At 35.9% G+C, this 144,179-nt stretch overlaps 2 protein-coding genes across 4 annotated transcripts; both read right to left on the bottom strand.

Moving 5' to 3' along the window:
* Window positions 1-16,047: 16,047 nt before the first annotated feature.
* LOC131029382 (uncharacterized) lies at window positions 16,048-23,245 on the bottom strand. The gene is made up of 2 exons (XM_057959848.1): window positions 23,081-23,245; window positions 16,048-16,526 (listed from the first exon to the last, which is right to left on the bottom strand). Exons 1-2 carry the CDS (start codon window positions 23,187-23,189, stop codon window positions 16,156-16,158), a joined length of 480 nt encoding a protein of 159 aa, XP_057815831.1. The 5' UTR covers window positions 23,190-23,245; the 3' UTR covers window positions 16,048-16,155.
* Window positions 23,246-39,118: 15,873 nt separating this feature from the next.
* Window positions 39,119-130,020, bottom strand: LOC131029381 (nicotinate-nucleotide pyrophosphorylase [carboxylating], chloroplastic). Of its 3 annotated transcripts, none has more exons than XM_057959845.2 (10): window positions 129,844-130,019; window positions 129,630-129,754; window positions 104,389-104,522; window positions 104,203-104,266; window positions 104,039-104,121; window positions 103,464-103,547; window positions 103,081-103,233; window positions 101,738-101,914; window positions 47,681-47,748; window positions 39,119-39,558 (listed from the first exon to the last, which is right to left on the bottom strand). In XM_057959845.2, exons 1-10 carry the CDS (start codon window positions 129,948-129,950, stop codon window positions 39,462-39,464), a joined length of 1,092 nt encoding a protein of 363 aa, XP_057815828.1. In that variant the 5' UTR covers window positions 129,951-130,019; the 3' UTR covers window positions 39,119-39,461. The 3 variants fall into 3 exon arrangements, with proteins under 3 accessions (XP_057815828.1, XP_057815830.1, XP_057815829.1); XM_057959846.2 differs by lacking the exon at window positions 39,119-39,558 and adding an exon at window positions 41,441-42,340 and having other exon boundaries at window positions 129,844-130,020; XM_057959847.1 differs by lacking the exon at window positions 129,630-129,754 and having other exon boundaries at window positions 129,844-129,945.
* Between the last annotated feature and the right edge of the window lie 14,159 nt (window positions 130,021-144,179).

Raw genomic sequence — 144,179 nt, 5'->3', positions numbered from 1 at the left:
TCCCATGTCTGCAAATTCTTCAGAAGTGCTATCTAAATCTGGATGCCTTGACAGTGACACAGGAGATGAGCACAATCGATGCCATGGAAGAACAGGTCTCTCACATGCAGACAGAGAAAGAAGTAGCCACCTCCCTACTTGAGTCCTGGTCTTTGTCGATGAAACAATTCTTGTAGGACTTTAAATCTGTTTTTGACAAGTATCATTCCTTATTGTCATAAACTTTTCTTATTTTAATATCAAATGGAAATAGGGTTATTCAACTGTACTTTGTCATTGTTGGCAAAGGGGGAGAAGTATTCTATTTAGGAGAAGCATCTGGTAATCAAATTTTGATATATGCTCTGAATATCTCAATGTTTATGCTCTTTACGCAAAATTGTTATACATTGTATTGACAAAGGGATAGTGTATATGCTTAGGGGGAGCAATTTTGCTAATGGCATGATTTTGTTGTAAAACACTTAGATGTCAAAATTTTATTTTCCTAAGTGTTGCCATCAATGCCAAAGGGGGAGATTGTTGGCATTTTTGATGTTTATGTTGTGATTTTCATTGATGGACACACACTTGTATTGAGATCTCCTTTATATGTATGAGTTAGAGCTCAACCGATATTTGTTCCAACCAGTATGATTATAGTCTTTAGACTATTGGCATTGTGTAGAATGTGTTTGCTGATCAGAAGTGTCACGTGGACCCCAAGCAGTTTGTGGATCCCAAGCAGTATGAGGAATCAAAGAGGCATAACACATTTTTACCAGTCTTCATTTTTGACAAACCAGCAACCAGTATTTTGTATGAACTAGTAAAACTCTGTGATGAGTTACCAACCGACATTTTTGTGATGAGTTACCATCCACCGATTGTTTGATGGTGCCGACACTTAAACGGTTCTTTTTGTGTCATGTTACCATAATATGTCTAGATGCATTGAACCTAGGAAATTGTATTGTAATCCTATTGGACCGACATGAAATCAAATTATTTTATAAGGACATCATGTCTAGGGTTATATAGTTATTGAAGTTATTGTTGGTATAGTTGTTGTGATCAATGTTGTTGCTAGGGTTTAAGGTGATTGATGAGATAGAGAGAGTCTGAATGTGTAGAGGATTGAAGTATTGCTGGAATGCATTAGAAAAGAGCTATCAAGGATCTAACCAAGCAAGTTGTGCTATCTGATAGATCATATACTTGTTGATTATTCATATCTTTGACAAGTCTATAGCCCTTAACCGGGTAGGCCCAAAAGCCTTTTGTAAATCCTCTAACAAGGTGGTTCACATCTGTGGATCTAAAATCCTCTAGCAAGGTATTCTTTAATCAGACTTATCTCCTAACAGAGATTGAGATTCCTAACAGGATCTGTTCCGGTAAAGAACATTGTAAGACCTTAACTGGTCTGACCTTAACCGGTCTGGTTCCTATTCTACAGATAGTTACTTGTGAGTTCCATCTCACCGTGGTTTTTCCCATTTGGGTTTCCACGTCAAAATCCTTTGTGTTATGGTGTTTGTGCTTCTGTGGGTAAATGCATTATTTGCTACTTGGTTTGCATGTGTACTAACTGATTTATCTGCTAAACTGTTTTACCGGTTTACTGTTAGTCTTGCAAAGTGTTTAAGTAAGAAGATTTTTGGCATACTAATTGAGCCCCCCCTCTTAGTATTCATCAGTATGATCAAACTGGAGAGCGTTGAAGAGGCTTACAAGTATTCCCTAAAGGATGAAGAGAAATTGAACAAAAGACATGAGCAGAAATAGAGAGGTAGAGGTGGAAGGTTTACGGGAGGAAGATTTCAAGAAGGGAGAGGATATACCAGAGGAAGAGGAACTAGTACAGATCAAAACAAGGATGAGGAGGTGAGCAAAGAAGGTAATTCATACCTGGAGGGTAGAAATTTCTATCGGAGGAGAGAATCAAATGGTTACCAGAATGAGAACTTTGCAAGACAGGACAAGATGATATTTAGAGGAACTTGCTTTAAGTATGGAGGGGAAGGACACCATGCATTCAAGTGTAAGAAGATAGAGGCTATCAAAAGAGAAACAGTGGTGGAAGAAAACCCCATCAGATCAGACAATAAATTAGAAGATGGAGAATGGTTGATGATGAGGAGAGCTTTGTGTCATACCAAAGGAGATGAAGAGCCCTTGTAGAGGAAGAAGTTGTTCAAGACCAGATGTAAGGTATCCAATAAGTGTTGTAAATTTTTTATTGATAGTGGTAGTTCAGATAATCTTGTTTCAAAAGAGATGGTGTCATAACCCTCCTTTACCATTTTGAATTGCTACTAGTATTCTTATTCCTATTATATTATTTTGAGGTTATGTTAGAAATAAGTTTATTGAATATGATTATAATAATGAACACACACATAGAAAAATAATTTAAATAGAAATTACTGAATTCCTTAATTTAAAATAAGCACATGTTGTAGGAGAAATTGGAAGCTTCTAGAGGGAATCTTCACCCTCCATTTTCTTGCATGTAACTCCTCCATTTAGTGAGTGACTCAGAATCCGAATGGTCTCGATGAGTTTGAGTCTCTAGCTAGAGCACCTCCTATCCCAAGTTGGATAGATGCCTACTCTATTTGGGTAGATGCCTATCCCGTATTGGATAAATGAAAAATAGATGAAACCTCCTATCCCATATGGATAGATGCCTAACCCGTATGGTTAGATGCTCATCCTGGATGGATGAATGCCTAATCCAATTGGATAGATTCCTAGAGTATGCGATTGAATCAAACATAGATGACTAAATAAATAAATAATAATAATAAAAAATTGTCAAAAATTCTTAGGTTTGTAGTATGGGTTGTTACAGATGGTCAATAAGTTGAATTTGGAGATATTGAAACACCCTAAGCCTTATCAGGTAGCATGGATTCAGGATGAACATAAGTTGTTAGTAGTGAGGAATATTTAGTGAAATTAAAAATTGGGAATTATCATGATGAAGTCTAGTGTGATATTATGCCTATGGATATTTGTCATGTTTTGTTGGGTAGGCCTTGGCAGTTCGATAGACAAGCAGTACATGATGGGAGGAAGAATATATACACTATTGTGGCCAATGGGATGAAGCAAACCTTGTTGCCTTTGGAGGAACCTTTGAAGAATGAAGCTTGTACAAATGCTAGAATCTATTTGGTAGATGAAAGAAATTATTGGATGGATTGAGACATGAGAATGTGTGTTTTTCCTTAATTCCTAAAAAGACTGAGAAATCGAAACTAGAAGGAGAACAACCAAAAGAGATAAAAGATTTGCTGACATAATATGAAGGCATCATTTCAGAAAATGTACCTGATGGATTTCTATGTGTGATAAGTATTAGTCATTACATGGACTTGGTTCTTGGAGCCAGTTTGTCTAACAAAACTGCACATCGAATGACACCGACAAAGAATGAAGAACTGACTAGACAAGTGCATGAGCTGTTGAAGAAAGGTTTGATCAAGAAGTGCACTTTCATGAAGGATGAGTTAGTCTATTTGGGATTTGTGATATCTAAGGATGGTTTGAAGATGGCTCATTTCATACCTTGTAAGAAGACATTAGATACATTGCATGTAGCAGACCTATTTTTCAAGGAAGTGGTGAGATTGCATGGATTACCTAAGAGCATAGTTTCAGACAGAGATACTAAGTTTGTTGGCTATTTTTGGAGAACACTTTGGAAGAAGATAAAGGCAGATTTGAATTTCAATTCTAATTTTCATCTACAAACTAATGGACAGACACAAGTTGTTAACCAAAGTTTGGGAAATTTGTTGAGATGTTTAGTAGGGGAGAAAACCAAAAGTTGAGATTTAATCCTTGCACAAGAAGAATTTGCCTACAACAATTTAGTGAATAGAAGTACCAGAAGAACACCTTTTGAGATTGTTACCAGAGTGCATTCTAGAGGCATATCAGAATTGAGAGACATTAGCAGTGAATACCAGAAGAGTTCAGAAGCAGAAGACTTTGTAGATCACATGGCAACATTACATATTCAGGTCAAGCAACATTTGGAAGACATGAACAACAAGTATAAGGAAAAGGAAGATGAGAAGATGAGACATAAGGAGTTTGAAGTTGGTGATGAAGTGATGGTATATCTAAGAAAAGAGAGATTCCCGGTTGGAACTTATAACAAGTTACAGATGAAGAAGTTTGGACCTTGTAAGATTTTGAGGAAGTTCAGTTCTGGAAATGCATATGAAGTGGAACTACCAGATAGTCTAAGTATTTCACCTTTATTCAACATTGTTGATCTTCATGAGTACCATGGACCAAAATTAAGTGAGGATAGTGTTGCAGACTTGGAGGAACAATTTCCCTAGAAGGAACCGGATCAAATTGAATAGATTTTGGACAATATGATTGGGTGTAGTACCCAGAGCAGTGAGTATAAGGAATATCTTGTGAAGTGGAAGAACATACCAGTTAAAGATTCATCTTGGATTTCTCAGGCAGAGGTAGACTGCCTTGGTTTCCCTTTGACCCCAACAAAGTGAGTGGATCACTTTTTGATTAACTCCATATGTTTGATGCAAGAGCATCCCCAGTTCACAACAATATTGCATCAACCAAAAACATTTTCCTTTCTATTTTGCTTTCTATTTGCAATTTTAGTTTTACTTTCTGTGTGTCCCAATTTTGGTCACCGAATCTTGTGGAGTTGGATTCTACTTGAAGACTTGATCATCTTTCTTGCTTTCAGATCGCTCACATTTGGATCACTTTTTGACAAGATATCGCTACTGGTTTCCATGACAGTTTCTTGTTATCAGATTGACAGTTCTTTGTTACCGGTTGCCTGGACCTATTCTGGTGATATTCTAGAACCCATTCTAAAGATTGCAAAGCCTTGGGCATTGATTTCGATGTTCCTTGGCATGTGGCCGACCTTTTCCCATGATTTACATTTCATTCTTTGGATTTTCTGGAGGAATCTCTTGGTGGAGGCTGACCTTGTTTATTTTGCATGTTAGGTCTTGTTCTTCGGGTTTTGATCCCTTTTGGGCCGACTAGATCCTTTGGATTGATATATATATACTTGTAATTATGCATTAGAATGAGATAAAGGATAGAATCAAGTAGATAGAATGTGCGTAGAAGATAGATCATAAGGTTCAAGGTCTCGGTTGTGACCTATTCTACTAGGCTTGTGAGTCGGTATGTTGTAACCCGATTGTTACTAGTTGGATGTAATCAAATTTCATGCAATAAATTAGTCTGTTCTGCATTGCCTCCATCATATCTTTGTGTTTTTGTTGTGTTTACTTTTGCTAACCAGTCCGGATTGATCTCTTTGAGGTCCCTCGTCTGGTGACTACTTCAATTTGTTTAATATAGTTTATTAATGTTGAAATTAAATTATTATATAGCTTAGTTATTTAATTATTATTGATAATTTATTGTTGAGGTTTAATATTTATTAATGTTTATTAAGTCTTGGTTTATATTTGTTTGGTGTTTTTATATTTATTTATGACTTAATGTTTATTCGTTATTATTTATTATATATTGATTGTTGTTATGATTTTATATTTAATTGGATATTTATTTATTTCACCCATATGGTTATTTAATTATATTATTGCATATCTCTTTTTCTATTTGGGTGATTTAAATATTATATTTCTTACCTACCTTTTGTTTCTATTGGCTAAGATTTGGGGGTAAATAAATAGTATTATTTTATATTCTTACGATATTTGGGAAGGGGGTTGGTATGGAATTTAGTATTTTGCATTATTTTGATTAGCCAATTTTGTTGTATAGTTTTTCAATGCCATTTTATTTATTGGGTTTTTCAGAGCATTTTGCGAGGTGAGCTTCCTAGAATTATTTTTCTGCAATTTGGAGATTTTGGTTGATTGGAGCTTGCTCGGATTTGGCTTGTTAGAATGAGGATTTTGGATTGCACTTCTTCAGCTTCATTTTGCCATCACTTCTATTTGTCCAGGTTGGTGCATTTTCTTCTCTTTGCACTTTATTTTCTAGAAAGAATGTATGCTACATGCGTGAGTAAAATTGTCTATAGCCTGGCAAATAAATTTGAATAATGTTTATAAAGTTTTAACCTATGGTTTTGGGGAAAATACACACACACACACACATATATATATCTCTGTGTGTGTGTGTGTGTGTGTGTGTGTGTGTGTGTGTGTGTGTGTGTGTGTGTGTTCTTAGAATTTTATTGTCTGGGTTTTTGTGTTTTGTTGTGTACAAATTCTGGCATTTTTCAGTGTCACTGTGTTCAATGTTAACTTCCCTAGCTGTGTCGAATTCATGAGTGTTGCATTTGTATTGCATTGATTTTGTGGTATGTGTTTTAGAGAGATTTGTTGTTCCCTTATGAGAATTGATTATTTAATCAAGATTTGACGGGAAGTCTTATTTGTGTAATGTGGAAGTGCATGTTGCATTATTATTGCTTTTGAGCCTTTTTGATTAGTTCCTTTTGTTATCTTGATTTAGCCAGTTAAAACATAACCAATATACCAAGGAATAATTAGAAATAACACAAGTCTAGATCAAATTATCTTCATTATTATTTTGCAACTTCAACCATTCTGCCATTACAATGAAAAAAACCCTATTTTAAACAATCACCAAAAATTTCCTTTTTGGGCAGATTTTTACAAAATCCAAAAATTGCCATTTAAGGAAATTTTCAAATCTATCCCAACAATCACGAAATATTCTATAAATATAAAAAACATTCCTATGACACAAAAAAACAACTTTCTAATCTCAAAGATATTACGAGCTCAAAATTAACTAAAAAACCAACTTTCTAAAAAACCAAAAAAAAAGAGTAAAAGCCAATTTTGAGGGGTTAGATAAAGGAATCCGGCCTTGAAAATTTGAAGTTTTGGGGGTCCTGCCAAAATTGGTTTGTCAGAAATCCAATCAACTCCTCAAGATCTACGTCCACGTAAAATTTCAGCCCAATTGGACAACCGAGTCAAAAGTTATGACCCCGTGAAGTCCCTGCATCATATCTTGCATACATTCTGGGTGAATTTGATGTCGATTTAATACCTTATTGGAAATTTGGACTTATCATATTTTCTGAGTTTCCATTTCTAAAGTTATACAAAGAAACTCCACATTCAACTATTCTTCATTTCATTGTACTTTCTACATGCAAAGAGCTATATTTAGAGATCCAAAACCACCAATAAATATGTCCAAGGAATTCTCTTCATTGGTCACAACCACAACCTTGGAATGCTTCCATGAAAGTAAAAAAGACATCGATTTTGGATCAAATAATTTTCCTCCGACTTGGGCACCTAGTCTTGTAAGATAAAAAATACGTTAAATGTAATAAATGATGGAATATCAAGACACTTGTTGCCTCTTCCAATAAACCACTTGGAGAATCCTAAATGTTACTCATTCATCCACTTACTAAGTCATTATTTATCCCATTCTAATCATCCACATAAGGGGAAAACAATATTAAATAATTGTGTTCATAGACTACCTATATTGCTCCTAGTGGAGCCCATCACCCCTTATGAATGCATTGCAAAAAAAATTCCAATACATCCTAGGTGTTTTAGGACACTTTCCAAGGATTTTGGGATTATACAACATGATACAATATTTACAAGGTAGATGCAACCTTCATCCTAATACACCAAAAAAAGTTAAGTGTCCTATTATAAGGAACATAATCTTAAGTTTGTACTAAACTCTATCATATTTTAATAACTTCCACTTCAAAGAGTGAGATATGTTTATACCAAAACTCATGTCTAAACATTTGTTTATTCTATAATTCAGGATGACACTTCATCAATTTCTCATTCAACATAGTTAATAAATGGAAAGAACTCATTTTCATTTGCATAAATTAATGTCCTTCTAGTGTTTAAGACATTGCACTGCCAGGATAATAACTAGGAATCTCTAAACATCTCTATGAGTGTACCTTAAAATGCTCTAGAGGATGAATTTTAGAATTAGTCACATCCTTCTAATATTCTTACATGAATAACATGTGGCCTAGCATAAACACTCATAACTCTCGAAGTTCCAACATTGAAACCTAAGATTTAATACCAAATGTCATGCCCAAATTTTACCCTAGTGCAAAAAAACAACTAACAATTATTTTTTATTTAAATTATACACTAACATCTACCAAAAGAGTAAAGATATATTTCATTACACTAACAAGGTTGCAACATACTCAATCTCTTAATGAATCAGGGTTTCATAAAATAGATTCTTACTAATGAGTATAGAAGTGGCATTGGCTCCTTAGCAGTTGCTATTGTATCTCACACATTAACAACCTACATATATGCAATGTATAATTGAATGTAGGTTCCTTAAAGAGCCCAAAGATAACTTATATAAGGTAGTACTAGAAGGTTACAATTTTATTCTTGTATAACCTTATGTACCCAAGTGTAAATTTGATCACAAATATGACTAGATCAAGCATTTTATTTATTGCTTATTTAAATTATTTAAACAAAAATTGCATCATTTATCCAATAGAGTTATTTATTTTTTACATTTACATGTGTGAATAAATGTACTTTCTCAATTTTGCTCATAATCATCATTTAACATGAATATATTGCCCACTTATATGCACTTAATTGCTCACTTTAAAATTTATTATTAATGAGATGATATCAATATGTCTTGTGTAATTGATAATTGAAAATAATATGCTCATGAATATGCATCCTATAACAATATGGCATTTCTTTAAACATGCAATTAATCCTATTGACATTGAATATATAAAAAAATATTATAATCAAGGAGTTTATTTATGGTCCTTATAGTACTTGTCTATTTTACAAAGATGAAGTGAGTTCCCGTAATTGACTTAAAAGAAAGTGATCAAGCTACAACATGATGACCTAAAATCTTGCTTATTTTTTTTAATCTTTTAAAACAGTTTAAAATACTCTTAACTACTCTATGATTGTTAAGTGTAGGAACACCTCCTATTATTATTCATTTTAATATAATATTTTTTTAATATTGATATTAACTTACTATGATTACTAACAAATTAATTATGATAATGTCATCGATGTTCTCAGAAAAACAAATAATAATACGAGTCTATAATTATTAGTTGAACATAAAGAGGATTCCATGGGTATTTATTAGTAATGTATGTATAGTGATTCAAGCAATATATAATTTAAAACATTTTTTATTTAAGTATATATCTAATCAACATTTATCAATATACCTATTACCCTAAGATAATAGCTATAAATAGCATTGTTTATCAGTAATACACCAATTGAAAAAAATATTATTTGAACTTATTCATTATGTAAGGCTATGTTTGCTCTATTTATTCTTCTACTGCAAACTCTTCACCAAATATAGAAATATTAATAATTTACTTAAGACATAGATTAATATTATCTTCTGTGAGATTTTGATAGAAGCTTCTACCAATGACCTTTCACTTCCCTATTATGACTAAACAATGTAGTTCTATTTATTTATTTAATGCTACATTATTCTACCACAAATGAAATACACATTTTGAATATAGTCATAACAAATTGAATGAATTTTATTGTAGGTATTAAATAGTAATTGCACTAGTTTGATAGGGATACCATGTGGGTATGTATATACATTTATTTATTTTATTTCCTTCAAGCTATAATAAAACCTTCACATTACAATAACATCTACAACTACAATAGTCAGCAAGAAGAACATTATTTCCTTCAACTAACAATCACCTCAGAATCTCCTCCTCTTACACAAACACATAAATATTTCAAGGACCATGGGAAAATCACCTCTTAGTCTAGGAAACATCCAAGGGAATTAAGTACTCAAAAAATCAAGACAACAAGAAACGGAGGATATACACAACATGTAAACACACTAATAAGTGATATAACCCAATTATGCTACTCTTTTTGTCCATCCCAGACATGGGATCCATCCAACATACTGGAGAGAAAATCCAATACTAATAAACCCACACATAAAACATAAAAGTCTACAAAAGAAACAAAAATTTATAACCATTTCATGCATTTTCAAAGCAATGATAGAATCAAGGTCTATCCTAACATGATAGTCAATGGTAAAAAGAATATTCTAGATGAGCCTACTTCCTCTTCCAAACTTTTCTCCATTCTCCACATGACTAAGAAAAAGAAAACAAAAAGCCCCTCATCCTCCTCTAATAATTAATTTAATTAAACTTAAATAAAAAACACTTGGATGAGATGGTGACATTTATCATGAAACATAAAAATCACCAACTCAAACATTCCCCAAGCCTTCCAGCAAATTCCTCTACCTCATAAAGAATGGATGGTATACGTGTACACCCTATAATGCCTTGCCAAGGAACCCTAGAGGACATGGATAAAATGCACAAGAAATACATGGATTTTTTTTTAAATGATTAAGTGAGAACATACACATGAACTATGCCCACACCTCAAGATTAGGTTAACATTTTTTCAACAACTAGGCACTGAGGAAGACTGAATATTCAACTTAGACAAACTCCTCTAAGGATTCCCTAGCATCGTCAAACCTTTATAACACGTCTAAGAATGGTTCATTAGCTCATGAACAACTAAGAGATAAATCGATAAATCTTCTACTAATTATATTACTTGTCTAAGTTCATTTTAAAGCTCCAATTGAAGTCTTCCTATGATAACATCATAATATAGAATCAAGTGATAAGAATGCATAATGTAGTGTGGTGGTCAATTCCAACACCGATCCATTAACATCTACTCTAATTATATCAATATGTTTCCATTACATCATTCTCCACTTGGAGTGTTAATAATATAAAATTCTCAATTATTACAGCACTTGAATTAAATTAAAATTATATTACAACTTGCAATGAAAAAGGAATAAGAAGATCAAGAGAACAAGTGAAGAATCTCTCCATGGTGCTCACAAACTAGGTCCATCGGTCCCCAACGATGGTGTACAAAACTACTTGACCATGTGGTACCTGTAGGTCGACCCCACCGTGATTGTGGAGATAGTCATAAGGCCCTAACACTCAAGTAAGACAATATGAATAGCATAGGCTTACACTCACATCACACACAAAGTATATGCAACATACATTATCAAACAATATGTAATGCAACATCATGAAAAGATGATACCAAACCATGAATCCATCAAGGGTCACTACTCAATCTACACAAGGTTGGATATTAGAGACCAATAAGTTGGAGTATTATTTCATATCTTGAAGGGATGGCTCATGTGGAACCGATTAGTCCTTTCATAAATACAAGGAAACTCAATCATGCTAGATAAATGACCCATATATGGTCGGGCCTTTCCAATATGTCCCTAGCCTTTACAAGCACTCAAGGAACACAAGGGAAATCCATTATTATCTGTTAGTGTCTTTAGCCCATTGCTTTTAGTTATGTTTTCACTTGTTAATTCAACTCTCTAATAGGTTATCCAGGCAGCCACTTTGGGCCTCAACCCCCATTGAGAGCCACCCCCCTTTTTGACTCTCGATACCCACACCCTAGGGCCTAGGACCATCTCAATTACATGAATGTGGAACAATTTATAGATACATATGTACAAATAATCATAATAACATCTCAAGAGATTATATACAAAATGCATAACAATGCCACTACTCAAGGAGCAACCTAAAGGTCTCCAAATCATGAATTTGATCTCAGATTAATCTCAATCCATAAGTACAAGTTCAATTATCAGAAGCATACCTTGACATAATGATTCATCTCACTCAATGCTAATTAGACCAAAAAACCAAGGCAACTAGGAGAGTCAACTCAAACAGGACAACAAAATAGGCTAAGACCCAAAAATTAGCCCCCGTTAGTTGACTGTGTGAATCCATGTTCAATTGAATAATTCTTTTAAAAATTGCATGATTGTTTTAGAAATTGCATAATTATAATAGCAATTGTGTAATCCTAATGGTAATTGCATAATTATGGGTTGCAATTTTGTAAATATTCTTTTAGTGTATGAATCTTTTTTGGAAAGCCAACTAGGGCATCAAATTTGACAATGATGAAGTATTGGAGGCCAAATTGGAGACCAACCCATTTGAAAAATATGTCATGACACCCTAGAAAAAAACATAAACATAACAACCTTACAAGAATCTGAAAGAAAATTGGGCAACATTTCCCAATAGACACCTCATTTCTATGTCGAATTCAAACACTCATTCAAAAGCAACAATCAAACAAATAGTGATGGTATGATGAAAGAATAAGTATCTGGTAGATTATTGAGAGGGGGGCAGTGAATCAGTAACTAGAAAAACTGATACAAACTCTCCAAACTCAAACTCAAACATGCAAAGTAATCTTATCAATGAAATACCATTGTCAAGATCAATACTAATAAGAATACCGGTTGACTGTTACAACAACTTAACAGTAAACAACATTTAACTTGTAAGCATCCCAATGCTTTATCATATGTCAATATTTAACTTTTGAATGCATCTGGTTATCTTGCCTTATCAAAAATAGTTAATCAAATCAATCATAAGATCATAGCCACCAAAACATTCACCACATGACACAAGTAGTTATACGTGCAAAAACCAAATAGGTAAAAACCACGACAAGATGAGACTCACAAGATAATATTTGAACTCTTCTAAAGTTCACCCTGTTAGGAGCCAAGCCTGTTAAAGCTTTTACAAAAGTCCTGTTAAGAACTGACCTTGTTAGGAATCATCCGGTTAAGGGATTGACTACAAATGCCTTGTTAGAAGCAAATACCCTATAAGGAGTAACCTCAGTAGAGGATTTGAAAATCCAATCTAATGGACCACCTTGTTAAAGGATTTAATAAGTAACCAAGCTTTTTAGAGCTTACCCGGTTAGGGGATTTCAATTCTGCTGTAATTGTTAGAAAACAAAAGGAGTTTCTTGATTTGTCTGAATAGCACTACATTTGCTTGATCATATCCAATTAAGCTTCTATCTGCCTTTACTCAAACTACAGACTCATTCTCTGGTTCGGCAATCACACACTCAATTGATTTCTACCAACTCTTGCCAACACTAAACAAAACAACTTCATCGACCTTAAATACAAATCAATTAGGTCAGTAACACAACAAGAATCTAATCCTCTCATCAAGTTAATAAGAAAGTAAGTACAAGCATGACCATTGGATTTTATAACAATCTCTACACATCAACCAAGAAAACCTCAACCACTCCTTGATTACTGCATCATCGAGCTCAATAACTCATCACGAGCTTTGCATTAGATGCAATACATTTTGTTCATTCCCTAGACAAACAAACGCGCCAAAACATTTTGAACTTGTCTTCATACAATGACCTTACATGTCACCATCATTACCGCTCAACCAACATAACCAATTCAACAATCTTAATCGGTTAGGGTTTAACAAAACAACTGGTAGGTTTTATCGGTTACATAACAAAGAAAGGGTTTAACCTTTTGGGTGAACTCACAAAGCTGGTTCCCACTTTTGCCAACGAAGGAAATTGGCGAAAGTGAAAAAAAAAATTTACGAGGGGTTCGAGCGAAGTGGGGGTCTTCGAACGGAATACCCTTTTGGGTTCGAGCGAAGACCCCACTTCGCTCGAACCCCATCTTTCGAGCGAAGCACCTTTAATGCCCTTTTATGTCATTTTTCAATTATAGCCCGGGGGTTCGCTCGAACCCCCCTTCATTCGAACCCCCCTAAAAATAGGGGGTTCGCTCGAACCCCCCTTCGTTCGAACCCCTTTTTTAACACTTCTCTGAAAATTTCTACATTTTTTTGCAGATTTTTGGCCTTGAAACCTCTAGTTGAAGGCTCAAATGGAATGATCTTGACAACCCAAAATGTAGTATTATAGTCCTCGAAGCAAGCTTTCCAATGAATATAATTTTATTACATATTGAGTTTATTATGAACTTGTTTTTTTAATTTTACCAAATATAGGTTTTTCATCGAACATGAACTTCTCTGTTCAACGCATTGGGAAAAATAGGAAACTAATTTTAAAAAAATCTGAAAAATATATAAGCCCTAGGTATTGATGTCTTCTTTCTAACAAAAAAAAAAAAATTGAATTTCGATATATATAGAATAAGTTATGTGTTCAAACGTAAACCTATGTCTGAATTATGACTAGTCGGACTTCAAAACTTAATAAAATGAAAAATATTGAACATATCACTATCAAACCAACTACAAGCCCTGGATATTGATGTTACAAACCAAAATTCGAAAGAATTGAGTTTTTATCATTTATAGAAAAAAAGTTATGAGTTTCGGGAGACACATCACTCTTAAAAAATGTAGTTTGTTGTAAAAAACTACTTTTCGAGGGAGATAGAAAATTTTTTAAAAAATCCTTCAAAAAAATTTGAAAAAAATATATACAGAATCTACAAACAAAATTCTACAAATCACTAATTTACATCATCTTCAAATTCTTAATAGTTTAAAAGTTATAGTTGTCGGAAGTTGAAGATTATTTTAAAATTGTTCATCTCAGTGTCAAAAGTGGCAAAAAAGTGGGAACCATTATTGTGAGTTCACCCTTTTACTCCGATGACAAGTTCAACTCACAAACTTACATACCGGTTTACAATAACCTTCACAAAGCTCTTCCTACTAGTTACAAGACAATATCAAAGATAACAATAATATCAACAACATCATTAATATTATTACTGATTCAATTGACATGACAACATAGCATATCATTAATGCAATCTTCATGCAAATGCCAACAAATAGAAGATCAAAGCACAAGTGCAATATGATCACAACTCATTTCCCAATGCATCATAAATATACAAAGAAGATCAAATTGAAGAATAAAAAGGAAATGAACAAGCCTACCTCAAGATTGAAGAAACTCTCAAACACAAATTGCAACCTTCACACTCCACCAATGCTCACAAGAATCAGACAGCTTCAAGACTCCCATAATTCAATTCATTCAATACCATACCCATAAAATTTATCTTCCAAAATCATCCAAGATCAATAACGCAATTTGTCCATGGAGAAGGTTTTTAGAAAACATGCAAAAAAAATGCACCAAGTATTAAAAATGAGCTCAATTACAAGTTATAAGCTCTATTTTTGGAGAAAGAGAAAACAAAACCATTCAAAAACCAATATAAACTCACAAACCATTAAACTCCCAAAAGCCCCAAATATAAAATTACTCAAATAACTCCATTTCACATACATATATGATATAATGCACATTACAATATTAAATTGTAACAATAATGCTAGATACCACTAATATGGATATTAAAGTGACCACAATATGCAACTGACCAATTATACACATACAATCTTTACTGGATTCTCACAATATGTAGTAGGGTAACCAATCATTACCTCAATGGCAACCCATAGGTGTAATCCCATGAATTAGGGATGAATCATCCTAATTAGTAATGATGGCTTAGGCTAGAAAACATGTTTGGCCTTGTGCTATCACTTGTAACCACTGTCAAGGACATGGGCACACTCAAACCTATGAAGTGGGGTAAAGTCGATGCCATTTATCTACATCAACCAAAACATACAAACACATATGCATACATATACATATAATATAATGTAACTAAAACATCATTAATCATTCCCCAATCGAGGTCACATAAAAAGCATAGTTAGTAACATCATATCTCATCTAAACACGACATCATCAAAGCATCATCAAGTAATCACAACATAATTGGTAAAATCAAAACATCCTCTTATAATAATCCAAACATCATCATATAACATCATTTCAAGTCATCGTAGAGTCATCATGCATACATGATCATCACTGAAACTAAAAGTGTAACCTACTATCCACATTAACATTGCTATCATCATATGAAAAACATAATACAACCGTAAGTAGGATGCACCACATGGGTGTCAATGCTAAGGAATAATATACGCAAGGTAATGGGATAAAGCATATACAAAGTCTAGTGCTAATCAAAATAATCAAATGATAGAATGCAAACATGTGAGACATTACACACCCCTTTCAAATGAAATCATAGTCAAGGTTTAATCCCATCTCCAAACTTATTATCATAATCATATCAAATATCACATGCTTATTCACTTTTTTCAAAATACATAATGTCATGATTAGTCTAAGGGTGTGCCTCACATATTCTAGGTGTCTTTTCCTCTTTACCTCTTTTTTGTGAAATGTACGCCCAACAATTGTAATGGCTCTTGTAGCTGATCATGAGTAAGTATCGGGATAATAGTTGAGCTTGACCGAGTGTAGAATGGTGTTTAAAATACTTGTCAAATATTTCCTTTGAAGTTATATGTAACATATCTATAGAAGGAAGTGATCCCGATCCCTCTCCAATAGTAAATTTTGGTTGGGCCTCCTCCTTTACATCAATTGTGTATGGTTGAGCCCCATCCTTGACATCAATTATATGTGATTGGGATTCTTCTACTTCAGTATCTAAATGAGGATCAACTTCTACTCCAACTTTTGTATGTTTCCCTACACATATCATATAAAAGAGATTTAAGACTTTAGAATATATTTAAGAGATTGATAAATGCAAACTCATTTTAAAGAAGTTAAAGCAAAATTTTAACATTTTATTATTTTATCACTCTCTATTATATATTTTATATAATCTTAAATGATATCATTATTTTTGCATTTAATCTAAAATCACTATAAAACTAAACATGTATTTCTAACGTCGTTTTCCTCATTTGAGTATATACTTACATAATGATAGAAAAAATAAGTGCACACAAACATAGTTTGAAGTGACTTGCACAATATTTTAAACTATTTAAATAACATACAAGATTGAATCCAACATATCGTACCCATGATGTAGGAAAGAAATATTAAGTCCATGCATACATGAAAGAAAAGGGTGTAAAATGAAAAAATAAAACGTATACAAAATTTAACATTAGCAACTTGCAAAAACAAAGAACCTAAAGGTATGAAACAATTCTAAAAAAAAAATCTATTTATGAATGATTACATCGAGATTAGAGAAAGGTGCACCATATATGAAATTTTAATTTTATAGAACTTAGAGAGAGAAATAATTACAAATCTATTGATGGAAAACTATGTTAAACATTCAAGATTAAAGAGAGCTAGTTCCATATATTGTGATTAATTTGAGTCATTCTAAATACAATGAATTTAAGTGTTATTCAATGAAATTAGTGTTTTTTAAAAAATAAAAAAGTGTACATGATGTCTAAGATTAAATTATAGAATTGTGTCACAAACAAGGTCTTTAAACGAATATTGTTCTTTTAATTTTTTTTAATAATTTAATAATTTGGACACTTTTGTTTAAAGGTAGCTTTTAGTCATCTTGTATGTGCCATGTTAAGGGCTTTGTTTGAAGGTACTTTCAAATCAAGCCCCTAATTTTCCACTCTCTACCCTTCCCTGCAACTTTCTATAGATTTTTCGCTTTCAAAGCATGGGTTGAAGTTCCAAATAGAATCAAGTTGACAAACTAAGTTGCATAATCTTATTCTTCGAAATGAGATTTTCAAAAAGTACAATTCTAATATATTTAGTTTTATCATTTATTTATTTTTTTAGTTTTATTGAACTTCCATTTTTTACCGAACATCAAGTTATTCTACACGTGGAAAAATAGGAAATTGTTAAAAAAATTATGAAAAATGTCTACACATTAGAGATTGATGCCCTTGTTCCAACAAAATAAAAATAAAAATTAATACATACAAAACCCATCATATAAGACATCATACACCTATGTCTAAGTTATAATTAGTTTGACTTCAAATCTTAATTTTGAAAAATAAATTCAACAAAACATTATGAAACCAAATGAAAACGTTAGATATTGGTGTTACAAATTAAATTAAAAAAAAATCAAAATTTAATCATTTGTATAAAAAAGTTATGCATGATGTCATACACATCACTTTAAAAAAATGTTGTTTACTATTAAAAATGACTTATTAAAAGAGTAAAAGAATACAATTTAATTCTAGTGTTTTTTTTAAATGCATTTGGAATCTACACATAAAATCTTACAAATCACTAGTTCACATCATCTTCAAATTCCTAATAGTTTTGCTAATATAGATGTCCGAAAAAAAGATTTATTTCAAAATGTTGATTTCAATATCAAATTTGACCAAAAGATATAATTAATTATTGTGGGATCGCCCAAAATCTAGAAAAAAATTTTGAATAAGGGAAAACAAGTTTTGAAAGGACTTGAAACCCTATACACATAATTTAGAAAATTTAAATTTTTTAAAAAACTATTACACATAATTTTTAAAGAATTAAGCTTTAAAAAGATTTGAAGGAGTTTTTATCACCAAATTCTAAAAAGTTTTTCTAAAGATCTAGAGAACAAAGGTTTAGCATTGAATTCAACCACTTGAATTCAATTTAGTTTTGACAACCGTAGTGAGACTTATGAATAAAGTGTTATATCCTAAATTTTAATGCTATGTGATACCTAATACTTGGATGAAATTCTCATTTTTTGGCTAAAAATATATGAGGAACCTTTTGCAAAGATACAAAATATATTGTTGATTTCAAAGGAGAATAAAATTCATTTGAATGGTTACAATTTTATATTTCTAAGAGAAGTTCAAAGGCTAGTCTTTTAAATTTTGTTTGGAATGGATTTGTTCATAAGAGTCATCAAAATTAGAGGCAAAATAAATTGGCCTAATCAACAACAAACATCATTAAAATAAGGAAGCTTTTCACGAGTAATTTAATAGTTAAGAACAAATATAGCTATCTAATGAAATTTATTCATGGAAAAAGGATCAAGAAAATTCATATATATGTATATGAGAATCATATTTATAATATTTAATTACGAACTTGTCAATGTATAAATTTGCGAGAAGGTCCACAACAAATTACTAATTACAATATATCCCCATGTGAAAACTTTAAATTAAGTTCCACACAAGTTAGAGAAAATGATATACAACTCATTGAAATCACATATTCAAAATTTAGATCTAAATGCATCATTCTTAAATCTATACATGAGAGGATGTACATCATATCAACATAACATGGATTTTGGATAGAAACACATTATGACATGTAAAACTTAAATAATCTATAAAATATTCAATATTCAAGTATTTACTATGAATAGGTAATAAAAAACTAATAAGTATACTCTTGCATACTCTTAATCACAAACAATGATAAATAATTTAAATGATATCATCATGTACGATGTACCTAGGTGTAGTGTTAGTTTTAGGTTCCAATAATGAACTTGAAGACCTATTTTATTCGAGTAATATATAAAACATAGAAAAGAATAAATGACATGACATAGAAAACATAACATTATGTACTATTTTGAGTCAAATGTAAAAAAATCATGTAAATGAAATGTGCTCAAAGTTAAATATGTCATTAGGAACTTGCATAGCATTGCCAATCTCCTTAGAATAAGTTTGAAATATATAGGAATCATGAAGAAGTGAAGTGAGATCCCTAAAGAAAGAGAAAGAACATAAGCAATCATACAAAGCTTCCATAGATAAGGCGATCCCATCATTATGATATGGAATATTAGTGAATCTATAATATTGGATAGAAGCTAAGAACAAAGACAACGCGAATAAATATTGTAAACAATGTTCTATCTAAAAATCTAGGTTTACTAATTTTTTTTAGATAAGAATGCACTTGAATGGTCCTATTTCATAAAGAATGAAATTTCATCAAAGGAATATTTAAGGAGAATCGAACAATCATTAGTTAGAAGAGGATAGGGGGTGAGGGGTAGGAGTTAGTAGCAATGGATCTTCTAGTATAAGATAGAGGTGCTAGGTACTCAGATAGAGGGAGTGTTAGATTTGATAGACCCAATTCTCCTCTCTTGGACTACTACTCATTAATGGCAAGAGGTTTCAAATAGTTTTTCTTGATTTGGTTGATTGATTCAAAAGCAGTAAGGCTTTTACTCTAGTTCCAGGGTTAGAACCATGATAGGTTTATCTATTGGCCTAGGTGAATCATCCACTATTAGTAGGTATCTCTTTGGTGGAGAACAAGGGTAGTAGTCTACTATTGAAGAAAAGAGAAGCATGCGATTTTTATAGCTAAAGATATTACTAAAAATACCTAATAAATATAATAAAAATATATAGCCCCTAGGTTAACATAAGTGCGTGCAAGGTGGGAAAAAACTAGACTATGTTTTACTTGAGTTTAAAACTTACAATAGAAATAACTTAGAGCTAGGAAGAGGGAGGGATCTCAAGAGGCTAGATGGGGAGGGAGAAAGCTAGTCTAGTACTTGATGTATAGGCCTTTTAGAGATAGATAGAGATCTAGATAGACAAAACTCCCAAAAGATATTAATCTAGCAAAAATTTATATCTAGGTAGAGGATATAGTTAGAGAGGGAGAGGGATGGATACAAAGAGGTGACAACAATAATGGAGAGGTCCAAGCTATTACTATTTACTAAGTTGTCATTAGTTTTATGTCCAAAGTCATCCTATATACTCTAGTTGGTTAATACTACCAAAATATTCAGTCGGTAAGTACTAAGGCTATTGGTTATAGAAGAAAGGCTAGTCATTGAGATGAGAAATACTGAGCTACCTACCGAGTAAAGTTCTTATGCCTACCGAGCAGCAAAGAAGGTATACTGAGTTAATCTGAACCAAGTGGAAATGTGTTACCAGATTCAATGAACCTGGACACATATGTGGAAACGTGTTACAAGATTCGAGAACAAGGAACCGTTATTACATAGGAAATTGCATTTAAAGATTTTGTATGATTTTGAGGAAGTTTATCCAATGAAATAATTTCTATGTTTATTCATTCGATAAATCATGTTTGTATGGTTGATGTATGACAAGATCACCGTCTCAGAGATCTATATATACAGAGTGATTTGAGTATCTAATACAGGAGGGAAGATTGATGATTTGAAAATGAAAATCATGAGAGAAGATAAGATGTGAAGAGTGACATAGATATTCAGAGGTCACCAAGAAGGTTTTCAGAGAACAGTTTAAGGGATAGAATATACAGAAGAGGTCATCGAGTTGATTTATCAATTACCGAGGTATACTATGAGCAAGGTAATTTCATATTGAGCACATAGAGTCTGCTATAACATTTTAGATGTAAATTTGCAGATATTTTGTAAAGATTTTGATTGAATTATTTGAGTTGTAATATAAACCTTTAACAGGGTAAAAGACTCTAACAAAGTCTATAAATTGTAAAGCCTTTAACCAGGTACAACATTTTGTAAAAGTGTTTGTAAAATCCTTTAGCAAGGTAGATCTAAAGATCTTGATACACAGGGTAGGCTATCAGAAATAGCTAAACATGTAGCTCTAACCGAGCAACCTTTATTATTGCAGTAGTGGAGTTGTGGGTGCCATCCCCACTGCAATTTTTCTCTCTAACAAAGAGTTTCTGCATAACCAAAATCTTTGTGTTATGGAGTGAAATGTGTATGGTTGTTATTTCTGTGATTATGTTTCAATTTTATATATTTATGAGATCAACAATATTCAGTTTATGTTTATCAATAAGATTGTTTTTTGAAGAAAAGTTTTGAAGTACTAATTCACCCCTCCCCTCTCAGTACATTAGCTTTCCTAGCCAGACCTAACACAAGAAATGAGGGAGTGAAAGGTAGGGGGAGGGATAAATAAGTGAGAAGGAGAAATCTTTCTAGGGATAGCAGGATGGAGAGGTAAGTAGTGGGAGTTAGGTAGATCTTAGGTAGATTTAAATCAATATCAAAGGAGAGAGAAATATATTGCTTGATCTAGATAAGAGAGTATAACAGGGAGAGGGAGTGATCTTGAGAGGCTAGATGGGGAAAGAAAAACCTAGGCTACTACTTGAGTTAGACCAAGTCTAGATAGAGATGGAGGGAGAGAGACATATTAATAGCTCCTGGACTATGTCTAGGTAGAGAAAATAGTTAGAAAGGTATAGGGAGGGATATAAAGAGGTGAGAAAAATATAGTAGAGAGGTATAAGGAGCTCAAGGGAGTGAACTTGTACACTAGGGAGAGGCAAAGATCTAAGGCTTGAGAGATCCAGGGATAGTGGAATGAAGATGTAGGTAGATTAAGATTAAGGTAGGTGTAGAGATTAATAGGTAGAGATATAGGGATAGAGGGATAAAGAGAGACATATTGAGATCTAAATATATAAAGTTTAAGAGAGTATAAAATACAAACTTGGGGAGAGGGAGGGAGCTCAAGAGGCTAGATAGGGAAAGAGAGACCTAGTAAGAGTTAGACCTTCTGGAAAGAAATAGAGATCTTGATTTAGAGGGAGGTATAAATATTTAATATAAGAGAGGTCCTATACATGTCTACATAGAGAGGATAGTTAGAGAGGAAGAGGGAGGGATCTAAAGAGGTAGATAGGGATAAAGAGGGGTTCCAAAGAGATAGAGAGAGGGATCTAGAGTTAGGTGGAGAGAGAGATAAAAAGATAGAGGTGTACTTGAAAAAGTGTACAAAGGTAACCTGATAGAGAGATAGAGAGAGAAGGATGGAGGGAGGAATTGAGGGATAGAGAGAGTTAGAGAGACTAGATATGGAGGGAGGGAGTGAGACGTAGCTTGGTAAAAAGAGTGGGTGAGAAAGAGAGTTAGGGAGAGGGAGAGAGAGAGAGAGGGAGAGGGAGAGAGAGAGAGAGAGAGAGAGAGAGAGAGAGAGAGAGAGAGAGAGAGAGAGAGAGAGAGAGAGAGAGAGAGAGAGAGAGAGAGAGAGAGAGAGAGAGAGAGAGAGAGAGAGAGGTGGGTAGTGGTATAGATAGGTATCTAGTAGGCACTAGGGATTATAGTAAATAATGAGGAATGAATTGAACTAAATGAAACAAAAAATGACATCCTACTACATGCAATCTTGACCTAGATAAAATCTTAATTTTTAAAAAAATGTGTGTATATATTTGAACAAGCATGAATAATAACCTAGATTAAATGACAATTATCTTTCCATGCTAAAAACTTATATTTTTGGAATAATATTAAATAGGAAAGAAAAAATGCATACCTTGTTTTTTTCTATGATATATTGCCATTCTTGCTTCACGCATTTGTTGTTCCTTTTTCGGTGAATACTTTCGTGAGGTCTTATTTTGTCTTGTTTTTTTGTTTCCCATTTCCTTCCTTGTAAAATATGACTTGACAATTCCTCTATCAAAATATTTGTCTTCCAAAATCTACCATGATACACAAAAAAGTGAATTAATCTTGCAATATTGATTTCAAAAAAAAAAAAAAAAGTTCATATTTATATGCATTATGAATTTAAAAAAACAAAAAACTAACTAGTTGGCCAAGCCTCTGAATGAAGGTCACTCAATAAAAAAATCCAACTATTTTTTTTAGGCTCCTTTATTTGAAGGCCACCATACCAATATTTTAATATTATTTTAGTAATCATTTAGGGGGATTCGAATGAAGTGGTCATCATTCAAACCCCTCTTCGAACGAAGGGCTCTAGATGGATTTGAACAAAGGGATGTTCATTCGAACAACCTTATTTTGCACTTGTGCCCCCTCCATTTGCAATTTCTATAGACTTTTAATTTTCATGACTTCGATTTAAGATCAAAATTGAAAGCTAACAAATCTAGCTGCAGAATCATAGTCCTCGAAATGAGCTTTGCAACAAGTATAGTTTTAATATATTTTGGCTTTATTATATTTTGGCTAAAGTTTAATTGAACATAGGTTTTTTACCAAACATCAAGCTCTTTATTCTACACATGTGGAAAAATGATATATTACTAAAAAATCTTCTAAAAAATATCCTGGCACTAGGTATTTCATGTCCTTGATCCAATAAAAAAATTGAATTTTGATACATACAAAAAAAGTTATGTTGGATAAAATACACCTTTGTAAATTATAATTGGTTTGACTTCAAAACTTAATTAGAAAAAAATTCAAAACAAAATTATGAAACAAAATGCAAACACTAGATATTAGAGTTACAAATCTAAATTTGAAAATAAATAGAATTTTATCCTTTGGAGAAAAAAAATTATGTGTGACAGTATATGCACCACTTTTTTAAAATTTTGTTTACTATAAAAAGAACTAGTTACCAAAGGAGACACAAAAAAATTACAATCTAATTCTATTTTTTTAAAAATATATTTAAAATCTATAGACAAATTCTCACAAACCACTAGGTCACATCATCTTCAAATTCCTAATGGATTAATGAATCAAGGCACTAGAAAGTGAAAGTTTTGTTCAAAATACTAATTTTAATGTCAAGTTGGGCCAAAAAGTGTATCTCACTACTGTGGGATCAACCACAGTCTGTCAAAGTCATTTCATGTAGGGTAAGAAGTTCTTTAGTGAAATAACACTAGGGAAGTGTAAGCTTCTTGGTTGGGTTGTAAAACACTTTGATGATGTTCTCACCTTTATAAGTACGTATAAGAAGTACTTGATAGTTTTAATTATTTATGCACTTTTTGTACTTGACCATATGGTTTGTTTGTAGAAGAATTGATTTCCTAATGTAATTTCTAGCATTTGGGCTTATGTAATTTACATTCTTATCCAATGTTAATTTTATTGTCACTGTTACTATATTTTCTAAACAATTTGGCTCAATAAATGTATTTTTAATTTTAATATTTTTGATTAACAAGGTAAGTAAAGATTGCAAAGATTACTTTAAACTTAGTATTTGCATATCTGAAACTTAGATATTAACCCTTCAAAGTAAGATTGCAGAATCAAAGTGAGAAAGAAAAAGCTATTACATAGTCAACACAAGATTTACATGGAGAAAATCCTAAGGGAAACAATCCACCAAAGAAAGAGAGGTAAGCATATTAATAATAAAAAAATATTATACAATAATACACATCTTTGAAAAACTTTGTAGAATCTAGAAGCACTTGAACACCTACACAATTATAAAAAACTTGATAGCACCACTATTCAATGCCCCAATTAATAGATACTTGTGGGAGGGAAAACCATTGTGGCATCCCAAACAAGCAACAAAAACAACTTGGAAAAATTCCACACCTCCCTTCTTGAAATCATCAATTTAGCCCAAAATAGCCACTTATAGATGCTCTTATAGTTGTAATAATGCATCTCACCAAATTGGATGCTTATGAACCAAGCTAGCAATATTATGTCATGAATGTTGTCATAGAATGTTATGACATCTCTCTTAAAAATCATAGATGCTCTTACAACATCGTGCATATGTCCAAACAACCCAAAATTGAATATTCCAAAGGGGATGCCTAGCTATTTTGTCATTTTGCTAAAGTTCAAATAGGAAGGTAATTTTGTCCTTAGAAGAGCTCTTTTATTATTGTTAGTAAAATGGTTTCATCTCTTATGGGTAAAATTACAAATAACATTAGGGGGTTATATAATAAAACAATTTACAAGGTTGATGATACCTAAATTCTAATAGTGTTCCCACCTCCACAATAGTGATGATGCTTAATCAAATTGAGTTTCTAATATCATCAAGAATTAAATCATTGAAATGAGCAGCACATGGGCTTTAAAATGATGTGGGGTAATTTTGCATGAGAAGTTTGTTGCCACAATTTATTGCATTGTCAATAATAAATTGGACTTCATGTTACAATGTAACTTCCATCATTATCTCAACAAATAGTGAAATTATGTTGTGCTAATTTCATTTTATATATGAATCTACTAATTGAGAAAAAAAAAAACCATTTTTGGATACAACAAGAATGTTGATCAATGCATGATTCATTATGTGAGAATGGATTTTAGAATAATAAACAAAAATAAAATAATCTCTTGAATATTGCAATCAAATACTAAAATATATTCAAACCTTTGATTGAGCACTTTCTCTTTTAAGGAATATTTTCTCACGCTAATGAATGTTGTTACCCAAACAATCATGCAAGATCTCTACAATTTGTACATGTGATTGAATAACTACGAATTCCTCTATATGGATGCAAAATGATTCCATAAATAATTAAAAGATGATTAAAATTTGTGAAAGTATTATTTTCATAGGTTTTTGGATGAGGAGATGAATGGTTGAGATAAATTTGATTTAAATATTTGAGTTTTTTTATTTAAAACTAATTTACAGTTCTTTTGATTTGTTTCATTTAGGAATGTGGAAGCATAAATCAATAAATTAAAAACTTGCATGACTTGATGAGTGGAAGATATTGACCTTTGAACATGATATAATTATGGCATGTTGAGAGGATTAACTATCATTGCATGTTTATTCATAAAATTTATCAAGCTAATCAAATAATTATATGCATGATTAATTACACATGCATGCATGAATTTAGTTAGCATTTGATTTAATTATGAATTGATGCTAGTGGATAAAATAAGAAAAAATAATTAATTAGTTGACATTAATTTTAATAATAATTAGATAACTAATTAATGCTTAGCTAATAGAATATATTGATATGGTTCAACTAATTAAATTAAACAATGTAGTGATGTTAGAGAGAATTGGCTAGGATTAACTCATGTGTAGAATTAATGATAAAAGGTAGTAAAATTAAGGTGTCTTTAAAACCCTTTCATTAGTCCACTAATTGGACATGATTGCAAATTTTTCTCTTCCATTTCCTATTGAATGTTCAATAAGTACCTTAAAAAAATCTTGTACCACCTCTCTCAACATGCCTAGTTTAAGTTGCCTAGATGATGAGATATTAAAACCAAGAATATCAATATTAATAACATCAACGATGTCCTACCAAAAGTTTCCTATTGCCTTCCTTATTTGTGCATCAAATTTTTCCCTACATATCATGATTTCAAATAATGATTGAGATCTATGTTGTATGGGGTACATAAGAGGCTTTAATCCTTTCACCACTAGTAATATGTTTCTTGAATGTGATACTTGGTGGTGGTGAAATAGAGGGTTTTCCTTTATGATAAATATAATTATGCATTAATGGTATATTCCTAATAATCACCAACTACACGTTAGGTATTGTGATTAGAACAACTTTATTTTATATATTTTAAAATAATTAGTTGTGTGCAACATATTTCTCTTTGCAAGACACCTTGTTAGATAATAATTTAGATATAAGAGTTAAGTAATTTGTGATTGTGTATTTGGGTATGTGTTTTTTATGTTAATAAGTGGGATCTAAAGGGCTTGAACCCTTGTATAACAACAAAACTAGATAGTAGGAAAAACATGTACCATAAGAAATGGGACAAGCCAAACCACTCAACTAGGAAAAAAAGACTGAGATGCAACTACAACCAAGATGACAATAAAAATGATAAAATAATGATAGCACGAGGATCCCTAGGGTCCCATTACATGATAATAAACTTATCTCTAGTTGAATTTACACCCATCACTCTAGTATTTTTTTGGGATAAAAATTAAGGAAGACCTATCTTCTTCCTTCTAACAATAGTCTAGGGAGGTTATCCTCCAAGTCTATAAAAAAGAGAGGAAGTGAGACGGATCCCCCCTTAGATATCCTATCATTTTACAAAAGAGAAATAGACTTTTGAGGTGAAATGTGACCTTCTACCATATGTGTAAGTTGAAGCTCATTTGAAGCCAATGTAAAAATACTTTACAATATTAGAGAATGAAGTTCTCCAATAGGGTCCAAAGGAGCAAAAAGAAAAGGGTGTCCTAGCATCCCACTAGAATCTAAATAATCATTCTCATGCGATTAACCATCATCTTAAGGGGTACTATCTTTGAGAGAACTAGGAGCATGAGTAGAAAAGTGACCTTCATTAATATTCATCCACTAATTAGTTGTCTTGTTGTATCAAGAGAAAGGAAAATAACTAGCTAAGTGACCTATGGAAAATAATCATCTACATTTGAAGGGGATACCCTCATAGTCAATTGATTAATTCCAAGTCCTATCCCCAACCATTGAAATAAAAAATCCTACTAAAGAGATGGAAATGTTAATATCCATCAAGATAGAAGAAAAAGTAAAGGGCATCATGTAGGAAGTGGAATCATCAACCTTCAAGAAGCAACCAACAGAAGTGTCTATGGTCTCATAGCATGAAACCTCCCTAAATTGGAGGGGGAGATTCAAAATTCTAAACCACACCAAACACACATTTAGAGGCATATTTTGGTATATGTTAGTTTAAGTGGTTGGATATAGAAAATAGGGACTCATCAAATAATGACCAACCTATTTCTACAAAATAGAGTTTGTGTTTATTCATTAATGATATTTATAATGTAACTTTTGAACATGGTTTGTCCTGCATTATTATCATCATCACCCTCATTAAAAGCCTATGTTAATGAACTCAAGGTGGTATTAAAAATTTTCGTCATACTTTATGTATAGGCATTAAGTGAGAACTCTAATAGAGATAAGAAGAATTTCAGTTCAGATTGAAACTCAAAGAGTGTTAGAAGATCTCTTGTTCCCTCCGGGTATTTATCTTTTAATAGTAATTGATTTTTATGCAATGGACTCGAACATAGAGCTAGTGAATGTAGATATCAAATCACAAATCAATCATTTAATAAAAATTGTCACTATTGTAATAAGTTTGCACATAAAGTTAATGAGCGCAGAAGTAGGTTCAATTGGAATAGAAATAGAAATATAGGCTTTGGCAGAAATGTTCAATACTTCAATAGATATTGTTATACTTCAATTGCATATGGACATAAAGTTGTTGAGTGCAGGAGAAATAAGAACTTTGGAACAAGTAGACCTTAGAGAGGTTCGGTATACTACAAATGTAATGAGATGGGACATATTGTGAAAAATTGCAGAAACAAAATTTGAGAAATTCAATGGTTCAGAAAAGAGAATTGATATCAATAAAAAAAAACAGAAGATGAAGATGACATGAGTGAATAAATTAGATGATAAGGTTGAGGAAAATATTGAAGATGTATTCACACCTACTATGGTTGTTGACCCCTCTTCGAATAACTAACTCATATAGCATTGTTTGAGGAGCAGAGGTCAACACAGATCTTTTGTCCCCTCTTGGTTTGATGCTAGGTTGTTCTCAATATGACATATGTTTGGTGGCTCTTGAGTAGTTTTGGTGATCCAAAAGTTTTTATGTGGTTTCAATTGTACATTGTATCATCTTTTTGAAGACCTTTTGAAAACCCTAAGTGGCAATTATATAATGATTTTCAGATTTCCTTCGTGCATTTGTGTTTGAAGAATTGTTGAGTGTGAAGAAATGCAAAGGCGTTCATTCAAAATGTATTTTTTCAAATTCGTGATCTTTCAATGACAAATTCTAGAATTTTCAATATTCATAGTAAGCCTCGATATGTTTTTTAGAATCATTTGTTTATTCTGGTTGTGGGAGACCTTGTTGGTGGTCTTTCTGTGGTTCTTGATAAATTTTTACATAGAGAAGATGTTTGTTGTTATATTCATGTTTCCTTGGAAGAGTACACTCATAGAAAGATCAGTGATTTTAAAAGAATTTGTCTAGTCAATAGTGCACAAAGGTTTAAACTTTAAAGCAAAATATGCCAGTCTAGGGCATGTGGGTTTGGATACATGGAGTAATTTCCCTTTTTTTATAATGAAGATATAATTCAAATTGTGTTTAGTAGAATTCATGGAGATTATCTATGGTTGGATTGACCATACTTAATCTCTAAGGATACCCTGTCTTATGTTCTACTAGAAAGGTACCTACTCTTAAGTCAGTGAAGAATGAAGAGATGAATAGATTAACTAGTTTTGTATTAGATAAGAGAGCTCTTACAATCGATGGCATTGTTGGTTTGGGAGTTAAATATGCGACAATGGGAATTTCGTACAAAGTGTATTATAGGAATCAAGAAGGTTCATCTTCTTCTACTATAATGTATGTGGCTTATTAGATGGTGAAGGAGAATGTTGACTATGATTTATGTGAGCTTTTGAGGCATCAGTTGTTTGACAACCTCTAGTTCACAAAGGATGAGATGTACTCCTTATGGTATGGTTCTCTTATTATTTTCTTGGTTTTTAACTTTCTTAATATTGTATGGAAAAGAGATGTTACTGTTTGTACTCAAATTAAGGAGTATTTGGATAATTTGAATGATAGTGATGCTACTTGCCATAAGTTCTTTATGAATCTTTGGAAAGAGATGGTTACGAGGAAATGAATTCCTCCAAAGCTTATGGAATGGTATAAGGATGATATTACTTTCTTAGTTGATAAGAATAATTGTTTTATTGAAGTTATTCTAAGGGCTTCATGTGTGTCAAAGCTTCCCTATTAAGTGTCAGAAGATTAATCGTTGAGCATTGTAGAGATATACTTCTTAAATACCTAGACACAAGTGAAGAAAGATTCGGGATATATGATGAGATTGTGGGGATGTCTGATAGAAAGAAAGTTAGTAAAGTTGAAAGTGTATCAAAAGGAAAGAGATCTCGGAAATCATCTACAAAGGTTTCTTCCTCTATATCTAAAGTGTTAAAATTTGAGCATGTGAGTTAGGAATGAAAGGAATGTGCAGAAGTTGTAATTGTGGAAAGTGACGATGAAGAACCACGAAACACCAGCTAGCGTGCAGAAGGATGTTGTGATTGAAGAAAAGATATTTGCTTCCCTTGCTTGTTTCTGAGGAAAATTCTCTTGATTTTGATAAGGTGCTTGGCTTAATTGGTTGACCTAATGGTCTAAAGGATGTTTATCTTATCATTTTGGTATATGATCAAGACATTATTGAACAACCATGTGTGACATATTTGTTTTGAAACAATCTTGTTCCTAATGATGTTTTTGATGTTCTTCTGGAAGTGCTAGTAGAAATTTTGATTGAGTGTATGGCTTCAACTAAAAGTGTTAGCGGTGAATCGAGTGAGCCTTGTACAAAGAAAAATTTGGCAGATTAAATGATTGAGAAGTGCCTAAGGACACATCTTAATCTTAAACATGATTTTCTTGAGTTTAGGAAAGTGATGGATAACGCTAAATGGTTGTATCAGTATTCTTTCAAGAGGCCTACTGGCACGAAGAAATTTAAAGATGAGATAAACTTTATTGAGTCTCAACTTACCAAGTTAGCTCATTCATTTGATATCTACAAGGATGCAAATGGTTCTATGAAATATAAGGTTCAAGATATTCACTTTCAGTTGCACCAAGGGTAGAGATAGAGAGATGAGTATATGAAAATATTCTTTTGTCGTAAGGATGCAATGGAATTGCGATTGTCTACATTTATTAGATTATTGGTAGAAGTTGAAAAGGTAGAATGAAGTGTGATGAATGTGGATATTTTTTATGTTGCAGTCAATCGAAGTCTTGAATATGAATGTCCAAGTAGGATTCTTTTAGCTACTATTCGCTCATGAAATTCTTCTTTTGTGGGTCTGATGAATCAATTCAAAGAGACATGGCCTAGCAATGCATGACAATTTCTATGAGTTGTTGTAAGAAGGTACTCAATTTATCTTTTTTTGTTATTTTTGTTGGGTCGAAGTTACAGTTATGATCGGTCTTTTTGGCAAGAAGAGTTACCCTTTGTCTTTGATGTCAAAGGGGAAGAGATCTTATTGATAGGGGGAGAAGTTTCTAAGGATAAATATGTTTTGTTTTACCATCAACAACAAAGGGGGAGATTGTTACACATATACGTCATCTTTTTTGTCATTGTTGTCAAACCTGTTAGTATGATTCGGATGTTGGTACTATTGGTTTAGATGTATTGTGATGTACTGAAATGTATTGTTATAGTTTTGTATCATTGTGTTTTTGTTGTTGTTGGTATGTAGTATGGAAGTGATGTATAGCATTTAAGTGTATGGTGCAGTATTTTGTCTAGTAGTTTTTTCTCTAGATTATGACCCCGATGTTTTTTTGCATCTGGTTATTGGTTCAGATGTCTATTTGATTGATTATATGTTATATAGAGTTATTTCTACATTGATGATGTACTTTTTGGATGGAATAGGTTGATGACATGAGGTGTTTTCAAAAAATTAATGTTCTTTGTTTAGTCCGGAAGTGATGTTGTTGCCGCTAACCAATCTGATTAACGATATTGCAGTCTAAAATATGTGTTTGCACTTAATATGTTTCAGATGGCTATGTGGACTATTGTAGAATTTTTTTGGTAGTTTGATTTTAGATTACCAGTTGATTGGATAAGTTGTTCTTGGGTGACTTTGTTACCTATGATATGTTCCGATATTGCTTCAGGAGTGTTTGGAGGTTTGCATTGCTTTCTTCATCTTGATATCATTTCAAGGATGTTATGGATCAGATGTTATTATTCCTAAGGAGTTGCGATGGACTACTTATTCTGTTTTTGGGTCTAGATTAAGCCATTGTGTGTAAGACAAATTGATTTGTACCATTTTGGGTTTGTATGGTTATATATGGTGTGTATAGAAATCTTTTTGGAAGGTGAGTAGACATGGTGTAGATCCTTACATGATTTTGTATGTTCCATATTTATTGTATTGATTATTTTGGGTTGATAGTAATATACAAGTTACATTTGTACTCGTGGCCAACCTTATGAAGAATAGTGTTGATCTAGATGGTATACAATGAATAGTTTAGTTGGGTTGTAGACATAGAATGGTGTACGAAGAAGGGTATGCGATAATGAGTTGATTTGTGGTGTGAGGTTGTACGAAACAAAGGTCTGGAAGTATTATTGTCATAGATGAGCTTTAATATATGAACTATTATTAGCTATATTGGATTAAAATGGACTCAGGTATAATTAGGACCTAAAACCACTTTCATACAAACATTGGAATACGAAAGCACATAGAAGAGTGATCATCATTGACTAACTCTTGTGAAAGAGAGTCAAGGGATACTTCTAGTGTTTCTATTGCTTTGTTGCTATGGAAATCAATGTTCAAAGTATAGGAGAATGTAAAACTATAATGAAAGTACAAAGAAAAGTGAATGTAAAGGTACTATAATAGACCAATAGATAACAACACTGAGACAACATGTACAAAAATGAAAGGAGAATTTGAGTGTGCACCTATGATCAAAATGTGTGGCAAAATCGATAGGGCCAGAGTGGTGGATGCCTTGGTTTGTTGAGCTATGATCCGAAGGTCTAGATTCTGATGTAGACTGAGTTGAAACCCTAAATTTGAGACTGAACTGGAAGGACTGGGGTGTTGGGCACCTTAGTCCTTGGACATAGGCATTGGGCGTCTTAGTTTCTAAAAACTAGGTTGAAATTATTATAGTAACCTGCACCTATTTCTTAAGATCTCTTGAAATCTTTTCACTCTACCGGATACCTATAACTACACTTGTAGATAGAAAATGGTAGGGTTGTGGCTAAATAGGGGTTTGCCTTAGTCAATCCCCTTGTTTTGGTGATTTCCACCTCCACAAATAGTTGGTATTATAACTGAAAAATGCATGTACGCTCTTAAATTTTATGTGTGTAAGATTGCTATGAGATAAATGCAAACTAGAGTTCTACCAAGTGTATTAGAGCAAACCCTAAATAATTATAATGAAAATGCTTTAAACCAACTTCTTTCATAAAATTAATATATGTTTGTATACATGTTTATTGTTGTTATATGCAGCCTAATCAGACATGGAGGATATATTTCCCCCCCTCTTTATTGGCACAATTCCCCCCAAATTATTCAACTAGGGTTTTGGGGCAGCACCCCTTGCGGGATCCAGGGGCAACGCCACTAGCGCACTCCCTGTCACAGAACAAGGCAAGGTCCAGGGGCAGCACCCTGTGGAGCTCAAATGACTTATTATTTTATAAAGGCGTCGGGAGTTATTTTTCTAATTGTTGACATATTGTAACCCTATTTTTGTAACTGACATAAGTCTTGATAAAACACCTAAGGGTTAGGGTTTTCTGTAGCATTTTGCAGTGATATTGAGTTGCAAGGGATTGTTGGTTGTAATCGGTTCAATTTAATGGATAATATTTTGGATTCTCTATTTGATGGATATAGCCCGAGTTTGGGTGAACCACATTAAAATTGTCTCCTCTGTTATTATTTTTGTGTTTTCCATTTCTCTGTTTAATCATTATTTGCATATAATTGATAATTTCTACATGCAATTCTTAACATCTTCATATATGTAAATTTTTATAATGTATCTATTGTAATGTCCCCAATTTTTCAAGTTCTCTAGCAAGCTTTAGTAACTGACACTCTAGGTTCCCGTCAACTTGTCTAGAAGAGTAATTTAACGTTTCTGATGAGCTCAGTTGGTTTATGGGAGTTAAATGCCACTTTCCGCGGTGATTTCCGACCTCTAGATTGGTCTCCAAGAGTCTTGGAGAATCCGCCTATTTTTAGTAAGTCGCCTGATCGGCCTCGTTTGCTATTATTCTTCATCTGAATCACTATAGTCTGATCAAAATTTGATTCCGATATTTTTTGACAAGGTTTTGCAAATTTGGTGCATTAATGAGTTATTCTAATTATTTTACTAAGGTTGCTTAAATTTAATTAAAATATTTAATTCCAACATTAGTGTTATAGCTTGTTGGAACCGGTGCGAAATTTTTTAAATCTTGGGCACATAAAACAATGACCTTAAGTGTCAAAATATTATTGTATTTTTGAAAGGATCATTTTCATAGGAAAAAGGGAGTTTAAATTAATAAAGTGACTAAATTAAAGTACATTTATTTATAAAGTCACTTTATTTTAAAAGTTACACTCTATTCACTTATGAAGAAAAGTGATATTTTCTAAAGAAGTGATTTATCCCACATTCGCGCTGTTCGCGCTGTCTTGCCAAATGAGCCCAATGAAAGCTATAAATTGAAGCATTAAATGGAGTTTGCATCAACTGGGAATTTGTGAGTGTCTTAGGAAATTGTGTTTCTGGAATTAGATTTGGAAAATCTTTGGCTCTTGAGAACGAAATCCCTCATTAGGAATGTTAAGTCTGAGTTTTGTCACAGCTAATACAACCCAAACTCGCCATTCTGAGAACAACGAACCAAATTAAATTGTTGGACATTAAATCTGCTACAACCAGGTGTATTGGAAGAAGACTGGACATTAAATATGCTACGGCCAAGCGTGTTGGAAAAAGATTATATAGGGAACTCGTATTCAGCAATATATAGGCCGGACGTTAATGTTGAACCCTTTAGATTCATACAACACCAAGATTATTGTTGGTCGTGACCTTCTTGGGCTGGACGTGACTTTGTAACTGGACTGGACGTGGGTTTCACTCAACTTGGCGAGGCACATAATGCACTGATTGGGGAACTCGCTGAATGTGGAGTTAGAATATTACCTTTCAACATAGGAATTAATGTTTCTGGCAGTAACAGGCACAATGAAGAGCAATAGTGAGCTCGTAGTCAGCCTTTTGCAACCAGCTAGCAGTTCAAATTGTAGGAAAATTCCTTGTGAAGTTGTCGTTCTCTCCATTCTGAATTGCGAACTTAATTTACCTTGGGAAGCTGCAGCAAGTCATGGTGTGAGGAACTCAAACTCAGAACCTGCTGGGAAGAGTTATTTGTAGCTGGAATAGTTAGTGAAGAGTGTTGTTGTAATTTGGACCAGCGTATGTACAGATTCATGGATTTCTAACTTCAGTCCACCTAGTTTTTGCAACAGCGAATGACCATTTCATAGTATGTGTGGAACAAGACATTATTGTTTAGTTGTTTGTGCAGTAATATAGCTGATTTTATTAGCTCTGAAAATTTGTTTGATTATAATGGCATAAATATGAGGTATAAGTAATAAAATTAGTTGTGTAAACTTGTTGTGCAAATATATGAGTGAATGTATGAAAAGTAAGAGAACCAAACGCAACAGGTGTCAACTTAACCATAAACTAGTCTACTAAGATAAAAAGAACAACACTGGCCAAGCATGGTAACTGTTTGACAAAATTCCTCTTAGTCTGATTTTGAAGATTCTTTATTAGCAAGGGCAACGAGTTAATACACATCAACTATTTAACAAAATTCTACCAGGCTGATTGGGAAGTTAGTTTCTGGCTAATAGGGGCAGCCCATTATAGTAGTATTGGAGCAGGTGTATCCTGCCATCCTAAAGGGTTAATCAAAAGATGAAGACTTATGAAGAGCAACAAGAAGATCTTCAGTACTTGCATGAGGATCCTGGTTGGTTTAGATCTGTCTTCAAAAGAAATCGGAAGTTTATGAAAATGACTCTTCCAGTGAAAAGATTCGAGATGTTAGTGAGAATGAACTACGGAGACAAAATCTTAGCTTTTCTTGCAAAGGGGCTTGCGAACCTAATCATATATGCACAGGGAAAATGGTTAGGGTGATAGTAGAAGAAGAAGACAAAGAGGAAAGGTTTGGGAAAGAAGAAATTGCTTCAGTTGGACCTGATGCTTGTAAAAATGAGGATGGAGTAGCTTCTTCATGTCCTTTTTCTGTCACAGATGGGTACAATGATGTTCATGAAATTAAAGAAGAATCAATTGTTTCTTCAGGTATGGATTGCAATAGTTTCATTGTGGGTAACTTGTAGGTAAGGCTTGACAAAACCGATGAGATGATGGTTACTCTTGACGATTCTAAATGTAATTCTAATGATGTTCCACTATTTCTAAATGAAAGATGCATGACCCCTTTTCGTGGGATAGTTGAATTAGATGGGTCTATTAGTGTTTTGACACCAAATGATGATGAAGACAATTTTATATTTTGGCCTTACGCCACCAAGTTTTAGATGAGCAAGTGTGTCAAGAATGTCATAGGGGCAGTTGATTGCGAGAATCAAGTTCTTCAAGGCCAATCAAACAATTCATCAAGTGAAACAGAAGTTGTTTATACACCTCACAGTCTGCACAGTTTGTGGAAGCAGTTGAAGGTGAATGAGGATGGGATTGTGGTAGCCTTATCCCATCATGTTGAGATACATAAGCTGATTGAAAATTACCTTTGGATGATTTAGTTAGAGAGAAGACAAAAGGGAATTGAAACGGAGTTTTCTCTTGATAACTTGCAAATGATTAAAGAAGGTATGGGAACAATAAAAGCAAGCTATTTACATGTCCTTTCAGATCGTGATCACCTTCTCAACCTAGTTGAGATCTATTCAGATGCGTTGAAAAAGAAAGAGGAAGAAATTGAAGAACTTTGTTTACAGTTGAGCATGGCCCACTCTTCCCTACACAAGGCGGAAGAAACCATTACTGGTCCATCAGTGATTCAGGAGTATGATGCAATAACATTGTAGATCAAACAGATCATTGAGGGAATTGATGAAAACCGTAAGTATGAGATGGCACGACATGACTTCACCACCTTTCTAAATGATTTTAGTTTACATTTTGGAGAAGAGCATGTTGGCTACAATAATCAAGCACCGCCTTCATGGATATTACCTCCTATTTCATTGTTTGATGGTTGTCCTACAATGTCGATCAGAATTTTATCAAGTTGCACTTTGGGGGCATCGGCTATGGACATGGATAAGAGAAACTGGAATTGTTTTTTTGGATTTAGAGGGAGGGAGTATGATGAGTTATTACCCTCTTTGGGCTGTAGAGATACCTTGAATACCATTTTGGATTTGGTTCACAAGTTATATGGTACTGTTTTGATTTGTACCAACAGCTTGACAAGATTTGGTATTTGTTTTTATGCACCTATGTTGGGCATCATTCATATCTACAGGAGTCCACTTTGGGTAGATTGGATTGTGGATGATTCAGAAGCATTGGACTTGGTTACTAGTTCAGGCATCAGCATAGAATTGGGTACCGGGTCTCACATGGGTATTGTTGAGATTATTATTGGGCAGTCTGATCAAGAGGACATGATACCCTCTAGTTGTCTCACATGGGTATTGTTGAGATTATTATTGGGCACTCTGATCAGGAGGACATGATACCCTCTATTTTTGCATGTTGGACCTTATAGCACTGATCCAGCCACTGTTCAGGTGATGGATGATACTCATGTTGGTAATGTTGATGCAGTTGAAATTCCTGTGTTGATGTGTGAGTCATTTTCTGTTGTTGCCAGCACAGAGTGGAATTCACATGACCACTCGGATAATCCATTGGTACAGGAAGGAGTGTTTCACCTCGATTGTGTATTGAGGTGTGCTTATCAGTTTACCTTTAGCCCCCATACTCAGGTTTTGACTATCACTGATGGCAGTGAAAGGTGAATTGAGTATGTATATGCATATAAATGTGTGTGTGTATATCTGCATTGGAATTCCTTTGTGTGGTTGAAGCAGACAATTGTATGAAAGCACTACAAAGGACGTATGTGTGTGTGTGTGTGTTACATACATATAAAGAAAATGAAATTGTTAATATGTAAATTCACAACGCGGTTATTTACTGTTGCAAATTGTAAAAATGGTTTAACCTACTTGTCATGCAATGCTTATGTATGTCTTTTTATATAGTAAAAAAAAACACAAAAAATATTAATCTCAACTATTTCAACTATTTAGTAGCAATGTTTCAAATATTTAATGTAAGCTCAAATTAAGCTCAAATTTCCAAATTTTCTTGTAAAATAATATTGAACAAGAATAACTTTCTATATCAAATTCAACACCGAAATTTGTTTTTCTAATATAAAATTAAATTTGTCTTGATTTTTTAAATCTTTCAATGAGATTTAAACAAAACAAAAAAACTAGAAACATTAAAATCTTCATTGGTGAATTGAATTAAACAGGAATCCAAAAATGCAAATTCCTTTCTCTGATTAATCTTTTCCTATTTAAAATTTAAAAAATTAAAACAAAATTTTTTCCTCCAATTTAAAAATAAAATAAAAAATATTACTATGTCCCCCTTGACCCACTTTCACTTTGGCTTCATTTTTGTTTCTCGTCATAGAGGAATAAAACAAACTCCCGCCTCTGCAGCTGCTAGTTTTATCTAAAATGGGCAAACTTTATTTTGTTTTAATTGTTGAGCTATTTTATTCTTCAATAGTATTGCAATAAATCATAGATGAGAAGGAAAGAAGTAGATACCATATTTTAACATTTACTCAATTATAACTAAAACTAGAGTTATACAATTAAATAGTAAATAATATGGATACAATAAATTTTGTGTTTATGTATGTAGTAAATAAACTAATTCTAGAATAAAAATGCTCTTGAATAAAATAAAGAGATTTTTTGATAAATTATTTAAGATATTTACACTAGTTTTATAAACAAGTAAAAAGAACATAATTTGAATCAGTTTAATAATATTCATTACATATGAAATTTAAATTGACTTTGATATAGAATTATAGAAAAAAAATCCTCCTGAACTATGTTGTACCATGGTTTATGCTGTAATCATCATGGTATCGCATTGTATGTAGCGAATGCATTCAAATGAACCATGTTTGCAGATCATAGAAATGTTGTTTAAGCTTTCCTAAACCACATTAAAAGCAATCATAAGCTCACCCAAAACTCACAAAGCATTAAGAAAATTGAGGTTTTGCTTCAGGCACGATTTGTTCGTCTTCCAACTGCCAAAGCTAACTCTGTATCAACTTTAAGGGAAATATCCAATGCCCGTACAGAATGTGTCAAAGCTCCACTGCAAGATTATAAATCTTACAAAATCAGCATAATAAGGGGAAGAAATGTAGGGGATGAAATGGAGTTTTTACAGGACACCTCAAACATTATAGGTAATGCTACACATTTTTGTTCAATAGAAAAAAAAAAAAATGGTGAGAAAAATATTATCATAGCTACAGATATTTCAGTGTTGGCTTTTACGTTAAACTTGTATCTAAAGGCATCGTTGAAACCATCATTGTTGATTTTGTAAATCTGAATGTGAAATGTAGTAGTTATAATCTTAACGCTAAATAATTTGACCTTATTTATTTTTAAACTTCTCTTAAAGCCTTGCTAGAATTTAGTGCTATTGACTGCAGAAATATGACAGATATAATAAATATTGAAGAGTTTGTTGCAATTGTTATAGTGAAATTTTTTTGGAGATTACTCGATGTCATTCAGGCAAAGTGGCTATATTTAAATCCCTGCCTCTGATACATGTGACCTAATCTACTAATATCCTTCACATCTTTAATTCCTTAATATCCAATATCTAGTAAAATCCTTTAATCCATCAAAGCAAACAGTTCAATTTCAAGTACGAGGGCTTGGAGATATTCTAAACGTTTAGTTACACCAAGGTTAGGAAGGGTACGATTTGGGAAAGAAATTTGTAATGCCAACTACCCGAACTTCCTGGAAGTTGTGATACGGACAGTGCACTTAAGTCATTTTATGTGAGACATGTCACTAGAATTCATTGCCAACATTTTGTGTACAGTTCACTCATTGCCAAAGAGTGAATCTGTCAGTTTTAAACACAAGCATTGACAAATGGTCATGGAAGGATGCTGATAAATGCATCCACAATTGGCAAACATGTGCTGCCAAGGAACATGCTGCCAACTAGGTATCATCCAAGGGAGGATTTGTATCAACACACAAGTGCTCATGTTGCTCTGAAGACTAGAGTCGTCACCAAAACTAGGCTAGCAAAGGAAGATGAACAGTGACACAATCTGTTGCAATATAGAATGGCCAATAACAAGTTTGTTTCAAGATACTAGATTCAAACTGTTCATAGCTTGTGACATTGTATGAATATTATTATTAACATAAAACGTGTAACTTTGTTTTTCTTTATGGGTCACAACATTGTTACTTTTAGACATCTTGACATGGTGTTGATGGTGTTTTGATGCACTATCGAACAAAGAATAAAGTATTGAATACTCTATCCTCTCTTGAGTAAAGACTCTCAAATTCTGAAGATTCGCATAAGGATCACTTGAGATGACTTCGAGATTCTTTTATGTCAGGTCTTGATTTGTTGGATAGCTTCAATGGTGTATGATGTTATTTTGCTGGTATCACAAGGTGGCCTTACGCTGAATGCTTGAATGTTCGAGTGATGCTGGAATGTGGGATTTCACTTGATTAAAAAAAATAAAAAATAAGGGAATGAGGGTTGAGAGGGATCTAATCTAACTCTAGGAATGTAAGAGCAATGGACGATCTTTGGTGGAATTCAACTAAGTCTTGCTTTGATATGCTATGAACATCTCCACAAGGCTAGTGTGATCTTCTAAGGATAGCTTTATGATTTTAAAATCATCACCACAAGCATAGACACCATCAAGTTGATGCATATCAATGAAGGAATAATAATTGAAGTTAAGCTTTAGTTGAATGATTCTAGTTGACTATGCAAGGCACTTTACCATCAGCAAGGAGTTAGTAGTATGGACATACGAATTAAATTTCACCATTGATCATACACAAAGTCTTCCATTCATCTAAACAACTTGAAATCCAATTGAGAAGTAGAGACCATGTGAATTGTCAAATCAACATATAGAATTCACCATATCTTCAATGAAATTTATATGCTTCTTACAACAATGTCTTGTCAACAATCTTTGCCTTCTCTTCCTACTCTACTCTAATTATTTTCTGCTTTATTCACTATTCGCTATTCACTATTCTTTCGAACTCGTGCTATTAATTTTACAAATGAAGTGAGGCCTTATATAGTGCTCTCATTTACAATTCAGTGGCTTAGATCAATATGAGATCAATGGCCAAGATCGAAAGATAGAAACCCTATTGCAAAACATTTAATGCTTGACCAATGATACAATTACAAATAATGGGACACATTTCCTTCTTTGAAAATTCAACGAATAGATAACAGCGGTAGGTACATCAAACTTTGTGCCCATGTGGTAGTTATCTCCTTTTAACGGATAAGTTAGGTACATTGAATCTGGATGCTTTATCTTGAAATCATATGATTGGATAGATGATGACTAGGCACCACCTTAGCTTCGATCTTTGTAACTCATCACAAGTGTGTGAATGAATGAGGCATATCTCTTGATACTCAACATTATCCAAGCTCGATCAATGAATGACTTTGCTCAAGTTGATCTTCTAATTTTGATTAACTCTTCTGAAACTATCTCTTGTCTTGATCACTTGCATTCTTGAGCTTTCGTCTGGCTATACTGGCAATGATTCTTGGATTTCCACAGGAAATTCAAAATTGTGTAAATTTCTCCCTTAAGTGCCCGATGCTGATTGCTATCCTTTACCTTGATGTTGCATTTGGTGTAGGCCTTGTCTTGCCTATACTCGATCTTCATCATGCCTTGAATTGCGCCTGGAGTCTTCTTGTATTCCTCTTGATGTATATGACTCATATCCTTGCCTTGTATAGTTTGTGACTTGACGATCCCAACAGCTACCTTGTAAAGATTTGAAATGCAATGTCCTTCTTGATGAGAGCTCACCTTGCTCCCACCATCTTGCACCTGTGAGAATTGACTAAGTTAGTGTCATGTAATAGCATTTGCTTGCAAATATTTAATTAATTACCTTTTCATGAAAACCCTAGGAGTCTTAATAGAAACCCTTTAACTTGTAAATTTGATTCTTAGCTGAACATGGTCACTCAAGTTTATGAATTATGCCTTTACGAAGATTAAAATGACCTTAAAATTTAAGCCTTCAAAAGGTTGCATAAAGACAATAAATGAGAAGCCAAATAATTGAAGTAATAAGATTCAAAATGAATGGAATGATCTTAACTTCAGACTTATGAATGTCTCAGATCAGACCGGTAAATCAGGACGAATGGGTCAAATTGTCTTTTTACAAACTCACTAAATAATAACCTTGCTTCCAAATTCGATTATGGATGGATTTAAAGTCGAAATTTCTGTCCAAGTGGCTGATCACAATTGGTACTATTCACTGTAAAAACTCAGATCACTGTCAAAATTTGAATTACCTTTACCAATGTGTCAAAATCACCACCTTCCAAAATGAACAAATTGCTGATGCAAATCATCTAATTGATTCTTTCTTCAATTCACCTCAATGAAATCGCTATGTATGCTGATCATAATGGTCACAGAGGATATCGAATCAGATCAAACTCTTGAATAGGGAATTGTCTTCACAAAAGTCACTGTCCTCAATCAAGTATGAGTCACTGTCCTTCAGATAATCGCATCAGTAAGTAGAATTGTTAATCAGAGATTTGAGAAACATAATCGCCCTTGTGAAGACAAACGCTGCATATGATGATCTCAACATCGGTTTGCTAATGAAGGCAGGTTGGAAATCACTGCATATAATCTTCCAAATCACACAAACCCAAAGTTGCTACCTGATATAATCGAATCAGCAAATGAGGTGAAATTGCAGGGTGTCCAAGACTGAAATCGCTTATCAAACTCAATCAGATTCAGATTGCCAATGTTAAAATCAGAATCGCCACCTTAAGATGATCAAGATTGATCAAAAACTTGAATCGCTGGTGCATATATTGACTGTGTATGATTCGATCATGGGCAAACAAAGGCCAGTCGATCACAAATTGATCAAATGGAGTGATCAATTTAAAGCTAATAGCAATCAGTAGATCATCACAACTTGAGCGATTTTCATTAAATGAACTTGAATTGGGATATCAAACAAATCGACCACCTTCATTGAATGTTAATTCACAATCCTTAAATGACATTCTTGGCTTTTCAAATCACTGGATACTTGTTATTAATGTCATTTGATCTAATCAAGATGCTTTTTAAAATTTGATCGACTGAAATTGAATCGCCATGTTAATCAATTGATTGCAAAGCACCATACATTAAATGAAATCTAATTATAATTGAATCGCCACCTTCATTCAATGTCTCATTTCAAAATCGTGGTTCTTGAATTCAATTGCTGAATGTTTATCCTCACCACGATTGTCACGTTCATTTAATGTCTCTCGGTTGATTGTGAATGAATCGCATCGATTTTCCTTTTATCGCCCAATTATGATTGTCTTGCAATTATCTCCTAAAAGCGAGCGTTCTTCATTATATGCATTGCAATCATTCATTTGCAATTTGAAATCGAACTTAAAAAGCCTTGTATCGTTAAGTTCAATTAAAAATAAAATTTTGGCTAAGGCATGAGATAAAGTTCGATTAAAAATAAAATTTTGGTTCTTAGCGTTCTTCATTAAATGCCTCAACTTTTATTTTTGATTTTGGAAGGTGACTTGACTTGATTAATTCTTGAACAGCTACACTTCTTCAAATGAAAGGAAAACAGCTAAAAGACTAAAAAACTAGCCTAGAAAGCAGAAAAAAGTAGGGGTCCCCATTTGCAATGGGGCGATGTGTGAAAACCTCACAACAAACGAGCAGGTCCTCATGCGGTTGCTTAGCTTATTTTGGCTCAACTTTGATTTTTGATTTTGGAAGGTGACTTGACTTGATTAATTCTTGAACAGCTACACTTCTTCAAATGAAAGGAAAACAGCTAAAAGACTAAAAAACTAGCCTAGAAAGCAGAGAAAAGTAGGGGTCCCCATTTGCAATGGGGCGATGTGCGAAAACCTCACAACAAACGAGCAGGTCCTCATGCGGTTGCTTAGCTTATTTTGGCTAGCAGCCGCTGCTCAATTTTCTTTAGCAGCAATTTGTGGAGTTGGTGGCCCCATGAATGTTAAATTTTGCTGCTTACAAATAAGCAATCATCTTAAATTGGATTTTTTTAAGAAATCTTTAGTAATAATTTTTTACAAAAAAAAATTGGAAACAAATAAAAAGAGGGAGGAAAAATTGTGGAGCCACATGTCATTCTTCCCAATAAGCAGTTGCTGCTTATTTCCAGACCCTGCTTATTTTCAATTTTAAGCAGCTGTTGCTCCACTAAAATAGGAAAAGATTCTAATTTATCCTTTCTCCTTAATTAAAAATTTGCATGGGAACACCCTAGCTGCTTAATTCTATGCAGAAATTGCACTTAGCAGCAGCATGGGGCATCAGGTTACCCTTTAGAGCAAACAAATATGTAGTCAAGACTAAAAATAATGGAAGTCACTCTTTATTCCATCAAATTGAAATGAATGAAAAAATTTGCTCAAGGATAAACTTGAATTGACTGGTGGATTAGGAGTAGCATTAAAAATCCACTGACCACGATTTATTTGATTTATCGTTTATATATAGTTGAATCTCAAAGAACAACTGTATCAAGCATTACACAAGACCCCAATCTAGGCTTTCCATGTGAATTCCCCGGGTAGATATTTATTCATCTCTTATAAACAGGTGAATCGGTATTATAGCTACTAAGTTTTAATGGAGTAGGTGGTTGATGTGAGATTTGATTGGCATCAATTAAGAAGATCAAGATGGTACATGAAAAGAAGAAATGTTGCAAAAGGAGGCACATGCTACATGCTTTGTTGGAGACTGATAGCTGTTCAAGAAAGGCTTGTTCACAGGGATATAAAATGGAGCATGTAAAGATGTCATAAATTCCTAAAAATAGTTGGGAACAAGAGCAGAAAGAATCTGAGAAGAGGTTTATGCAAATGGGTGTTAGACTTAGCAACTCTACCTTGATGAACATGTTTACCAACTTCACATCTGCTATGTTGAAGAAAGAAGGCCATGGTCCTCCAGAAGCAACATTAATTGAAAAAAAAGTTCCTAAGGTTCAACCTGAAAATATTGGCACAGAAGTTGAATGTTCAAATTGGAATCAAATTTGCTTGTCATTTTGTGTATGTGGGCTTAACTACACTAAACCCCTTTTGAAGAATAGGCAAATGTTGAAAAATTAAATTGTTGGTTGCACCAAAGGCATATCCATCGATTTGAAAGGCTACAGTGACTAGACGAAGGTTCAGTTTGTCAGGCTAAAAATGCTGGGCCATGTGCTAATCTAGTGCAAGATTCGATGCTTCACCTTCGAGCTCTAGAAGACATTGTATTTGGAGAATTCAAAACATGTAAGTTCTTGTTTAAAACTCACTTCTATCCTACTACCTATGGAGATCACAGAATGCCCAGGAGTACAAATACAAGATTAAGCCAACAAGAACAGAAAGGGTGATACAATCCATGCCAAAATTTTGTCGAACGGGATATAACTTGAATGCCTCAGAAGAAGTTTGATCTGAATACAGGAGAAGACTCACAAGCATTGCAAGTAGAATTGGAAACTCAGAGGAGCGATATTGGGCATTCCTTTTTAGAATTAGTCCCTGCCAATGGGATAGGATAATTCGTGCAGATGAGAAGCTGAGAACTGTTCGCAAAGAAAGGTCATGCCATTGCCTAATAAGGTAGTGGAAAACAATTAACTTCAACAAGAGTGGGACAGTGTCAAAGATTAAGAAGTTACAGCTGGCCCCTAGTATTTTGTTTTAGAAATTACATGATGAATATCCAGTTTAGTATGTCTTGGAAGGCCAGCTATTATTGACTTTGTTGACTCCACAGCCAGTTTTATTATACTTCTCGTAAGAAAAATACTCCATTATTTAGTCAGCATCTCATGGTGGTACGTTGTTTTGGGTCTCGTGATTTGTTTAGAGATAAACAATAGACCTTCTAAATGGCCCCGTAATTAGAAGCTATACTTCTCAGTGATTAAAAATCGATGAATCAAACACAGAGAACCCAAAATATTCATTTAGAACACATAATTAAATATCAATTCACACTGCAAATAAAATTTAAAACTATATGAATTAAGAATGGACAAGAACTAAGGGAAAAATTAATGTATTCAACATAGTTTTAAAAAAAAATCCAAACAATGTGATGTTATAAACAACTCTACAAATAAAGCTTGAAACAACACTGAAGAAGGCTCTAGAAACAACTCTAGAAATGAACCTGCATTTTATGCAAATTTCCATAAAACTGTTATTAACAGCATCACCACGGTAATGGTTGGAGAATTTAAAATCAATTTTCAGACCAAAAAAATTTAAAGAAAGATGATGCAACAGGCAAGGCTGCATATTATTTGTTGAGTTTTTTATTTTACTTTGCATAAGATTTCTTAAAAAGCAACAACCATCCATGACCTAAGATAAGGTCTCGTTACAGATTTCAATGTTATGAGCATATATGACCTCATTAATTATTTACAATGAGCTCAATAGATATAATTTAAAAAAAAAAATAAGAAAAGGAGAGCATAAGTGCTTGGGTGTCAACAAAGTGGATAACACTAGTATTGAGCAATAAACAATTCAAAATAATAAATTAATATAATATACAATAATAAAGCTTTTAATTACAGAAACCTGACATACTACTCGCTCCTTTCTTTGTTATACAGATCTCTAGAGTTCAAGATCTAAACAAAGGATTATTTAGGACTGACAAGCCAATTTATCACCTTGTCCATTTTCTACCTGCTTGTTTCTCCCTTATGATGTTGAATTAATCATTTATTAAAAGTTCCCTCTAACAACTAGATAAGTGAACCCCAATAGTAACCAAGCATCATAACAAAAATCTCAATGAAATTTGGATAAAAACATTCGGTTTCTTATTTCACTGCCTCCCTGTTAATAACAGATCTACTTCAAATTAGATTCTTCACAACTAGGAGATTGTTTCCTTAGAATCTGAAATTCCAAGGCTCTTGTGATCATATTGATCACTATTCAAAGTTTTTCCATCTGTTTGGTGGTATGATTTCAAGCTTGCAATTTGTTTTCAAACATACATATGTGCAGATAGGTCATGTTTCATTTGTTTTCAAATGAGAAAGAAAATGCATGCAAAAGATCAAAATGTGCTAATTTCTTTTGTTTTTAAAAGAATTTCATTGTTAAGAGTTACCTGGAAATAAAGGTTACTCCGGTTGTTCCAATTTTTCCAACAGTGTCAAGAGTAACATTCCCTGAAGCCTGTCAAACAGACAAGTTTGTCAGGTCCTTGAAAATTATTCATAGTAAATCTAAGAGAAAATCGCAATTGAAGAAAAGTTAACATTAGGGTTTTAGTTATAAACATGCCTTCAAGTTGATTTTCAAATAAAGCCAATTATTCTCGCAATTAGTGTCTTCAATACTTCAAAATAGAATGTTTGCAAAGGTGGAGAGGGGAGTATAGCAATTATGTTCTGCTAAGTGCTATGGGATCTCATTTTAAACAAAATAAATTATTCAGGAATAAACAGTCCAATGAAATAAGAGAAACATATATATTTTCTTTGTGGGAAAAAGATAACACTCTTATCAAGTATTATAACTGGTTGAAGCCAACAAAGAACTGCATGCCGTTTTCATTACTTTAAACAACAGAAAATCATCCAGAAAAAAAATGTTGTCTTATAGGCACATCAATCGGAAACCATCAAACAGGCATACACTAAAAGTCTAAAGGATATGCAATTCCCAAGTCTTTGTTTACTTAACCACATCCCTAAATAACTAAGGGGTGGTTATATGGTGGTTAAACTGCTTTGTACCTTATATGTACCTTTGTCTATTGAGTTTAGATGTGATAACTCAATGATGAACCACTAGTACCAAACCGGTACTGAGAGCGGGGGGGGGGGAGGGGGGGGTGTGAATCAGTACAAACACAAATACAGTCCAAAACTGGTTTGATAGCAAACACTCCGAATGACTGATAAACAGAGATACCGGTAAAACAAAGTGCAACCGGTAACATCCAGTATAGCTCAATCAGTCATGAACCGGTCACTCACTATGCTTTTCTCTTAGCTCAATACCACATTATCATAATATTCACATGCATAAACTAGTAGACTTAACCATCAAATCTTCACAACAGTGAGTTCAATATGTTTTATAGACAGGCATAAAACATAGAACCTTCATGAGCATAACAGATAAAACAAAGCATCACAAGACAAAAGCATTTCACATGACACACATATTTTTCACATGGAAACCCAACTAGGAAAAACCACAGTGGGGATGAATACCCACAAGCTGCTTTTTGAACTCTTTAGAAGTCTGCTCTGTTAGGAGCCTTGTCCGGTTAAGAACATTACAATAGGTTCTGGTAGGAACCGATCCTGTTAGGGATCACCCGGTTAAGGGATACCCAGTTAAGGGTTAAACCCGGTAGGGTCACCTTGTTAGAGGATTTTAAGAACTCAATAGCTGAAAGGATCTCCTAAGCTTCTCTAGCTTCTCAGAACTCATTAGCTTCGAGTTACCCAGTTGAGGGATTTACAACGAGCCGGTTAAGACCACTCGATTTAAGGGATTTTGAATCAAGCCAGTTAAGGCTACCTTGTTAGGGGATTTTACAACTGTTGAAGTGGTTAAAGATCAACAGGTATCACAATGATCTGTTAACAGCACTTAATGCTAATGCAGATCCGTTTAGGCTCCTCTTTTTCTTCTGCACATTCACTTTGCAGGTATCTCTTCTCTCCTATGGTCTGGCAAGAATCTCGTATCACTTTCGTTGGATACACACTCACAACTTTTGCCAACAACTTCAGACAGAAACCTAACATCGACCTTATAGGGAACATACAGGTCGGTAGCAAAAACCCTAAACCCTAAACCTGTTAGGTTGAGCAATTCAAACGGTTCGATCTTGACCGTTGAATCATACTGCAATAAATGCACCAGTCTTGAGTCGATCTCAAGACATTCTCCATCATCCATTATCCACCGTTTTCATGGCGGCTGATAACCCATCACGCGTTATCACCATTTGACAGACTTCGCACATTCTTGAGGTAGATAGGAATAGTCTTCTTCATGCAAGATCCTTCACGCGCATAGAGCTTATGTGGCAACACGATTTGTCCTCCATCATACTGCTAACTCATCACACAAAGATCATAGATTGAGTCACACAGACTTGAGATACTCCAACCGGAAACCCCGAAGTGGAAGCTGCCTTACCAACCGGTAGTCATACAGTGCTTCCATGTGCCGGTTCCCATAACTGCATGCCGGTTCACCTTGAACAAATGTGCCGCTTCACTTTGGCATATACCAGTTCACACATATGCCGGTATCTCTTTCTTCACTTATCACATGTGCCGGTTCACACTATGTCTCATATTGACATCAATGACAACATACAATATCATTATGTCTTCATGCCAGTTTACATAAGGCTCATGCTGGTTCACATAATGCCAACAATCTCCCCCTTTGGCATTGATGGCAATATACACAAGATATCTTCTCTGCTTCACATCTTCTCCCCATTTGCTGCAGATATCTTTTCACTTCACTCTCAACAACTTCTCCCCCTTTGACAACAATGCCAAAGTGGAGGTACAACCATCTCTGTTTCATCATGCTGCTCCCCCTGAGGAGTAGCATCCATAAACACACCAATCAACCAAAGATTTGTCTATCCAGTACCTGACTGATGTGGAACACTCACTTTTAGTTCACCTTTTGAAGGGGCAATACCCCTAATTCACCTCTCAAATGCACAAATGTTGCCTTTGGGAGAGGCTTGGTGAATTTGTCTGCTAACTGCTCCTTACTGGACACATGCTCCAGTGCAATCTCTTTGTTCTGAACCTTTTCCCTTAAGAAATGATACTTAAGCTCAAAATGCTTGGTTCTAGAATGTAAAACCGGATTCTTTGATATATTGATAGCACAGAGTATACTTACCGGTTCAGATACAGGGATCTTGAAGCCTTCCAGTACATGCTTCATCCAGATTGTCTGAGTGCAGTTCATGAAAGCTCCAACATACTCCGCTTCCGCTATAGACTGAGAGATACAACTCTTCTTTTTACTCATCCATGAGACCAGTCTACCACCGAGAAAGAATGCACCACCAGTTGTGCTCTTCCGGTCATCCACATTACCGGCCCAATCAGCATCTGTGAATACTTTCAGATTGAAATTATTGCTGTATGGGTACCACAATCCATAGTCAATTGTTCCCTTCAGATACCTAAGAATCCGCTTGACTGCACTTAAGTGAGATTCTCTTGGACTCTTATGGAACCTTGCAGTGATGCCAACTGCATGTGCAATATCCGGTCTGCTATGCACTACATAATGCAACTTACCAGTCATTGACCAGTATTCCTTCTCATCAACTGGTGCAAAATCATCCTCCTTTGTCAATTTGCAACCGGTCACCATTGGTGTACCAACCGGTTTGCTATCTTCCATGCCAAAAGTCTTCAACACCTCTTTGACATATTTGGACTGAGTGATGAAGATTCCATCATTCATCTACTGGATCTGTAGTCTAATGAAGAACTTAATCTTCCCTATGAGTGACATTTCAAACTCTTTCTTCATCTCATCAGCAAACTCATGACTCATCTTGTCATCTCCACCAAAGATGATGTCATCAACAAAAACTTCACAGATCAGAATCTGATCTTCTTTAGACTTCAAGTAGATATTGCTATCTTCACTTGTTCTCTCAAATCCAATCTTCACAAGATGGGAATGTAGGTGCTCATACCATGCCCTAGGTGCTTGCTTTAGGCCATATAATGCTTTGTGTAGCCTACATACCATGTCACTGTCTTCAGATAGGGTAAACCCATCTGGTTGCTCAATATATACCTCCTCTTCAAGTACACCATTTAGGAATGCAGATTTTACATCCATTTGATATACCTTGAATCTCTTAAAAGTTGCATATGCAAAAAGCATACGAACTCCTTCCAATCTGGCTACAGGAGCAAAGGTTTCCCCATAGTCTTCACCTTCTTCTTGAACATATCCTTTGCATACCAGTCTGGCTTTTTTCCTAATCACTGTGCCATCCTCATTCAACTTATTTCTGAACACCCATTTGGTGCCAATGACATTTTTATGCTTTGGTCTAGGTACCAAGGACCATGTACCATTTTTCTCTATCTGGTCAAGTTCTTCTTCCATTGCCTTGATCCAGTCTTCATCATTATGAGCCTCTTTGAATGATTTAGGCTCAAATTCAGAGATCATACATAAGTTTTCTCTAATCTTTGTTCTAGTAAGGATTCCTGCATCCTTATCACCTATGATCTGCTTGGGATCATGATTCAACTTGACATACCGAGGAATGGTCTTAATTGGTTCTTCTTGCTTTTCTTCTTCATCCTCATCTTCATTAGTATCAGCATTCACCGGTTCAGGAACAATGTTACTAGTACTCGATTGACTAACAACCGGTTCCCAGAAGGTTGCAACCGATTCATTTACAACTTGCTCACTACCAGTTTTCTCAGTCTTCTCAGAGGATTCATCAACTCTTACATTGATGCTTTCCATAATTCTCTGAGTCCTATTGTTGTAGCACTTAAAGGCTTTACTCTTGGTGGAATATTCTAGAAATATTCCTTCATCACATTTAGCTTCAAATTTGCCTTGATGTTCACTCCTTTTGATGTAACATTTGCTACCAAATACCTTAAAGTAGTTTACCACAGGGGTCTTACCAGTCCAATACTCATAAGGAGTTTTGTCCTTGCCGTTTTTTATGAGTACCCGGTTCATAGTGTAAACTGCAGTGCTCACCGCTTCTCTCCAAAAGGTGTGAGCAACCTTTCCTTGGATCAACATAGTTCTAGCTGCTTCAACCACAGTCCAGTTATTCCTCTCTGCTAGGCCATTCTACTGTGGAGTCTGGGGGGCAGATAGCTGTCTCTTGATGCCAAATTCTTCACAGTACTTGTTGAATTCATTGGAAGTGAATTCCCCTCCTTGATCAGTTCTGAGACACTTGATCCTTTTACTGCTTTCCTTCTCCACTAATGCTCTGAAAGCTTTGAATTTCCCAAAGGCTTTAGACTTGTCTTTCAAGAATGTGACCCACATCATTCTCGAGCAGTCATTAGTGAGAATCATGAAGTACCTATCACCCTACACACTTCTAGTTTTCATAGGACCACATAAATCAGTATGCACAAGATCAAGCAAGTTGTCAGCAGTGAAAGATTTACCTTTAAAAGTTGAGGAAGACATTTTCCCCAATTGACATTCTCTACACAAGGTATTATCCGGTTTGCTCAACACCGGCGGCCCTCTAACTACCTTGATCTTACTAGCCTTCACAATGTTGTCAAAGTTCACATGACAGAATCTCCTATGCCATATCCAGCTATCATCAAGCTTAGCCATAAGACATGTACTTATATTAGCATTTAGATGAAATAGGTTACCTTTAGTCTGCATGTCGGTGGCTACCAATTTACAATCTTTACCTTTGATTCTGCAAACTCCATTCTTGAATTGCAGAGTGAGTCCACTGTCATTTAATTGGGCAACACTTAGAAGGTTGTGTCTGAGACCATCAACCCAATACACATTGTCAACACTACTCTTTCCATTCAAAGAGATGGACCCTCTGCCTTTGACCATGCATGGTGCATCATTGCCAAAGCGAACCATACCACCATCATATTCTTCTAATGATAGAAACTTGCTCTGATCACCAGTCATATGGTGAGAGCAACCACTGTCAATGATCCACTCATTGGAATCATCAAACCGGGAGACAAGAGCCTTCTTGTCTGCCACATCTTCCTTTACAACAACGAACACAGTGTCTTCATTCTCTTCATCTTCTGATTCCTCATCTGTGACACCTTCATCATCTGCCACAAAACAATTTCTCCGGTTTCCTCCTTTGAATTTCTTGAACCTTTCCGGTTTGTCCTTGTTGTCACTATTAGGACAGTTCATAGCAATATGTCCTATCCGGTTGCAGAAGAAATATTTCAAAGGTAGCTTACCTTTGTATTTACCAGTTCCTTTTGGGAATCTCCTGGCTAGAAGAGCTTCAAATTCCATCAGAAACTCTTCATCCTTCATTTCTCTATTCTGACTAGGTTCCCCACTAGTGCTAGCCTCTTTTCCTTTTCTGGATGGTATAGTAGAAGCTTTAAAAGCTGATTCTGACTTTTGAACACTACCATCAAAACTATTCAGCTCATAGGCTGTCAACTTGGCTATGATGGAGTCCAAGGACGCCTTAGACTTGTCTATTGATCTCAACTCCTGAATAGCAGCAACCCTTATTGCATAGACCGGCAACAGGGATCTCAGGACTTTACTGACCACAGTGGAATCTTCTATTTTGCCACCTGCACTCTTTATTTCTCTAACAACTGTTTCGATTCTTATTCCATACTGCTGAATGGTCTCTCCTTCAACCATCCTCATGTCTTCAAACTTTCCTCTCAAGCTCTCTTCCTTAGCCTGTTTTACATGCTCATCACCACCATAGATATTTTCAAGAGCATCCCTTACTTCTTTGGGATTTGCCTTGTCCTAAACATCAATAAACTCAATGTCAGATAGACTACTGATGAGGGCTTCCATGACTTGCCCATTTTCTTGTATCTCTCTCATTTGGTCATCGATGAGAGTACCGGTATGAACAACATATACATTTTCAACATAACTCCAGTGTTGAACACCCATGCTTTTGATGAATATCTTCATCCCGTCTTTCCATATACCAAAGTTTTTCCTGTTGAACTTTGGACCTTCCCTCTTCATCATTTGGCTAGGATCTTTTCCTCAAGCGGTTAAGCTTACAACACAGAGGACTTGGAGTGCTCTGATACCAATTGATAACTCAATGATGAACCACTAGTACCAAACCGGTACTGAGAGGGGGGGGGGTGTGAATCAGTACAAACACAAATACAGTCCAAAACCGGTTTGACAGCAAACACTCCGAATGACTGATAAACAGAGATACCGGTAAAACAGAGTGCAACCGGTAACATCCAATATAGCTCAATCAGTCATGAACCGGTCACTCACTAAGCTTTTCTCTTAGCTCAATACCACATTATCATAATATTCACATGCATGAACTAGTAGACTTAACCATCAAATCTTCACAACAGTGAGTTCAATATGTTTTATAGACAGGCATAAAACATAAAACCTTCATGAGCATAACAGATAAAACAAAGCATCACAAGATAAAAACATTTCACATGACACATATTTTTCACGTGGAAACCCAACTGGGAAAAACCACGGTGGGGATGAATACCCACAAGCTGCTTTTTGAACTCTTTAGAAGTCCGCTCTGTTAGGAGCCTTGTCCGGTTAAGAACATTACAATAGGTTCTGGTAGGAACCGATCCTGTTAGGGATCACCCGGTTAAGGGATACCCAGTTAAGGGTTAAACCCGGTAGGGTCACCTTGTTAGAGGATTTTAAGAACTCAATAGCTGAAAGGATCTCCTAAGCTTCTCTAGCTTCTCAGAACTCATTAGCTTCGAGTTACCCGGTTGAGGGATTTACAACGAGCCGGTTAAGACCACCCGATTTAAGGGATTTTGAATCAAGCCAGTTAAGGCTACCTTGTTAGGGGATTTTACAACTGTTGAAGTGGTTAGAGATCAACAGGTATCACAATGATCTGTTAACAGCACTTAATGCTAATGTAGATCCGTTTAGGCTCCTCTTTTTCTTCTGCACATTCACTTTGTAGGTATCTCTTCTCTCCTATGGTCTGGCAAGAATCTCGTATCACTTTCGTTGGATACACACTCACAACTTTTGCCAACAACTTCAGACAAAAACCTAACATCGACCTTATAGAGAACATACAGGTCGGTAGCAAAAACCCTAAACCCTAAACCTGTTAGGTTGAGCAATTCAAACGATTCGATCCTGACCGTTGAATCATACTGCATTAAATGCACCGGTCTTGAGTCGATCTCAAGACATTCTCCATCGTCCATTATCCACCGTTTTCATGGCAGCTGATAACCCATCATGCGTTATCACCATTTGACAGACTTTGCACATTCCCGAGGTAGATAGGAATAGTCTTCTTCATGCAAGATCCTTCACACGCACAGAGCTTACGTGGCAACACGATTTGTCCTCCATCATACTGCTAACTCATCACACAAAGATCACAAATTGAGTCACACAGACTTGAGATACTCCAACCAGAAACCCCGAAGTGGAAGCTGCCTTATCAACCGGTAGTCATACAGTGCTTCCATGTGCCGGTTCCCATAACTGCATGCCGGTTCACCTTGAACAAATGTGCCGCTTCACTTCGGCATATACCGGTTCACACATATGCCGGTACCTCTTTCTTCACTTATCACATGTGCCGGTTCACACTATGTCTCATATTGACATCAATGACAACATACAATATCATTATGTCTTCATGCCAGTTTACATAAGGCTCATGCCGGTTCACATAATGCCAACAAGATGGTGATTGGGAATGAAGAAATACATGGAGGCCACTCACTGTATGGTAATTTCTGTTCTCAACTCCTACAAGTGGAATCAGAACAGTTTAACACAAAGTTGCATGGACACGGATATAGTATCGGATACGGATACGGTATTGGATACGGATACGGCCATTTTTTAAGACCCCCAATATGGATACGGCTGGATACGTCATTCATAAAAAAACACATACACATATTTAACACAGTTTTATAAATTATTTGAGGAGATTTTCATTACTTCAAAAGCAATATAGACACATAATTGCTACATAAATAATGATACCTTGATTTAACATTTTACAATATGCAAAAATAGTAGAGTTGCATTGGAAGATAATGTTGAAACATGGACCAGCTAGGACTCGAACCTAGGACCTTCCATACGCTGCTGGAGTGCTCTACCATTGAGCTACTGGCCCCTCTTGGACCTGTCCATCATCGGTCCAGGTGTGGCTTATTTTCAACACCAACACCCCCCCTTAAGCCACACCCCTCGTGTGCTTGGGGCTCCTAGCCTAGACTTGGCTCTGATACCATGTTGAGACATGGACCAGCTAGGACTCGAACCTAGGACCTTCCATACGTTGCTGGAGTGCTCTACCACTGAGCTACTGGCCCCTCTTGGACCAGTCCATCGTCGGTCCGGGTATGGCTTATTTCCAACACCAACAGATAACCCAAAAAATGGGTCACTCAAATAGAAAAACATTTCATTTGTCTTTCTCATTGGGTGTAGGTTTTGTTTATACCAGTCTTTTTTCAAAAAGTGCAGGAATTAAGTTTTTTTAAATTAAATCTAGAAAGTTTTCCGCCAATTTAAAAAAAACAAATCACATAGTATCTAGCATGGTCGGAAATCAAGGTTTTTTGGGCACATTTGGGTACATTATTCAATGTGTATCCGGGCTGTATCGGATACGTATTTGTTTCAAATACGGGAACAGATACGGAGATACGTGTGCCCAGGGAGGGACAAAGGAGTTTCCGGCTACTTTGGTTTAACAAGAACATCTGGAAGACTAAAGAAAAAAATAAATAAATGGCTAGTAAATTTGTTTATTTCTAAGATTTCCTTATTTGAATATGCGGCCTGTTATTGGATGAACATCTTTCTCATACTGTACAACACTTGCAAACAATGTATTAACTATTAACCATTCAGTCTATAAATTACAGAAAATTTATAGTGTATAATAATATTGAATGGCATTATAGCATATGGTTTGGACTTTGGAGGGTTAATTGTGTTTCTTATTTTGCATAGATCAGTGCGAGAGACGTGACTGAGAGTAAGGTCATTTGTCTTCTAGTAAGGTGTGATTACTTCATCTGGTTTTTTTTCCAGTTTTGTAGCTTGCAATTTAATCTCAATATCATGTCACAATAAGCTTTAGATCAAGAAGGTAAAACAGTTGACTCAATAAATTTCAGAGATTTATACAATCATTTTCCACAAGGCTCTGCACAGATGGCTTGTGGTATGTGACAAAACATTTTAAAAATGAAATGGCTGTGCCCCTGCTTGCTGAGTGCCACTATTACTTGGAGATTACTAGGAAGACTAAATCTCCCCACAAATTATTCTATTGTCAACATGAAAAGAAGACAACTCTTCATACACAGCAAAAGAATCTACTCTCATTTATAGATGCCCACTCATTTGGTAATAATCCATGCACATTATCTGTTCTTAATAGTATTTCTATACATCAAGTTTTAAATTGTCAAACACCAGCATTGGTGATACCTTTTAATAGACACCTAAAGGTTTAGGGTTCAAAAGTAAAACCCGTTACAAAGATTCTCTAGACTTGTAATGGCCCCTACTAAGAGGCTGCCAATTCCTGTAACTTACTAATAGTTCTGATCTGATCTGTATCGATGATCGTGTTCACTAGATGCTTTTGACTACTTTCCTTTATATCTCTCAATGTGAGGGAGAGATCACACCTCTTCATTATGGATGCACTTTGGCAAGAGACGCCCTTTCACCATTAGCACCCTTTGAAAGAGTGCAACTCTTCATCACTTCTGCCCTTTGAAAGGCACACAACCTTTCACACTTAGATCTGCACTTCTTATTTAAATCAGATTTGCACTTCTAATTCCCAAATTATCCCCTTCTCAAAATGAGGTTCTCTTCTCCCTTTTATGTCCCATGTCCGAGGCAGTCGCAACTTTTCCTTCCATGTCTTTTGACCATTCATTAACTTAATTAAATTTTAATTATATTTAATTTATAATTTAATTAAATTTTATTTTTATTCTTTTCTATTTTAATATTATTATTATTATTATTTATTATTAAATTCTATTCCAAAGTGGGGACATTACAGTCCACCCCACTCAAGATTGCTTGTCCTCAAGCAAAGATCATGGAATGTTTAAAATGGTTCCCAATATGAAAAGGCTTTCGAAACACTCATAGAATAAACATGCTGCTACTTTTTTTGTAAAAACCCTAGTTCTTGCCCTAAATCACCATTTTATGTAGAACTACAAATGGAACAAGATGCGTACCTGATTGAGATCCTGCAATAGATTATTAAACCATTGGAACTAATAATATAAATCTCTAAGGAAAGATAATTAAGCATAAATTAACTTAACCAAGGTCTGGTCCAACTCCCTATAGGAGCTCAATCATAAGAAAGTGGGAGTAAGAAGAATGATGAGGTGTCCAAGAGACCCTCTACCCTAGGCCCAAGAGTGGAGTGAAAAACAGAGCCCTCTTGGCCTCATGGGACCATCGGTCAAACTACCATGAGGTGGGCTACCTACTGAGGTATCCTATCACCGTTCCCCTTCATTACTTCCATCCTTATCCCCTTGTTAATAATCAATTGTGATAGGGTTTAGAAAGATACAATAGGGTGTCCTAAATGTCCTTACCCTCTAAGTCCAAGAGCAGTGGACTCCATCTTACACCCCCTTGGCCTCATGGAACCACCAGTCAACTACCATGAGGTGGGCTACCTAGAGGAGGACCTCATCACCATTCTCCCTCTTTGTACTTCCTTATATTACTAACATGGTAGTTCGCTCAACATATGCATCATAGGGCATTCTTCATACAAATGATAATATGAATTACATATACATTTCATAATTATGTAAATTTTAAGACAAGTTTTCTCTCATCCTTGTCTCACATCACTTCTTAAATGGTTTGCACAATATCATAGATATCACTTAAGAACTTATGATTAGAAGCATGACACACATCTATGACCTCAAATACAATGTTCCTAAATAAATATGTTTATAGTAATCATAGACACTCATGGAGCAAACAAACACATCAGATATGACTCAAACACGGAGCATACACTTGAAAACATGAAGCATACATATGGATATCTGCAAACACGGAGCATATATGTGAATACACATATTGTTAGATTCCTTTTCCTTAACCAGAATGATTCATTGATTCATCTTTAGATTCTTTACCCTGCAGGACGGCAGGATCATGCTTTGATACCACTGTAATGTCCCCTACTAGGAGGCTGCCAGTTTGTAATGTCCCCTTCTTGGACCTGATTTTCTCTGCGACCGTTGGTCTTTTGTTTGGAAACTCGGAGGCCAGTCGGAAGGTATAATTAGGGTTTCCTATTTTTGAGGAGGACTTTGTTCATGTTGGGTGTTTTCCTTGGCGGCTTCTTTCTGGTTGCTCAGAGAGCTTTGCAACGGTATATTCATCTCTGCTTTCGAGGCAATTCTTAGAATTTACTATTTTTAGTAAGTTCTATTTTTGGCAGTATCCAGGTGACATCAAGCAATCTCCTTTTCTTGTTCAGTCGACTCAAAAGGGCGTAGACAGATTCGAGCTCCAGAATGCAAGGTTGAGAAGTCAAGTAATTGCAATTTTAAATAACATTATAATTATAATGTTATTTTACCCCTTGGCCTAGTCAAATGACTTAATGACAACTTAAAAGGGGGTTTCTAAGGGTGGCGCTTTCATGGAGTAGATTTAATACTTTTTTGTCCTAAGCCAAAGTCAAAACCAAGGCGTGACTTACCAAGGTGAAGACTTTATTAAATACCTTGACTTTTGCGCTAGGAAAGATGGGACGCCATGTTGAAGGTGAGATTAGGGTTTGAGGTGAAGTTGCATTTAGGGTTTCGTGGAGTTCAAGGAATCTATATATTGGAGTCTTGTGCATCATGGAGGGATCTTTTTGCAGAATTTTGTCTGGCTGCCGTCTGGCTCTGGGATTTGCTTCAAGGAATGAAGGCCTTCTAGCACAGGCATCGCTTCTTGTTTGAAAGACAACAACTAGTGGTGATTTAATCTCTATGTATTGCATTTGATAGTAGTTTATCTTCAGAATATTGCATTATTAATCATTTAAGCATTGTAGTGTATTCAGTCTTCTGCATCCAGGAATCCGCGACTGCATGTTTTCATTCATAAAACAGAAAACACCAAAAATATCATTCTGGGTATCAGCCCATTGCATTTGTTTGTCCTAGGCGTTGCATTTCCTAAGTTTGTAGCATTTTAGAAGCTTGCATTAATTTTTGAGAGCAAATCGTACCTTTCTGCTATACCGTACCATTTGGGAGTGCATTGGAATTAGTGCAGGTTGTATGCATGGGTTTTGGGTTGGTTTCTTTGTCTTGTCTTAAGCATCTCCATTAATAAGGGTTATTGCATCTGATTGCTGGTCATTTGGAGGTTATATGAGAAGAATATGAGCATGTGAAGTAGTCCTATAGACTGCTGTTTATGAATTTAATGTGCAGATTTGTAACAGGAATCGGAAGATCCAGTATATTGATCTTTGAAGCTATTGGATTGTGTATTGCCACTTAAGTTCATAATGGCTCTCCATAATGTAATGTGATCCCTTATAAATTCTACAAGATTTGAACAAGAAGAATCCACTCTTTGTAAAGGCTGACAGTAGTACTGGCAGTCTTGGTATCATGCTTCATTTCTAGTTGTATTTCTCAAACTCACTTAAGTTGTTGTAATAAGTTAATCCTCCACCCTATGGTAGCTACTCTCCCTTCTTGGGTCGGAAAGCACATTCCGGGTGTTGAGTGTTTTCAGTTTCTGCATTACTAATCAATCAAGCATTTTAGTTTTCACTCCGTCATATGGTCGCCCCTGTCCGTTTGGAGTGGGTAGCACATACTTGGCGTAGAGTTCCCATTCCAGTTTTAGAATAGGGGATCCTCTGACCAATGCTCGCCATCTCGGCGCCATGCTGGTTAGAGTTTTCTGCATAAGCATCTGTTTTAAGATCCTCTGACCAATGCTCGCCATCTCGGCGCCATGCTGGTTAGAGTTATTTGCATAAGCAACTGTTTTAAAGATCCTCTGACCAATGCTCGCCATCCACGGCGCATTCTGGGTAGAGTTGTTTCAGCACATGGAATTATATTCTAACTTAAACGTACAATCATCTAAGTTATTGCAAACCATCTTGTTTTAAAGTGTTTTCAAAAAAAAAAAATTGGCTAGGGATATTTCAGTGGTATCAGAGCCAAGATCCTGCCATCCTGTGAGCAACTTGTCTATGAGTGACAGAGAAAAACGATATTGGGCAAGAGAAGATAAGAAGGTTGGGAAACAATTCCAGTTTCATCAGCCTCCTGAGGGTCAAACAGCCTCAGAAGTCTTGTGGGCTCACTGGGAGTCTTCTCAGGAATCCGATATGGCAGAAGGTGAAAGATCAGTTGGGGGTAATGAGAGGCACACCCACAACAGAGAAGATAGCGGAAAGGAAAGGGAAAGATCTCTGAGTCCCGGGAAGAGGTTTGAAAGAAAGATGGATGCTTTGATGGACATGGTCTCCCTCATGATGGGAAAAATGGGTCAGAACACCACTCCTCAGAATAACTCAGGCCATAGAGGAGAGTATAGTGCTTCCAAACCGCATGATGAGCATGCAGGCCGGATGGTGCCTAATAATACCAACATTTCTTCCAGACCCTTTAAACCCACCTTTCTGGCACCCGTAGTTAATCAGCCTGATCCCGAGGAGAATGCTTCGTTTGTGGAGCAGTTGAGACTCGGTCGAGCAGAGTATGATTCTCTACCTGACGACATCAAAATGGATATGTCCTATAATGATTTCATGGATCATAAAAGGAAAAACAAAGGACAAGGGAGATATTATGATCAGAGGAGACCATTAAATCAAGGAGACTTGTACCAAGCTGTCAACAAAGTTACACTTCCCCACTTTGACGGGAGTGATTCCAATTCAGCCCGAGCTTGGATTCAAAAGCTGGATAACTATCTAGCTCTCCGACCAATGGCAGAAGAAGAAGCGATCAAGTTCGCTACGCTACACCTTGATGGGGTGGCGCACGAGTGGTGGTACCATGGCCTCATCACCTTGGGTCATAGGTCTATCACAGCATATGATGAGTTCACCACTAGGCTCATTGAGAGATTTGAGAAGAAGGATCCTGAAATCCACTTTAGAGAACTTGCACAACTAAGACAGTATAGCACAGTCGATGCCTACATTGCAGAATTTCAACGGCTCTCAGTCATGGTGACGGGAATCACGGAAAGGAGATTGGTGATTCTTTTCAGTGAAGGGTTGACAGAACCTCTCAAGGGGTGGATTAAAGCTTTCGATCCCCCATCATTGCAAGAGGCCATGAAAAAAGCAAGAAATATGGAGTGGGCCACTCCTAAGGCCAAATTTCAGTCAAATTCCCCCTTTCAGAAAAGGGATAAGGGAAAAAGGCCTCAGCATAGACCGCCCTTGAGACCTCAACACCAAGAGTTCAAGAACCGCAATCCCAATGTCACCCGGTTGGATCCAGAAACCCTGAATGAACTCAGAAGAAAGGGGTTATGTTTCCGGTGTAGGGAAAAATGGTCACAAGATCATGTTTGCCAAAAGGGGGTTAAGTTCAATCAGATTGAATATTATTCTGCTGGTGAGAGTGATTCTGAATTGTCCGATCAGCAATCTGATTTTGAAGAAAGTGAAGGAGATAGAGCCCCAGAAGAATCTGGAGATGAAAAGGAGTGTGGGGGAGTCTTGGCCCAACTCTCTAGTTTTCAAAGAAACGAATCATTCAAGGTTTGTGGGATGATCAAAGGGCAGCGAATTGTAGCCTTGATCGACACTGGAGCAACACATAACTTCATTGATGAAGTTGTGGTAGCCAAGAAGGGGCTGCAAACTGAAGAGTTTGAAGGGTTTAAGGTCATGGTTGCTGATGGATTCCATATCTCTTGCACCAAGAAGATTTCAAACATGACCATGCAGTTGGGAAACTACGAAGTTAAGGATGACTTCTACGTAGTACACATTGGGGATACTGATGCTGTCCTTGGTATTCAATGGCTGCGTTCTCTTGGGGAGATTGCCTTGAATCTGCAGACTATGGAGTTGAAGTTTCAATCAGATGGGAAGAAGATAGTTCTAAGAGGAATGTCTAATGGAGGTCCGCGAGTTGTGTCATTCAAGAGAATGGCAAGACTGATCCGTCATGATCAAGCTGAGTGGATTGCTGAATGTATAATCCTCCCTGCTAGTCCGGTTGAGACTAAACGTGACCAACCTCCTGACATCCAGTCTCTTCTCACAAAGAAAAGTGCGGTTTTTGCCGACTTGCCTCCTGGACCTCCACCTGAACGGGGTTCAGAACACATTATAGAGCTTAAGGAAGGAGCTAAACCGGTGATCACCACTCCATATCGGTATCCGAAGAGGCAGAAAGATGAAATAGAGAGGAATATTCAAGAACTCTTGGAGATGGGTTTCATTCGCCCAAGCAAGAGCCCCTTCGCTTCTGCAGTGGTTTTGGTGAAGAAGAAGGATGGGACCATGCGCATGTTCGTGGACTATCGTGCTTTGAATCAAAGCACCATCAAAAATAGATACCCCATTCCCAGAATTGATGAACTTATTGATGAGTTACATGGGGCCAAGTTCTTCTCGAAGATCGATCTGAGGTCGGGCTACCATCAGATTCGGATGAGGGGGTCTGACGTTGAGAAGACAGCTTTCAGATGCTACTATGGTCATTTTGAATTCCTAGTCATGCCCTTTGGGTTGACTAATGCTCCGGCCACCTTTCAGTCTTGCATGAACCGTGTTTTTCAGAATCAGCTAAGGAAATTTGTATTGATATTTTTTGATGATATTCTGATTTACAGCAAGACTTGGGATGATCATCTCAAGCACTTGGAAGGAGTGCTTAATATCTTGGAGTCTGAGAGTTTGTTCGCTAAAGCTTCCAAATGTGAATTTGGAATGGAGGAGTTATTGTACCTGGGTCACATAATCAGTGCTGGAGGAGTGAAGGTGGACCCGGAAAAGATAAAAGCAGTAATGGATTGGCCACCCCCTGAGAATTTAACTCAATTGAAAGGGTTTTTAGGTCTGTGTGGGTTTTACCGGAGATTTGTTAAGGGGTATTCACAAAATGCAGCTCCCCTTACTGATCTCACCAAAAAGGGGGCCTTTGTTTGGTCCGAAAGGGCTCAAGTTGTGTTTGACAAATTTAAGAATATAATGAGCTCGTGTCCAGTTTTAGCAATTCCTGATTTCTCCAAACCATTTGAGCTGCAGTGTGATGCATCAGGTGAAGGAGTGGGGGCTGTCCTGATGCAAGACAAACACCCTATCGTGTTTGAGAGTAGAAAATTACGGGGTGTCGAAAGGACATACTCAATTTATGATAAAGAAATGCTTGCCATTATGCATGCATTAGCCAAGTTCAGGCAGTACTTGGTGGGAAACAAATTCGTGGTGAAAACTGACCACAATAGCCTCAAGCATTTCATGCATCAGAAGGATCTAAATGAGAGGCAACAGAAATGGGTAAGTAAGCTTCAAGCTTATGACTTTGACATTGAATATGTCAAAGGGAAAAATAATATAGTGGCTGATGCTCTGTCTAGAAGACCTCATCTTAGCTCATTGTGTGAGCTTACTGCAGATTGGAGAGATTTGTTGCTTGCTGATTATGCCAAAAATCAGTTTGCAACCAGCATTCTTGAAGGTACTTTTCATGATGAAAGGTACAAGGTGGTTGAGGGATTGATCCATTACAAGGGAAGGATCTTTTTGGTGTCTGATTCTAAATTGAAGAAGAAGATTCTTCTGACTTTTCATGATATTCCGGTTGCTGGTCACCAAGGGTTTTTCAAGACATATAGGCAGATCCGAGAAAGGTTTTCTTGGAAAGGGTTGAAGGGCGAAGTACAACGCTACATCCAGGAATGTCCTGTTTGTCAAGTAAATAAGAATGAGAATACTTTACCTGCCGGGTTGCTGCAACCCCTCCCCATTCCTAATCAAAAATGGGAAAGTATCTCGATGGATTTCATCGCCGGGTTGCCCAAATCCCAAGGGAAGGACTGTATTTATGTAGTGGTGGATAGGCTTACCAAATTTGCTCATTTCTCCGCCATTACCAGTACTTTTTCTGCAGCACAAGTTGCAGACCTGTTCTTTCGGGAAGTGTTTAGGCTGCATGGGGTACCCAAAAACATTGTAAGTGATAGGGACAGCAAGTTCTTAAGTACTTTTTGGCAAGAAGTTTTCAGAATGAGTGGTACTGTGCTCACTCCAAGCACTAGTTATCACCCCCAAACAGATGGTCAGACTGAAGTAGTGAACAAGTGGTTGGAAGGCTACTTAAGAAATTATGTGTCAGAACAGCAAAGAGCATGGGTCAAGTGGCTGCACCTAGGGGAGTACTGCTACAATTCCTCGTTCCATATGTCGATAAAGATGTCTCCTTTCTTGGCACTTTATGGGTATGAAGCTCCTAGTTTTGCAGATTTGGTTTTTGGTGATAGCAAAGCACCCTTAGCCAAGGATATGTTGCAGAAAAATCAAGACATAATGAAATCTTTGAAAGAAAATTTGCAGATTGCCCAAAATCAGCAGAAGTTGTATGCTGATCAGAGGCGTAGTGAGCGCTCATTCGAAGTTGGGGATATGGTCTATCTGCGATTGCAGCCTTATAGACAGTCTACTCTCAAAAAAAATGGAGCTGAGAAGCTCAAACCTCGCTTCTATGGGCCATTCAAGGTCATCAGAAAGATTGGGGCAGTAGCTTATGAATTGGAGCTACCTTCTAATAGTAGAGTCCATAATGTCTTCCATGTATCTCGTCTCAAGAAGGCTCTTGGACATAATGTGGTACCTTCGTCACAATTACCCCCCCTGGATGAAGAGGGACAATTGGTTCTAATTCCCGAAGAAATACTTGATGTCAGAGAACGGTCTTTGAGGAAAAGAACCATCAGAGAATATTTAGTGAAGTGGAAGAACCTGCCTTTGGAGGATGCAACTTGGGAAAGTGATGAGATATTGCAGCATCCTGGTTTGCGATTGCTTGGGGACAAGCAATCTTGGGGAGGGCGGACTGTAATGTCCCCTTCTTGGACCTGATTTTCTCTGCGACCGTTGGTCTTTTGTTTGGAAACTCGGAGGCCAGTCGGAAGGTATAATTAGGGTTTCCTATTTTTGAGGAGGACTTTGTTCATGTTGGGTGTTTTCCTTGGCGGCTTCTTTCTAGTTGCTCAGAGAGCTTCGCAACGGTATATTCATCTCTGCTTTCGAGGCAATTCTTAGAATTTACTATTTTTAGTAAGTTCTATTTTTGGCAGTATCCAGGTGACATCAGGCAATCTCCTTTTCTTGTTCAGTCGACTCAAAAGGGCGTAGACAGATTCGAGCTCCAGAATGCAAGGTTGAGAAGTCAAGTAATTGCAATTTTAAATAACATTATAATTATAATGTTATTTTACCCCTTGGCCTAGTCAAATGACTTAATGACAACTTAAAAGGGGGTTTCTAAGGGTGGCGCTTTCATGGAGTAGATTTAATACTTTTTTGTCCTAAGCCAAAGTCAAAACCAAGGCGTGACTTACCAAGGTGAAGACTTTATTAAATACCTTGACTTTTGCGCTAGGAAAGATGGGACGCCATGTTGAAGGTGAGATTAGGGTTTGAGGTGAAGTTGCATTTAGGGTTTCGTGGAGTTCAAGGAATCTATATATTGGAGTCTTGTGCATCATGGAGGGATCTTTTTGCAGAATTTTGTCTGGCTGCCGTCTGGCTCTGGGATTTGCTTCAAGGAATGAAGGCCTTCTAGCACAGGCATCGCTTCTTGTTTGAAAGACAACAACTAGTGGTGATTTAATCTCTATGTATTGCATTTGATAGTAGTTTATCTTCAGAATATTGCATTATTAATCATTTAAGCATTGTAGTGTATTCAGTCTTCTGCATCCAGGAATCCGCGACTGCATGTTTTCATTCATAAAACAGAAAACACCAAAAATATCATTCTGGGTATCAGCCCATTGCATTTGTTTGTCCTAGGCGTTGCATTTCCTAAGTTTGTAGCATTTTAGAAGCTTGCATTAATTTTTGAGAGCAAATCGTACCTTTCTGCTATACCGTACCATTTGGGAGTGCATTGGAATTAGTGCAGGTTGTATGCATGGGTTTTGGGTTGGTTTCTTTGTCTTGTCTTAAGCATCTCCATTAATAAGGGTTATTGCATCTGATTGCTGGTCATTTGGAGGTTATATGAGAAGAATATGAGCATGTGAAGTAGTCCTATAGACTGTTGTTTATGAATTTAATGTGCAGATTTGTAACAGGAATCGGAAGATCCAGTATATTGATCTTTGAAGCTATTGGATTGTGTATTGCCACTTAAGTTCATAATGGCTCTCCATAATGTAATGTGATCCCTTATAAATTCTACAAGATTTGAACAAGAAGAATCCACTCTTTGTAAAGGCTGACAGTAGTACTGGCAGTCTTGGTATCATGCTTCATTTCTAGTTGTATTTCTCAAACTCACTTAAGTTGTTGTAATAAGTTAATCCTCCACCCTATGGTAGCTACTCTTCCTTCTTGGGTCGGAAAGCACATTCCGGGTGTTGAGTGTTTTCAGTTTCTGCATTACTAATCAATCAAGCATTTTAGTTTTCACTCCGTCATATGGTCGCCCCTGTCCGTTTGGAGTGGGTAGCACATACTTGGCGTAGAGTTCCCATTCCAGTTTTAGAATAGGGGATCCTCTGACCAATGCTCGCCATCTCGGCGCCATGCTGGTTAGAGTTTTCTGCATAAGCATCTGTTTTAAGATCCTCTGACCAATGCTCGCCATCTCGGCGCCATGCTGGTTAGAGTTATTTGCATAAGCAACTGTTTTAAAGATCCTCTGACCAATGCTCGCCATCCACGGCGCATTCTGGGTAGAGTTGTTTCAGCACATGGAATTATATTCTAACTTAAACGTACAATCATCTAAGTTATTGCAAACCATCTTGTTTTAAAGTGTTTTCAAAAAAAAAAATTGGCTAGGGATATTTCACAGTTCCTGTAACTTAATAATAGTTCTAATGAATCTAATCTGATCTGATCGATGATCATGTCACTAGATGCTTTTGACTACTTTCCTTTATATCTCTCAATGTGAGGGAGAGATCACACCTCTTCATTATGGATGCCCTTTGGCAAGAGACAGTCTTTCACCATTAGCACCCTTTGAAAGAGTGCAGCTCTTCATCACTTCTGCCCTCTGAAAGGCACACAACCTTTCACAATCAGATCTGCACTTCTTATTTAAATCAGATTTGCACTTCTGATTACCGAATTATCCCCTTCTCAAAATGAGGTTCTCTTCTCGCTTTTATATCCCATGTCTGAGGGAGTCACGACTTTTCCTTCCATGTCTTTTGACCATTCATTAACTTAATTAAATTTTAATTATATTTAATTAAATTATTTTATATTTTAATATTATTATTATTTATTATTAAATTCTATTCGAAAGTGGGGACATTACAAGAATTTAGTTTGGTCATATTTTCTTTAGAAGCACTCACACATGTATTAAACTCGAATTCATTGGAAACCCAGTTCGAGTCCAAAAAGGTTAAAGTGTCAAAATAAATTTTTTATAATTTTTGTCATTTTGCAAAACTGTTTGCAGTTGTAAATCAGGAAAACTGCTAGCTAAGGGTGTTTGGGAAATTGGAATGATAAGGGTGAAATCAGAGATAAAGTATTTTTTGTAAAAATTTCTTTGTTTGTTCGAGGTCTAAGACAAAGACCCAACAAACATTTTGTTCTTGTGCCAGCATTATGACTTTGTAAGCTCTTTATGTTTTGCATTTTCTTGCTTACAACAACTAGAAAATATTACGATGGCATGTTAATATATTATCGCTTCAATCAATGTAAGCAATATAAAGGAGGCTGAACTAATCTCAGACTGATGGAGACACTACAAACCTTCTTTCATATAATTTTGTGAACAGCATTTATTATTATAACAGGAGATAGATAATCAAACAGCTAAGAATACTGATGCATCGTCCTCCAGCACTGCAAAGCAAAAGAATAGTGTTGTTAAGAATACTGATGTATCATCCTGCAAAACATGAAAGCAGAACAATGCACGTGAAGAAAAATTTGTTGGCTCATCGATAGTTGAGTTGAAATCCAATATGACAAAATGTGTTGTGTCAGATAAAAAGGAGAATGGTGTGTCAAAACCTATGTATACTCTGTTGCTCCTCTCCCAAAATCCATTGTGTAGGTATGGGAATCACAAAAAACAGGTAGAGGTTGATGTGGTCTAGGGTATTAAAATTTTGTGGGATCTTTTGTTCCCAAATATTCAAAACCCATTGTTTGTATTTGGCAGTACCCTTGATCAGTGTCTAATTGTGTGTTCCCTTGTTTGTGTTAGTGAAGTCCAACCCCCTTGGTTGTGCACAGACCAACCCAGGTTGTATTGTCATTGTGGTTGTCATGGAAATAAGTCAGTTCTCTGTTTTGAGCTGAACCCATGTTTATTATGTTGTTTAAACATGCGCTTCTTGCCACTGCTTCTAGAATGAGTTAAGACGTGTTGTGTGTCACGTATCCCTTGTTTGTTCCTATTGATGGGGATACTAATATTGTTGCAAATGCTTCAGATGTGACACTGTGTCAAAGATTACATCAAATGTGGAGAGCTGTGGTCCTAATTGTGATGTGGATGATCATCTTGCCTTTCGAGCTTGGGTTTGGTGTTTTATGTTCCAATCTTTGTATGCGTATGGAAATCCTTTGTGCTAGAGTCCCTTCTCATATTCATTCCTGATGCAGTTCAACATTGTGAGTCTGAGAATGTAGGATGATGTGAATATGTGATTGTTTTTTATGCTGTGGATATGATCAGATTTCAGTATGTGTGTCCAGGTTAGTAATGTATGCACAGCCTTGCGGTCAGTTTTGAGGTCCTTCTGTTTGTGCACATGTTTCATTAAGTTGAAAACCCAGATATGTAGATTACTGGAGACTTGTGATGAATACCTGCTAGGGCATCACTAAGTTCTGTGCACTTACGAAAGGAGGAATCTTGTGTGCATTTCAGATTCATGTGGAGACTTCAAAGTAATGATATGGTGGAAAGTTGATGCTGAAAAGAGTTGTTTGTGTTCTCTTCCAAGATGCCTTGTGTTGCAGATCAACTCTGTTGCTTATGTCCATTGTGATGTAGAGATTGTGTCACAAATTATGTTGCAACAGAATGTGTGCCTCAGATGTACATTGGAGATGCAATTGAGAGTGCCTGAGTTGCACTTGGTGATTAATTAAATTTCATTTGGTGATGTTGACATGAACTAATATTGTCTTGTTATTGTTCAGATATTGGCTCTTTGATGTACCTTGTTGGCCAAAGATTTCCATATATCAATGAAATTGTCTTGAATAGCTTTCTGTTACTACTTTTGATACACCTGTTGCTCCACTTCATGGATTGTCAAGTGGTTATTGGCTGTTCTCATAAAGATGGATTGTTGGTGCATTGATATTGCACCTTGTTGATCAGATTCCTGGATGGTGGATAGATGCTTGCCTACCAATCTAAATGGATCATTCTTAACTGTATATATATAATTTTGTGAATACTAAGATAAATTCATAAAAAGAGCAGCAACAAGAATTAAAAATTGGACTGTAACTTGAAGAGAGTCTATTATTACGATAATAGATAGTTTCTATTTCCTGTTAATGGTTATCTATTGTAATCTACTGTAAATACTTAGTTAGCTGTTAGTTTTCTGTTAGCCAGAATAGAATGTTTCTATTCTTTACAATCATTTCCTAAGGAAACATCGTCTCTCATCTTGTATATAATGATCTCTTGATCTCTATTAATATTAAGCAAATATTTTACCAATTACTTTGTACTATGGTATCAAAGCACAGGAGATTTTTTTTGGAAATTTTGTAATTTCTACGAATTAAATCCAGTTTATTCCTGTAAGTTTTTTTCAGTTCGTGGGCAAACTTGAGGCTGTTTTTGTACAGGGCGAATTTCGTGATTTTTCCCAGGCCGTTTTTTTGAAAAATCGCACGTTTGTGGCTGTGTTTTTCCTCTGCAAATTTTTGTTCATCCTTTCCACGCAATTTCGTATTTCGGCTAGGGTTTTTAACCCTTTAGATTTAGCCGAAATTTTTTTCTGCTTGCAGATTCGTGGTAGGTTTTTCGAGAACTCACCTAGGTCGTTGTCCGAATTTTTTGGGTGCCTCAATTTTTTTCAAGCTCTCTTCTGGGTACCTCTTCACTTTTTCTGGGTCCTCCGACATTTTGCCTCGAAGTACATGCCTTAGTTTTTCACATTTTTCATTGAAATTAGTGCCATGGCATCTCTGACAAATATTCTGCTTGAAGGTAATCAGAAGTTCAATGGTCGGAATTATAGCACATGGAAGCAGCGGATGCTCACCATCTTCGAATATCGCGGCAACGATCAAGTGGTTCTGGGTACTATTTCACGTCCGACAACAGCAAGTCCTGATCAAGTTACTTATGCCAGCATAATCGGGAGGCAGTGATGCTTCTTAAATTATCTGTTGCTGCTGATCAGCTCCCTCAGATTCCATCCAGCAAAACAACTGCCAAGATATGGGCACATCTCAAAACCCTACATGAGACTTCTGATAAAAGAAGGGCCTTCTTTCTCAAGAACATTATGTTTTCTATTGTCATGGATGAGCGGAAATCGCTGCAGGATCATCTAAATAGGATTCAGGAAATCCGTGATCAGTTGCTTGCCATTGGACGCAAGATGGAGGAAGAGAACATTGTGGTAATCACCCTCAAAAGTTTACCCAAGTCCTACGCACATTTTATCGAATCTCTCAACATCACTTCTACTGGTGTTGATCTGAAGTTCACAGATCTCTGCACACTTTTGCTTCAACAAGATCGGTGGACTCAACAGTTTGGTAGTAGTTCCAGCTCCACCTCCACCGAGCAAGCCTTTGTTGCTAAATCTTTTCACAAGGATAAGGGCAAGTCTCATTCTCGACAGAAACCCTCTGCTCCTGTCTCAGAAGGCTCCAAGAAAAAGAACATTCAATGCAACTACTGCCACGAGTATGGTCACATGAAGGTTGAATGTCGGAAGCGCTTAGCTGCCCAATCTAAGCAATCTAGTTCGCAGCCCAAAGCGAACAGTGCAGAGCACACTGAGCGGACAGAATCTGCCTTTTACGCCTTCATGGCTAAAAGACCCACAGATCATATCAGATCGTCTGCCTGGTACATTGATTCAGGTGCCTCTCGTCATTTCACCCACCATCGAGACTAGTTCACTGACTACCAGCCTTGTTCAGATTCTATTATTTTTGGTGGCGGGGAAGAATACACGGTTGTCGGTAAAGGCAACATTCAGATTTAGTCTGTTGGGAGGAATCTCATTTTCCTTGGTGTCTTCCACGTTCTAGGGTTGGAACTAAATCTACTCTCAATCAGTCAGATGCTGCGACACTCTCCACGATTGGATGTCACCTTCAATTCACATCAGTGCACCATCACTGATAGGGAGACTCAGTCAGTTGTTGCAGTTGGTCTTGAGGACCATGGTCTTTTCAGACTTGCAGATTCTAGTGTTTCTCAAGACCTAGCTATGGCTTCTCGGCATTCTTCTGTCAGTATTCTTTAGCATCAGCGATATGGGCACTTAAATGTGCATTATCTCTCTAAGCTTGCTCGAGAAGAGCTTGTCCTCGGATTGCAAGAGATTCAGACTCAGCAACTTGAAGTTTGTGATGCATGCCAGGCTGGGAAGCAACATCGCACACCCTTCAAAAGTGGCGATTCATGGCAGGCTTCTCAGGTAATTCAGCTTGTTCATGTTGATATCTGTGGCCCTATGGCTACTCCTTCTGTTCTTGGGTCCAAGTATTTTCTGTTGTTTGTTGATGATTTCAGTAGAAAAATGGGGGTCTATTTTCTTGCAAAGAAATCAGAAGCGTTTACTATATTTCAGAAGTTTAAACCTCTAGTTGAAAAAGAGTCTGGGAAATCTATTATTGCTCTTAGATTAGATAATGGGGGGGAATTTTGTTCTAATGAATTCTCTAGCTTCTGTGATATTCAAGGCCTCAAGCGCCAGTTAACCACACCCCACACACCATAACAGAATAGTGTAGTTGAACGTCAGAATAGAACAATCACTGAGATGGCTGGGATGGCTAGATCCATGCTCGACCATAGACATGTTCTAAAGCAGTTTTGGGCAGAAGCAGTTAACACTGCAGTCTACCTTTTGAACCGGTCACCCACTGTGGCGGTCAAAGGCAAGACTCTGGAAGAGGCCTGGTCAGGTCGCAAGCCCAAAATCAGTCATCTGAAGGTTTTCGGCTCTATTGCTTATGTTTGGATCCCTGATGCTTCACGCACCAAGTTGGATGCCAAGAGCCAGAAACTTATGCTTATTGGATACAGTAGTCTTCACAAAGCCTATCGCTTGATCGACATTGAGACATCTTGTCTCCTTTATAGTCGTGATGTAGTCTTTGATGAGCAACAAGGACCGTTCATGCCTGTCTCTCCTGTTCCTGATTTAGTAGACCAGCCTATGAGGGCTCATGATTTGGGAGTTAGACTTCCATTAGGTCCACCTGATGGGAGGGCTCCAGCATAGCTCCAGAAAATCCTATACAGACACTTCCAGCTTCTCCTGTAAGATCACCCAGATTTGTAGATGCTTCACCTGATTTTGATCTAGATTCTTCTGATGAGGAACCTAATCATAGAACATCTCCTGATGCTAATGTTGGTCCTTCTCCTCTCCGGCCTAAATGGTGGGCCAAGACACTTGCTGATCTTCGGGATGATGAACTCATCGATGGGAGAACTGCTCGAAAAAAGAGCAAACCTACAGGGACAGTTAATTTTGCTCTCATGGCCAGCATTCACAGTGTGTTTGAACCTCAGACATACTCTGAGGCCAAAGGTATTTCAAAGTGGGAAAAGGCTATGCAATCTAAACACCAGAGCCTGTTGAAGAATCACACCTCGGACCTTTTTGATCATCCACCAGGGAAGAAACCCATTGGCTGCAAATGGGTCTACAAAATCAAATACAAGTCTGATGGTACTTTGGATAAGTACAAAGCTCGTTTAGTTGCAAAGGGATTTTCTCAGCGTCAGGGCATTGATTATGAGGAGAGCTTTGCTCCTACAACAAAGATGAGCACTATCAGATTAGTCCTAGCCATGGCAGCACAGTATAGCTGGAAGGTCCATCAGATGGACGTCAAGAGTGCTTTCCTGAATGCTGACCTACAAGAAGAGGTCTACATGATGCAGCCTCCAGGTTTCAAGATTGCAGGTAAAGAACAACAAGTTCTCAGATTGGTGAAAGCTCTCTATGGTTTGAAGCAAGCCCCCTAGGGCATGGTACATGAAAATTGATAAGTACCTCAGTGATCAAGGCTTCAAGAGGAGTTCTTCAGATTAAAACTTGTACATCAAGACTACTGATAGTGATATCATCCTTCTGGTCATTTATGTGGATGATTTGATCATCACTGACAGTCGGCATCATTGATTCAGAGAATCAAGTAGAGTTTATGCCAGTCTTTTGACATGACTGACCTTGGGCTCATGCATTATTGCCTCGGTGTTGAGGTTTAGCAGCAGCCTTCTGGTATATTCATTTCTCAATCTAAATATGCTAGGGCTCTATTGGACAAGTTTCGTACGCAGGATTGCAAGACTACATCTACACCTATGGAGAAAGGTCTGAAGTTATCAGCCAAGTCCGATTCTCCTCCCGTTGATGATACTACATACAAGCAACTAGTAGGCAGTCTCATCTACCTCTTTGCTACTAGTTGCAAAAATTGACCTAGGTTGATTTTGTACCACAAAATTGACCCAGGTCACTTCCACACTACAATTTGAAACCCCAACCAGGCAAAACCAGAATTTTTTTATTTTCAAACAAATAAAAAAATTAATAATTGAAATTTCAAAAAAGTTACCTTAATTAACTCAGAAGGCCCTCAAAATGGCTTGTAAACATTTGAATCCCACTGACCTCAATTTATATTTGTTTCATCCACTCAATCTATATGCCCAGCTTTTGCATCATCAAGTGAAGCAAATGAATGACACACAATGTCCAGAATATGTGCCCATATCACCTTAACTAACAACCCTGTGTTTTGCCTTACAAAAACACCTCTTTTAAAAGCTGATACAAAGATCGGTATTCTGCCTGATGAAGAAGCTTGAACATTGGTTGGCATATTACAAGCAGAAACAAGGACAAAATGTGCAAGAGTACAATAGTGAATTTCGTAGGACTATCTAAACGGATGCTGATGTGCAAGAGAATGATTGATGAAATATGGATGTACTTCAGGATGTACTTCATAGCCATAAAATTAAACATCAAACAGTGTCCTCTGAAAATTGAGCATATATTTGGATAGCAGTGGTGCTACATGTCCTCGTTCCTAGCACCACCAACTTCACATCACATGGACCCCTAATATTGTTATGTTCAGTTATATCAGATAAATAAGCCACACTCACCCTTTATAGGCCCATGCAAATAATCCACAATCTCATAAAACGTTCTTGACATTTTGGAAAAAAAATTATATTATCAATTGTATTAGTTAGCTTTTTTAGTCTGTCAATGATAACTATGAAACATTATTGCGAATGTGACTTACAACCATGGACAAATGTGTGGCTTGTATCTAGATAAAACACAGCCTTCTCTGTTCACTCACAAACAAGCATCAAGCATCCACATGTTTCTTGTTTCCTCTCCCAATTATTACATATAGCATTCACAGCAATATCAATTATCATATTATGGTCATTCCCAATAATCTATGCCAGCAAACATTCTCCAGGAGCAGAATTGTTCCTTGGTTTTGTTTGCATCCTATCCGTTTCAGATGTGCTCTCAACATGATTTGTCCTATCTAAGATTTATTAGTACACATTTTCTTGCATGGCCTACATACATATTGGATTCATAGTGCTTTTCCTGCTTACAAATATTTTAATGTTTTCAACAGCATTGCATTTATGCAGAGAGATGGAAGCATATCAGTTCCATAGACATATACAGAAAATGACACCTTACTACATGGGCATAGCTCAAAGGGATCACCACATATTCCTGCAGATCATTTCATAAAGCACTTCTCAATCTTTGTGCAGTCTCAATTCATGCTCGGTCATCATGGAGGCAAAGACATAAAGCCTAAGACTGTTTGAAGCAAGAATAGAAAGGAGATTAAGGTGAGCATTGTGCTATAAATTTCCCACTTCAGTAGATGCACGAGAAAGAAAACAAAAATCTTGGCCTCCTTTTAAAAAGATCCAGAGCTGAACCAGTGTAGCCAAATCTCATTATCCCTCTCATAAACAATATTTGCACAAAGATAATGCACAATCTGCAACATTGTTCTACAAGAAAAATGTGTGAAGAAATTATAATCCACTAGAGTGTTGTTGTATGTAGCTAGGTCGGAGCCCTTCACACATAGCATGTGTATGAGCCTATCGAAATTAAAAGGCGTAAAACATATTTGTATTAATAATGCCCTACGTGGGCAGCATATGTACCTTGTGGGTTTATCTTGCACCTAGCACGTTTTGTTAACCCTACCCTATCTTGCCTGACATGTAGGGTTATTTGGTTTTGGTGCCAACTTATATTTTTGTATTGTAATTTAGACTCCTAGCTGACCTAAGGCAAACTGATGGGTAAAGTCTCATATATATGTAATGCTAATGCAATTGCTAAGACACTCATTCAGCGAATACCTTCTATTTGTCATCAAGCACTGAATTGTCTTCAGTGATCAGCGAATTACCTTCAGTGATCAGCGAATCTCATCTAAAGACAGCGATCATCATTGAGAGCACAGCAAACACCCTTGAAGCATAGCAAACACCTGTGGAAGGTCAGCGAACTCCATCCAAGGGCAGCGAACTTCTCTGCTACTGCTCCTTCTAACAGAAGTCTTCATTTGGAAGGTCAATGAACTATCATTGGGCTGTGGACATCATCAGAAGCAACATCTGCAGATAAGTTCACTATTATAGTGTGCTCTAGGTTGAAGATATTACTATGATTAGTTTGTTGTTAGCTTCAAGTCTTGAAGCTCATTGTAAATTCAATTGGTTATTGCCTAATCAAGATCTGAGAATTGTTGCTGGGTTTTTCACCTCCAAGAGGGAGGTTTTCCCAGGGTATCTTGGTGTTCTTGTGTATGTGTATTTATTTATTTCCGAGTCTTGTTAATTCTGATAACTAAAATCAACATGGTATCAGAGCTTGGTTCGTAATATTTGTGATCATTTTTCAGTCTAACCTACTGCTCAAGTTCAGGTCAATATGGCTTCTTATCTTAGGGCTGAAGATAGGTTGGAAGGTTCTGCCAATTACACTTCATGGAAGGTCAGAATAATGATGGCCTTATATGACCTTGCTGAATACATCGACAATGATGTTGTTGAACCTCAAGACGAAAAAGGAGAAGGAAGAATGACTACCAAGCACAAAGGATGATTATTGATTCCGTCAAAGATCACATTGTGTCATCCATCTCCAAGAAGAAGACTGCGAGAGAGATGTTCAACACATCGGAGAAGATGTATTAAGTCAACAACACTAGCTCCATACTTGCCTTAAGGAATCAGATCTCTCTCATCAAATTAGAGAAAGGAGAACCTGTAGCTGCTTACTTCATGAGGATCTTTGAGCTAAGGGATCAGCTTTCTACCGTTGGGAAGAATGTTGAAGACAGCAACTTAACTATGACGACTCTAAATGGTCTTCCTTCTACATGGGAGCCCTTTATTCAAGGAATCAGTGCAAGAGTGTGTTGTGACGTATTCACACATCGCCCCATTATAAATGGGGACCCGTACTTTTTGCTTTCTGGGGTTTGTTTTTCTTGGTTTTTAGGGTTTTGTCTGTTAACCTTTGCATTTTGAGTGTCGCCAGGGGGATCACTAGGATGGTAGGCTCTGCTTGAGCCAGGGTGAGTCCGCAGGTCCCTAGAATTAGGGTTTCTTTGAGAGTCTTCCTTAGGGCCTGGTTTTGCTCTTGTTGCTAATTGTGTCTTACTTGGTGAGTGAGTGTCATTCTTGAAGGTCCGAGCTAGGTCAAGTTGGTGAGTGATGAAGTCTGGAATGTCCTGATCCTGAAATTTGGCTAAGTCTGGAATGTCCTGATCTTGAAATTTGGCTGTCTGGAATGTCCTGATCCTGAAATTTGCCTGTCTGGAAAACTGAAGAATCCTCCAAAAACTAGATTTTGCAATATAACTCCTGGAGGTCCGAAACCACTCTCAAACATCTTGACAGTATATATGGAATATAACTTAAAGTATAAGAAATGTCACTTATACTTAAATGTTATATTCCATAAAATGATCCTGACGGAGAGACCAAAATGTCAAATTTCGTGCCTGACCCTTCCAAAGGGTCCAAAGCGAAATTCTCCATAAGTCATTCTACTTTGACCAAAACCTAGAACTAACGCATTCCTAGGCTTGAATGAAGGTAAAAACGCTTGTTTGAATGAGGAAATGTGAAAATGAAGTCAGGATTTGAGCCCAAGGATGATTTTTGCTCCCGACCCTTCCAAAGGGTCTAGAGTGAAATTCATTTTTCTCCACTTTTCTCTTTGACATGACCAAGTTTGTTGACTTCTGGGGCATGATGGGAAGGTTTTGATGCACATTTGTCTTTGAGAGGAGATTTGAGGTGACAAAATGATGGAAATTAGCCTAAAGTAGGAATTTCGCTCCTGACCCTTCCAAAGGGTCCAGAGCAAAATTCTTGAAAACCTCATTTTCTCCCTTTTTTAGACCAACATTCTAGTTTTGAGGTGATGGAATTTGTCCAAAAATGCAAAATTCACTCCTGACCCTTCTAGAGGGTCCAGGGCGAAATCCTTTGAAACTACTATTTTTCACCTTGTTGGGGCCAGGCGAGGAGCTAATTGTAAAATAATGTTGAAGAGAGGTCTAAATTGGGCAAAATAGCAAATTTCGCTCCTGACCCTTCCAAAGGGTCTAGGGCGAAATTCTGGATAGGGCCTGTCCCTGGGGAGAATCTTGAGCAAGCTTCATTTAATATCTTTTGTTGATGATTTAAGGTGTAAAATACTATGTTGAAATGAATTTATTATATGTCCTTAATCATCTTTTGGTTTGTTGTGTAGATGAAAGAAGACCAGGCCAGGGCAAGGACGACCTTCTCCAGTCCAGCATCATCAAGGACGACCTCTTCCAGTCTAGCATTTCAAGGAAAGTATCATCAAAGTGAACATCCACCAAGTTACAAGTGTCAGACAAGGTGGCATCCCAATCATCACTCTTCTAGTCAAGTTGGTCCTCCTCGGCGTGTCCAGATTCAATGTACCTGACTCATCAAAGATGACACTAACTTCAATGTACCTACCCCTGTTATCCATTGGTCGAATATTTCAAAGAAGACATGTGTCCAAATAATGCAATTATTTCATTGGCTAGAATTGAGTTTGTTGTAACAAACCCTAATTAGGGTTTTCATTGTAAAACATCGGCCATTGATCTCAAATTGATCTAAGCCATTGAATTGTATTAAAAGCACTATATAAGCCTTGGCTCCTCATTTGTAAAGGCTAATAGTTAGTCAATAGTTGATAGTGGGTGAATAGTTAGTTCATAGAGGTTAGAATAGCTAATGATTAATAGCAAATAGAGTAGTAGTTAGAGTAGAATAGAAAGAGATGGCAAAGATTGTTGCCAAGATGTTGTTGTAAAAGACTTGTAAACTTCATTGAAGAAATGGTGAAATCTATGGGTTGATTCAACAATTTGCATGGTCTCTATACTCCTCAGATTTGATTTCATGTTATTAGATAAGTGGAAGAAATGTGTTTGATTGATGGTGAAATTTGTATATCCATACTACTAGCAGTTTGTTGATTGCAGACTTGCCTTGTGTAGTCAACTGGAATCATTCAGCTTAAGCCTAACTTCAATTGTCGCTTTTTCACTGATATGCATTAGCTTGATGGTGTCTATGCCTGTAGCGATGATCTGAACATCATAAAGCTTTCCTCCGAAGATCACACTAACCTTGTGGAGATGGTCCTGGGATGTCAAAACAAGACTTAGTTAGAATTTCATCAAAGGTCATTCATTGCTCCTACATTCTTAGTGTCAGAATTAGATCTTTCCCTCACCCTCATCCTTTTTTCCTTTTTCAAAATCTAGGACCAATAAAATCTCACGTTCCAACAATATCAAAAACAAATTAGACGTTCAGGCAGTCGAATGTAAGTCCCCTTGTGATTCCAGCAAAATCACATCATACCGTGAAGAGCTTTTCCACGAGTAGAGAACCTACATAACAGAACCTGGAAGTTTCTCCAATTGATCCTTTTTGCGATATCTTCAGCATTCAGAAACTTTACTCAAGAGAGGATAAGATACCTCTAGGTATTTTATTCTGTGTTTGGTCGTGTACAAAATACACATCAACAGAGTGGAGCTTCCTCAATTTGATCGATTGAGAGGAGATTGCATTCAAGAGGAATCTCGCTTGGTTGCGAAAGGAAAAATTAGAAGTCCTCATGACAGTGATCATCATGTCCTCACAGCTAAGAAGGAAGGTGGTCATTGGAAGAAGAATAACTTCAAGAGAAATAGAGATTCAGACCCTCTGCTCCTGATTCAAGGAAGAAACCAAAGGACTTGTCTGACATCCGATGCTTCCGATGTAACAAGATTGGTCACTTTGCAAAGGACTGTCAATCTCAGCTTGAGCAAGGAGAAGCAAACCTAAATGGAGTCTCAGAATAGCAGAATAATGAAGACTTCCTCTTTCTCTCAGCCTTGTCAAGCAATGTTCAGTCAGACAATAACACTTGGCTGATTGACAATGGTGCATCTAGACACATCATAGGCTATCGAGAGCATCTCTTTGATTTGGTGGATCAGGAGTCCAACATTCATGTGACTATTGGTGACAATACTCGTTATGCAATAAGAGGTTTTGGCTCTACTTCCTTAAAATTAGATTCTGTTATTTCCCTTCATCTCAGTAATGTTTTGTTTGCACCTGGAATAAAATGAATCTAACTCTATATCTGCTCTAGAAGATAAAGGTTATCAGGTTGTATTTTCTGAAGGAAGAGTTCTTGCATGGCCTAAGGAGTCCAACATCAAATCAGCTCATGCCATCAAGATTAGATATGAAAGCCTATACAAGCTTTCAACTCACACTCTCAATTAAGGATATAGTTGATAGATTCTTAAAACTATAGGAGTAAATCAACTAGTTTTTGAATCATGTGAACTTATTACTTAGATAAGGATTAAGAGGGAGTTACATATTCCCCATAATCCTCAGTGAATACATTGTTGTTGATTATATTTAGTAAAGCTTAAACATGTTGCTGTTTTCTAACCATTGATGTTGAAAACTGTTTTACAAATAAATTGATATCTCTAGTGTTGGATTTGAGAAGTATGGCTAACCATTTGAATTCAAATCAGTTCTGAATTTATAATTGTTATATGATTATTGCAAGGATGTTCTTGATTATGATTCTATGATAGAACTAACATGTGTTCCTTGTTTCTCTGAAATATACTTTGGCCAAGAGGGAGTTTTCAGCTCCTATGATAACATTGTGTGTATCTTCCACCCTCTGTGGAGTGCAAGGTGGTAGTTTCTTTGAGGTGTAATACCTCTTCCACCCTCTGCAGAGTGCAAGGTGACAGTTTGTACTTCTCTATAGAGAAGTTTTGAGGTGTCAGACCTCTTCCACCCTCTGCGGGCAATGCAAGGTGGATCCACCCTCTGCGAGTAGGCATGGTGGTAATGCACTCTTCTCTGGGAGAAGTCTGAGGTGAAAGCCCTCCTCCACCCTTTGCGAGTAGGCATGATGGATACATCCTCTGCAAGTAGGCATGATGAATGTCATGGAAGAAATTCCATGATATACTTGTGTTTTTCCACATTTTGCGAGTAGGTATGGTGGACCCACCCTCCGCAAGTAGGCATGGTGGATATGTTTCAGCACTTGTGCTTGTTCACCCTCTGGAAGTAGCTATGGTGAACATCATCCATGGGAGTAGCCATGGGTGGTATCCATTTGTATTCTTCATGGGAGGAGCCATGTATCTCAGATCTTGTGAAGGTCTTCTCCCTAGCTAAGAGGGAGTGTTGTTGTATGTAGCTAGGTCGGAGCCCTTCACACATAGCATGTGTATGAGCCTATCGACATTAAAAGGCATAAAGCATATTTGTATTAATCATGCCCTATGTGGGCGGCATATGTAACTTGTGGGTTTATCTTGCACCTAGCACATTTTTTTAACCCTACCCTATCTTGCCTAACGTGTGGGGTTGTTTGGTTTTGGCGCCAACTTATATTTTTGTATTTTAAGTTAGACTACTAGCCGACCTAAGGCAAACTGATGGCTAGAGTCTCATATATATGCAATGCTAATCCAATTGCTAAGACACATTCAGCGAATACCTTCTATTTGTCATCAAGCACTGAATTGTCTTCAGTGATCAGCGAATTACCTTCAATGATCAGCGAATCTCATCTAAAGACAGTAATCATCATTGAGAGCACAACGAATATATTTAGAAGACTGAGAACACCCTTGAAGCATAGCAAACACCTGTGGAAGGTCAGCGAACTCCATCCAAGGGCAGCGAACTTCTCTGCTACTACTCCTTCTGACAGAAGTCTTCATTTGGAAGGTCACTGAACTATCATTGGGCTGTGGACATCATCAGCAGCAACATCTGCAGATAAGTTCACTATTACAGTGTGCTCTAGGTTGAAGATATTACTGTGATTAGTTTGTTGTTAGCTTCAAGTCTTGAAGCTCATTGTAAAATCAATTGGTTATTGCCTAATCAAGATCTGAGAATTGTTGCTGGGTTTTTTACCTCCAAGAGGAAGGTTTTCCCAGGGTATCTTGGTGTTCTTGTGTATGTGTATTTATTTATTTCTGAGTCATGTTAATTCTGATCACTAAAATCAACATAGAGCAGAATTTGAAACATTAAATTCCAGAGAAGCGTCTCCCATCAGGGGATCATCAGCTCTAAGATTCCTCTATAAAAGGGCCTTTCCAACTCACCAGCTGGATGCAGAAAGTATACCTCAATTATCATCCTATTCAGGCATCTAACATTACAAATACAAGAACCAGAAGTTTAATCTCAATGCTGCTTCTAGCTTCGATTTTCTTTGAGCTCGACAATCCTTGGTGATTCCACCATAAGCTCTTGGGATAAACAAAACATCTTACTCACTCTTGACAATCAACCTCATTTTCAATCGGAAAGACCGTGACTTGATGGTAGTTCAACCCAACATCACCCAAAACTCCCAGCATCGAGTGTTTACTATTCCACAATCTCTATCAATCAGATACATTGCCTTGAAACCATATCTTGAGCTTCAAAAGGCTAAGCTAATGAAAAATAAGACAAAAGACCCTGTCCACCAAAGAAGCCTCATCCTCTCTTCGTAGAGTTTCAGCTTTTCATCCCATGGCCCAACACATCCTCCATTAAGTGCAGCAACTTTCCATCACCCTCCAACAACAAAATTCCCTTAACCTCAAAGCTCCCAGGGAGCCAGCAAAAGGGAAGTTCTCACAGAAATAATTGCCCATAAGATGACTAGTTTTGTTCAAACTCTTATTTCCCAACGGTTCCAACATATGCAACACAATCATGCTCTGCTCATTAATTGCACCTCACACAATTACTGGAGCTTCTTCAGCAGCAACACCCTCAGAAGAAAATAACAAACAATGCGCTGAACCGATCAACAAAATGAAACAACCTATCCTCCAAAGGCTAAACAGCCTAAGACAGACCTTTCACAGTCACAGAATGAAAACCAGAGACGCCCTCTATCTGCCTAAGGAATCTCTTCCAACAAAACTTAAGAAGTCTCAGTCAAACTCTAGCAGGAACCTACTGAATCTGCTCCTAACACAGAAAGATTGATGAAAGAAGCATTGGCTAAGGCACACAAACAATTATTGATTGCTGCTTGTGTACGTTTTTTGACCTTTGTACACATATTTGATTTAATTTCTCTGCCATACTATAGGTTCTCCATATTGTAGAACTTTGATCTTTTGAGAAGCATAGTCTTCAGTTTTGAAAGCTTCTTCAGCTTGTCAGTGCAGTAATTCCAATGATGTTTGTTTACAGCTACAACTGATAAATTAAATACAGGAAATAATAATGTACATGACAATGCATACCAGACAGAGCAGTAAAATATACCTTTATTTGCACATGCAATTATTACAGCGAGGAAGACCAAAGATGGTTGGCCAAGGATTACAATGGATCCGACTATACCATACTACCTTCCTTGGTGGTACACGACATATTTAAAGGACCCAACAGTTGCCGAGAGGTACACAACCGTCAACCAACTGACACATAACCACCCGAGAGTGACAACCCACTTAATACAAATAATTAATACTTTGGAAGATAACAAATATTATCAAATATTACAATAGGCATTTTATGCCAACTACAATGTCTGTATAATTTTTGAGTGTCTTTATACATATTAAAAAAATAGACATGTACAGAAACATTCCCCACATCAACCTCTAACAAACTCAAGTATAACAAGATAGGCCATTGTGAAGTGAGAAACAAGTTTACAGAACGATGGCTGGAAGATGAAGCTGTCCAAGGTATTGTATATTTTACTAATCATCAATATGGCAGATATATATGAGCATCATGGAGATCAATTGCAAGAGCAGGCACAATGATTTCAGATTGGAGAAAACAGATCACATAACATGACCAAATGCACATAAGTCAAGTTTCGAATGTAAGGATCAACACAAAAACTGAACAACCAAGATACAATGCTTGTTAAAATGGGAAGTGAAAGGAGTAAATGACCAGTAGGAGTTACTTTGACTTCAGAGGAAGTTTATGGCCACTTGTATTGGTAAAAATCTGAATTTGACATCAGATTTGGTACTCTGCCAGTAGGCTCACTGTATTTCTGTAAAAGGATTTTGACATCGGAGTATCCCTTGGCACACAAACCATTTTGCAGACTTAATGAGTGGGTTGATGTCACCATGAATAGAACAAGTGTATACGTGCAGTAGGTACCAAGTACCATTCTTATTGAGCAGAGTAGTTATGCGTTAAGTGCAATTGCAGTGTAGAAATATGGAGGGTTTTCTTTGATGGACATAAAATAATATAAACATATTTTGATATAAATAGTGTTACATGCAACTTGGTTTTTAAGTTCAATGGAGAAGAAGTGCTACTGTAGCTAGGCAGAGCACTGAAGTGTTCATTTTTTTAATTTTTCAAAAATTGAACAAGTATTTAGAAGCTTTAGAGCATCATATATATACCCAATGAATAAAATAATGAAATACACTCATAGATTTGCAAATATTGACAAAAATATGAAACTGAAATAGTATTCTCAGAACCAAGAAGAAACCTTACAACTCAGATTCAAGCAAATATAACATTCAACAATTTCGCAATAACATTGCAGATGTAACCAAGTTAAAGAGTACACCTGATCGCATATCCTTAAAGAATAACAATATAATATTTACACAATAACATTGCAGATGTACCCAAGTGAAAGAGTTCACCAGATCGCATATCCCTAAAGCATAAGAATATAATATTCAGAAAATGTTATCTGTGTGATGTCCAGGAATTCTTAACAGCATTGGCGATTCTCTAGGAGTGTACATAAATCGTGTCTACAGACAATAGCTGTATAATCGCTTCCTGCCAATGACATCAAAAGATTAGTCTTTGCATTGATTTGTCCTTACTGCCTCTTGCTCCTGTAGTGCACCCAACTATAGGTTGCTGCTGTGAGCTTCGTTCCAGACCTGATCACCCTAATCAATCTGCTTTTCTGTGTCAAAGACAAAAACAAAGCAGAGCTGACAATGTCCCATAAGTAACAGTATCGACCCTTGCATCTAGTATCCACTCCTGACTGCTGTGTGATGGAGATGATCACTACTTAATGAATCCGTTCTATTCAATACTCATCTCAGAACCTAAATCCGCTAATAGAAATGAATAATGGTATTGGAACTGAACAATAGTACTGGCGAAAGTGATCAGGTTATAATGCACAAAGCTAATAGTAGGGATTTTGTCCTACCCTAGGTGAGATACCCAAGTTTGCGTCTGAGCACTCTGTGCATTCGTTTAATGCATGGATAATCAAACTCTTTGATACCTCCTCAAGCTCAAATAAGCAACATAAATACAAGTGCCTTGGGTTGGTTAATCGCCATGAACAAACAGGTTGGCCTTAGGGCCAACTTAATAAAATTATTTATTTATTTATTAATAAAAACTCTTGCTAGGTCGGCCCAGAATGATATATTGAAATATTTAATAATTTCAATTATTAAAATTTTAATAATCAAGTGTTAGGGATGAATACCACAAATCAGGGACATTTGTAATGTCCCCTACTAGGTTTAGGCCTGTTTTAACTATAGTTTGTCTATTTCAATATACTTATGACTTAAACTAAATTGATTAGGAGACAAATCTATCTTAACATGAATAAAATCCGTGATATTCCATAGTTCAATTAATTTATCAAATATTAATAAGTAAATTGTTCAACTACCATAATAGATAAATTAATTCTATCATACTGGATAATTAATTTTATCATCCATGATTCTTAATGCAAGTGTCAACCTCTGTTACTACTTCAGTTCTAAGGAAAAAGACGATGTCTGTGTTACCAAAGCGCTTAGGGACAAAAAAACAATAAGCTCCCTCAAAGTTTACGGGACGTTGATCCTTACCCTATCTTGGGAATCATCCTATTGATTGGATTTAGACTGCCCATCTTTGGAAACAATTCAGTCCCTTCTTCTTAGGTACTGACAGAAATAACAAGAATTAGTCTATAAGTATACTAACTTCTCATGTATTATGAATATATATGAAATTAAGTATGACTGTCATACATATTGCAGTCCATATTAATATTACTATTAAATTCTGCATAAGAACATTATCAAGTTTCATACATTGAGCACATTACCATGCATACCACCAAGAACAAGGATGTTACTGCCTGTAACTTAATAATAGTTCTGATCTGATCTGTTCGATGGTGATGTCAATGGATGATTTTTATTTCTTTCCTTTATATCTCTCAATGTGAGGGAGAGGTCACACCTCTTCATAATGTATGCCCTTTGGCAAGAAACGCGCCCTTTCCACCATTAGCACACTTTGAAAGAGTGCAACTCTTCATTATAACTTCCCTTTGAAAGGGACACAACCTTTCATGATCAAATCTGCACTTCTTATTTAAATCAGATCTGTGTTTCTGATTCCCAAATTATCCCCTCTCAAATGAGGTTCTCTTCTCCCTTTTATAACTCATGTTTGAGGGAGTCACAAGTTTTCATTCCATGTCTTTTGACCATTCATTAACTTAAATTTTAAATATAGTTAATTATATTCTTTTATATTTTTAATTTAATTTTTATTCTTATTATTTGTATTTAAATTTTATTCTTATTATTATTTATTATTAAATTATATTTCAAAGTGGGGACATTACAGTCCGCCCCACCTAAGATTGCTTGTCCTCAAGCAATGCCAATTTTAATTTACTCAAATTGAGTCATCTACCAATATGAGGATTCCCCAAATCAACCTTTGGGAATTTGTAATTTTTTTCTTGTGAAGTGATTAGATAACATGATAGAGATGATGGGAATACATGGAGCATACACATGAAAACACAAAGCATACACATAAATATATGCAAACACGAAGCATACACACAAATACACATATTGTCAGATCCTTCTTACTGATTAGAGTGCATTCATTAATTTTGCCTAACCCTGCACGATGGTAGGATCAAGGCTCTAATACCATTTGTAATGTCCCCTACTAGGTTTAGGCCTGTGCTAACCATAATTAATCTATTTCAATGTACTTATGACTTAAACTAAATTGATTAGGAGACAAATCTATCTTAAAATAAATCAAATCTGTGATATTCCATAGTTCAATTAATTTATCAATTATTAATAAGTAAATTATTCAACTAACATATTAGACAATTATTTCTATCATACTAGATAATTAATTTTATGATCCATAATTCTTAATGCAAGTGTAAACCTCTGTTACTACTTCAGTTCTAAGGAAGAAGATGATGTCTATGCTACCAAAGCGCTTAGAGACCAAAATACAAGCAGCTCCCTTAAAGTCGACGGATCCAAGCCCTAACCCTATCTTGGGAATCATCCTATTGATTGGATTTAGACTGCCCCTCTTTGGAAACAATTCAGTCCCTTCTTCTTAGGTACTGACAGAAATAACAAGAATTAGACTATAAGTATACTAACTTCTCATGTATTATGAATATATATATGAAATTAAGTATGACTGTCATACATATTGCAGTCCATATGAATATTACTATTAAATTCTGCATAAGAACATTATCAGGCTTCATATATTAAGCACATCCCCATGCATACCACCAAGAACAAGGATGTTACTGCCTGTAACTTAGAAACAGTTCTGATCTGATCTGATTGATGGTGATGTCAATGGATGTTTTTTATTCCTTTCCTTTATATCTCTCAATGTGAGGGAGAGGTCACACCTCTTCATCATGTATGCCCTTTGGCAAGAGACACGCCCTTTCCACCATTAGCACACTTTGAAAGAGTGCAACTCTTCATTATAACTTCCCTTTGAAAGGGACACAACCTTTCATGATCAAATCTGCACTTCTTATTTAAATCAGATCTGTGTTTCTGATTCCCAAATTATCCCCTCTCAAATGAGGTTCTCTTCTCCCTTTTATAACTCATGTTTGAGGGAGTCACAAGTTTTCATTCCATGTCTTTTGACCATTCATTAACTTAAATTTTAAAAATATTTAATTATATTCTTTTATATTTTTAATTTAATTTTTATTCTTATTCTTTGTATTTAAATTTTATTATTATTATTATTATTATTATTATTATTATTATTATTATTACTATTATTATTCATTATTAAATTATATTTCAAAGTGGGGACATTACAGTCTGCCCCACTTAAGATTGCTTGTCCTCAAGCCATGCCAATTTTAATTTACTCAAATTGAGTCATCTACCAATATGAGGATCCCCAAAATCAACCTTTGGGAATTTGTAATTTTTTTCTTGTGAAGTAATTAGACAACATGATAGAGATGATGGGAATACATGGAGCATACACATGAAAACATAGAGCATAGTAGCATAAACATATGCTAACACGAAGCATACACACAAAAACACATATTGTCAGATCCTTCTTACTGATTAGTGTATTCATTATTGTTGTCCTCATTTTTGTTTTCAAAAATGAAGGACCATTACATGAAATTTTTGTGAAAAAATGAAAAAATTTACTCTATGGCACGCTTCCCGAGGCAGAATTTCGACTAATCCTTGGACTGGCTTAATCCTCAGTCCATCCTCGAACTACGTTTCGAATTTCATCAAATTCTGGGTTCGTTTGCTATGTCTTTCCTTCAGTCGGGTTTTAAAACCCAGACTGCAGGTGGAGAATTTTCTTCAAAATGCAAGTTTTAATGATATTCATTGTTGTGGTCTTTGTAGGGGAATTTTTGATCACTTACATGTGCATTTTTTATTTCAAATATGTCACTTGTAATTTATTTTAAGTTTCCCATTTAATGTTTTTATCTTTTTATTGTTTTTTGGTCATTTTTAGTTAAAATAGGGATTTTTTGGCTCAACTGCAAGTAAACTTGCAGTTTGGTCAAAAACCCCTACTTTAATGGTTTTCACATGTAATAGGGATTTTAAATCCCCATTACATATGTGCAAGTAAACTTGCAGTTTGGTGAAAAAACCCCTACTTTAATGGTTTTTGCATGTAATAGGGATTTTAAATCCCCATTACATATGTGCAAGCAAGTATAACTTGTTGTAGGGATTTTATTTCGCATTTACAAGTATTTAAAACTTGCAGTTTGCTCCAAAAAACCCGATTTTGCCTTGTAAGTGAAAAAGTGACAATTTAAAACTTGCACTTTGGTCCAAAAAACCCGATTTTGCTCATAAAGTGCATTTTTGACATTTTAAACTTGCTATTTGGCCAAAAAATCCCGATTTTGCCTAACATGTTGAAAAAGTGAAATTTTAAACTTGTCATATCCTCCAAAAAACCCGATTTTCATTGTTTCATACATTTTAAACTTGCTATTTGTTCCAAAAAACCCGAATTGCAAGGAAAAACATGTTTTTTGAAGATTTTTAGCAAATTTTTGTGGAGATTTTTTGGGAGATAGAAGGCGTTTTGGATTCCTTCCTATTTCCATGCATTTTTAGACACCTTTCACGCCACATGGAGGTTAAGTTTGCTGGTTTTTAGGTTTATAACAGCAAACACGTTTTTGCTAAAAAAACCACGTTTTTCTTCATTAAAAATGCCACGAATCAGCAATGTTATGAATCGTTTTGGCTTGGTATGCTAAGGTATTGAGGTTAGAAAGAGTCTTGGCCATTTTCCATGCCATTTCTCATGCATTTGCTGCCACGTTTTTCAGTTTTTGCCATTTTTTCAAAAACGTGGCTAGGGTTTTGGAATACGGTTAATTTCTTTTTAAGAGATATTCTTCTTTATTTCAAAGAGTGATTATCTTTTGGAGAGGCATTTTCACATTGGAGCAAGGTAAGATTTATTTTCTTCTTGTTTCTTTTTTCTTGTTTTCTTGTTTTTTCCTTTCTAGTTGTAAATTTGCAAATGGTTGGTTCTTCCCCAAAAATCAGATTTTGTGAGAGAGATTTTCCCTTTTGTAAAGCAATTTTAGAATTGCATTGTTCTTCCTCATTTTCCCTCTTTACTTGTATTCGGGATTTTAAATTCCGATTACAAGTTGGATGAAAATCATTGTTCTTCCCTTACGGATAAAAGATTTAACCATCTTTTTTTTTTGAAATCCGGGTTGCAAGTTGAAAGTTCTTCCCATTTTTGCATTGGCAAAGTTCCAAGTGATCTTCTTGAAATTCATTTTTACCTATCCGCTTCCAATTCCCTCATCCGTACATACCAATTCATCCACTCATTTCACACCTTCATTCATTTTCCCCATTTAAAGTCTACTTGCAGTCAGCCATCCAGAACCCGAAATTGGTCCAAAATGCACTCAAAAAACACTTGAAAATGAGTTTTAAAGGACCAATTACAAGTGCAAACTTGTAGTTACCCATTACACATATGAAGTTGCATGTTTGTTCCCACATTTGCAAGTTAATGCTCTTGTTTTTCCCACACATGTAATGCAGCTTCCAAAACCCGAAATTCACTTGTGAGCCCATTTTCGCATCAATTTATCCCTTCCCTTGTCAGTCCGGTTTGCACACACGATCTACCAAATCAATGGATTAAGGCATGGGCCTTATTTTGCAAGAAGATTTCAAGAATGAAGGATGATACAAAGAAGAGATACAACAACAATTCATGGTTGAGAGCATAGAATGCTTTCAAGACAAAGATGGTCATGACATGAAAAGAGGAAGGCAGCCCGTTCCCTCTTGAAAAGCTAGTATTACCCCAAGCAAGAAGACAAGGATGCAAGTTCCCGTTCCGGTTCAAGATGTCTTTACCAATCTAGAATACTTCAAGTTCTAGCATCCTGAAGCGACATGAAGATCATCAAAGACAAAGGATGATGCAGTTAGAGTTGTGTCTTTAGACACATGGAATAGTTTTAGTTATGCATTTGTAATTTCGTTTTGACAAGTTACATGTAAAAATATTTTTTGTAAAATGCAAGTTACACATTACTTGCACTTTTGTAATTACATGTAAGACAACTACAAGTTGTGTCCGATTAGGACTGTAGTTGGAATAAGTCTTAGTTAGTTGGAGTAACTCTTAGTTAGTTAATGAAGTCTCAGTTAGTTATTGAATGAGTCTTGGTGGTTGAGAGAATCTCTCAAGTTAGTTAGGATCCTCTCACCTTTTTCTCAAGGCTCCTCTTCTATAAATACTTGAGAAGTCCATTGTAAATATATCTTTTGGAAAGCAAGCAAAAACTCTGCCAAATTTACAGCAAGAAGTCTTTGAGCTTATGTATGTGGATTGAAAGTTTTTGAAGAATAATAAAGAAGGATTACTCAAGTTTTGAGTCTTTGAGCTACATGTTTGGGTTTGAATCTTTTATTTCTTCTATGCAAAGTGTTTCTAAAGGAGCTTAGTCCAATCTGATTTGAAGTCTTTGAGCTGCAAGTAGAGAAGATTAATTAAAATAGGAAAATCTCTTGAAGGAGCAGCAAGTCTTTGAGCTTGCGTCTATTCTTGAGGAAAAATTATTGTTTGATAAGAAATAGCAGCAAGTCTTTGAGCTCGCATTATTTCTTGTCTTTATGTTGAAAGAATAGATTATTCCAGTCTTTGAGCTGTTATCTTTTATTCATTGTAAATTTTAGTATAGCAAAGGGTAGATAGGACTTCCAATAGTCAAGTCTTTGAGCTTGATATTGCTGTCCCGTCCCGAAGGAAGTGACGGAAGTCTTTGCGCTTTCAGGAAACTTCATTTCCTTTCTCTCATTTCACTTGAAAGTAATTACTGTTGTTCATATTCAATCGCTATCCTTTTCTGTGAAGAGAAAAGGATATTGTCTTTCTTGAAAAAAGAAGAAAGATTGCTGTCCCATCCCATTTTATTTTCCAAGTTGTAGTTAGATAGGGGGAGCCTTCCCTTAATTAGGAGAGTTTTTACTCGTGTGCTGTGGTTGAAACCACAATTTTGTATATTTCCCCAAGTGTACAAAATTTTCAACCAACAATTATTTTTGCCTAAGCCTGCACGATGATAGGATCAAGGCTCTAATACCATTTGTAATGTCCCCTACTAGGTTTAGGCCTGTGTTAACCATAATTAATCTATTTCAATATACTTATGACTTAAACTAAATTGATTAGGATACATCTATCTTAAAATAAATCAAATCTGTGATATTCCATAGTTCAATTAATTTATCAATTATTAATAAGTAAATTATTCAACTAACATATTAGATAATTAATTCTATCATACTTGATAATTAATTTTATAATCCATAATTCTTAATGCAAGTGTAAACCTCTGTTACTACTTCAATTCTAAGGAAGAAGACAATGTCTATGCTACCAAAGTGCTCAGAGACCAAAATAGAACAGGCTCCCTTAAAGTTTAGGGATCCAAGCCCTAACCCTATCTTGGGACCATGCCCTCAAAGTTTACGGGATGCTAATCCTTACCCTATCTTGGGAATCATCCTATTGATTGGATTTAGACTGCCCCTCTTTGGAAACAATCCAGTCCCTTCTTCTTAGGTACTGACAGAAATAACAAGAATTAGACTATAAGTATACTAACTTCTCATGTATTATGAATATATATGAAATTAAGTATGACTGTCATACATATTGCAGTCCATATTAATATTACTGTTAAATTCTGCATAAGAACATTATCAGGCTTCATATATAAAGCACATCCCCATGCATACCACCAAGAACAAGGATGTTACTGCCTGTAACTTAGTAACAGTTCTGATCTGATCTGATCAATGGTGATGTCAATGGATGTTTTTGATTCCTTTCCTTTATATCTCCCAATGTGAGGGAGATGTCACACGTCTTCATCATGTATGCCCTTTGGCAAGAGACACACTATTTGCACCATTAGCACCCTTTGAAAGAGTGTGTCTCTTCATTATAACTGCCCTTTGAAAGTGACACAACCTTTCACGATCAGATCTGCACTTCTTATTTAAATCAGATCTGCACTACTGATTCCCAAATTATCCCCTCTCAAATGAGATTATCTTCTCCCTTTTATAACTCATGTTTGAGGGAATCACAACTTTTCATTCCATGTCTTTTGACCATTCACTAAATTACATTTTAATTAGATTCTTTTATATTTTTATTTAATTTTTATTTTTATTCTTTGTATTTTAATTTAATTTTTATTATTTATTATTAAATTATATTTCAAAGTGGGGATATTACAACATTACAATCCTCTTGTCCTCCAGCAATCTACACTTGCAAACCAAAATTGAATGTCAGGATCGCATATCAACCTCAAAATCTCTGCTCTGCCACTCTACTGTGCTATTCTGATATAAACACCTCCCTTGCGAACTCCATCACAAATCCAATCAGTCTTAGAACCAAGAAGTGTGAGTGTTTTTTGGCCCACCTTCATGTAATCGAAGTGCCTATTTATGGGATTTTCTAAATAAACCTGTAATTCTTCCTTTTGGCACCCAATCCCAAATAAACCAGTTGTCTCATCATCACATCTAATATGTTGCATAATATTATATGGTCGCATTAGTCTCATTCACTACAAATCATCATATTCACATGAGGCAATTATGTTCATACCTGAAGTTTGGGTTGATGATCCCTGGACATTACTATCTTCTGTTATTGAAGAGTCCTGTTTGATAGCTTGAAACTCTAATCTTTCTTTCTGCTCGACTGTCATCACTTTCTTGACCTCCTCTTGTGCCTCTACATTCTTCTCCATTTCAAGATCCCTTTTAGCTGCTGCTGACTTTTTCTCTTCTATTCTTATTCGTCTTATGTTGTCATAAAGTTCCCTTTCCCTTGGATTTATCCAATCCAAATATCTCAAATAATCATAAAAAACAAATGCAGATTTAATTTTGATCAGACAGCCCTAAATACTCTTCAAAGATTTTGATGGCTTCAAATGTGTACCTTTTCGGACCCCACCGTTCCAATCCAAAATTCTCCTTCTAGGGCTGTTCCCCATATCTTCTTCTCCTTCTCACATTCGTTTGAATCTCAAAATAGTCAGCAAAGGATAGATCTTGATGTATGGCTGGCCTTAAGTTCATATATTTGGCATGACATCTAGCCACTTGGGGATTTTGTGTCCCATTTTTCCAGCAATTTTGTTTTGAATAGCAGAAAAAATGTCATTGAATTCATAGCTTCTTATTTTCATGGAGCTGCATCACCAAATCCTCACAAGAAGGTAGGAAGGTGGCTCTAGTATTAATGAAATATACTCTCTTATAGATTTGCAAATATTAACTAAAATATGAAACTGAAATAGTATTCTCAGAACAGAAAAGAAACCCTTACAACTCAGATTCAAGCAATATAACAATACAACAATTTCACAATGACATTGCAAATGTACCCAAGTGAAAGAGTTCACCAGATTGTATATCCTTAAAGCATAACAATATAATATTCAAAATATGTTATCTGTGAAATGTATAAGAATTCTTAACAGCAGTAGTGATTCTGGGAGTATACACAAATCGTATTCACAAGCAATAACTATATAATCATTTTCTACCAATGGCTTTAGAAGATTAGTCTTTGCATTGATTTGTCCTTACTGCCTCTTTCTCCTATAATGCACCCAACTATAGGTTGTTGTTGTGACCTCCATTCCAAACTGTTGTGACGTTTTCACACATCACCCCATTGCAAATGTGAACCCCCACTTTTTTCTTGTAGGTTAGTTGTTTTAACTGGTCGTCTAGCTTGGCAGTAGTTTCTTTAGTTATTGAGCTTATGCTAGTGGAGGATGCAGTGCCTTTGATTGACAAATCAGGTAGTCTAGCAGCAGTAAGGTCTTCCTCCAGACTAGTTTGGAGTCCTCTCAACTCTAGATGCTCAAGTGATAGGTGAAATTCAGGATGAGTCTTTGGTGTGAAGCGGCAGTTAGGTCCCTCTTTCTAGGTTAAAATGAAGTCATGGTTGCTCTCAGAAGCTTAAGTGATGAATGAAGTCAAGATGATTATCAAGTGAACCCTCATAATGGATGCCCTTAGGCTAGAACACATAAGCCAGGAACAATCAAGGAGGAAGGAGCAATCAACTAAAGATTAAGCATTGAACCCGCTCAATCCTTGACTTGGAATGAACTCAATAAAAGGACAAATTTGGGATCAAATGCTCGAAGAGTTTTGAAAACAATGGTGAGATTACCTTGGTGAATGAGGATGAAGGCGACTTGAAAGCAGGTTGAGTGAAGATATCTTGGTGCTGAAGGTGAACAATGTGACTTAGCCTTCTGTCCAGACACACCAAAATCCCCAACAATCCTTAGCCTTCCGTCCGGACACACCAAAATCCCCGACCATCCTTAGCCTTCCATCTGGACACACCAAAATACCCGACCATCCTTAGCCTTTCGCCCAGACACACCAAAATCCCCAACCATCCTTAGCCTTCCGTCTGGACACACCAAAATCCCCGACCATCCTTTACCATCCATTCAGAAACCTCCAAGGGCCACCCATTCATCCTTCAATGTCCACATGCATCCAAAAGTCCGACCAGTTCTAAGCCTCTTTCCTTGGTCATCAAAAAGTCCAACCACAATGTACCACAATGTGTCTTTGCCCCTTAAAAAGGCCGACCATCTTTGACAAATGTCCTTACCCCCCCCAAAAGCCTGGCCACAATCGGTCCTGACATGCTCAAAAGTCTGGCCATAATCATATTTTGTCTAGAAATACTAAAATCCACGGCCAAGGGCAAATAGATGAAAATCAGACCTGCAGCTGATTTGTCTACAACTTGGTGGAAACACCAATCTGATCTCTAAGAGGTGAAGCCTCAGACTGAAAGCCTCAATCAGACCTTTAAGCAGTACAAAATCAGACATAAGGTCAGAAATCAGAGTATTATTTACTGTTAAGTTGCTGTAGCAGTCAACCGGATTTGCTTATGAGTATTTACAGTGGTATTTCATTTGATAAGTTTACTTTGTGTGATTGAAATTGAGATTGGGAAGTTTGTATCAGTTTTTCTATTTACTGATTCACCCCCCCCCCCTCTCAGTAATATTTCACCCCATTTGGAGAGCATTTCAATTTAGAAAATTTGAAAAATGTGTGAAGTCTGTCTATGTCCTATGTGCTTGATGTCTTCCTTGTTTATTTGGTAGGAATGATGCAAGGAAGAAGACATTGCAATAAAGGAGGAATCAGCATTATCGAGTGAAAGGCTTCCACAATGCAACTTAGAAGAAGAACTTCACAAGGAAGAAAGGAAAAGACAACATCAAGACTAGGAACACAATACAAAGGAGGAGGAACACAATATCAAGGAAGGATTTCACCACACGAGAGAAGATCAAGGCAAATGAAGAGGAATGAACGCCACAACAAGACTCATCAACACAGGGAGACCACTTGAAGATCAAGGAAGCGACATGATCCACATTCAAAGATAGCATCAAGGAAAGACATTGCAGAATGAAGAATTCCAAAACAAGGAGAAATTTCACAGTAAGTCCAAGAGATCAAATCATGCAAGAAGCGAGAATGCTAAGGACAAGATCTATACATTCAAGGTGATTGCAACAGATGAGAAGTTAAGATGAAGTGTAAAATGAAGATAAATGCACAGCACTACAATGTGAGGGATCATGAAAGAGAAAGCATAAGAGATCAACATCAAGGAAGGAAGATAGGACTATCTTGAATTTCCTCCAGAAATCCAAGAATTATTGCCAATACAGCACGAGAGTAATCCAAGACGAAGACATCATTAGGAAGGAGTTTCCACACAAGAGAAAGACAATGCAAATGTGATCAAGGCAAAAGATAGTTCCAAAAGAGTTAATCAAAGTTAAAAGATGATGCAATTTGGGAATATCTCCCACCATCATCACATCAAGCGCTTGGAAATGTTGAGTATCAAGAGATATTGCTTAGATCACAAACACTTGTGATGAGTTACAAGACAAGTAAGCTAAGGTGGCGCCCAGCCATCACCAACCCAATCGCATCATTCCAAGTCAAGGCGTCCAGATTCAATGCACTCGACTCATCTAGTGAGGAGGATAACTACCACATGTGGGCACAAAGTTCGATGTACCTACCCTCATCATTTATTGGTCAACATTCAAAGAAGGACATGTGTCCTATTTATTGTAATTTTATCATTGGTCAAGCATTAAATGCTATGTAATGGGTGTAACAAACCCTAAATAGGGTTTATATCTTTCAATCTTGGCCATTGATGTGGATTTGATCCTGGCCATTCAATTGTATTGAGAGCACTATATAAGGGTCCACTCTCTCATTTGTAAAGGTGAATAGTTTAGTAATAGTTGAATAGCAGGTTAATAGTTACTAGTTGATCAACAGTTAGCAGCCAGATAGTTAGAAATAGAGTAGAGCAGGAGAAAAAGAAATTGTTGCCAAGACTTTGTTGCAAGAAACATATTACTATCATTGAAGATATGGAGAATTTCATGTGTTGATTTGACATTTTGCATGGTCTCTACTTAGCATTTTGTTTTAATGTTGATTAGATGGATGGAAGTTATTATGGATGATTAATAGTGAAATTCGGATGTTCATAACTTCATACTACTTGTATTTTGCTGATTGCTAAATACTTTGCATGGTCAACTAAGCTCTTTACAAGCTCAACTTCGATTGCTACTTACCCATTGATATGCATCACATTTATAGTGTCTATGTTGTTTGTGGTGATCTAAATATCATAATATTACCTTAGAAGATTGCACTAGCTTTGTGGAGTTGTTCTTTGCGTGGCAAAGCAAAGTCTAGTAGAGTTTCACTAAGCAATTCATAGTCTCTTACATTCTTAGAATTAGACTAGCTTTCTAAACCCTCATCCCTTTTATCTTTTTTCAAATCAAGTAAACTTCCAAGTTCCATCAGCATTCAAGCAAAGTTCAAGCAAAACGTAAGTCCCACTTGTGGTTCCAAGCTTCCAACAATATCACATCAAACCATTGAGCTTATTCACACATCAAGACCTGACATTTGGAACCTTGGAGTCACCTTGTATGATCACATAGCTTAAGCATAAGAGGAAATTTTGTTCAAGAGAGGATAAGATACCTTGGTATTTTATTCTATGTATGAAGTGCATAAAAAACACATCGACACAGACCTAATTGCCCTAATCGATCTGCTTCATTGGGTCGACAACAGCAGCAAAGGAGAGCTGATAACGTCGCATAGGTAATGGTATCGACCCTTGCTTCCAATATCCACTCCTGACTGTTGTGTGATGAAGATGATCACTGCTTACTAATGCTGCTCTGTTTAATACTCATCTCAAAACCTAAATCCGCTAAAAGAAATGAATAATGGTATTGGTGCTGAACAGCAATACTGGCAGAAGTGATAAGGTTATACTGCACAAAGCTAATGGTAGGGATTTTGTCCTACCCTAGGTGAGATACCCAAGTTTACGTTTGAGTATTCCATGCATTCATTTAATTCATGGATAATCAAACTCTTCAATGCCTCCTCAAGCTCAAATAAGCAATAATAAATACAAGTGCCTTGGTCGGTTAACTGCCACGAGCAAACAGGTTGGCCTTAGGGCCAATATAATAAAATTATTTATTTATTTATTAAATTATTAATAAAAAATCTTACTAGGTCGGCCCAAAACTATATATCGAAATATTTAATAATTTCATTCATCAATATTTTAATTATTAAGTGTTAGGGCTTGTTGATTGTAATTAGGAAGGAATGGCGGATTCCAATTGCCTTAGGCAACATTGGAATCCGCCCAAAGGGCTGGCCCCTCCTTCAATGTGTAGGGCTGGGCCCTATCTCTCACGGCACCCCTAAATCCTCATGCCACACTCAAACGTGCTCCCATAAAATAGGGCCGACCCTATTCTATCAAGGCAATTCGCTCAAGAGGAAATTAATAAATAAAAGTTAATTATAACGCAAAAGCCAACCTAACTAAGATCTTGCACCACATATAAATAAATGACAACTTCACCTCATTATTCACTCAACACAAGATCTCTAAATGTGAATTATACATCTGCCTAATGCAAAGTTTGAAGAAGGAATAATTGCGAATTATCTCTGCCATCGAAGGTGCTAACATTAAAAGCAAATACCATCATAAAGGAGGGCGAACTATTATAGATTCAAGGCGCTAAGGTTGCAGTCCAGTCTCAAGAAAAGTGCAGACTTAAGATGCACTAAAAGTGCAGATCTAGGGTATGAGCCTGAGTGCTGGTTGGTGTGTAAAAGGGGCAGACCTGATGCTCATGAAAGTGCAGACCTGTTGTTGATTTCATCAGCCCTAAGAGCAAACATCTTAGACATCTTCAAGTACTTGAGATAAGTGTATCTTCAAGTACTTGAGATAAGTGTTGTAATCATTTTATGAATATAATCCATAATCAGATCTGAGGATCTTTTCTGGCTGGGTTTTTTCTCCTAGGAGGTTTTCCCAGGGTAACCGTGTCTTGTTCTTATTTTTTTGTTCATTTCTATGTTATGTCTAAATCTAGAAATCTCTAAATCTTTCAGCTAATCAATCTAGTTCGAAACTAAATTCTGATTTCTGAGTTTCATATTAATCTGAAAGTATTAAATTCAACAGGGCTGACTACCGCAAATCGGGGACATTACAAATGAAATGCCTAGATGCATCAACTAATTGAATTTCACCAACCAAGCAGTTTGGAGTATTAATTAATAAGTGAAATTTGGATTTAAAAATGTTCACCAATGCTTTGAAAGCTCAAATTATCATTGTGTTACCAAATATTCCGAAAAATATTATCCATCGCATTCAAGTTCGTTCCCTGAGAGGTAAACAATATTTCAATTTTCAAAGCATTTAAGGTTTAAAAAACGGATAGAAATGCCCAAGTGCTCAGTGGCCCAAAGTAACCTTCCAGTGACATGTATTTTGCAAGATCTTTAGCTAGGTTCATCCCATGGATAAATAGAAAAACAAATAGTTACATCCTCAAAACTACTGAAAGTTGTACAAAGAATAAATAACTATCTGTTGTCTTATACCCAGTTTGTCAATATATCAAAGAATATATAATTATAAAAATTCCCCATCCTTCATATGTGAACAAAGAGATTCTATGGCACTTTCCATATCTGTAAGAGACTACTATCTGTGCAGCATACAAACATTCAGAGATAAATCTTTCCATGTTAAGAAGCCTAGTTTTGATGGTTACAGAGGTGCTGATTCTTAGTACATGTCTCCGACAGGATTCAATAAGCCTTAGAGTAAAGTAACACATAGATAGATGAAGATGCTTTCCTGTTCACTTTATGAGATATGGTGAATCCTTAGTATCTTCACCATCAAATGCACCACATATAGCATTTTATAATTCTTGTAAGCATTAAAGTTGAAGACTAAAGAAGAATTTATTAGCATTTCCATTTCAAGAGCAACTTTGAGAAGCATCCAAATGTCTACACTGGAATCAGACAATCATGCCATTTTTCTGCAAGCATGTGCGATAGGGAAAGTAAAATGAAGAAAAAAATTATTACCTCAGTCTCAAATCTTCCATTGATCAATTGAACAGCTTCTTTAAGCATGGACACATCAACATCTCCATTGGGGAGTGGAACAATCATGTTGTCTAACATTATGCGTGTTACCACAGATCTTCCTTGACCAGTATATGACAAAACCTCCTTTACTTCTTCTAAAGTTCTGGTCTCAACCTTCACCAGTAAATTTAGGGATATGTACGATTAGAAAACAGCATAATATGATTTTCCTTTAAATCTTATAGACATGTCATCTCCTATATCCAATTGTATATTATATAAGAAAAATAGGCGAGATCTCTCAACACATGAAAATAATAATCATAAACTAAAACAATCAATTAATGAACACACAGGTGTGAAGAACAATCAGTCATCATATGATTTCCTAGTTTAGTTTTTCCTTTTTCAATTATGACTTCCTGTGGAACCTGTCAAAACTGCATTTTAGATGTCCAACACACCAAAACAAACTATAAGTCAGGATTTCTCATTAGATGCAGAAGTTGCTACACAATCCTTCTACACCGCACTTGTACATATCCTTAGCAGTTGAAATCTCACATGCTTTGGTAGGCATTGAAGAACTAAATAAAATGTTTTAAGTTACCATCAAAGAAAATCAATGTTCCCCAAGGCCGCACCCTCAATGCTTTTTTGTCATTTCCTGAAAGTGGGACATTTTGAGGATAATCCGATACAACAACATGAGGTTCAACCATACCACCCTCACTTCCATCATTTGAGGTGACTGCAGTGGATTCAATTGGGGAAATTGAAAGCTGCAAGTTCATCATCACCAAACCCAGTCACAAATATGTTCAATGAACAATCAAGAGAGATTGCAGATGAGGCTGCTGCTAAATTCTATTTTGGTAGTGATATTCCTTTCCATGTTGCTCAATATCCTTTGTACAAGGATCTTATTGACAAGTTAAGAAAGACTTGGTTATGTGGGTCTATGAGAGACTAGATTGAGAACCACTCTTTTGGAAAAAAGTAATTCCAAGTTTAACATTTAACAAAAGAGACGAAAGCCAAATTGATGACACCTAGCTAAACTTACTTCTTGAGGGCATTTGATTGCTAATGAAAATGCAAAGATGTTGGGTTTCAATTTCAGATCCCAAGAGAAGCCATTTAGGAGGTCAGCCCTCAAAATGTAGTGCAAGTGATCCCTGATGCAACACAAGTCTGCAGACCAGCAGGTAGATTGATTCAATCTACATACATGCATATCTATTGGATCCCTTCTTGTGTGCATGCTATAAACATTCCACTCAAGAGAGGTAACAAATTAACAAGAGAGGTAGCAAGAGAGGTAACAGATTATAGATTACCTCTACAGGCATGTGGAGATTGTGCAGCTTTAGATATCGCTCAACAGATGCAATGGCATTAGTGATTCCTCCAGCTACAGAAATATGATTGTCTTTCAGCATTACCATGTCAAACAGTCCCATCCTGTGATTTTCTCCACCTCCTATCAATACCTGAGTATCTTGAAAGAATACAATTGATCTAGCATTACAAGATGAAAAGTAATCTTGTATTTCATTATGCTAAATATTAGTCTAATATTTCAAAATTAATATTGATCTCATTATTCAATATGCTAAGAATGGTATAAGAGAAAAAGGGTAAATGTCATTGTTCTTTTAACTTGAAATACTTTGAGTTATTGCCAAATGCTCATCTTAAAGTTTATGAAAAAAGAACATACTGCCCACTTATCCACCAATCGTAAAGCAGGTGCAGTTTTCCTAGTTTCTAAGATGCGTGCAGGCCTTGCAGCATCAGCCATTGCCTGCCCAAACAGATAAAGATATACACTCAAAAACTTGCAGTTGGAAGAGAAATTAACATTCAAACAGGCTGTTTGCATAATGCATATTTAAGCATTGCATTGAGTACCATATAGAAACCAAATTTCATCATCCAAGATCAAATATTTCAATGTAAAGTGCAGAAAGATTTAGCTTATAAGAATGCCTTGTACAGCTCAATTGCTTCATTTTTGTCATTCAGAGAAGGCTATTGCAAAACTACCAATGCAAAATCAAATGAATTGACATAAAGGATGGTGTAAATCAAAAGGTTGAAACATGTAACCAAAACAATTAACACTGACAGTGATTAAAGAGCGAGGTAATCATGACCTCCTATAAAACCACATTGACTTTCTACAAACTAAATGTCCAACATCTTCTTCAAAGAACAATATGACACTGAACAATGATAATGTACATTGTATGCTATCTTGGATCACAGAATGTAAATCAAGAAAAGAAGGCATACCTTTGTAAGAGTTGCAATTCCACTCATTCGCTGCATAAAGTTGAGGACAACTCTTTCTGCCACAAGAATGCTCCTGGCACTGCCTGCAGACCAGTTGTTAGACAATCCATGTTACTTTGCCTTTGAAGTGTACAATCACTAGGAAAACCAGAAACACAACATACCATATACTGAGCCAAACTGTAGACCTCTGTCCACATCATTCCCATCATTCCGACTCCACTCAACCTGCCTTGCAAAACTCATCATAAAAGATCACTAAAACCTACATGATGCTCATCATCTTTTGGGATATGGAGTGACAATTTAAACTAAAAAATCACTTATTTAGTATAGCTAAATTTTTCTACCTTCAACTGAGGATCCACTTCCTTGAATATCATGTTTGCCATTGCAATTCCAGCAATCACACCATCTTCCTTTGCTAGAAAATGTGCTTCTGCTTCTTGCTCAACTGGAATGGTCGCCAAACAAGATATGTCTCCTGTGATTCCAAGATCATATACATCAATGGTAACAAAAGTCTTTTGGGGATAAAAGCGGATCTAAAAAAATGTAAACAAATGCAGAGAAGGAAGAAAAAACTGCTGTTTTTGAAATTTAAAGGCATTTCAATAGCATGAAGATATAGAAAGAAATAAAATTGAGTTTAGTTCATCAATGGTCTATCATAAATGTTCATATCACTGACTACATTACATAAATTACAATCTACTTCATACTGCATAAATGATAACTAGATGCTTATAGTTTTCATATTTTCAATTACAATCTACTTTGTACAAAACCAACCTACAAACTAAGTACAAAATTCCAAAAAAGTAGACATAGCCAATGACTCTTGCTGCTACAAAGAGAGCTACACTAGAAGGCTGCAGGTCCTGATAATGAAGCTCCTAGGTCAGAGCCTCTCATGTCATTCAACCAGATCACTATCAACGTTGGCATCTATTAGGCTATTAAAATCCTCAGGATCAAGAAGAACTGGGCAGTTGTGAATACTAACAAAGCTATTGTCTATTTCAAGAGATGCATGAATTTCTATTTTATCCATAATTTTTTATTTTTTTTTTTAACAAAAGTGGCAAGCCACTAATATATTAATATATATAAACCGGTTCAAGAGTTCCTGTAGGAAAGAACCTGCTAAGAAAACCTCCATTCCTTGCTCAAAGTACAAAGAATAGGACTGACTGACTCAACTAATTACGGACGGACTCATAACGATTAGATTCGAGATCCCAGATTACATTCAGGATGAATATAATAGCCATCCAAAGTGGCACCCAAAATAATACTCTAAAGACTAACAAAGGCTCTATATAACCATAGATTTTCCTGGTTGTAACAAATTCTCCAATCCAAAAGATCACTTGTTGGAATAGATGTAACTATCGGCATAAGAAAAATACGCTAAAATGATTGAGCAAGTAATTCCGATACCATATCGTTGACCCTCCTTTATCAGCATAGGTATCCCGAAATGCAGAATGCTGCCTCTCTTCCTTTATCAGCATAGCTGTTCCGAAATGCAACCCATCAGAATAGCTATCACTCTCGGGTTAGCATTTTGTGACTATTCCGCCTTAACAAGTTATACCGATGACTTGTTGGAATAGTTGTAACTATCGGCATAAGAAAAATATGCTAAAACAACTGAGCAAGTAATTCCGATGCCATATCATTGATCCTCCTTTTTCGGCAAAGGTATCCCCGAAATGCAAAATGTTGCCTCTTCCTTTATCGGCATAGCTGTTCCGAAATGCAACCCATCGGAACAGCTAACACTCTTGGGTTAGCATTTTGTGACTATTCTGCCTTGACAAGTTATACCGATGACCCAGTCCTTCGGCACATAACACGTTGCTTTCTTCACCAATCACCCTCTTCATGCTTCTTCTACGATGCTGACATTGGAGGTTGAAAATGTGCCCTAGCTGCTCATCAACAACATGTTCTTCAATTGGCAGTTCCCATTCTTCCACAAAAAGTGGCAATCTGTAATTACGCGGTCAATATTCCATTAATGGAAGCGGTGCGACACTCTGCAACTCCCCTAATTCGGATGATGAAAAAAGCTCTGCATAATGTTGTTAAGAGACCGATACCATTTCTTCATGTATAATTGCAAGTTCTGATGGAAAATTATCTAAATTATAGCTTCCATGTGTTGAATCCATATTTATTTTATCACATACCAGATTAGCTAAGTAATCCGCAAATCTATTTCCTTCTCTATACGTGTAATGGACACCCTATAATGCCCAAAATCTAAACCAACTGCTGATAGGAATTTAGTCAAACAATTTTAATGTTTAAACTTCTTATGGCTTCGGAAATGAAATGTTTGTTTGTTTTTAAGTCTTTGCATAGGTTTAAAATCACATAACATGAACTAGAAGGAAATTACAATAATATGCAACATGAAGATTGAACTACTTCTGATATGATATTATTTCCAGAATTAATAAAGTCAAATACATAGCAGATTTTTCAACTCACTAAATACTCCAGCATTTTTGACATAATGTTCCAACAATGACTTCCCATCTTGCTGCTACAGTAACATGAATAGTGTCATGCTACAGTAACGTGAATAGTGTCGTGCTACAGTAGCATGAATAGTGACATGCTACAGTAACGTGAATAGTGTTGCGCTACAGTGCTGCTACAGTATTAATTAGTCTTCAATCAATCCAATATCTTCATAAAATCATCCCTTCAGAATGGCATAAGCATTGGTCAAGAAGTGAAGAAGGTATGAGCAAAACACCCAATCTACCTGTTAATGAAGCTGATAGCAATGGATTCCAAAGGCCAAACCCCAAGGGAATGACATCTAGAATGTCACAAGAGAGGATAGACGTCCTCTAATGCCAAGAACGGATCTACAACTCACACATCAATTTCTTCTCATATTCAACATGTTGAATGAAGCCACAAAAGCTTCCTTTTATTCTTTCTCCAAGGGTCGACCCAACTCACTTGAGCAATGTAGGATAAAAGATGTGCAATATAAAACATATTAAAATATTCACTCATGTCTCCCTTGGATGCCCCTTTGATTTGCACACATCCCCATAAAATAAATATTAAAGTAACACTTTAATATTTTACAATTAAATTAAATGTTACTTTAATAACACTTCAGGGATTAAAATATATTAGCAATTGGACTCCGAATAGCACGAGTGATAGCTCGTCAGAAAGCTCTCGCCGAGGAGTATCGAATCCAATCACCAAAAACTAGCCTCCGTTGTGTCCTGCTGACTTACTAAAAATAGTAAGTATGCCTGAAACTAAGTAAATCAACTCCGTTTTGGCCCAAATTGGAAATGACTAGGCCAAAACACTCCAGGATCCCCTTAAACCCTTCGTTACCCCTCGGGACCATGTAGAGCTAGGCTAACGCACATACACTTGGTCAACTGCTAAAGTGGGAACATTACAGTACGTGTGGGAAATGTAATAGTTATTAAAAGAGTCTAACAACAACCATATTTGATTTAATGTAATATCCCCTGGTCATTAATGACTGAAAAGGCAAGGAATATCGTCAAACACTTAGCTGACAACTTGCTGATCTAGGACTCAAACTGTATAACCTGCACGTTATGTGGTTTTGGACAGCTGTGTGATCTTGCGTGTTATGCAGCCTTTGACTGATATTAAACTTCAGACAGATAATCCTTGTATTTGACAACGATACAAATGTATTTGCAAGTGATTTTCAATCAAATGGCTCAATGCAAAAGGGACTCTTTGATAATTGCAATGCATATATGTATTACAAATGACCAATGTGCCTTAATAATCAAGGGACATTTCTTCAAACATTTGGCATACAACTGATATCAATATACTAAATCAGTCCTGCAACTTATTTCATTAACTATGCGACAATTATGACTTCCCAAACTGATTTATTATTGAATGCAAATTTTTTTTTTGGTTGATTATTTGAATGCAAATTTTAATACAAACTCAGATTAGAATGTATGCTCAGATCGAACCATCTTCAACATTATTACTGCCTCAAAATGACAATGGAATACAGTGATAAGAACCTGTTTATAGAATCGTTCCACAAAGTAACTGAAAAGGCAAGCAATATCAGAACAATGCAGTCCTTGTGATCAAATGATGTCCTCCCAAAAATCGCCCCTGCATCTTGGAGTTCTCAGAATGACAGCAGCTTCGAACCCTCTCTAGCATCAAAAACCATTGATTCCTCCTTAGGATTAGAGTGCTCCTTTCTAACCATTAGATCGATGCACCAAAGTCATGATATTAGCAAAATCGTGGAGCTACTTGGTCAGGACGAACCTTTTATCAGACCTGATAATGTGCCTGAAAAAACTCCACCGAACTCCCTTCCAATATGCTGAATCGCCTGTCCCTTCTCACTGTTCAATTGCAAATAATAGCCACTGGAAAGAGACCTTCCTTAGCCCAATTCGAAGCTTCTCCTAGCCACCCCTGTTATGACATATTTCAGACAATTTATTAATAATCAGTAGCCTCCAAGAGGTTCCTTAAGCATCAAACCCATCGATATTCTTCCCCAAGGAAAGCGCTCAAGCTGGAAGGTGGAGTTGATATATCTATAGACCTTAATGGATAAAACCGTGGTATACCACCAGCTGTTACAAGTCTGAAAATGCCTGAGAATATAACTCAGATCTTTTGGTAGATATAATCAGCCCTTATAGCAAATCGGTGAGGATCATCAGCATCAAAACTTGTCTTCAATAAACTTCCATAATCGAACCCTCAACCAAAGAATATCTTCTTTCTGCAAATTTGTCTTCAAAAGAAGACTTCACAAATTTGGTGTTGATGTAGACTCCGTCACGAATCTACTCCCAAGAAGAAGAAATAGGGTTTCGTCCAGCCCTTCTATCAATCTGCTGAAGGTTTGTGTCCTTAGAAATTCAACTAATGCAAAGCATCAAATAGTTCATCAAATCCAAAATTCATATCCCTTGAAGCTTCAACTTGATCTCCTTAAATACTTTTTCTCCCCACCATCCAGAAGCTTCTAGAAGTGACTTTATGAAATAATATTTAATTAGTCACTTTACTAAATTAATTAAATATAAAGTCATCTTTTTAATTTTTAATTTGTTTGATAACTTTATAAATAATTAACTTAATATTATTAATTAAAATAATTAATTAAGCTATCCATGAAAAATAATAATTATTTGGACAACTTAACTAATTAAATTAATTAATTAATTCTTTCCAAAAATGGGGACATAACATTTAATATGTATTTAATCTGACAGTTAAATGATTTCTTGCATTTGCAAGTGTTTACAATTAATGTTGAATCACCTTCAATGTGTATATTTTTGTATCCCAATTTCTTGGCCAATGTTCAGCTAGAGAGCATATGAGCTTCAGCAATGTTATTTGTGCTAGGCGGAAGGGTAGATGATTTAAAGTCCTTCAAATTTCCCAAATGATCTCTAATACAGACCCCTATACCCGAAACTCCTGGGTCACCTCACGAAGATCCATCAAAATTAATCTTCACATAGCTGGGGCTTGGAGGTTGCCATTTAATAGTGGTTTTGTCAACTCAGTGTTGAGTTTGCCTGTGCAGACTTGAGGGGGAAGGGACTAAAAGATATTTCCATTCCTTTAGTATTCTGCCATCCCAAGGAATGAAAAGTGAATTACACTTATAATGATTCTGAATGCTAGCATTAACCAATTCTGAGGTGGATTTGTCAATACCTTCTAAAACACTGTGTATAGGGGAAGCTACCTGCCTGAAAATTCGTTTATTTCTCTCCCACCATATGGACCATAGCACTGTGGTTGGAACACATTTCCAAATTCATGCAAAAAATGATGAAGAAAGTAGAGTAGGCCAAGATTGAAATAGATCCCATATTGTGTTGGGTAGTGGCATAAATAGACTTGGTTTATTCATGATGAAATGCCAACATTGTTGAGCAAATGTACACTGTAGAAATAGATGATCAACCGTTTCATTCTCTTTTTCACATAGAACACAGTGAAATGGTTGGGGAATTTGTAGCTTCCCCAACTTTTCACTTGTTAAGATCTTTTTTTGTAAAGCTAGCCATGCAGAACACCCTGCTTTAGGTAGAACCGAACTATTCCAACAGAACAAAAAAAACTCTTTGAGTTTGTTGCTGCTTATCCATTTGTTGAATAGCCTTGTACCCATTTTTGATTGTGTAGTCTCCATCTTTAGAAGGGTCCCATATGAGTTTGTCCGATTCTTTTGAGATATAAACAACCCTGTTAGAAAAGATATTTTGCAAACATTTTTTTTGTATAGGATTTATGGGGAGATCAAGTGGATCCTTCCAAATGGTTTTCCCTGAGTAAAGTTCAACTCCGCAAACATAGTCAATCAATCTGGATCCCCAATGTTTAATGATACACGAAATTACTCCTGACAATAAAATGGTTTGATTAAGTGGTGGAATACCATTCCATGAATCATTCCAAAAGTGAGTCTGTTCTCCATTATGAACTTCCCATGAAACAAATTTAATGACCACATCTCTAGAGGAAATCATAAAGTTCCATATGGCTGATCCCTTAGGTGGGTCCGGAATGGTGATGATTCTAAGAGGATTGTTAGAATCTAAATATTTTGCTTGCATGATTTTGCACCATTTGGCATCAGGTTTACTATACATTTTCCAAACAAGTTTCCCACCAAATGCTTTATTCCTTTTCAAAAGGTCTTGTAGGCCTACTCCAACCTTCTTGCTATATGCCATGTTTTTTAAAGAGGTCAATGGGATCTTTTTTCCTTCTAATATGTTACCTTTCCAAAGAAAATCTCTAATGAGTTTTTCAATTTGCATTATCACTGAACTAGAGGCTTTTAGAATAGATATGTAGTAGTTAGGAATAGCAACTAGAACAGTTTTAATGAGTAAAATTCTGCCTGATAATGATAACCATCTTGCTTTCCATGTCGACACTCTATTTTGGATCCTTTCAATGACAACTTTCCAGTAACTAGATTTGTTGGATCCCACAAAAAAAGGAATACCTAAATAAATAGAGGGGAGTTCCTCTAATGTGAAGCCTAGGATCTTAACGATTTTCTTTGAAATAACAACATTTGTGTTAAAGATATATACCTTGGATTTATAAGCATTGATCTTTTGGCCTGATATTATGGTATACAAATCCAAAGTTTTCTTGATTTGCTTGGCCTCTTGAACAGCTGATCTTCCAAAGAGTAGAGTATCATCTACAAATAGCGAGTGGGTCACTGAAATGGAAGTTCCTGAGATTTGAGCACCCTGCCAAAGCCCCTTTTCATTTCTTGAACTAATTGTCCTACTGAAAGTTTCTGCCATAATAATGAACAAGAAAGGAGACAAGGGATCTCCTTGTAAAATACCCTCAGAAGTAGCAAAAAATCCCGATGGCACCCCATTGATAATAATTGAGAAAAAAGCACCCGATATACATGATTTGATCCACTTACACCACTTATCTGAGAATCCAAACTTTCGAAGAACTTTAAGTAGGAAGGACCAGGTAACCTTGTCATACACTTTCGTCATATCCAACTTAACTACAAATGCTGGTAATTGGTTTGTATTTATGGAGTGAAGTACTTCATGCACTACTAAAGCCCCATACATTGTCTCCCTGCCTGGAACAAAACCTCCTTGTTCCAGTGAGATGATTTTTGGTATAAGGTGTTGGAGTCTCAAATAAATTGCTTTTGAGAGGATCTTATATAGTGTATTGCATAATGAAATGGGTCTGAAATCTACAAAGGTCTTAGGTTCCTTGATCTTGGGTTTGATAGCAATATTGGTTACATTAAAATTTTTTAGAACTGATGCACTCTTTCTTGATTCTTTTAAGGCTGACAGTCAAAGCAAATAACATCTCAGTATTTTTGAAAAAAGAGTGCAGTAAACCCATCTAGACCAGGAGCTTTATCTGGAGCTAGAGAAAAGACTACTCTTTGTATTTCCATCATATTGAAAGGTGACATAAGAAAATGATTGTCTTGAGGAGTAATTATGTTGGGAATTGCGTCAAGTAGTTCATCTTCTTGGGATTCATCTGGGGGAGGAGAAGATGGAGGGGCTAATAGATTTTTGAAAAAGTGAACACCCTCTTCTTGGATGGCCTTTGCACTTGAGATTACATTGCCAAAGGTAGAGTCATTAATGGAGAAGATTGTAGCTGCTGCTCTTTTTAACTTTGTTGACATGTGAAAAAATTGTGTTCTTGTCCCCTTCCTTGAGCCATAATTCATAGGATTTTTGCCTCCAATATATTTCTTCCCTTTTGCACAATTCTTCCCATTCTTCTTGCAATTGTTTTTGCTTTTCAAAAGAGGTTGAGTCCAAGCCATGACAAATGATGTGATCATTAATCTCAAATGGCTCCTTTTCAACAATTACCTTTTGGGTAAAAATATTCTTGAAAATCTGTTTATTCCATATTTTAAATTGAGATTTTACATACTGCATCTTTTTGTATAATTGAAACATTTTGGTGCACTTGTGATATGGGGTACTCACCCACCATTGCCTCAATAGAGGGAGAAAAAGTGGGTGATGAAACCACATTTTCTCAAATTTAAAGGAAGGCCTATGCCTATGTGCTGATGATGGTACAATCTTCATGATATTCAATGAAATAGGAAAATGATCAGATCCTATGAAAGGTAGAATCTCAAATTGAATATTAAAGTCTTGAATTTGCCAACATTGTGATATAAGAAACTTGTCTAATCTTTCTGGGATCTGAAGGAAGTTTGCTCTTCTATTTGTCCAAGTGAAAAGGCCATTCTGAGGCAAAATATCTATTAAAGCATTGTCATTTATAAATGAGGTAAAATCTTCCATGGTTTTGACGGGGGGCATATTCCACCTTTCTTCTCTAATGAGGAAGTTATTGCATTGAAATCTCCCCCTAGAATGATGTTGTGATCTGCATACTTTTGAATAAGAGAAGTAAGAGAAATCCAAGTCCTTTTATTTTCATGGGTAGCAGTTGGCCCATATACATTGATCAAATTAAATGATAAATCAAAGTTCTGAATATTTAGCAATTGCCAGTTGTTGTCTTGTTTAAGAACCTGCACCTTTATTGTTTTAGGATTCCATTAAGTGATGAGACCTCCAGATGCTCCTACTGCCTGAACCTGAACTAACTTCCAATTGGTCCATTTCTGTATAGTTTTTTGAAATGTATCCTATGATGTTTTGGTCTCTTGTAGCAAGATAATATCAGCTTGTGAAGAATCAAGTTGTTGATTGATTCTTCATCTTTTGTCAGAGGCATTGACATTCCAAGAAATTATCTTCATTGTTGACAAGGAGAACAGCAGGTTCTCCTCGTCCTCTTTGTGGATGAGAATTTCCCATTCAGTGTAGTTTGTGTGCTTGCTTCAATTTCCTCTTTGGTCTTAGTAATTTTTAGCTTTCTTCCTCTAGGTTTCGTAGTTTTTTTTGCTGTCTTGCATAAAGAGGGTGATTGTGAAATTGACAACGTCTGAGAGAAGTCAAAATCTTTATTTACTTGCGCTTCCGATCCAAAATCCTGCTGGGAACTTATGGGCAGTATAGTAGTTATATCCTGAATTTGTTGTTGACCCTTCTAATCCCGGATCTATAGCAGGTGCTTCCTGACTTTGTTTTTGTGACCCTTCTAGGCCCAGATCTTGCAGTGTGCTATCATCAAAGGTTGTGCTCTCATCCAACTTCAAATCATGAAGTGGGATATTATTTCCAATAAGATTTTTGTTTTCTGCTCAAATCTTATACTTTAAATGCTCAAGCTTTAATAGCAAATAACTAAATTCAGCACATAGTTACAATTTGCAGTTGTTGTGGATCAACTGCAGGTGTTATCTCCATGTCCTCTTATTTAGCAGTTACAAAAAACTTTAAAAACACGAAATTTGATTTTCAGAGAAAAGGTCTGAAATGCAGTTCAATTAAGACTGAAACTACTTCCTACTCCTAATCTACTAGTGAATGATGTTTTCAATTTTAGGTGCATGGTGGATCATTATTTTTAGGACTAGTCCTTATTTATTGGGTTATAGAGTCACAACACATCAAGAGAGAAAACACATTGAAAGCACAAAGGAGTATGAGTTGTGCACAGACATACACCACAAATATTGATATCAAATAACTAAACATACTTATTAATCCATCTCCAAACTGCATGAATCCATATGTAATAAGGAAAAGACCATTAGAAAGCTTTTAACAATTAGAATGTTGTCTCATTCATCTGATCACTATCATATTCATACCCACACGTGTGCCAAGAGGAAGCCTTAAGATAGAATTCCTCTAAAAATCTACAAATGGAGCCATGGAGACATTGAGTTACAAGAAACATTCAAAATATTAACCTTGTGATTTACAAAAGTTGTTGCTCTAATGGCAATTAGATTTGTAGGGCTTGAAACCCTAGAAGCTTCTTTGATTTATAGTTGTGTGGAAGAGAGAATATTGTTAGGATTTCAAGCAGATCCGAAGCAAATATGAATTAACAATTATATGCAAATTTAAATACAAAAGATAAAGAAATAAAACAGGACACAGATAACACAGAGATTTAACGTGGTTCACCCAGAATGGGTTACGTCCACCATACACAGTCATCCAATCTTTCTTATTATCCAACAAAAACAGTACATCAACCTTGCAATGCCTTAAGCATCCCAGCCACTTATAACATGTGTTTTTAGGGCAACAAACAAAGTCGACCTTTTTAAGGTTTTATTACAATGTCGGTTTTCATCAACGAAAAACGGCAAAAAAAATTATCCGGCGAGGATACGTGCTGAGCGTACAGTACTTTGCTGATCAGCCGCCACATTTTAACAATCTCCCACTTGGAGACTGATCAGGCTCCACACCGAACAATCTCCCACTTGGAGACTGATACTACACGACACCACTGTACATGCAACATCCGCTGGATATAAATTCCACAATTATCAATCAAGAAGACCAACAAAAACTAATGAAGAAATCAGCTTCTCCTGTGAAACTGCCTTCGTGAACATATCGGTAGAATTCTCACTTGTGTGAATCTTCTCAAGCCGTAACTGACCCTCCTCCAAAACAGTCTGAATGAAGTGGTACCTGAGCTGAATGTGCTTTGTCCTTGAATGAAAAGCAGAGTTCTTCGCAAGATGAATGGCACTCTGGCTATCAGTATACAATGGGCTATCCTCTTGTGTCTGACCCAATTCCTCCAGAAAACATTGCAACCAAATCATCTCCTTGCTGGCTTCTGTAGCAGCAACATACTCAACTTCAGTGGTTGAAAGTGCAACAACCTTTTGCAGCTTAGAAATCCAACTGACTGCAGTTCCCCCTATAGTAAAAACATACCTTGTAGTACTCCTCCGTAAATCAATATCACCCGCCAGATCAAAGTCAACAAATCCACTTAGAGCAGCATTAGATCCTTTGAAACATAATGCCTTCGTAGTAGTTCCTTTCAAATACCGAAGAATCCATTTCGCACCATTCCAATGTTCCATACCCGGATTACTCATAAACCTACTCACAACTCTCACTGCATGTGCAATATCTGGCCTTGTGAATACCATTGCATACATCAGACTGCCAATAACTGATGAATATGGGATGTTAGACATTTTATTAACCTCTTCCTGTGCCTTTGGGCACATCTCCTTAGTCAATTTGAAATGACTAGCCAAAGATGTACTAACTGCTTTTGCATCTTGCATGTTAAATCTTTTCAACACCTTCTTTATATACTCACTTTGGGACAAATTCAAGGTTCTATTTTTCCTGTCCCGTGTAACTCTCATACCAAGAATTTGCTTAGCTGCACCCAAATCCTTCATAGAAAATGACCTGGTTAATTTTTGTTTAAGATCATTTATATGTTGCATGTTACACCCAGCAACAAGCATGTCATCAACATAAAGCAACAGGATAATATAACTGTCATTATCAAATCTCTTAAAATATACACAATGATCAGAATGACATCTATGATAACCGTGTTCAGCCATGAAACTATCAAATTTTAAATACCATTGTCGGGGTGCTTGTTTTAGGCCATACAGACTTTTCTTCAACCTGCACACCAAGTTCTCCTTACCTTTGACCTCATATCCCTGTGGTTGCAACATGTAAATTTCCTCCTCCAAATCTCCATGGAGAAAAGCTGTTTTGACATCTAATTGTTCAAAATGTAAATCATCTGCAGCCACAAGACTAAGTATAGTTCTAATTGAAGTCATTTTTACAACTGGAGAAAATATTTCATCATAATCTATACCCTTTTTTTGTGCAAAACCTTTTACCACAAGTCTGGCCTTATATCTTTTCTGACCTCCTTCCTCCTCCTTCAGCCGATAAACCCATTTGTTAGGCAAGGCTCTTTTTTCTGCAGGTAAAGGGACTAAGTCCCAAGTCTTATTTTTCATCAAGGAGTCCACCTCCTCTTTCATGCCTAGCTCCCACTATTGTTTGGCATCTACCTGCATTGCTTCTTCATATTCTTCTGGTTCACCAGAATCCGTTAATAAAATAGAATACAAAGAAGGAGAAAATCTTTCAGGGGGTCTACTTGTCCTCGTAGAACGTCTAACACTTGCAAGAGTTTGTGGGACAATCTGTTGTTGCAGAGCATCAAGTACCTGTGGCATTTCATTTTCAGGAATCTCATCCAACACCACATATTCTTGTTTGTCTTGTTCATGCTTCTTTTCCTGCATCTGTTCTTTATACATAACCTTCTCATTGAATATAACATCTCTACTTCTAATTATTTTCTTATTTTCAAAATCCCATAACCGATAGCCATATTCATCTATCCCATATCCAATGAAGGTACATTTCTAAGATTTAGCATCAAGCTTGGTTCTGTTTTCTTTATCAACATGGACAAAAGCTTTGCAACCAAAAGTTTTTAGAAAAGAATAATTTATCTTTTTATTAGTCCATGCCTCCTCTGGAATGCCACCATCCAAAGGGGTTGAAGGTCCTTTATTTATCAAATAGACAGCAGTATGTACAGCATCTGCCCAAAAATGTAAGGGCAATCCAGCATGCGATCTCATGCTCCTCGCGCATTCCATGATTGTCCTATTCATTCTCTCTGACACACCATTTTCCTGTGGAGTTCCTGGAACTGTCTTCTGCTTTCGAATCTCATTTAAAGAGCAGTAATCTTCAAATGCTTTGCTGCAATACTCACATCCATTATCCGATCTGAGACACTTCAACTTTTTTCTTGTCTCATTCTCAACCAAAGCTTTCCATTTCTTAAAAGTTTCAAAAACATCTGATTTTTGTTTTAGGAAATATACCCATGTTTTTCTGGTTGAGTCATCAATAAAAATAACATAATAACAAGAGCCACCAAGAGATGATACCTGAGCCGGTCCCCATACATCTGAATGTACAAGCTCTAACTTCTCACTCTTCTTCTCTTTCCCAACCTTGAGAAATCTGACTCTTTTTTGTTTACCATAAACACAGTTTTCACAAAACTCTAAATCAATCTTCTTTAGTCCTGGCAATAGATTTTTGGAGTGAAGGGTTTTCATCCCTTTCTCACTCATGTGCCCAAGCCTATGGTGCCACATTATTGAATCTGTTTTTGCAACATTTATTGTTGTTGTCCCTGCAGTAACTTTATCTGTAGCAGCTAAGGTAGAGTAAGTGTTACCAGTACACAGATATAATGTGCCTACCTTCGCACCTTTAGCTACTACTAATGATTCTTTAGTGACCTTCCACATACTGTCTAAGAAGGTAACTATGCAACCTTCACTACCTAGTTGCCCTACAGAAATTAAATTTCTTCTTAAATTAGGAACATGTCTTACCTCCTGCAGAAACCAGTCATTACCATTCTGCAACTTGATCTTTATCTTTCCTTTTCCAACAATTTGACAGGGCTCATCATCACCCAAATATACCTGTCCAAAATCACCTTGAACATAATCTAGAAAATATTTTCTATGGGGTGTAGCATGAAATGAAGCCCCAGAATCTATTACCCAGAAATCATTAACATTATCCAAACATAAGATTAAAGCATCTTGTAAAGTATTACTTGCAATATTAGCTTCCTTACTGTCATTTTCATTTTTGTCTCCTTCTTTGTTTTTCCAAGACCAACAGTCTTTCTTTAGATGACCAGGCTTTCCACAGTACCAGCAATCTTTCTTTCCTCTAGATTGAGAGCGTCCTTTCTTTGACTTCCCTCGTGACTTCTCATTCCCAGAGCCTTTTTCTCTTTCCTTTGATCTTCCTCTGTTCTCCACATTCAAAACACTACCCGATGATGTTGGAGTCTCACCTGTGCTTTTCCTTCGCATTTCCTCGCTTAGGATAACACCAACAATATCATCAAATACCAAAATATTTTTACCAGAGACAGAGTTACTTACAGCCATAACCAAGCTATTCCAGCTTTCTGGCAAAGAACATAAAATCAAGAGAGCCCTAACCTCTTCTGCAAAGGTAATTTTTGCCAAAGACAATTGACTGGTAATTATATTAAATTCATTTAAGTGCTCCGCTACAGATCCTCCCTCACTCATTTTCAAATTAAACAAACGCTTCATAAGAAATACCTTATTCGAAGCCGAGGGTTTCTCATACAACTTAACCAATGTTGCCATCAAATCTACAAGCGTTTTTGCTTCTGTTATATTGAATGCTACAGACGGCGCAAGGCACAATCGAATGGATCCCAGTGCCTTTCTATCTAAAATGTCCCACTCTTCATCTGACATTGTGGTCGCTTTCTTTGCCTTTCCTTCCAATGGCCGCCACAAATCCTTTTGATACAAGTAATCCTCCATCTGCATTTTCCATAACTGATAATTCTGGCCGTTAAACTTTTCGACCTTGAATTTGTAATCCTCCATTGCTCCCACTCAAATCTGAAAGTCCTGCCAATTTACAGAAAACCTCACTCTGATACCAATTGTTAGGATTTCAAGTAGATCTGAAGCAAATATGAACTAACAATTATATGCAGATTTAAATACAAAAGATAAAAAAATAAAACAGGACACAGATAACACAGAGATTTAACGTGGTTCACCCAGAATGGGTTACGTCCACCATACACAGTCGTCCAATCTTTCTTATTATCCAGCAAAAACAGTACATCAACCTTGCAATGCCTTAAGCATCCCAGTCGCTTATAACATGTGTTTTTAGGGCAACAAACAAAGTTGGCTTTTTTAGGGTTTTATTACAATGTCAATTTTCATCAACGAAAAACGGCAAAAAAAATTGCAAGCCATGAGTCGAGGATACGTGCTGAGTGTACAGTACTTTGTTGATCAGTCGCCACATTTTAACAAATATGATGATCTTTTTTCTAGAAAACAAATTGGCATACATAGCGCTTTGTTGGTTGCCCTATCACTTTAGGGATCAAGGAAGAATTGCAAGCCATGAATGTGGCATGTAAGGCAACTATATATCTCGCAAAATCCACAAGATTGATGGCTTGAGCAAGCAAGAAGACCATCGGGAGCTAAAACTCAATCACCACATTAATGATGGCATGGGTTGTCTTCATCCATTTATTGATGTTGCATGTGAATTCGCACCTTGAGATAAACTATTTTTAGGCAAGAAAACCCCTAGAGTAGTTGCAGCATCAAATTTGTTCATTAGTGGCAACTCGGATCATGTAAGGAGATAGGTGAGTGTTATGTCCCATTTTTTAAATAGGATTTAATAATAAATCAGAATATAAATAAATAAAAAATATAATATAATCTAAAGTTAATTAAGTTTAATGAAAGGTCAAGAGGCATGCAACGAAGAGTTGTGACTCCCTCAAACATGAGATATAAAAGGGAGAAGAGTTCTTTTGAAAGGGGATACATGGAGGAAGGAAGAAAGAATGGAGAATAGGAATTAAGGATGGATTAATTGAAGAAGAAAGGAATGGGAAGAAAATATGGAAGTAGGCAGAAATGATGAAGGGTTGTACTCTTTCAAAGGGTGTTAATTGTGAAAGGTTGTGACTCTTTCAAAGGGCAGAAATTATGAAGGGGTGTACTCTTTCAAAGGGTGGTAATTGTGAAAGGTTGTGACTTTTTCAAAGGTTGCTAATTGGGAAAGGTATTGACCCTTGCATGGGAAGACATGATGAAGAGGTGTGACTATCTCTCGCATTGGAAGATATAAAGGGGGGAGAGGGTTTCATTTGAGGACATCCAAGAGAAATCAATTTGGAAAATCAATTATTATTCTCAAAAGGCAGCAATGAAGAGTGCTGACTCAAATCTTACGAAAGGTGGTGACCCTTTCACCAATAAAGTATAAAGGAGAAATCGTTCCAAGCATTCAAGGATCACTTATCAATCATCATTCATCAATTCACAAAAGCAATCATCAATTATCAAATCGAGCAAACAATCAATCAGAAAATCATTCTATCAAATCAGCATTCCTTCAATCATCATTCACCAATATATCAAACCAGCATTCATTACATCATCACTCACCAATCATCTAATCAACAATCCTTAATCATCACTCACCAATACCTCAAATCATACAAGCAAAGGAATTCATTCAATCAATTGTCATTCATACAACTATCAATCATTCAACAACAATCCATGAAAGATCAAGATCGAATGATCAAGAAGATAAGTTAGAAATGAATTAAGATCAGAACTGAGAGCAGAAAATATTATATTATATATTATAGCGGCAATCAGAGCAAAGATAAATCTATGAATATGAATATGATAGAATAATAGGCATATTTATATGTCCATGCTATAGTAATGTTGGTAGTACTTAACAATCTTTGCAAGTAATCTACATGTTTCCATTTATTATATATGATGAGGGATTCATTTAATAATATATTTGGAATTTAGAGAAACGGATTGCAAAATAGGAAGGCCGGTCAACCTTTCAAGTTCACGAGAGGTGAAGACCCGACATACCCGCCATCAAGTATGCCAACCCAAGATGGACTTCTCATGGGCGGGGAGGCATATATGTGCTCCCGAGCTTGGTGGAGGCAGGTAGTCTTCATGCTCTTATCAAGCATGCCACTTTGAGATGGAGCTCTTGTGGGCTAGGAGGCCGATTAGTGCTCCTAGGCTTGATAGAGGAGGATGGATTGCCTCCAAGGTAAACAGAGGGATGGAAGGATGGCCCACATTCCATGCTCTCCTAGTACAAGAGCAACTGACCTTGAGACTGCGGTTTGCAAACGTTCAAAACATTCCTAGAGAGGTTATTATGAGAATCCGCATTGGAATGGCTACCGTCTTACTTAGATCTTAATATGAGAGTGTTATATGACTGTATGATATATACTAATGATTAGAAAAAATAGAAGTTATCTTGACTTATGATTTAGTGTCAATTTCCAAGTGGCTAATATTGTGTGCAAGACCTGGACCGGGTTTTCTCTTTCAAAAGGCTTTTCAATTGGTAAATTTGTATTCTTAAATGTTCTTTATTTCTTATGTTAGTTGAAATTGTGATTCTCAAGGACATTATAGTGAGAGTGAACAATGCGAAATGTAGGAGTTGTGGAGTTTTAAGGTTCAAGAGTCTAAGATACCTCATAACCCTTTCTAGGGACAAGCAAATCAAACTATTCTGGCATCACCAACTCCGAAAAGATATATGAAGAAGAAAATTGGGACATCAAAGTAGGGAATACCACAAAATACATACCACTTGTTAGGGATTGGGAATTGAGAGCACACCATACCTCATGTCTAAAACAAACAAATAAAGGTATCTCCCCATCATCAACTCCCAAAGGATAAGTGAAGGAAACATTAGTAGTTCGAGGTCGAGGATACCAAGGAACTCATCCCACAAGGCATGCAAGGATAGGCTCAAATTCACGAAACTGATACGATAACCCAGTGGGAAATGTTAGGGATTAGGAGTTGGGAATACTTAATAACCATTCTCAAAAGTACCACATTAACAATATTCCCACATCTCCAACTCTAATAAAATAAATATATGCAAATGTCAAGAGTAGGGGATTGGGAATGCCAAGCAACCAATGCCATGAGGTATGCAAGTAAACAAATGGCTGAAATTGTAACTCCAAAAGGTTAACTCAGTGTTTAAGTGTCAAAATGCAAGGGTCTGACCAAAAGCATGCCGATAAGAGAAAGTCTGATACTCCAAAAAAACAAGGGGAAAGGGGCTCACGGGATAGATCTCAAGAAGCTTCCCCTTCTAATTTGAAGTGAGGTTTTACCTCACACACTATTCCATTTTGTGTTGTCTTGCAAAAGACAGATTACAATGCTAAAAGGGTTCAAACTTGTGAGTATTTGTTCATTTTTCAGCAATGCTTGTTTGCGAATTAGCAAACTTAGGTTTAATGTTTTCATTGTTACCTGAAAACGCGTTTCCGGCTTCAAGGCACCTGTTTTGGAAACCGTCCCAATTTCGGGGACTTGGGGACCGCTAGAAATGTTTCCTAGCCGTCCCCAATGCTCTAAAATTTTTGGAAACCATCCTGGAAACTCAAGGACGGTCAACATTTTCCTCGAGGACCGTTGACCGTCCCCAGGACGGCAGGGGACACCCAAGCCATCCCAGGGACGGCTAGCCATTTCCGGCTCATACAAAAATTTAAAAAAAAAAAAAGGAGTTTTTTGAGCAGATATAAGATTCTTGTTTTTGCTGTTCACATTCTGAGTACCTATGCATAAATCTGAGAATTTCTTCATCCATTTGCTGCACTGGGTATGTTGTTATCTGCTCAATATTAAGGTCAGATTTCTCTGCAATCATTTCCATGTATGCTGGAAGAGATTTTAATACTGTAACTATCATATATGGATGCCATGAATTATTGCTATCAATCAATGAACAACAACCATTATTAAAGTTTGTGTTTCATTTGTAACATGTGCACTCTGTTCTTATATCTAATTGTTCATAGCTTAGTCTTAATCATTCAATCTGAGTGAGAACAGTTAACTTATTTTGCTAATGAATGAAAATCTTTTTGAGAAAATTGAAATCAAACATCATCTGCAAATAATTAGAATTAGAATCAAGACTCTAATTTATATGTGTTATTATGTTGCTACTTGCTACTTGCTACTATTTAATTTCATTAATATATATAGCTAGTCGTCCCCTATTCCGGGCAAAAAAAAAAACGTCCCGGAAACCCGTTTCCCCATCCCCCCCTCCCGGAAACTCGAGGTAACATAGGAGTTTTTTCATTTTAGTTACTTTGTTGTTAGTATTATTTGTTTAGTACAAAATTTGTTAACCATGGTGTGAAAATTTAACAAAAATTGATGCACTTTTTTATTCTTGTTCATGATCTAACCTCATTTCTCAAGATTTTTAGTTGGACATTTTGGACTAGAAACTTACCGACACGCCAAGCCTTATGCTTGGGGTTAGATCAAAGAAGGTGTTGATTTTCTTGTGCTTAGACAATGTAGATTTATGTTTGTTGTCAACCCAAAGTTTGGTGATCAAGTCGTTGTTTAATATTGTTCCTTTGGATGTGTTTGGAATCCATACATCTTTGACAAGAAAGTTGTTTATTATTGTAGGCCAAACAAGTACCACCTCATCAAGAGGAACAAATATTTATGTTGTTAGATTACAAAGTCTGAGAAAAACTACCTACAGGGATCTTAAATCTCAATGGGAAAGAATGGGGGAAGAAGTAAACAAAAGTCAATCAAGTTCCTTCATGTTCAACCTTTTTGACATTATATCACCAATCAAACAATTGGTGACAAAGGTTTCCAAGATCTTAGTTGGAGTGGAGTAAGGTGAGATGGCAACCATGTCATCTATCAAGAGGAGCATCCTTCTTACTTTAAGTCTTCATAGCTTTTAGGGACCAGAAGCATATGTATTGGAAAGATTTGGTCCAAGAAAAGATTGATTTGACTTCATGGCAACAAGGAAGAAGAGGTTCTGAGGCCAAGTTAGGTACTTAGATGCTAGAGAATGTTTAGGATGGTATAGGACATCTTAGAGCAAGTTTGGGCAGGAGAAAATTGAGAAAAAAGGAGTGTTTCCTGATTCTGGATGAAATAGAAAGTTTCCAACAGATAGACCTTTCATAAGCATCAGGAAAGTTTCGTCCAGAAATGCAGTAGTTTCTTCAGAAGAAAGTGGTGGTTTCACAATTGGCCATGGCAATTTTGTAATTACTCTTAATGATAATTGATAACTGAAAATTTTGTTGTGCAACATAAAAAGGCCTGTAGCGTTCCATTTTCTTTAATTATGTATCTTAAAACAATAATATGCAGTAACCTGAATCGGGTAACTAGAACAATGAGGTGTTAGAGAGTGTTGCTAAAGATCTTAGTGACAGAATTGTGTTAGAGTTGAGATAGTAGAAAGTGCACGATGCTTAAGACCTGTATTGCCATTGGAGTCATGTATTGAAGTGAGTAATTTACTCCCAATTTGTTGGAGTTTTCTCCCACAAAAGAATTTCCGTAGAGTAAATCCTTGTCTTCTTTTTGTGGTGATATTAGTTTTCATTTCATTTTTTGAATTTCACATCGCTTAAAGAAATCTTGTCTTGATGACCTTTTTTGTATTTGTAATTGATGCACTATCAAATGGATCATTCATAATAGTTAACAGATCAGGATTCCCTTCCTTTTCAAGTAAAAATCAACCCTTCTTTTAGATCGACTCCTATTCATTATTAGAACTAGGAATTATCATTACTTCTTGAGGGTGGCAAATTCCCTAGATCATTCTTTTTTGTCGGATGACTTTATGCATGTGGTGCTCTGTTTCCCATCACACATTGCCATTGGAGATTCCTGTGTATTATTGTTACATTTGGCCTCCAGATCATCTCTTTCCTGCATTTGTTCTGTTGTTGCTTCTGCTGCAAAAAAAAATGGCAGGTGCTTCTTCGCAATAGTTTGTTGTGAGTTTTGTCTTCGCTGCTCTGCAGACATCAGGTGTGAGTATTTGGCATGGGACTCACCTTACTGTGGTGCAGTTTCAAACCGCCACCCAAAGAAATGTAAGACATTTTGTATCCATGACATTGCAACCCTGCATGTTGTTAAAGACATTTTGGGTGAGGATGGCTTATCTAACTCTATGGCAATTACTACCAGGGCTTCCATTACAAAGGACATCATTCACAAACTTAGCTCTAGTGGTGGAGAATTTGTGCTCTTGAAAGAGAGGTCACAAGTTCAATCCCACAAGGGGGTAAGGTATGTACGCCTCATTTGTAGTGCAGTTAGGTACCTCCCGCAAGGAGTACGAGGTAGTCCCATACTGCTCTAGCCCATCTGTAGAACCATACACAGATGGTTGGCATCATGGACTATAAAAGCCCCTTTCCTTTCCTTTTTCTAGGGTTTCTGATTAAGTAACAAAAGAGTGAACTTCTCAGCAGAATCCTTCCTAATGACAACATTATCCTGCTGGGGAAGAGTTTGGAGGAAGGTATGCCTGAGTCAGAGGTTTCTGCAAATTGGCTTCAACAATCAAACGAACTGGAAAATCTACAACAAATTGTGCACTCACTGGCCAGAGACACGTTGATCTAGCACAAGCAGATCCTAAATGTCAATAATATGCAGATTATCATTCAGGAGAGGTGTTTGAAAAGTTTCCCAGGCAACTTGCAAATCCTTCTTACAGCCTGGTGTACAACTATCAGTTAAGGAGGACTTTGTTCCGGGCCCCTATTGCTTATTTGGTCAGTCGATGACTTTGTTTAGTATTGTATTGTTCCTGTGGTTTCATTAGACCAATCTGCTTCACTTGATTTTTTGTAGTAATCTTAGAGATGGACCTTTTGACTTTGAATGCTAGACATGCCCATTTTGGCTTTTTCAGGCTTTACCAGTCCATAATGTAAAACTAATTTTCATTCTGCGAGAAGACTTATATAGAACCTTCAATACCTACAAAATAAAAGATTGAAATTACCATTTTGACTGTAAAGAGATTTTACATAGAGAATACTGATCTTGGATGACTGTGGTTTAGTTTCTGTAATTTGTTCAAGAATCTGAACGAATACCTATATTTTGTTATCAAAATTATTAACTATCTCTCATTAAAGTTGTTTCATGTAAATTCAGCTTACCACCTAAGTAATGGGGAAAGACCTGTTATGACTGATTAGTTCATCCTTGAATGCAGTACTTAAACTTCATACACAAATTAAGGTACCATGAAAGAATGAGAAGTTTATTTTCTTCATAATTTTCTGGTTTAAATTATTTTTTTTCTATATAAAATTAAGCAATCACTGCTAGAGTTATTATAATTATCCTTTCCAAGGAGGGGTTTGAAGGGTTAAAAGAAGATCATCACTGAAAAAGAAAACCACAATGGATGCAAAAATATTGAAGCACTACCTATCAGAGAAAAATGCTGGATCCAGATTTATATGAATTTGTGCTACCATATAATTCATATTGTATGCAAGCTTCTGGATTTGATCGTGTACAAGATTTGTAACAAAAATGTAATTCATTCCAATCTATATGGGACACAAATGTAAGATTAGATGGTATCTTTAACAAAAATAGGGGCTGACTAAATATGATTTACATGGAATTGAACACAATGGAATTAGAATAAATGTGAACGAACTAAATTGGAGTCTCTACAAGAAGTAGGTGAGAATTGAAGTTTGAGATTTTCACAGGTAAACATTTTCAGAAGTATATCTGGATTCGACAACATTTAAACACAATGTTTTTCCAAAATAGGATCCTTATATCCATTCCAAAAGCATGTGATATTGTTCAGATTGGACTCATCTGCCTGTCCATAATATCAAATAGCATCTTCATACATGTAAACAAAGCACAAGAAACTTGCGAATGGAGTCAGATGTCAATGATTTGAAATTCTAATATTGGTTAGGAAACCAACTTCCTTTCGAAAAAAAAAAATCAGACATGATTCTATATGGGGCTGTACTAGCATATTACGATATAATTTAGTTAACTATATATTAAATGTATTTTAAGGCTATGGCTAAGAGATGGCAATTTTCAGGAATTAGGAATCTATTAAATTTATTTCATGTGGAGCTTAACTACTTTTTGGCAATGAATATACAGGAACCAAACTTGGAGTCTCTGTGCAAAGTAATTGTTTAACAGGACTCGCTTGCCCACCCATAATACCAATAGTATCTTCACTCCACACAACAACAACAACATAGCAATGTCTCAATGAGTTACACTGCAGGATTTTGGATAACTAAGAAATCGACCTCCTTTGCAAAAATTCAGAACATGTCTTGACTCTCAAAACATTCCTTTAGCCTAAAGCAAGAACTTAGTATAAAAATTCTCAATGAAGAAGGTATATGAGCTACATAGACAAAGTAGGAGACACTGATCTTGTTTAATCGGTTGCTTGACAAGGAGACAAGAACCTCTACTTGCATCTGAGAATTCAATTGGATGAAGTACAACACCCCCAGCTAAAGGCTGTCTGTAATCAATAATACTTGTTAATAAGGAGATAAGCCTTGTGGATGAAACTCCAGCATGATCAAAATGTTGTAGGATTTTAAAAAGTTATTGAAAATATCAGTTAGATATTCCATCGATGCCACCATGGATGTGTCAACTGGGATGAGCTCAAGTGAAATTCTATAAACTGAAATGATTTAAAAAATGTCCATGAGACCGAATGGTCTATGGGACTGCAAATTTTACAGCTTTCTCAACCACTAAATGAGGCTGTCTAGGATGTTTTAGTTTCTTACGATAGCTAGTTCTTTATTCTTGCCCCTTTTAAGTGTTCCAACATGGAGTTCACTTCTAAGGTCTCCTTATATCTGAACCCCAATTCTCATTGTAAGTGGACATTCAACAACAAAACGTGTCTATGTTTTTACTGTTGTAGTGATACAGAATACACATATACTCTCTTTTCACTCTTCCTTTTCTGAATCAATCCTTATTCAAACTATAAATAGCTTCTCCCCCCATTAGATTTCTTTTCTGTCTCGCCCTAATGATGTTCATAAGTGGGGTTGCATATGAGAGATAGTTGTGTTATTTCTTTCCTATATTCTTTATATACAGGCCTCCTCAAATTTTCTTTCATGTCATGTATTAGTTCTTAACTTCTTTGTTAGTGTTCAGACATACATTCAAGCTAATATCCCCCCTAATCAACTATTTGTTGTTTCATTCATCCAAGTGCCCTTTCTTCTGCAATGTTCTACTATCATCTTCTTTCACCTGTAGGTCTGGATGCCTCCTGTTTTTTTCAGGTGGTCTAGTGACCAGGTCATAGCGGATGCCCGTATAGGGGAAGCACTTGTTTTTGTGAGCAGTATCATCAGGAAAGTGGTAAATCAGTAGGCCTTGTGTAGCAAAAGCCCGTGTTCAGAATTCTCAAAAGACATGTCCATGTAGTATTAGATAATGCACCGTATCCAACTCTAGTTGTAGTGTACCTCCATAGCTAGCACCAAGTGTGAGCCATTGGTGAATTTGAGAGAATAAGTACCTATTCGTCATGGTGTCTAAGCCAAAAGTAGGCAAGCCTCTACTGTGCTATAGAAGAGGCAATCTAAATTTTAATCAAAAAAGCTGCATCAATTGTTGCTAATTCATACCCATGTAAACCCAAGTTTATGAAATGATAAAAAGTTCTACTCCAAACGTTTTCACATTAAACTGTTTATGTAAGTGTTTGCTCAAGCATGAGATAGATGGATGATGTCAAGGAAAAAACAATGGAGTGCTACTGACAACCAAATTTCAGACCTAGATGTATACAGCTCCGGCCTTTTGGCAACCCAACTAAAACTGATGTAGATGGAAAGGAATACTAAACTGACATCTAATAACGAATCAATATAAGACCTGAGTCTATATGGGTTCTGACAAAATTTCAAATCAAACCTACCTAAAATTGAAGTTAGAACAATGTTCCATGAGGAGATGTTCCAATCCCTCAGTCCCAATTAATATCCCCATGCTACTTGGCTATACAAATATTTGCAAGAATGGTTCTAGAAGAAAATGAGTGGTTTTTGAATTGACGTTTCGGATTGCACTCAGCATAACAAAATTGCAAATCAAGCCTACCCAAAATTGAAGTTACAACTATGTCCCACGAGGAGACGTTCCAACCCCTCAGACCCCTATTAACATCCCCATGCAACTTGGCTATACAAATATTTGCAAGAATGTTTCTAAAAAATAAAGTGTGTTTTTTTATTGACATTTCATATTACTCAGCAATCCATCATCGGGAAGGGAAAAACTTGCTGAATGCATTTCGAAAATTCAATTAAAAAACACACAATTTCCTCTATAAACATTCTTGCAAATATAATATGAATCTTTAAAGTTGCTCACGGTGTACACATTTGGATATCTTGCATTCCACTGTACCCCAACTTGATGGAACATACAGTTAAGCTTAAATTCTATTGCTTAAACCTACCATTCTCAGCATGTCTACAAAAGAAGCGATCATTTGTCACTACTATTTTCCACCCAAAAGAAGTCGCAAGAAAATTATTATTCTTGAGCATAAATGAAGTTGGAGAAATAAAAAGACGGGCATAAAATTACCTATATACCCTGCATCTTCAGCTAGAGCTAATCTAATTATAGCTGTGAGATCATAAGTTGGATGGGCAGGTGGTGGCACTGTCATATTGAAATTCTTATAGGTAACCGTTGACACTGCTTTGCACCTAAGGATGAGAAATCAAAACAATAATTTAAGTACTTCGAGATGAATATATAATTGCAGGAGGAAGAAAACCCAACTGAAATCTCCTACCCATAAAATATCCTCGGCCTTGGAATTGCTTGAGAAGGCAAGTAGGTGTTGATGTTTCTGGAATTAAGAGCAAAACTTGTAGAGCGGATGCTTTGCATAACCTCCATGAAAATTCAGAAATAAATAAATTGGGTAGTCTATGTATTTGTAGAAATTCACACACGGTAACGTTGATATATCCGGACATGGTATCCGTTTATAAAACTCCAGTCACTTAGGTCTGTTTTTAAAAAAATATATTATTATTCCTAAAATGAAAATAAATTACATTTTAAGTTTACAAAACTACTTCAGAGTAATCTTAAATATATTTAATAAAGTCCCATTTACTAAATGTAGGGTAAATATTAAATGACATGAATATATGTTAATGTAAATAAATAAATAAATTTAGAAATTAATATTAAGATAATAAATGATATTTAATGTGAAATTGTGATAGATGTTAGAGGATAATAACATAGAAATATATGAAGTTTAGGTAGATTTTTTGGATTTCGTAAATGTTTTGTTCATTGATTTGGATTACTTTTGTAGTTATAGAGTTGATCTTGTAAGTGCATATCAAATTTAATGCATGAGTCTGAACTATGCTTGTGGATCTACTAGATTTCAATTGTTGATTATATTTCACCTCATTGTTTTTAGTCTATTCTACCGTAGAAACATATTTGTGTCTATGGTTGGTTGCACATGGCAATGATAATCAATCGATTATGTCAAATCATGTAATGATACTAATTTGATAGCTAGAAAAAAAATTAAGGACAATATTCTCAAACATGAGCCCTAGATGCTTGTGTAACACAATTTTCCTTATAATGTTCATGATAAAGTGTACAAGTAGTAATGATATTAAATGCAAGAGATCTAGGCCATATTGAATGCCCCGAAAATATACAAGGATGACCTTTTGAATACAATAAAGTCACAAAGGAAACATTTCTTACATTAAGTCAATGTATAATGGTCATAAGGATAATTTAAGTTAATCCCAAAGTAGTTTTGTGGAGACAACCTTCCATCTTTTGTTTTGATTAGATTAAATAGGGAGGGGTTTGAACTATTACATAACTACTACGTAAACGAAAAAAGCTAGAAAACCATAGGACTTATGAGGAGTGAGCCCAAAACCCAAGTACCAGCTGCCAAAAAGGAACAAAACCCAACAAGTGCCCAAAACTAGATGTCACAAAACCCAAAGATAGATGAGACTATAGACAAGCAAAGAAAAATACAAAGACCCACCCCCATTAAAGGCACAAATCGATGGCCTACCTGGTGTGTGGATTCTCGATTTTCCAATCCTGACTCATAGTCTTCACTTTATTGGAGAAGGAGAGTTTCTTGTTTGATCTTTTAAGTATAGATGAAATAGTAGGGGATTCCAGAGTTGCTTTCACCTTAGACACTTTAAATGCCTCTAAACCAGTAGTCAGAGAAGAATCCAAATGTCGCTTCTTCCTAGCCTACCTCTTTGTCAATCTCATCGTAGATGGCTTATAGAGTCGCCAAATTCCTTTTGAACATTTCATTATTCTAAGCGATCACATCCTCCATTTTTCTCTTAAGGGACACCCACTTGTTCTTAAGTTCTTCAATCGCCTTGATTGTTTCCTTCATGTCCTCCTTCTGGTCAATTTTCTCATAAAGTCCCTTTAGTTCCTCATCCATTCCTTCCCATTTATCCAACTTCTCAACCAAATTGTTAGCTATTGCATGAATCCTTTGGGTGTTTTCCTCCATTGCCTAGCTAGAAGCTTTGGAATCTACTTCGATGAAAGCTTCCAATTTGTTATAAAAAAAAATCGCATAAAGCTGACCTAGAAGCCAGTGGGTGGTAGCTTCCTACTTATTGTAGTCATCACAAAGTTTGTTAACTTTATCCACAAAGGTAGGGAAATCCCATTTCCTTAGCGAATTCACAGGTGAGGAAGAAGGGGAACCAAAAGAAGGGCTAGAAGGGGTACCTTCTTTGTTAATAGGGTTATCCAAGGTCCACTCCGACCTAGTAGACCATGAGGAAGCAGAATCCTTTGAGGTACTTTCCTCTTCATTCGGCTCTTTGACAATGGTTTCAATAGTGGGAGGGGTTGGGGGGTTCTTAGATTTAGCCATTCTACTAGGGTTAAACCCTAGGTAGGGGTCCCTTTAGGTTTAGGAGTGGATCCAACATCTTTGCTCTCCAAGTTATCCAAAACCTAAACACACAAAGTGAATCCAAAAGGATTACAAGTTGAGCCCTTGGTAGGTTTTCAAATTAGATGAGTATTGTAAAGTCATAGGATAAACCTCTGGTGTAGGAAGGATCTATTTGGTTTTGACCACAATTACAAACTAAGAAATTGATGAAAATAGACAATAATGGAAATTCATCTTCAACCCATACCTTAAATGGTTGAGTATGGGGAAAAGATTTGAGTGTAAACATTTAAACCTCCTATCCAAGGTGATGAAATTCATGAGAAGCAATACCCCCTCTTTCCAGACCCTAGGTAAGTTGTTCTTGTTGAAACCACTATGTAAACGGACCACTTTTTCCCCTAGCATCAGGAACCTTTTGAAATCCTCTTTGTAATTCCCTTTCAATTTATTAGGGAAATTTGTGCCTTCCACTACAAGACCCATTGTAGCCACAATGGTTTCCATATACACAATGAAATTTACTTAACCCACTTAAACTTCACCTTCATCCCAAGATTGGGTGAACTGCTCAAACAAACTGCTTTCAGAGTATTGGCACCTATATTTTCAATAGGCAATTTACTCTTGCATGGTTGAGTAGTTCTGTTGGGGTCGCTCATGTAGTTCCATGTGTCACCTATATCTCTGATTGCTATAGGTTATGCCTTTATTTGATATCTAATTGTTAGATTAATGTCATTAGGGGCACTCATGTAGATTCTTATCTTAATGAACTCGATCATCAACTTAGTTTTAGGGAAGGTCCTTCATTCAACAATATAGCAATTATCATTCAAAATATGTCTACAATTTCTTTGTGCTTTGAGGATGTTCTTCATGTTCCTAATCTTTTGGGACATTTTCTTGGAAGCCTCTTAGTCCTTTATTCTATTTTTCTCTCTTTTGGAGAGGATTTTTCTCCCACTAGGTTTTTCTCCTTTTCTCCATTTGTGAGAGATAGCATTACATTGATTTGTACATGGGTATGTCATTATGCCTTTTTTTGTCGGGACCCACTCTTTTCTTTCATGGATTTAGAGTTTTTTACTTCAAGTTTCACTTACAGGGGGGTGTTAAAGCATTTTAACTATTAGCTATGCCTTTTTGCCTAAGTTCACTTAGTGTGCTTTTAGTTTAGCTATAGTTGAGCTTTTTTTAGGCCATACTTTTTCTTTGGTTCTCCTAAATTTAGCTTAGGGAATCTTTATTCTCTTTATAAAAGCACATAATTATGCATTGTAATTTCATTCTAAAAATTTTCTTTTGAGGAATACGACATATTTTTCTAGCTGCTCTCATTTGTGGAAGGCATTCTAGTTTGTTGTTTGTTTTTGTAGGCTTTTGTTGCAAAATTGAACATCTTTAATATCATCAATAGAGAGAAATGGATCACAAAAGGCTTGTTGTGAGGATGAAAGTTGACAAAGAAAAAAATTGGAGGAAACCTAAAGGGCCTCATCCCTTTTAAGAGAACTTTTCTAGGCTATAAGAACTCATTCATAATATTTTACCAAAGCTTTCAAAGGATTCAATATCTCTTTAAGGACAACGTGTATATCCTTGTTCTACTTAATAAAAATGAGAGGTGTGGTGAGCTCTAAGAGAATTTTTTTTTTGAAGCTCTATCTAGCCCTTTACGCCAACACAACCTAGATTTGATTTGGGTGTCTCTTCCTAATTAGTTGTCAATTTTGACGCCTAAGCTTGACCACCCTACCCTACAAATCAATAGAGAAGGGATCAAATTCAAGAGTTGCACTGTTTCTCTAAAAATAGCTAAGGTGGTGGCCATATATGCCCAACATTAAAAGTTTACTAGTTGGTTCCCATAAATGTGTAGGGAGTAGGACGTACACTAAATAGCTCTATTCCACCAATCAATCTAGCTAATTGTATGAGTGGACCAATTTTCAAGATTTACTCTCTCTTGATGTGATCCAACAAAGGTTGTCGAGTCAAAAGTGAAGTATTTAAAATGAAATAAGTTTTATAACTTTGATGAGGTCCCAATTTTCATTACTGTAAATCAAATGGGAGATTGGTATGACAAAGTAATGTCTAGCAATGGTTCCACTAAGAGCAAGTAGCAACTAGAAAATGAGAAAAAAGATCAAGAAAAAATCATCACATGATCTAGGCATTTAAAGACTCTTCCAAGACTAGCCCAAAAGTTATTTCATGTTTCTCTGTGGGGTTGGTTGTGGCAATGACCCATATGAGGATAAAAAAGACTTGGAAATTTATAATGCATATAATAGCATGCCTCTCTCTTTTTCTAGTTGTCCAATTTAAGTGGAACATCTTATCTTTATCATATGCCATATCAACCATATTAAAGTCCATGCGCATAACCCAAGTATTGATAAAACATTATTTAGAAATCCAACACCATAAATGATATCTCTCAAAAACATCATTAGAAGCGTAAATACTTATGATTTTAAAAGAATGAATTTTGATAGTTAATAGAGTCCACATTACATGGTTATTAGGCTAGAATCATGGTCAACAACATGTGGAAGCCCCCTAGGAGAGAGAAAGGTGATGGCCCCTCCACATACAACATTTCGATTGTTACAAAATATAGAATTAGCTAGCCGAATAACATGGCAAGCATTTGAAAGGCATGAAACCAATATTCTTCACTTCCTATAAATATAGAACATCTAGATTTTGATTTCTTCTAATGGATGGCCTACACATAATACTTCCTAGAGAGGTTAGTGAGATTTCATACGTTCTAGGAAAGAAAACTCATGGGTGAGAATTGAGGGGCCCATGTCATTTCTATCTAACTCTTGGAGAGTCTAATAACGATTTTGTAAAAATACTAGAGAGAAAGATCCCAATTGAATGTTACGAGATGATAACTTGCACTTCTCAAAAACATATAGATCCCTCCTCTAATTTCCTAGGAGGGCTATACGACTATCGTAATTGCTTAGGTGAAGGATGAGAGAGAATATTGGTTGTGAAGATGAAATTAATATTTGTCATGGTGTTTGAGGAAACCTCATCTTAGAGGATGACCCACCCAAGGGTGGCACAACCTCTTTCCCCTATTCAAAAGGGTGTGAAATAGTTTTTGGTTTCTCTTTGGTAGTGGATGGACTCAAAGTGGGCTATGTGTTTTCATACGAACCACAAGAATCATCATTTTTTTCTTTATGATGAGAAATCATAATCCATTTTTTCTTTGATTTTGAGGTGGAAGCCTTTGTAGATATAGGAACCTTGACTCACCAAGGAGGTAATTTGACCCAAGGGTCTCCAAAGGGAAATTCTTAATTTTATGATTGATATATTGATACCAAAAATAATTGTTGGGTAAATTTAGGTTTAATCACACATTAGTTGTGATGAACATTACTGATTGAATGTTTGTATACTCTTTCAAATCTTTCAATAATTCAATCTCAACAAACATATTTTTATGGACAAGCTTGGTAAAACCTATCAAGATACACACAAATAATTGTTTCCATGGAGGTGGCAATGTTATGCAAAAATTTATAGCATGGTTGGGGTAAACCTAGTAATTCAAGCCAAATTGGAACATGAAGTTTATTTTCATCAAAGATAACAAAGTCTCACATTAGTTTTTGAAAGTCCAATAATGATACACCAACATAATAAGGGTCATGCCTAAGGATAGACTTAGCATGGAAATATTTAGCGAAAAAAGAAACCCTTAGTGAGGTTGTAGACACCATAAAGTCAAATCCAATGCATGATGGTCCCATGCTTGTTGACCCATTATTAGAGAGTGTTTATAGGGGGATTTCTCTTAACAAAATATCCAAAATTGTAGCGTCTTAAATTATGCCAAGGACATTTATGGGACTTACACATTGCACTTGGTGCATTTATGACAAGCATCATGATCAAGATCTAATTACTTTGACATCATGAGGTTAAAAGACAAAGTGCATCCAATTGTCCCAAAGTCTCATTTGGGACCATTTTGGTGAGGATGGTAGTGTGTTGTGCAGGCATCTACACATTGTGCTAACGTCCCATCGGATTCCCGAATCTGGAAACATATATCCTGCATCCGACATTTTCAGATGTGTTCCCCTTCACTTGAATTCATATTTAATGGCTCCTCATGCCTATTCATTGCATTAAAAGCTCATTTTCTTGCTCATTTGTCCCTCTAGACACTCTTGGAAATAAATCTCTCAAAAGATCACTCTCTCATTCTCTTGGCTTTCAATCTCTTGGCTATCATTGTGAATAATTAACAACTATCTTGCAACAACAACACCTCTCGAGCCTCATCGTGCTCTTATCTCAAGAGAGGGGTTTGGCTAGAACATTTTGTCTTCTCTCTTATATCTTATCTTGCAACATTGTATTTCTTGCATTGTTGTATTTCTAAATGTATCTATTGTCTAGGTGCATTTAGTCTATCATTTAACATTTTATCTCATATCTATTGTAATAGGGGTTTTCCTCCATTAAGTGAGGCTTGTTTCTATTGCATTTATCATTTATCTTGCATCTCATGTAGTAGGGGTTTTCCTCCATTAAGCAGGGTTAGTTTCTATTACATTTATCTTTTTATCAAATCTATCTATATGGTTTTCTGTGGTGTTAGAAACACCAAAACTGGGGTTTGACTGAGGCAAACCCCTATAGAACCCCAACATTTTCCACCTATCTCTATGTGCACAGGTGGTGAATAGGTTCTGCATGGTTAAGGATAAATTCTGGAGGATTTTGGGCGCATTTGTAGGTCTCTGTCCATACAGATGATAACATGATGTGCAAACATCCCCATGATGTGCTAGCATCCAAGACCCGAGACCAAATAGGTCCTCTTATAAATAATTTGTTTTTTTGTTCTTGCATTTATATAACATTCAAAACTTTATATCACTATATTTGTATCCCCTGGCTCACCTTTATTGCCAGTTTAAGTGAGCTAGTGGTCAATAGTTTGTTCTCTAAGATTTGTCATCTTAGAGGTAACAAATTCTCTCCTCTACACCAATCAAAGTAAAATTTAGTTTTAGGGACTTCTAAGCTAGTCAGGCCTATCGATCTAGTCCAACCTATTGTAGTATAATTTGTGCTTCTATTTGAAATTGTATTTCTTTGAGATGGTCAATAAGTTCTATATGTTTCAATCTAACTCTATTTAAATACACCTTTATACACATCTTGAAATAGAGGTTTTGCTTCTTGTTCAAAAGTTCAAGGACTATCATGTCAATTTCCCTTTTATTTATAAAAGGTGGAAGTAGAGGTGAATTCATATCTATATTCCCTACATTAGGATTTTTTTCTTTCCCATGTTTATAAAAATGACACCTAAAGTTTCTCCCAATAGTTGTAACCCTACTTATAGTTGAATCATTTATGTATATTAATCATAATATATGGAAGCAAACGTTATACATGAAATACCTATCATTTTAACTTTTTAAAAATTAGGTGACATACTTGGGTTTATTTCTTTCCTCTATTCTTGTCTCATTCTTGCATCAAATAAGTAACTTCAAGTATCTCTATATCTTTGGAGCATCAATCCTTTCCCATTCTTAATATTTTGAAGTATATTTCTAGATCTTCCTTAATAGAGTCAACAATCCTTGAAAAGAGAAAATAACCAAAATCAACAATAATTTATTTTTACAAATAAAATAACAATTAGTTTTCTTGGCTACACCATGGTAACTAAGTAACCTAGGTCTTCAATTTAATTCTTTAATTAGATTTTCCTCAATAATGAAACCAATTTGTCGGCGATTTTAGCTATAGGCCCCAAATCGTTGAGGTATAGGTAGATCAACACAAAACTAAATTTAGGCTAGATAGGTGGCCAAGATGTCCTTCACTTTGTGCTCTTTAAGATCAAGAGTATTTTCCCTAAGGTCTTAGTTTGACGGTTAATAGGGAAAAAAATCATACAATAAACTATACCCAATGCACAATGTATCCCCAATACCAGTGTCATAATATTCCCATGTGTTGGGTTGGCATGTAAATATGCCCACCTTGTCAAATAGATAATCTACCATATAAGAAATATGATAATGTATTTGATATCAACCCCTTATTATGAGGGGCAAATTTCTACATGGTAGTAGAACACACAAACTAAGGGAACTAGAGGATGTTTAAGTTGATGAATTGTACCACCACATCGATGGACCCTATTGATTTAGTATAGCAGAAAATTAATCTTCTTTTAGATATAACTAATTGTGATTCTATCCTATAGGCATTCGATACTTATTTTTGGAGTCTCATATTGTAGGTTTGGGGGATTATTTTGAGTATATTCATCTCCTCTTTGTTTATAGCCATATCATTGCTATTAGCTCATCATCATTGTCTTTTGTTCTTGTTCTATATGACCAATCTCCACATGATTCTAGTTTGACATCATCTCAACCTATCATTTGGATATTTGAGTAGTTTTTTAGAGGCACATGTCATATGGATTTAGATTCCCTATTCATCTAGTTTATGGGAATGGATTCTACAATAACCAATGTATCTATTTATTTCTAATGGGAGAAATATTATTTACAAATAGTAGATCATGTTCTATCTTCATGTTTTGATCATTGGCATAACAACTACTTATTTATGGGCAAAATTTATATCCTCATTTTTCTCTCTCTTATTGATGGGATATTTATTGCACTTATGTGATAAAAACAATTATTTGGGGGTCATAATGAATCCTCCATCTTTTCTTCTTTTACTATTGCATTTATTTCATTTTTTCTCTTTTGGAGATTAGTTTTTATTTCTTTTCTTTAGTCAACACCTATCCATGCATCCATGGTTGCATTCATCATTAGGTTTTTAGCTTCTCCCTAGATTTTATTTAAGGGAGTATTTTAAAGCAAAGTGATAAATTAATCTATCAATCATTAATTAGGTGCACTTTTTATTTATTACACTTAAGCTAAACTTTTGAGTGATTTTCTACTTTAGGTAATAGAGTTAGGGTTACAATTATGGAATTAGTGTTAATTTAGAATTAAGGTTAGGGTTAAGGTTAGAATTATTGTTAGTTTTAGAAATAGGGTTAGGGTTACAATTTAACATATGTTAATTTTAGAATTAGGGCTAAGGTTCTAGGGTTAAATGTAATGGAGGAAATGTGACTCATACGAAAGAAAACACAAATACTTTGGGAGTCAAGCTCACTACATACACTTAGATTAGATTTAATTGATTACTATACTTAAAAGAAATTATTTGTTGAAAATAATTTGAAATAGACAAATGGAAATAACTTTCTAACTACGAGGATGCAAAGTAAAGGTGACAAAGAGTCTTTAGTAAAAATATGAACATCTTAGTCAAGGACACTAGTGTGACATGCAAATATTAACATTTAGTGTTTCCATCCTATATAAGCTACGAATGGAAAATACTTAGACATAGTTCCAAGACCTACTTCAATGCTTTAGCTAACCTATAAAACACAAAAGTGAGAAATGCAACAAAATGCCAAATAATAATAATATAAATAAATAAACTAAACAAGATATAAATGATTAATTAAAAAAATGAACAATTAACAAGTAAATGTAAAACTTTGTGCATTTTAATGGCCTCAAGAGACCTACACACAAAAAGGAGGGGAAAATGTTTGGGGGTTATTTAGGACTTGCCTCAACCAAGTCCCTCTTTTGGCATTTTCACCTCCACAAGAACCATATAGATTGATAGGTAAAAGATAAAATAATAAATTCCTTAATAATGGATGTGATGAATCCTAAGACTCTAAAAGATAGAATATGAAATGATATTACCTATAAGGATTAAGGAAGCTAGAGAGAGAGAGAGAGAGAGAGAGAGAGAGAGAGAGAGAGAGAGAGAGAGAGAGAGAGAGAGAGAGAGAGAGAGAGAGAGAGAGAGAGAGAGAGAGAGAGAGAGAGAGAGAGAATTTCATAGAAAGTTGTAAGGAGCTATTCATGTGCAAGAGAGTGCAAGAGAGCCAAGTTGTTTCTTATGAGTATCTAAGAGAGATTGTGTGTAAATGAAAGATATATCAAAAAGTGACAAGAGGAAAAGAAAGGGGCAAATGAGACAATTTGAAATCATTCTAAGATTTTTCCTGTAACTCGTGAGATGATAAGTAGAAAATTCTATCTTAATAAAACCTTTTGAATGATAAAATGTCATGAGACATTACCACTATGTGTGGAAATTCATGTTACATGCTAGTGTCTAGACAAATCATGCTAAAGAATGGCAGGAAACAAGAAAAACACATGGCTAATGAAAAACTAATGTGGAATGGTAGCCTCTAAAAAAGGATTTTAAGCATTATAAGAGGGGAAGAAGCTAATTTAAGGATTAAAATGAGCCTACGTAAATACTAAGTGAATGGTCCACTAAAGTGGGTACAAGATATAGGGGAAATTGCAAGGGTATATAGTTAGGATTAGTGTTAATTTTAGAAAGGGTTAAGATTAGGTTTAAAGATAGAATTAGAGTCATGGGAGATTCACTTAGTGAACCTAGGTTATATCATGTGCGTTCATGACATACTAATGAATTCCCCTATTTGCAAAAAATATTGCCCTAAACTCCTTTTTTGTTACCCCCTCTCAATACACAACCCAAATTAAAAAACCCTTATTTTCACTAGATAGGAAATATATTGCTCTTGATTATCTGAACATTAAACCCCCCAATATGAACACATGTGATATAATATCACCTAGCTAGTGAAGCTCCCATGATTAGAGTGAGGATTCATATTAGAATTATTGTAAATGTTAGGGATATGATTAGAGTTAGATATAGAGTACAAGGGTTAAGGTCAAGTTTATAATTAGAATTAGTGTTAGATTGTTAGTTTTAGAAATAGGGTTAGTGCAAGGGTTAGGGACAGGCTTAGAGTTAGGGTTAGAGTTAAAGGGCTAGGGTAAAAGATATAATTAGACTTATGGTTTCATGTTAGAATTATTGTGAGTGTTAGGGTTAAGGTTCGAGTTATAGTGAGGATTAGGATATAGTTAGGATTACTATTAGAATTAGTGGTAGTTTTAAAAATAGGTCTAGGATTTGGGTTAGAATCAACTTTAGGGTTAGGGATAAGGTTAGGGTTATATTTTAAAATAATTTTTTTTTAATCATGATTTAACAATTAGTTAGTTCATTATTGAAAAAAAGTAGTTCTTTTACAAAATCAAATTCTCATTTTGGTTTCTTCTCTTTGTATTCTTCTTTAAGATTTTTTTTATTTAAATAACTGAATTTATTTTATAATATTAGAATATTATTCATATTGCATGTTTTCTTTTTGTTTCTCTCCAAGTCTCACAGTGATGTGTCTTCTTTAGGATGGAGTTGAAGGTATTCCATCCATACCTCTTTAATTATTTTAGGGGCATTATGCCCACATCCAGAAGCGAAGTATCAAAATATAGAAGGTTCATTTGGCTTAGGCTTTCCTCTAATTCCCCTTTTAACAACCTTTTATTTATTTAATATGATACAATCCATTTTTGGAGAGTCTCTAAACTTAAGATATTCATATTACCTCCTGCAAGGATTCAAAGTATTTTATCTTCATATTTTGATAAACTTCCAATCTTCTCAAGTTCTTTATTTTCACTTTCTTGGAATGTTGTTTCTATATTTTCCCATTTATTTGAAACATAAAAAAATTTCAATTTGTTAGATCATAAAATAATTCAGAGTATTATTATCTATTTTCTAACATGCTAATTTTTTTCACTTGGTCACAATATAATTTCACATGACTATGAAAAAAGAAATGAAATTATATTAAAGGATAGGTAAACTAATTAATCTAAATAAATAAATAAACAATTCAAAGATAAAAAAATTAAATATGCATAAAATAAATTTGAAGTTAAATAAAATAAATAGACTTGGTTCTCTTAGTATCTAACACTTTTTGATCATCAATATTGCTCAAAAAGCATTATGAGGGAGTTTCTCCACATCTATCCAATCCATCTTCATAAAATAATCATCATTATAGTGTCTAATATAGTTTACCACCTTTGAACCCAAAAGATGCACAACCTTTTTTTAGCATTCTCTAAGAATAATAGAATCGACAAGTTATAATCAAGAAGGATTCCAACAAGAATCTCCATACATGAGAGCCAATTGAAAAAAATTATATCATTAATTTTTTTCAAGGGTCATTGTTATATAAGTATTTACTTAAAAAAACTTTACACCATAGCTTGTTCAAGGACATATAGAGTTTCCATACCAATTTGGCGCTAAGGGTATTTTACAAGGATATATTCTTAATCCCAACATTGACAATCATGATATTATTACATATAGTGGTCCAATGGAATAGAGTGACATGCTTTATTTTGATATAGTCATAGAAAAGGAATCTCTCCATTATTCCATCAAGTCTTGAAGTAACTTTTCATGTTGGTTGCATGCACAACATGACATTTATGGGAATACCAACAAGTATCACTTTAATTATTGTAATAAGACCCACCAAAGTAAGCCATCAACCATGCCAAGAAAATGATTTTGAATTTACAATTTTCTATTGTAATATTCTACCAAATCAATTTAACAACACCTTTGAAGAATGGTGATTTGACATATTTTGTTGGAACTGCTTTGAACGTAAACTCCAAATAGTCTACAATTTTGTTTTATCGTGACATTTCATTCTTTAAAAATATCTTAGATTCTTGTAATTTATAATTGACCTGATTATGTAATTTATTGATCCAAATATTCTTTATCACTTATGCTTCTCTCATATTAGGTTTGACAAAAAAATGTTATCATTTGCAAATTAAAGGTGTGTAAAAGAGTCAAGATTTCTTACCACTTGGACACCTTGTTGAATCCTAGATGTATATTTGAAATAGATAAAATTTTCTACTCTCTCAACCATTATATTGAAGAGGAAAGGGGAGAGTAGATCTCCTTCTTAGATTCCATTTGAATTGTCAAAGAAACTACATATTCAACCATTGAAAATAATGAAAATGTGTGAAATGGAGATGCATAAGTAGTTCCACTAAAGCCATTTATTGTGAAATCCAAAAAATTTCAATACCTTTTGTAGAGTGAAAAAGTGAACCTCTACGAAAGTTAATTAAAAATCTCAAGAATTAACTAATCTTCCTGAAGTAGTCACCGATGAGGAGGGACCTCAAGGATATTAGTCCAGACTAGTCAACAAGAGTAAACACAACATAAACACACATATATGATGGAGGCAATGCAGAATAGATAGTTTTTTATTGTATAAAATTTTATTACATCCAACTAGTAACAACTGGGTTACAACATACCGACACACAGGCTTGGTAGAATAGGTCACAACCGAGACCTTAAATCAAAAGATATCTTCTAGGCACAATCTATCTATCTGATACTCTTATTGATTCTCAATTCTAAAGCATGAATACAAATATATATATCGATCCAAAGGATTCAGTCGGCCCAAAAAGGGATCAAAACCTGAAGAACAAGACGTAATGTGCAAAATAAACAAGATCGGCCTCTGCCAAGAGATTCCTTTGGAAAATCCAAAGGATGAAACGTAGAAGGTTGAACATGCCAAGGAACATCGAAATCAACGCTCAAGGCTCTGCAAGCGTCAAAATGGGTTCCGGTAGATCACCAGAATAGGTCTCAGGCAATCGGTAACAAAGGAAAAACTGGTAACAAGAAACTGTCATGGAAACTGGTAGCGATATCTTGTCAGAAAGTGATCCAAATGAGATGCGGTTTGAAAGCAAGAAAGATGATAAAGTCTTCAAGTAGAATCCAACTCCACAGGATCTGATGAGCCAAAATCGGGACACATAGAAATAAAACCAGAACTGCAAACAAAACAAAAAAGAAAATGTTTTTGGTTGATGCAATATTGTTGTGAACCGAGGATGCTCTTGCATCACTTCCTCTCCATTCAAGGATAAGCAAAAAGCACTTAGTTGTCAAGTAACAATAGATAAAAATATTTTGATCACTATTAAACCCAAAAGTACAAGTCATAGAGATTGTTTGGCGACCTCCACAAGCTCTCTATCTAAGATGCATTCCTGGGTCATGGATGACAACACAACATGTTTGCATCTTGCATGGATAGAGTACAAATATTGTACCAAAAAAGACAAAAGTGACAAGATGTTCGAGTTTTTATGATTTTAATA

This window comes from Cryptomeria japonica, chromosome 3 (assembly GCF_030272615.1).
Source record: "Cryptomeria japonica chromosome 3, Sugi_1.0, whole genome shotgun sequence".
In the NCBI taxonomy this organism is placed as follows: Eukaryota; Viridiplantae; Streptophyta; class Pinopsida; order Cupressales; family Cupressaceae; genus Cryptomeria; species Cryptomeria japonica.
Note: the sequence above shows the minus strand (reverse complement) of the source record. Positions and strands in the feature narration are given on the sequence as shown.

Bases quoted from the DNA above. Each gene is read 5' to 3' on its own strand.
- LOC131029382 (XM_057959848.1), bottom strand. From the start codon at position 23,189: ATGGGAAACAAAAAAACAAGACAAAATAAGACCTCACGAAAGTATTCA. The intron at 16,527-23,080 runs GTATGCATTTTT...TGATATGTGTAG, and splicing joins ATATCATAGAAAAAAACAAG to GGAAACATACAAAAGTTGGA.
- LOC131029381 (XM_057959845.2), bottom strand. From the start codon at position 129,950: ATGGAGGTTATGCAAAGCATCCGCTCTACAAGTTTTGCTCTTAATTCC. The intron at 129,755-129,843 runs GTAGGAGATTTC...TCTCATCCTTAG, and splicing joins AGGCCGAGGATATTTTATGG to GTGCAAAGCAGTGTCAACGG. The intron at 47,749-101,737 runs GTAATAATTTTT...TCTGTTTGACAG, and splicing joins ATGGAAGATTTGAGACTGAG to GCTTCAGGGAATGTTACTCT.